Here is a 104,368-nt window from a genome sequence, read left to right as displayed (position 1 = left end):
TGGTTTATCTTAAATTTATTATAGCTTTGTCTGAGAACAATCTACACTTTGATGTGCTCTGCTTTTCCTTGCAATATTTCCATAGGATTCCAACACTGTCTAAATGTCTGACCATTTGTTTCTTGCCTTCCCAGCTGCTGTCCGCTACTATCAGTGTGTCTTTGTGAACGGATACAATGGTTATACATCAGGATATGCTGTGACTCCTGCTCAGGACTACAAAGGGAAAGCCGGACAGTCTAAAGCATCTGGGCACAAGATCAAGACACCTAAACAATAAGGGTTGCACAATCGACAATGCTTTGATATTTTTGCACTATATGCCTTCTTTCTGAGGGCCATGTGAAATCCACTGGCATCTGTGATCATAGAATTGTGATCCAGTAAGTCACAAGCACTTGAAGAGATTTTCTGCCGCTTGCCAGAGCAGGCAGTGGTAAAAAGAGGGGTAGCTGTAACAGTGTTGAGAGAATGTCTAAGTACCCCTTTCCTGTAGGTGCTGGTGCTTGAAATAGTACTTGACATACGGTAAAGCTTGTGTGCATGTGTGTGGGTGGATGTTTGCGTGAAGTTCTGTCTTTTCTTTTTCTTTATGTGCTATTTGTGGTTTGTTTGTTTGTTCAAGCCTTGTTGGAACAAAAAGAAATTGTTGTTTTTGTGTAATCAGCTGAAGGACACACGCCCCATTTGAAACTACTTAAGCATCTATTGCCACATGATTTACAACCCGTGCAAGTGTTCTGTTCAATCGTGGATAGATAACAATGTTGAAATTTCAAATATATCATCGGGCATATTGTTTGCAAGATAGCTTTGATAAACCTTGTATGTTTTAGTAATTTTTTTCCACCGTGATTTCTATGTAGGTCTGTCGATTGTTGGTGAAGGAAGATTTCTTTTTGTATGTGCGTATTTAGATACCAGCATTCTTCACTGAGTCATAATGATGCTCATGTACGAGCAACATTTTTTTTTGTCCTTACTAGAGAGGTGCCTCACTGGGAGATAAGCAGTAAAAAAACCCTCTCATACTTGCCTCCAAATATCTGTAAAGACTAAAGCTCCTGTTTTCCTGTATTGGGGGGAAAATGGGAAAGATTAGGGTGTGCAGCTATTGTTCAACCTGGCAAAGACAAACAAGCTAAGACTTCTCATGGTGTCTTAAAATGCTAAGACTCAGCATTTTTAAGTTCGTCCATATGTGTGTTTTGCCAAAGTTATTCAAGTCATATTCTGTACTTGCATACAATCTATAAATACCTAGGGGGAGTTAATCATCTAGTACTGGATATGTCCAAAGTGAAACTATTATAAAGAATTTTAAAAATCTTATTCCATTCAAAATATCTCTCTGGTGCAATACTGGCCCAATTAGGCAAAGTAATCTTTTGATCGATTTTGCTAGATGAAATTGAATGTTTTCCAAAGCCTTTTGCCTACATTTCCTTCCAAGCACTCTATTCTTAATTGCATTTCGTTTGGGTACTCACATAGCACTCCTAAACCACTTTTTATTATATCCGAAAGAACTAAAGTGCAAGCTGATTTCTCAGTACCAAAACAAAGCACATTAAATCGATCTAGGTGAGGACGTCCAAATGTTAGTGTTCCAGCCGTCCGTTGAGAATGTCTTGCTCTGTAAATGATGTGTCCCTGCAAACAAGTTGTTTGTTCCTAATTATATTGATGCATTTCATCTGTGATGTTTTATATTTGTACTTACTGTGTCAAACCTCATGATTTATCCTAGAATACTGTAATTCTGTAATACTGTAATTTATCCTAGAATACTTTTTCTTTTTTAAAAAAGAAATCAACGTACATATAGTAACTCTAATGTTATTTTATGGGACAAAAAAAATCTATATACATTACCACAGAAGTGGTATTATTTTTATGAGATGGTACAAGGTTTCAGATAATTGTACCCAAAGGAATTCTACTAGTTCACAACAGAGTACAGACCTCTGTTTTCACATCTAGCTTATGTTAGGAGTGACTAAACTGTATTACTATCTGATTACTGATACCTGTCGTGTGGAAAGGGTGCAGTCTGCTTTGTATGAGACTCATGCCTAAATCACAAAAAGGCAGTCCTGAAGGCAGACAGAAACTTAACTGTGAGATTGTCCTGAGGAGCAGGACCTGCCCAGAACTAGTTTCTGTCTTGATTTGTGTGGTGGCATGAGAAATGCTGCCCCTCCCTTGCCATGCCAAATGCTGCTGTCAGCTCAACAGGCACCTCCCACTCTCTGAATACAAAAAGGTAAAGAGGAACAGAGAGGAAGATGAAGTATGAAGACAAGGAAAGTGGTGTTGGAGTTGCTTTAACCCACTGCTCTCCTCTCCTCCACTCTTCCTCATAGGTTCAGTTCCTCTCTTCCTTTTAGAATCCAGAGAAGCAGCAGCAGAGGTGCGTGGGCAGATGGAAGAGGGCAATGAGTGTCTCCTATCCAGCCGATGCTTGAGGCAACCTCCTCAGTAGGTCCTATGGATGGGTCACCTGCTGCTGACAAGGATAGCTCTTTACTCTTTCCAGTAGAGACTTGCTTCCTTTACAATGAACTTTCTAATGGATAAACAAAATGACTAAGGATGAACTACTATGGCAACTTTCATTTAAAAAAATGCTTTAAGAAAACCAACTCCAGCGCCTTTGGAGTAATGTACATGTAGAATGTATTTCTGACAGGTCTGCGTTCAAGCTGTGTGTATACAGAGGTGACTGTCTTCTAGTATTATGCCATGCTTGATGAAAGAATTCAGACTTTTAATATGTGATACCTCATTAAAAACATGAAGACTTTTAACTGGGCCTGATCACGTGGTGAGACTGCAGTGCTAGCATCACACTGACTTGCCTCTGCCTCACCCACATCAGGAATGAACTATATGATAAACAGGGGTGCAAATCCTAATGATAGGATCTGACCTCTCGTAGATGGATGCATCTACCTCTGGCAACTTGCAAAAAGGCTTGCAAACCTTGAGGTTTGCTCCTTTATTCTACTTTGTCAACATGTCTAGTGCTTGTCATGCTTTACAAAATACTGTATAGTTGAATAAGATTTCCTGCCAATTTAAATTAAAGCTCTGCTTAAGTCTCTGTAGAGAAGGGCTGTAGCTCAGAAGCTCAGTGGGAGAGCACAGGCCTTGCATGCCGAAGGTTCTCAGTTCAATTCCTGACACTTGCAAGTGGGGCTGGAAAAGGCCTCTGTCTGGAGAGCTGCTGCCAATTACTGGAGACAATAATGCGCTAGATAGGCCAACAGTTTGACTCAGCAGAAGTCAGACTGATTCAGCAGAAGGTAGCATTGTGTGTCAAGCAGGTAGCAGAAGATTTCTTAGAATTTTATTTAAACATTTGGAGGCTTTATTTAAAAAATAATACTAATAAGCTTTTTGATGTAGGCTTATTGAAGCACTTACCTTCCCATTGCTATGTAACTGTAGCAAGTACAATAGCATTTCTGAGAGTCGATTCCTCACTTTTCCCTCTTGATAGTAGGATGGTCAGAGGAAATCAATAGTTGGACTTTAGTCACAGTGCCATAGTGGTATAAATCAGACATTGGCCATTGCTTAGCTCTGAGTGTTGCTTTCCTCATAAATCCAATTCATCTGAAATCTTGATAAGCCATTTCTTGAATTGCATGTCATTACCCAGATCAGCGGCTGCGGTACACTTTTCTTAAAACTGCTCTGTGGATTGGGAAGAAAATTGTAAAAGTAATTTTGTTTATGCATGATTCTAAACAAATCTCTTATCCATCTTGATATTTTAATTATCACCAAGAATGAATCATGAAGTAAGAATGAATCATTTATAATTGAGGGTTTTCCATGGATGGAAACATCATAAGTTATGGATGGTTACGTAATAGGAGAGGACACCTGGGTCATGCTTAATGTGTACATTGACCTAGCCTCACCCAACAAGCCAAACTGTCATGATTTACTGCTAGGACACTTGGTGTGAGGCAAAAATTTCTCTTATTATGTGTCTAAGATCTATACAAGTCCATATAAAGGCCAAATGTTAACACAAAATCTTCATCGCAAAAACAGGTCTTATCAGATTCTTATCAGATTGCATTCTTATCAGAAGATAACGTTTAAAAGAACTACACTTTGTTAGAGAAGAACAACATTTAGATGAGCTGCTAAACAATTCAGATTGCTTGGGTCACTTTCTTGAAATCACAGAAGAACCGCTGATTACAGAGATTGTAAAATTTAGCTTCTTTTTTTTTTTTAAGGATAAGACAGGGTATACATTTTTAAAAAATAAATAAATCTCCCCATTGCCTAAGTAATGGTAACTCAGTGAAGTTACAAGCAGTGGGAACAGGAGTAATTCAAAGTAAGCAATGAATTATTGGTTGAAAACATGTGCATGTAAATAAGGGTGGTAGACATGGTTAGGAAGGCAAGCAGGCGGTGGAAAGATCTCAGATGTGAAACTGTTACATAGCAAACAGGAAGAGGCGTATTTTTACTAAATGGAGAAAGACTTTGTTCTGTGTGATAATGGATGAAACTGTGAACATAAGAGTGGAAAACTAAGTGGGCAGACCAGCATTGGAGGGGAATGTGGAAGAGTGTTCAGTTAAAGTGGACGAGGGGACTGAATGGAACGCAGAAACAGAAGCAGAATAAGACAGAAAAATGTTTGGGGCTTGTGTTTTGATGGCCAAGGCAAGTTCCTAGAAACCGGGGGAACTCTGAAAGGACACTGAACCCTAAAATGGTGCTCCCACAATGAGTTTATACTTTGTATGAATCAGTTAACTGGGAAAAGAGGCAGTTTTTAAAGTGTTGCTCCTCTTACCGGGAGGGAGGGAAGAATCCCTATTCGCCCCAGCATAGCATCTTTTCTAATGGTTGTTTGTTGGCATTTCTGCTGCATCTTTTTATATTATAAGCCCTTTTGGGACAGGGAAATGTTTTTTTTTGTTATGTAAACAGCTTTCTGAACTATTTTTTTTGTTGAAAAGCAGTATATATTCTTACTAATAAAAATATATGCTAGTGTATGCTCTTAGATAACACATTATATCACAGGTGGTAAATAGCATTCTAGCAGAAGTAACAGCATGTCTCCATTGACCCATGAAGGCAGATCAGGCCCAGGTCAGGATTTGGTGGGCCCTGCTGCCGTGAACCCTTCCTGTTTCTGGGCCCAACCCCTTCGCTACCCTGTTTTGTCCACCATTCCACCCTCTCCTTGCCTCCTTCCTGGCCCCTGCATAGCCTGTGGAGGGGGGGGGATCCGCGCTTGGCGGTGGCCAGGCCAAGCTCCGGTGGTGTCACATTTGCAACAGCTACAAAGCATGTTATGCCGGTGGAACATGCGTTCACCCAGTGTAACACACCCTTAGGATTGGGCCACACCAAATGTTGCATGTCATTGAAAACTAAATAACTTGCCCACCAGATCTCAGGAGATCATATCTATTGGATAATTTAATTCTCCTGGAATAATTTCATTAACCAAGGAATTTCATTAACCAAGGAATGCTAATGTGATGCTAAGACTTGCTTTTTCTACCTTGGTGGACAATTAATAGCTGGTTTTTAAAAAAAAAATTACAAAAATAATTTAACAACTTCAACAACAGCAACTTACCATTTTCCATTTATTCACAACTGTATTTTTATGGCAGTTGGATTGCACATTAAAACAGAGAACCTTATTGAGACGAAGATGAGATCCAAACGTTCAAAAACAGAAAGTAAACAAAGGATTAGAAAATATTGATTGTGTGTAATAGTGTGTGTGTTTGCGTGTGCATGTCTCCTCCATTTGGTACATACTTTAAAATACAACTGCTGACATGTTTCCCTTTCAAGAGTGACCATGTCTACTTTTTCCTGTTGCTCTACCAGTACTATTTGATAGAATGGATATTTTGTCAAGAACTGATTGCATCATCTCAATGGGCATGTTATACTTCCTGATGCGATACTTTTAAGGCACGTACACATACTGTGCCTTAAAGCACATACTGTAATAGCATGTATTTCGATTGAAATGGACTCTCAACAGGCTTGAGGCTAGAATTTTCCGAAGAACCACTGAATACATAAACATGCTGTTGGTTTATGTCAAATGACCTGCTGCTATAAACTTTGCCTGTTTTATATTCTCAGAGATGCCTCCTACTCTCCTAAATAAAAGGGAAATCATTTCAACTAAGCACGCCTGGTTCATTTTAGCTAAAGAATACTGCTTTATGGTCATGAAGCATTTGAATCATGTACTGAAAACAAAGCTATAATCGACCTCTGATTGCATTGTTGTTTGTTTTTAAGTTTGGATATTCACAACTAAATATTTGAGGCAGGTTTTTTTTCCCTCACTCTAAGGTGCACATTTGACCTGCTGTCCTTCACAGCCTCTCCCCTCCTATGCAAAACCTGTAACAGTGCACCTTACCTGAAGGCAGAAAACAAGCAAAGCTAACTGAAAATAATAAACAGTAGGAAAAGAGAAGCCCCCATATGCTCAGCCACCAGGAATATGTATGTGCACATGCTTCCCAACAGGACTGTGGAAAACCCTTTCAGTTTAACCAGATGACATGACTGGACTGCTCATTGCCTTTGTACACAGAACTAGTTTGCACCAGTCATACTGGTGGGTGTATATCAGTGTCTTCTATGTGGTGTGGTGCAAGTCTTGGACTCACAAACCACCATTATGCACATATGCATGTCCAAACACATGTGTAATTCCCACCCACAAAAATGCAGTGGCTTCAAAGCATGCTCCATGTTTGTTGGGCAGGCATAAGCTAAGGCACATGGCTTAAGACTAAGCACATGGGTCCTGATTTGGGTCCTTCCCCCCACCCTTGCACTGGTTTGGCTCCAAATTGGAGCCATTCCAGAAACCTCATTACTAAAGGAGGACTCTTCCAATCGAGCAACCCATTCTGTAGGCCTTAGAATGGCCCTCAGAAGCCTCCACAAGCCACTTCTGGTTTGCAGAAGCCACTTATTGTTTGCTTCCAAAAACTGGAAGTGGCATACAGAGGCTTCAACTGCTCTTCTGTCCAGTCTTCATAAATGACACTAGTGCTCTTAGTTCCCTCTTTTTATATTGCTAGTGTCTGAGCTGTTTTGGCAAAAATGGAGGATTGGCCCTGCTTATTTTTCCTCCACTACCACAATTTTGGCTGCAGGTAGAGTCTCTCTTTAAGGTTGAGTGAGGCCCTGCCTCCATCCTGTGTTTCTTACCTTGGATGAATGAGTCCGTCAACCATTTTCCTCTGATCTGTGAGAGTGGAGAGTTTGTTTCTCGAATGTTCAGGGAATAACGCAAGAGAAGGCATGTCAGCCTGCCATTTAGTGGGCCTCTCCATCTCAATGTGTGTTAAAATTATGTAATGTCAAGCTACCGTTGTAATGCCTACACCTTTTCAGTTTCCAGTGACCCCAGTAGTAGTGGGGGGAAAATGAGCTTCTGTTAGTTCAGGTTTAATTTTTGCAGAACAAAAAGGAAGTTGTGTTTAAGAAGAAATAGCAAAGAAAAATTAAATTAGCCAGCTCATTCAATTTCAGCTATTCTGAACTTAGCAAAAAGCATGCAAACTCCCTTTGTTTGCTCCAGGTTTTCACATACTGTTAAAGAAATTATTTTCTGGGTTTGATGTGTTATTTGACTCAGTATACATGAATAATGCACTGGAACATGCCTTAGGTATCAAGCAATCAAAAAAAATCAATAGTGTCCCAGTATATCAATCCTTTTTGTCACCCACAGTTAATTGCATGATTAGAAAAACCTCACCTGTTGAAGAGAAATTCAGGGGAAAAGGCAAGGATCTGAGGTAAGGGAACAAACCAGATAGCAGACAGAGAGCTCAAGTCTATGCATGTATACTCAGAAATAAATTTCATTATAGTCAATGGGACTTACTCCTAGGTAAGTGTGGATAGGATTGCAGCCACAGTCTGTAAGAAAGCCAATGGAAGGAAAGGTAGAAGAAAAAGGCCTAAGAAAGGAGGTGTCATGAAAGGAAAGAGTAAATCAGCTGGAGAGCCTTGAAAAAAAATGAGGAAATGGGGTTAGGGGTAGAGTTAATAATGATATTAAGAGTGGGTCACATGTATAGAAGCACAAAGGGACAGTGGCAAACTCATCCAGCTCCGCGTCCGGGGCAGAGGTCAGTGATGCCACCCTCTCTTCGAGATACTGCCCCCTGCGTGTGAAGCCACACACCCCCACTCACCACAGTGGAGCCTCAAGTGACTCCAGGACCCACCAGGGAAGCATTCTGAGGCTTCCCTGGAGTCTTAAACTGCTCTTCGTGAAAACCAGAAGTGTAGTTTCCGATCGCGTCGGAAGCTTCAGGGAGGCTTCCCACACAGTCTTAGAGGCATGCAGACTCAGTGCCTGGGGCATTTGCCCGGTTCACAAAGCACTAGATTCGCTGCTGGTGCAGTATCTTTGTTGTTCCCATTAGTACAGTACTAAACATGTTTACTCAAAAGTAAGTCTCAAGCTGCAAACCTATGCACACTTTTCTGGGAGTAAGCCCCAATGAACTCAATGGAATTTATCTCTTAATAGACATGCCTAGGATTGGACTGTCACAGATAAATAGGACTTACTCCTGAATAAGCATCTTTAGGGTTGCAGTCTTAGAAAACATCCTTACCTTCAGAGACCTCATATTGCACTGCTGAAGCTAATTCTGTTCCTTAGGATCCATAAGAACATAAGAACAGCCCCACTGGATCAGGCCACAGGCCCTTCTAGTCCAGCTTCCTGTATCTCACAGCGGCCCACCAAATGCCCCAGGGAGCACACCAGATAACAAGAGACCTCATCCTGGTGCCCTCCCTTGCATTGGCATTCTGACATAACCCATTTCTAAAATCAGGAGGTTGCGCATACACATCATGGCTTGTAACCCATAATGGATTTTTCCTCCAGAAACTTGTCCAATCCCCTTTTAAAGGCGTCTAGGCTAGACGCCAGCACCACATCCTGTGGCAAGAATTTCCACAGACCGACCACACGCTGAGTAAAGAAATATTTTCTTTTGTCTGTCCTAACCGCCCAACACTCAATTTTAGTGGATGTCCCCTGGTTCTGGTATTATGTGAGAGTGTAAAGAGCATCTCCCTATCCACTCTGTCCATCCCCTGCATAATTTTGTATGTCTCAATCATGTCCCCCCTCAGGCGTCTCTTTTCTAGGCTGAAGAGGCCCAAACGCCGTAGCCTTTCCTCATAAGGAAGGTGCCCCAGCCCCGAAATCATCTTAGTCGCTCTCTTTTGCACATTTTCCATTTCCACTATGTCTTTTTTGAGATGCGGCGACCAGAACTGGACACAATACTCCAGGTGTGGCCTTACCATAGATTTGTACAACGGCATTATAATACTAGCCGTTTTGTTCTCAATACCCTTCCTAATGATCCCAAGCATAGAATTGGCCTTCTTCACTGCAGCCGCACATTGGGTCGACACTTTCATCGACCTGTCCACCACCACCCCAAGATCTCTCTCCTGATCTGTCACAGACAGCTCAGAACCCATCAGCCTATATCTAAAGTTTTGATTTTTTGCCCCAATGTGCATGACTTTACACTTACTGACATTGAAGCGCATCTGCCATTTTGCTGCCCATTCTGCCAGTCTGGAGAGATCCTTCTGGAGCTCCTCACAATCACTTCTGGTCTTCACCACTCGGAAATGTTTGGTGTCGTCTGCAAACGTAGCCACTTCACTGCTCAACCCTGTCTCCAGGTCATTTATGAAGAGGTTGAAAAGCACCGGTCCCAGGACAGATCCTTGGGGCACACCGCTTTTCACCTCTCTCCATTGTGAAAATTGCCCATTGACACCCACTCTCTGCTTCCTGGCCTCCAACCAGTTCTCAATCCATGAGAGGACCTGTCCTCTAATTCCCTGACTGTGGAGTTTTTTCAGTAGCCTTTGGTGAGGGACCGTGTCAAACGCCTTCTGAAAGTCCAGATATATAATGTCCACGGGTTCTCCCGCATCCACATGCCTGTTGACCTTTTCAAAGAATTCTATAAGGTTTGTGAGGCAAGACTTACCCTTACAGAAGCCATGCTGACTCTCCCTCAGCAAGGCTTGTTCGTCTATGTGTTTTGAGATCCTATCTTTGATGAGGGATTCCACCATCTTACCCGGTATGGATGTTAGGCTGACCGGCCTATAGTTTCCCGGGTCCCCCCTCTTTCCCTTTTTAAAAATAGGCGTGACATTTGCTATCCTCCACTCTTCTGGCACCATGGCCGTTTTGAGGGACAAGTTGCATACCTTAGTCAAGAGATCTGCAACTTCATTCTTCAATTCCTTAATAACTCTTGGGTGGATGCCATCAGGGCCCGGTGACTTATTGATCTTTAATTTATCAATGAGGTCTGAAACATCTTCTCTTTTAACCTCTATCTGACTTAACTCCTCGGTCAGGAGGGGCCGTTCGGGCAGCGGTATCTGCCTGAGGTCTTCTGCCGTGAAGACAGATGCAAAGAACTCATTTAATTTCTCTGCCACATCTAAGTCTCCTTTTATCTCCCCTTTCCCTCCCTCACCATCCAGAGGGGCAACCGCTTCTCTGGCGGGTTTCCTGCTTCTAACATATTTGAAGAAGCTTTTATTATTCCCCTTAATGTTGCTGGCCATGCGTTCCTCATAGTCTCGCTTGGCCTCCCGTATCACCTTCTTACATTTCTTTTGCCACAGTTGATGTTCCTTTTTATTCTCCTCATTAGGGCAAGACTTCCATTTACGGAAGGAAGCTTCCTTGCCCTTCACAGCCTCTCTAACTTGGCTGGTTAGCCATGCGGGCACTCTCCTGGATTTAGTGGAACCCTTCTTTCTTTGCGGTATACACCTCTGCTGGGCCTCTATTACTGTTGTTTTAAGCAGCCTCCATGCACTCTGGAGAGCAAATCACAAAGATGCAATAATTTTTTTAACTTACATTTTTGACTTAATCTCTGCTATGCACAGAGCAACCCACTCTCCAAATAAGAAATGGGTTCAGTAGAATATATAAAGAGGTGTCTGTGATGTGCATGGCAACACAGTCGGTTTAAGCATGGCTATGAGTATTGATGTGACGTGTGCAAGTCTCCTTGGCCTCTGGCAAGAAGTTCAAAGCTTACATTTTTCATCATCCTGTTGTTGCCAGTTGGGCTGGTTTCTTTTTCCTTTGGTGGGTGGTTTTTTTTTTTCTTTAAATAAATGCCGGATGAGTCCATGACTTTCCAAGGGTGGGTAATCAGATTTATAGGAAAGAAATAACAAACGGGATGTGAATAAACTGATAGAATAAGAAACAAATGCTAGTGTGGCCATTCCCATTGGGGGAAAAGCTGGAATTTGCTCTCAACCCTACACACGTTTGTTTGAAAGTGACAGTCCAAACTACACATTATGTACATCATATTCCTATTACTCTCCCCAGTCAATGTTACTCTCATTTTCTGCAATAGAATTTAAAAACTTTTATCATTCTTATTTCTCTCCTTCTACTCTTACTGGGTAATATGTGTTCCTAGGACCGAATATAGCTACTACTCTGTTGATAAGTTGGACCGGCATGACTGATCTTAATTAAAACTGAAGGGGGAAAACAGCCTTTAACGGTAATTTGAATGTAGTTATATGAATGAACAATGCCATTTTATTGTGCTTGTTATTAGGAAAGAAGTGATTAATATTTAGCATGCAATAGTACTTCTTAATGAAAATGGATGCATCAGTATGCACGTAAACATGAAAATATAGCTAATTAACATCTCTGTTACAGTACATAAACATTAAAATATCAGTTGCCTGCAGCTGATTTCTATTATTATTATTAACAGTACTTATATACCGCTTTTCAACTAAAGTTCACAAAGCGGTTTACAGAGAAAAATCAAATAACTAAATGGCCCCCTGTCCCAAAAGGGCTCACAATCTAAAAAGATGCAAAGGAATACCAGCAGACAGCCACTAGAACAGACACTGCTGGGGTGAGGTGGGCCAGTTACTCTCCCCCTGCTAAAAAAAGGAGCACCCACTTGAAAAAGTGCCTCTTACCCAATTAGCAGGGGTAAATTTCTATGGAGTAAAACTGTGTTTTGAAAATGCCCCTCCTGCTTAAGCGCCCCTGAAAATAAACCACTTGTCCATTACAAACTAGCACTCACTGCAGCTGGCAGAAGAGAATCTGCTAGAAGTGAAAAGTACATTGAAATTCAGACTATGTTCTCTGCATGTCCCTGAATGATGGGAAGTTCTAGGGATAGCATTTGCAAGGTCAGGTTGCTTGTAAAGGCAAATATTGGAAACTGTCAACGTCACAAATGCACAGGTTGAGTAGATGGAAAGCAGGCACACATAGTAGAGTTGATTGTTTCCTGTGAGTAAGACACAATTGCAGCCTAAGTATTACAGAACACAATGGACTTATTTCTGAGGAAAATAAATAACTGTTTTCAAACACTTGCACACATAAGGCATGCTAGGGTTAAGCAACACAAGTGTAGCACCCTAATATTCTAGGACCTGTCATCATTCCCACTAGAAACCAGTTAGCGGCCTTTTCCAAAGAGCTCCAAACCTTGAAAATGAACTATTTTTCTGGCTAGATTGAAGAGTGCAAAAATAAAATAATTTTTTTAATGCTCCTTTCATCCACACAGGCAGCTGGGATATAAGCTAGAGATGTTTGAAAACGGTGTTATTTATTTTACTCAGCCCATTGTGTTCCATAAGAGTTAGGCTGTAAACCTACCTTCCTCATCGGAAACAAACACCTCTAGATAGAACACAAATTCCAGTGTCCTTATCGACCACTACAGGTCATAATCTGGATTGAACCATTCTGTATTACCTAAAAACATATTTCCTACATGTTCCTTCCTCTACCATAAATCTTTCCCACAAAACTCCCATGAGCAGTAATCAGAATATGCAGAGTTTCGAATCAATGTGACCTAATGGTTAGAAAGTGAAACCTGATGCAACCATGCACCTCCTCTCGTCTGTTAAACATGTATTTGTATTTGTTCTCCCTAATCCACTGACCACAACAGTTTGAAGGTCTACTCAAACATTTCCTTCTTTTGTTCATTTTAAGCCATTGCTACCCAACATTGCATATATGTAACAGGGACCAAATGTGTACATCTGTGGGCTGGGCAAAAATGGATTAAAGAACACTGACATATGTTGAATGACAACTTCATAAAAGCTTCTTCCTTGCCTATGCTGAGGTGTTGATGGGTATTGGCATCAATGCTAAACAGATAATATCAGTGCTGAGATGAGACATGCAAAAGCATCTATCATAGTTACTCACAGTCTACTGACTTCTTAAACATAAGTTTAATCCCACTGCAACGTTCTCTTCTCAGATGGTGGTTGGTACTGTTACCTTTCAATGGGTGAGTATAGGTCATTTTAGCATGACTGATGAAATAAAAACCAAATAAGTTCTTTTACATTTTTGGACCCCTCTTGCTGAGAAAAAGAAAAATCCTCCAAAAATTGAGCAGCAATGCCACAATCCAATACAAAGTGGAATGGCTTACAACAGAAAGGAAGATTCTCTACACAGAAAAATCATAGCGCAAGAATAAATCATTGTTAAACAAGTAATAACCATGCAGAGTGTAATTTTACTGTTTTTTTGCTTCACGGCATTTCTCTGCAGTCCATGGTCTCTTTATGTCACTGGTTGTACATATCACAATCCTTACAAGATGTACAATTAATTTTACCTCCACTATACTTTGTGATACATTTCTTCACCTAGTCAACCTTTCTGGTGACCCACTATTATCCTCTGAGATCTATTGGCTGCCATAGCAGTAGGAAAGGCTACACCAGTGTTTCTCAACATTTGTAATCATGGCTGTAATCTTGGGGGACTTCAATTATCCTCATATTGACTGGGTCAATTTGTGTTCTGGTCACGATAAGGAAACCGGATTTCTTGACGTGCTAAATGACTGTGGCTTAGAGCAGCTAGTCACGGAGCCTACCAGAGGACAGGTGACTCTGGATTTAATATTGTGCGGTACGCAGGACCTGGTTAGAGATGTAAACGTTACTGAGCCTTTGGGGAACAGTGATCACGCTGCGATCCGTTTTGACGTGCACGTTGGGGGAAGAATACCAGGCAAATCTCTAACAAAAACCCTTGACTTCCGACGGGTGGACTTCCCTCAAATGAGGAGGCTGGTTAGAAGGAGGTTGAAAGGGAGGGTAAAAAAAGTCCAATCTCTCCAGAGTGCATGGAGTCTGCTTAAAACAACAGTAATAGAGGCCCAGCAGAGGTGTATACCGCAAAGAAAGAGGGTTCCACTAAATCCAGGAGGGTGCCCGCATGGCTAACCAGCCAAGTTAGAGAGGCTGTGAAGGGCAAGGAAGCTTCCTTCCGTAAATGGAAGTCTTGCTCTAATGAGGAGAATAAAAAGGAACATCAACTGTGGCAAAAGAAATGTAAGAAGGTGATACGGGAGGCCAAGCGAGACTATGAGGAACGCATGGCCAGCAACATTAAGGGGAATAATAAAAGCTTCTTCAAATATGTTAGAAGCAGGAAACCCGCCAGAGAAGCGGTTGGCCCTCTGGATGGTGAAGGAGGGAAAGGGGAGATAAAAGGAGACTTAGAGATGGCAGAGAAATTAAATGAGTTCTTTGCATCTGTCTTCATGGCAGAAGACCTCGGGCAGATACCGCTGCCCGAACGGCCCCTCCTGACCGAGGAGTTAAGTCAGATAGAGGTTAAAAGAGAAGATATTTCAGACCTCATTGATAAATTAAAGATCAATAAGTCACCGGGCCCTGATAGCATCCACCCAAGAGTTATTAAGGAATTGAAGAATGAAGTTGCAGACCTCTTGACTAAGGTATGCAACTTGTCCCTCAAAACGGCCATGGTGCCAGAAGATTGGAGGATAGCAAATGTCACGCCTATTTTTAAAAAGGGAAAGAGGGGGGACCCGGGAAACTATAGGCCGGTCAGCCTAACATCCATACCGGGTAAGATGGTGGAATCCCTCATCAAAGATAGGATCTCAAAACACATAGACGAACAAGCCTTGCTGAGGGAGAGTCAGCATGGCTTCTGTAAGGGTAAGTCTTGCCTCACAAACCTTATAGAATTCTTTGAAAAGGTCAACAGGCATGTGGATGCGGGAGAACCCGTGGACATTATATATCTGGACTTTCAGAAGGCGTTTGACACGGTCCCTCACCAAAGGCTACTGAAAAAACTCCACAGTCAGGGAATTAGAGGACAGGTCCTCTCGTGGATTGAGAACTGGTTGGAGGCCAGGAAGCAGAGAGTGGGTGTCAATGGGCAATTTTCACAATGGAGAGAGGTGAAAAGCGGTGTGCCCCAAGGATCTGTCCTGGGACCGGTGCTTTTCAACCTCTTCATAAATGACCTGGAGACAGGGTTGAGCAGTGAAGTGGCTAAGTTTGCAGAAGACACCAAACATTTCTGAGTGGTGAAGACCAGAAGTGATTGTGAGGAGCTCCAGAAGGATCTCTCCAGACTGGCAGAATGGGCAGCAAAATGGCAGATGCGCTTCAATGTCAGTAAGTGTAAAGTCATGCACATTGGGGCAAAAAATCAAAACTTTAGATATAGGCTGATGGGTTCTGAGCTGTCTGTGACAGATCAGGAGAGAGATCTTGGGGTGGTGGTGGACAGGTCGATGAAAGTGTTGACCCAATGTGCGGCGGCAGTGAAGAAGGCCAATTCTATGCTTGGGATCATTAGGAATGGTATTGAGAACAAAACGGCTAGTATTATAATGCTGTTATACAAATCTATGGTAAGGCCACACCTGGAGTATTGTGTCCAGTTCTGGTCGCCGCATCTCAAAAAAGACATAGTGGAAATAGAAAAGGTGCAAAAGAGAGCGACTAAGATGATTTCGGGGCTGGGGCACCTTCCTTATGAGGAAAGGCTACGGCGTTTGGGCATCTTCAGCCTAGAAAAGAGACGCCTGATGGGGGACATGATTGAGACATACAAAATTATGCAGGGGATGGACAGAGTGGATAGGGAGATGCTCTTTACACTCTCACATAATACCAGAACCAGGGGACATCCACTAAAATTGAGTGTTGGGCGGGTTAGGACAGACAAAAGAAAATATTTCTTTACTCAGCACGTGGTCGGTCTGTGGAACTCCTTGCCACAGGATGTGGTGCTGGCGTCTAGCCTAGACGCCTTTAAAAGGGGATTGGACAAGTTTCTGGAGGAAAAATCCATTATGGGTTACAAGCCATGATGTGTATGCGCAACCTCCTGATTTTAGAAATGGGTTATGTCAGAATGCCAGATGCAAGGGAGGGCACCTGGATGAGGTCTCTTGTTATCTGGTGTGCTCCCTGGGGCATTTGGTGGGCCGCTGTGAGATACAGGAAGCTGGACTAGATGGGCCTATGGCCTGATCCAGTGGGGCTGTTCTTATGTTCTTATGTTCTTATGTTTTCCTTCACCGTACCGCTTCACATGGTCCACCTATTTGAAGTACCACAATGACATGACATCATCACAACTTACTTCTGGTTGGGAGCCAGATACTATGCAACAAACACCAGTAAGAGGCTCGGGGTAGATGGGAGATCTTTTTCGACCACAGGAAAGCATGCTTTGGAACTCTGCCTGCCAAGCCGAGCCTCCTACCACAGTTTGTTGTGTCATGTTCCTGGTCTCAGTGCTGGGTGGCAGGTGTCCAGGGATCCCATGAGTACTACCAGACACCACCTCATGTACCATTGGTTGAGAAACACTGGGCTACATGAAGGATCTGAATGAATGATACAATTGAAGTGGTATGGAATGGAACCAGGACTATTGATTAACTCAGGGATGTCAAACCCGTTTCATACTGAGGGGCGAAGTTAGCATTCATGATGCCTGCTGAGGGTTGGAAGTGACATCATTAAGCAGAAAATGACATCATTAAGCAGATGATGGCCAGAAATCAGCACATTTTTCTCACATAGAAACTCATTAGCTGCAAATGACAGAAGAGAAAATATGCAAATCCTGTTCATATTTTCAAGAAATGAGACAGCCCAATTATAATGGGGGCCAGATAAATTGCTTCTGGGGGCTGCATTTGGCCCACGGGCCTTATGATTGACACCCCTGGGTTAACCTGCTACAATTCTACAGCCTGCTTTACAGATGCTAGAACTGCAGGCTTATTTCACCATACCTACAAACAGTGCTTTTTTTGTAAAAAAAATAGGTGCAGGAACTCACAACTTTTTATTTATTTATTTATTTATTTATTTATTTATTTATAAACCATTTTTATGCATGCGCGCGTGTGCACGCGCACACACACACACACGCACACACACGAACGCACACATCCATCCCGTGTGAGCTCCCTGATAGCAAAAGCACTCCTGCCACAGCTGGAGTGAAACACCCCATTTTTTTTAGGTGGGGAGGTGCTCCATTGGGCTATAGGAAAGCCTATACAGTAGTTAAAGTGTTCAGAACAAATATATAAGGTCTTGAGCCCAGCTGGTGGCCATCAGTGCCTCAAGTGTTAGTTCCAAACACTTTGAGCCTAAGAGCTCTGGTGGCTCAGTGGTTAAACTGTGGATCTGTGAAGCCAGAGGCTTGGGGTTCAAATCCCACTGAGGAATAATTTTTTTTTTTTTAAGATGGGAAGGTGCTCCATGGCTGCAAAATATAAAGGTTGGTTGCTAGTTGCCAAAAGGGGCGCCAGTTGAGGCTGCAAAACTCCTCAAAGTTCTGTCCCAGGCTGGCTCTTTTTTGAACTTTTTTTTTTAAAGTCCCAGGTAGGACTTAACCCACAGCCTCCAGCAGGGGGCTCACTCCAGGAGCTTAACTGTGGGTTAAGTCCTAACTGGAACTTTAAAAAAAAAAGGCTTAGAAAAAGCTTCTAAGCCAATGTTCATGTTCTTCTGTTCATGTTCTTCCTGAGATGAGCTTCTATCTTATAAGGTTAATTTGTGGTCATATGGGGGGAAGACATAATGATCAGAGACCTTAAAAATTGACTCTGAACTTTGACATATCCAGACTTTTGGAAGTCTTAGGAGGTGCATTCCTGTTAATTCATTCTGGTCCAGATTCCAAACCATCCAGAGCCTCCATTCAGTCTCAAAGAAATCTGGATTAGCAGCTAGTCCATGGAGGTCTTCCAGCTCAATATGGGGAGCGGCAGCAGAGAGGATTCAAGATTCACAATATCTTCTAGACCAGAGGTGTCATGCAGTGGATCAAACAGCACTCATGATACTTGCTGAGGGCCTGAAGTGATGTCATTGAGCAGGGAGTGATATCACTAAGCAGCTGATGAGTAGAAATAAGCACTTTGTTATCACGTAGTAACTCATCAGCTTCAAATGACAGAAGAAATATGCAAATCTTCCTCATATTTTCAGGATATGGGAAACTGCAATTATCATGCTGGGAGAGTCCAATTATCACGCAGGCCACACTTTCAGCAACATGGCTTCTGCCACAGCATCACTTTGCAGCTCAGCAGCTGAGAGGTGCTCTCGAAATTGCCTTGGTAGAAGTGATGCTGCTGAAAGGGTGGCTCTCATGATAATTGATGCTCTCTCTGTGCCTCAGCAGCATCTCCCTATTTTACCCCCGTGGTTTGCCCCTTCCCCAGTTGTGTCCCTTGCCTTCTGAGGCCTCTTTCCACCTCTCCCTCCCAGAGCCTCAGCAGAAGTGGCGCTACTGAAAGGGTAATGCTGGGAGAACCTAATTATCACATGGGCTGGATAAAGAGTTTCTGTGGGCTGCCACCCCTGTTGTAGACCTTGACGCATGCCAGGATAAAGGCTCTGAGAGGACTACAGCAAAGCTTCTGAAAAGGTGAGGCCTGGCCACATGGATTCCGCCTCTAGTGTAAGCTTTATGTCCTAATATGAAAAACACACTGGCTTTTTTACTCTTAACTTTCAAAATAAACCCTGCATATTTTCTGTAGTCAGTGACATGCAGTGTGTCAGAATGAGCACAGCGCAACTGAGACATCCAACTGCATGGACAGATAGCTATAATGTTAAAGAGGAAGGTATAGAAAAGAAGCTGAAGTTTTCTTGCTGTTAGCGGAAAGAATTCTAAAGAAATATGTCTGGAGTGGAAAGCAAAACATGCAAAAGCACAGCTGCCTGAAGGAAAGAGCAGAAGTAGACATCCATTAAATAATTGAATTAACCTTTGTTCAGCCTTTTCAACTGACTGCGATTTGCTTTGATGGCTTGCTGTTTGTTTTCTCCCAGGTCTGCACACAATATGCAGAGTCTCCTCAAGCAGCTAAAAGAGAAATGCATGAGAAAAATGTTTTGGGGAAAGGCAAATGTGTAAAGAAAACTAAGAGGGAACTAGGTAAAATATGAAATCTGGTTAGAATGTAGGACAGGATGCACAGGTGTTCCACAATAAAGGGTCACCTTTACAATTATTGATCATGTTCATAGTATTTTCACCATACAAACAATTGTGTTATTTTTTTTTTAACTTATTATTCTCAGTGCTTTTGAGAATAGCTATCTCCTTATCATGGGGCATGGAGGCAATTTCTGGTATTGGCCTAAAAAATATGTTTTATTGCTACCAAAATAGCTTGTAGCAATTTCTTAGTAGTTCCATTTGACACAATCATCCTCATAGTTCGAAATTCACGTTAACATATGACATTTCAACCCTGATCCAGTCATCTGATAATGATGGCGACCACTTGAGTCCAATATATTTGTACCAAAAACAGCATCCCTGTTCCTGACAATTGTGTCTTACAGCTTTGTAAACCTGACACCAGTCATTCTTATAAGCCTGTAGTCATCATTCTTCTTATTAAATACATGATAGTTAGAACTTCCAGAGGGACAGCCATCAGTTGCTTCGGCTTCTACCGACTGACATGGCTATAGTTGACAACCACTCATGTTGAACCCAGTATGTTGACCTTTAAGGTGTGGTAACCTGGTGCAGAGTGTCTCTGCTGCAGAAGAAATGCAATCTCATCTCTGCTGCAAAGCACTCTTGGAAGAGAGTTTTTCTTCCTTGGGTGAGGAAAGGGGACTGCTAAGGATATGACTAGCTTCAAAGTTCAAATCCACCTCAAAGATCTGACGCAAATGAATATTTTCTAACTCAGCTGTTCAGTTCTAAGAATGACCAATGCTGTTCTGTTAATTTCCACATAAAGTGCAGGTACTGTGGAGCCTAAAAGTCCCTCTGAAGCTACTTTCAAAATGCCTTTCAGTTTCCTTGGGTTCTGAGCTATTCACCTAGGCACACTGCAGGCATAACTAATAGTTACACTAATTGCAAGTGTGAGTTCCTCAGGGCCACTGCTGTGAGTGTTGTACCTCCTGTCTCTCCTGCTGGATAATTATGCACTGATCCAGACAATCATTTCAAAGCATGCCCCTATTGCATGCTTGCAGGTGAGGCTGAGAGAGAGTGCCTATATTCTGCCTCTCCATGCATCCAAGCACCTTAAGAGCGGCTCCACTTTAAAGGCTGTCTGCTCAGGCAACACAACAAAGAGCTACTGCAGAGCAATTAGGACCCCAGTTGGTTACAACTGAAAGTATCTTATGGCCACAACTCAGAAGCCACTTATTCCACAGCAGCTCTCGTGAATTGTAAAAGCTTATTCTGTGTGACTGTGTTGAGCTTCAGTGATCTGGTTGGGGGTCCATTTATTTAATTTTTATAGGTACACATGCAGGTTTCAAAAAAGAGAACAGCCAAGATGGCAGCAGAGGTCTTTGTGATCATTAATTTGCTATTAATGATCACGCCCTAACTCCTTGAGGGATCTTGCACATTTCCACTACACTAACAAACTACACTAACATTTGACTCTTCCATACTTTTACAACCCAATCTAATGGAGGACTCATGGCACTGTAAACAGTGTGCTGCTGTCACCTGCTGCGGGGCTGCCCGCACATAGGGCAAAATGTTCCTTATATGCTGCAGCAGCTCCTGAATGCCAGGCTGATTCAGGGAAGGTGGCCAGCACTGGCATAGCTAGAGGAGGGTGGCACACTAAGTTTTGCAGGGAGCCTTGCTGCAGCGTGCAAGTGGCTCCTCCCCCTGCCCTTGGGAGCCATTCACCTCCGTTTCCCCCCCCCACCCACCCACATGGCTCCAAAGGGAAGGAGCTGCTTGCACACTGCAGGGAGGCTCCCTGCAAAACTTAGCACGCCACCCCCCCCTCTAGCTATGCCAGTGGTGGCTAGAATTTTGGGGTGGGTTCCTGGGTTGGGCAGGCTTAGTTGGGGGGTGAGAAGGAGTGGACTTTGGTAGCAGTAGCCCATACTGGGATCCTATCCCCATTTTCCCAGCCTGACACGCCCCCTGCCTCTCCTCAGACTTATTTTATTTATTTATTTATTTATTTATTTATTTATTTATTTATTTATTTATTTATTTATATCCCGCCTTTATGCCCAAAGGGCACACAAGGCGGCTTACAACAATTAAAAATACAACATTAAAAACAATAATTAAAACAATTTACAAATAATTAAAAATCTAAAGAACAAACCCCGTGGATCCTCATATAAAAAAGCAAGAAAGCCAGCCAGCCTGTCAACAATTAAAAGCTTTTTGAAATAAAAAGGTCTTCAGTCCACGCTGAAATGTTAGCAAACAGGGAGCAGTTCTCAATTCTAAGGGGAGAGTATTCCAAAGTTCGGATTCCAAAGTTCGGGGGCCACCACTGAGAAGGCCCTCTTCCTGGCCGCTGCCCCTCTCACATCTCCTGGTGGCGGCACAGTCAGAAGGGCCCCCCAGATGATCTAAGAGCCCGGGCAGGATTGTAAGGAAGGAAGATTGTAAGGAAGGAGGACCTCAAATACCCCAGACCTGAGCCGCAAAGGGCTTTAAAAGTCAAAACTAGCACCTTGAATTGGGCCTGGAACAGAACCAGCAGCCAGTGTAGCCGCCAAAGCAACGGCTACAACAGAGTCAAACCGACGTGCCCCAGCAACCACACGAGCAGCCGCGTTCTGTACTAGTTGTAATTTCTGGACCGTCTTCAAAGGCAGCCCCACGTAGAGCGCATTGCAATAATCTAATCTAGATGTCACTAGGGCATGGGTTACTGTGGCCAGATACGCACAGCTCAGGTACGGTCACAGCTGGCGAATCAGCCGAAGCTGAGCAAAGGCTCCCCTGGCCACCGCCACCACCTGGGACTCCAGGTGCAGCTGTGGATTCAGGAGAACCCCCAAGCTGCTCCTTCAGAGGGAGTGCAACCCCATTCAGAGCAGGACGATAGTCCAGTACCTGAGCTGTGGATTTCCGAACCAAGAGTACCTCTGTCTTATCCGGATTTAATTTCAGCTTTAATTTATACCAGCAAAATAGCTGGCGTAGGTCCAAGATGACCCAATGGTGATGGCCAGGTGATCTGGTAAGTAAGTAAACAATACTTCTCCCATCTGGCAACCCCCATTCCACCACTGAATGCAGCGCAGCATGGCTGCATCATATAGGATGGTGGGGGATAAGATTAGAGCCTGTAGTAGTTTATTTTTCTGTCAGTTGTTCTGTTCCTTGGGGCATAACACACTAATTGTACTGGTTTTGCATTCTGGCAAGACAGACTATGTGCTTCTTTCCGGTGCTTTCTCCATCTCCAACTCTTTATCCCATCTTTCCAACTGTCTCACTGAACTGATGCCCTGTAGCTGCAATTAATATCCTTGAACGTATTTAATTGCAATTAGAGAGTCACCAGTGTTAACATTACTCATGCATCCTAGAACGAGCCCGCCTGAAAAGTGAAGCTTTTGCTTTCTGCCCTTGAATACATGGAACTTCTTTCCCTGAAGGTCACAGGAATAATGTTATAGGAATCAAACCCCCTTAAGGAGATCTGTGTTATTTTCTGATGTACAGCAAAACCAAAATAGCTTCGGCTGCACATAAGGCATCTGACCATAATGGAAGGATCTAGAGACAAAAATAGAGAGCAGCACTGCATTTCCTTCTCAAAAATAATAATAATAAAGCCATAGTCTGGCAGTGGGGCAGGTTCATGCTTCTGTCAAGCACATACATATAGTGGTCTCTATTTTTTCTCATCTAGCCACATTTGAAATGGCTTTTACTAAGAATTATATTTGCCATGGTTCAAGAACACTCATGCTCACAGGAATTTGTGAGGATCTCCACAACAAAGTGATGATTGGGCCAGCTTGACACGTTTTGTTAGTAAGAGACAGTTGAAGCCTCTTCTTTCCTCCTGTTTCCCAAAACATGTTAACTATTGCACTGATTCTCTGTCAGCTGGTGTACTCACAGAACATGAAGTGCCCCTATCCTCCACCACTCCACAGCACATACTCAAGGGCTCTCTCTCTCTCTCTCTCTCTCTCTCTCTCTCTCTCTCTTGGGGTGTGTGTGTGTGTGTGTGTGTGTGTGTGTGTTCAGAAAAGATATAATGTCAGTAAAAGATTCTTAAAATGAAGAACATTTTGGAGAGAGCAATAATATAAAAGCAATAATAACACACCAATAATAACACAATGATCTCAACAAGAAACAGGACAAAAATACAACAGGAGAAATTTGTTCACTGCCAAAAACCCAAGTTGAAAGACTTGCATTAAAAAGGAAAAGACGTCTTAGTGCCAAATTATATGTCACATTAAGCGCATAGGTTGGTCCTGTGTTTTTATTACTGTGAGTGTAGACAGTGGTTGCACAAGAATCAAGACCAGGTCCATGGCACAACCCACTTCCATTCAGGGCTGTAGCTAGGGGGGCTGGGGGGGTTGCCCCCACTGAGCCAGCAGTTCCCCCCCCCAGGCATTTTTTCCACACTTGTCATGTAAATATGGTTGAATGTCCTCCAGTTTAGCTCCTGCTCCTTGAGAGCTCAGCCCCGCCCTGCAGGCAGCCTCCTCCAATCAGCATAGGCTGCTGATGCTTACTAACTCACCTCAGGGGCCAATCATATCGACCTTCTGATAGTCACAGGACACCAGAGAGGAGGGCATGAAAAAGCCTGGAGGGAATGTGCTCAGTGCCTTCAATCACCTTCCTGGGAGCTGAGTGGCTGTGCAGGCACTTTGCAGGACCCTGGAGGCTGCTGCTGAGTAACTCTGGCATCATTTGGGGGTGAGCAGGCAGGAGATTTTGGATGGGCCATTTCTGCTGTTTGTGTCTGGTAGGGCCTTTCTCTTTGGGGGGAGAGAAAAGCATGGCTCTGGCATTGGAGATTTTGGATGGACCATTTCTGCTGTTTGGGTCTGGTAGGGCCTTTCTCTTTGGGAGGGGGGAGAGGAAAGCAAGGGTCTGGCCTCTAAGATTTTGAATCTTTCCTAGAGATCTCAGAGATCTAGGTAATCTCAAATCTTCTGTACCTTGCTTTTTAAAAGTAATGAATAATGTAAAAAACTAATGTTCCATGGCGTTGCTATATTTTACTTCAATATCTTTCCTCTTGCTTTTAGGTAAAGTAAATTTACTTTTGTCATCAGCAAATGAAAGGCTTTCAATACAAGTAAATACTACCTGTATCATAGTGATATGTTTTACTTTTGCAGTGTTGCAAGTCTGTGTATTGCACTGGTGTCTAAAATGAAAGGACAAGTTGCATGTTATTTCTACGTAGACAAATAGATTTTACATTGCATACAGAGATGCATTTATTCTATGCAATCACTGTTACATTGCTTTACAGATAATGAATGCATCTTTCATTCATATAAAACAGCAACCCAAAATATTTCCTCCTAATGAAATTTGGGTTAGTTATGGGTCTTTGATGTTTCTCCATACTTACCCTTCATTTTGCACACCAGTATAGATACCTGACATAATTGCCCCCCCTGAAAAAAAAATGATTGCCCCCCCCCTCTAGAATCGTGGCTATGGGCCTGCTCCCATTATGCTGAGGTCAGAAAGAAACTTATACCCCAAAGCTGATATGAGTGCCAGGAAGAAAGCTGTTACTGGTGCCAATGGAAGCTTCTGTCCTGGAGCTAGCAGCAGCACCAGGGGTGTGACTTTCATCATGACCACAGCACACTGGGATGGGTTAAATATCTTCCTCCCTGCATGCTATGGTCCCAATCTGAATCTTCCTCCAGCTGCTATTTTTACTTTTGAAAGGAAATGCAAAAGGCCATACTTTTCATTTCATGTATAATCTGTCCACTAGTTGGCGGTCTGATTGTGAGATCCATCGCACCTATAGGATTGGGCCATATTTTACTGTGCAAGCCTATGCACGCCTCATTGATTCTAATAGGACTTATTCCCAGGTAAATGAGTATAGAATTGCAGCATTAATTGTTTAATGCTACAATCCTATGCACATGTACCTGAGAGTAAGGGAGCGACACTAACAGCCCAATCCTATCCCCTGCCACTCCTAGCACACAGCCGTGCTGCAGGAATGCATGCTGAATGATTGGGAGATGATCAGATGGCCAGTGGAAGGTAAGTAAAAAACTCTTTTACTTACATCCCAGAAAACCACCTGATTGCTTGTGGGTCTTTTTGGACTTGCACCAGCTATTTTGTTGCTGTAAGTCAGAGGGGAGGAAGGTGACAGGTTGAAAAATCGAGGATAGGATCTGGCACCCCTACCCCTCCCTGCCTGTGACCCGCCTCCTCCATCACCTTACCTCCTCCAGCAAAACCTGGGTGGGTCATTGGTGCATGCAAGGACCTGCCAGCTGCTTCTGCTACCAGCTCCCTTATACTCAGTAGTGGTGCACCATTTTTGGTGGTGCTGATGCATTTACAATAGTGGAACACGAGTTCTGCTGTTGTAAACAGATGATGAGATTGGTCCGTAAATTCTGAGTAGACCGTAAATTCTGTAGTCCATAAATACTGAGTTTGTTACCTAATTCGAGCAAGGAAGAGAAAATAAAAGAAACAAAAAATAATAATATAATATTGCTCTCCCCATCTCAGCAATACAAATCTAAAATCAGACAGAACCACTTTGTAATACATTACATTTAGATTAAGAAAGTGGCTGGCTCCAGTTTTGGATTCATGACATCTGCTAAAATGAAATAGCAAGTTAAAATCAAAACAATTTTTTAAAATCTTGTATTCTATTTCAATTGAAAGAAAATGTTTTCATTTGCTATATTATGTTAGCAATGTAATAACCCACAGAAAAAATTGTTCTGCAATGTAATAGAATTGCCTATGCTGTTGGGACATCACACTTGCTTAGTGAATTCAAGACATGCTATATATTTGCCATGGTATAAAAAATAAAATAATGTTGCATACTTTTCTGGATGACAGAAAAGAACATATTTTTTAAAACAAAAGGGCTCCACTTAGTTAACTGATGAACAGGGCTGGCACTCAGTGCTATAACAGCCAAGCATTCTTCTGTCCACCACACTTTCTGTTCTCTTCCTTTTAAATCCAGAAACTTGTTAGAGGTGGGCAGATAGACCTCTGTTTCCAAACAACAGCAGTTTCCAAAAAATATTGAGCAACAATAATTTTGCACTAACAATAGGTGCCTAGGAAGCTGCTTTCTGCTTTCTATGGGGAGCAGATGGAAACCCTATGGGGCAGGGTTGGTGCTACCAGCACATTCAGTTGCCAACCATCTTCTCCTAGCAGGGTATTTGTGCCATTGCAAGATATCCGACAAACAGCCAAGTAACCAGTGCCAATGAGATCTGTGTGCACCAGTTGGTTCAAGAAACACAGAGGGAATAACAAGGCATAGACAACATCATCAGCCACACCTGCTCTCTGGATTGAGATGCATGCGTGGTGTTTGTGAGGGAGAGTGGTGCTTCCAGAGTGGTGCCTTGTGCAGGATGGGATCAGGGGGGCTTGGAACATTACTTTTCCCTTTCTGGGGGGACAGGCAGGCTGCAGTAGAACTCTGTTCTACTGTTCAACCCCCTGTGGCAATGGTGCTGTCCTGAAAAACAAAAAAAGGTTCTGATGAGTGTTTGGGCAACAATAGCAATGGTTGGAGTCAGCAGCAATATTGGCATAGAGTTTCTCCATAATTGCCTTGGAGAACCTGGTGAATCAGCGCCCCATCCTAGGGATGTCTGCTCGGAAGTAAGTCCCACTGGTGTCAATGGGGCTTACTTCCAGGAAAGTGTGGATAGGATTGGGCTGTCAATCAGCAGGTGAACATTTATGCTAGCAGACCTGGTGCACTAGTGTACATGGAGATACATTGGCATAATATGAGGATAGAATTTAATTGGGTGCTTTAATTGTGTGCTTCAGTTTAAGTTGCCTTCTTTTAATTAGCATGTGTTTTTTCCTCATATATTTCATTGGAGTGGAAATGTTCCCATTCTGACACCATTGTTTGAGATCTAACGTGTCAGAGTTTATCTATGTCAGCAGCAGCCTTGTGAAAGAAAAAGCCATCGTTATCATTTAATTGCCTTAATCCAAGACAGATATGAATCAGGAAAAGGGGATCCTGGTTATTATAGTATAATTTAATCAAAACAAGTATTTGGCCATACGATTTAAAAAAAATTGATGTTCATTGTGGAAATTAATGCTTCAATCATCTGAATTAAGTGTGATGGATTTGGCAACAACTTTGAGGAGCACTGGTTAAAAAAATGTATTTGCTGTTAAAATGTGTGTGTATGACAAGCTGCAGAGATCTGAAGATCAGCAAAGAGAAATTCTAATACTGTGGCACTTTTGGTATATTTCCTGCATGCAAAGCTTTGCAACAGTGGAATCATATTCTGCAGAGTTTCTATTAATCTTCTAGGTCCTGGTAAGAAGAACTGCAGGTGCAGCCTATTTATCCACGGATTTTTTTATCTGCAGATTTGTCTCAACTCTAATAGGGTGGGGGAAGTGAAAGTCACACACACCTTTGCCTTCTTTGCCCTATGCTGGCATCTCGCTCCATTTCCAGGCAGTCCAAAACACTGCAAAAAGGCTCTGCCTCACCCAGGCAGGGAAATAGCCCTGGAGCCCTAGAAAAGGTTCCCCTTGCGAAGGAACAGTAACAATCCTGGAGCTCCTGAGCCAGGAAAGAGGCTGAAGAGGGGAAGGGGGGACCCAAAATCTCTGTAGCCAGAACATGTGCAGTGAAGTGGAGCTCGCTCACTTGCTCACGCTCATGCTCTCTCTCTCACACACAGGGTTAGGTGTGGTAGCAACAGAGGGAATTGCTTTAAAAAACCCAGGGAGTGTTTGCCAAATTCCCTCCCCCATTGAGATGGTGCAGGCAATCACCGACAGAAGCAAGCCTTCCCACCAAGCAAAGCATGAGATATAGCCTACAATCCTCTCCACACTTTCCTGGGAGTAAGCCTCATTGACTACAATGGGGCTTACTTCTGTGTAGAAACGCATAGGGCTGGACTCTTAAAAGATCAGCATCCCATGTGAAAGAAGCCGGGCAGCTGGCAATGGGGAAGGCTGAGTATGGAGCGGAGGGGATTGATAATAGCTGCCTTAGTTTCCTTGCATCCGGAAGTGTCAGGCTGCAGTGTATTTGCGTAACTCTATGGAATTTAGCACAACACATTTTTTGTTAATCGTGCTGAGTCATGGAACGGAACTAACACAGATAAATAGGCTCCACCTGTATAATGATATCCTTATTCCTGCAGTTGGATGCTGTAATGGAAATACGCAAGATCCCTTGAGGAGACAGGGTGCAGTGTCAGCAGTGGCCCCTTGCTCTTACAGATCTGGGAAGCATGGGGTTAAGCAGTGAGTGTGCTGCACAGCTACAGGCACCTAGAGGCAGCAAGGCTCTCAGGGTTAAAAGCAGCACCTGGAAGAAGGAAAGAGGGTGGTGTAGAAGGAAAGAGATTGGAGAGACAGAGAGGAAGGACCGACCGACCTACCTTGGAGGAAAGATGACTAAATGGACTGAATGAATGGAGACTGCTGATGACTGGTGTGTGGCTTCCATGCCCAGGTGCTGCTGGGAACCAAGGTGTTGCTGAAGCAGCTGGAGAAGCTGCTGGTGGGAGAGTGGAAGAAGGAGAAGCTTTGCAGATTGAACAGGAAAACTACTCTGGTGGTGGGGTCCAGCAGTGCTTTCTGTAGGATTAGGGCTATTTTGAGTGAAGAGGGGAACTAATTAGCTTAAGTGTGCTGTGATGCAAATGTGTCTGTGGGATGGGGAAGAGTCTCCATGAATCTCTATACTGATGTTTCCCAAACTATGGGTCGAGACCCACCAGTGGGTTGTGAGCTGATTTTTGGTGGGTCACAAAAAGATTTAGAAACATAAAGAAAAATTTCCAAGATTTTGCCTAGTTTGTAGAAGAAAATTGTTAGCTGGAATGCTAACTTGTGGTATGAGGTAATCTTCAGACCCCCAAATTAAAATGCCATATTTACTGATTTTCTCTAATAATTGGTGTGCTGTAGATCATGTGTGAACCCAGTTTCAGCCTTTCATCCAGCTTGAAAGTCCCTAACTGCACATTTTGCTCTCTAGTTGAGCCTTCTGGTTGAGCCTTCCAGCAATCCTGGAATGACTGTAAAAGTTTTGGGGAACAGTCCTTGAACTCCATTTCTGGAGTTCCAAAGCTTTGGAGTTCAATTCCAAAGCTGGTTAGGATTGCGCCCTGAGTCAGCAAAAAACACATGTATTTGCGACTTGAACTCAAGTCACCTGACTGGGTTCCCATCCATGGCAAATGTCTACACGCACAAACTATACATAAGGTCTCTAGCGGCCTCGGGAGCATGTGACCCTGATTATTATTTATTAATATTTTGTTGTTTTCAGGGCTTTTTTTGTAATGGAATCAGAACAGCGTTCTGGCACCTTTTCCCCCCTCCTCCTGGCCCCCACCTTTTCCCCCCTCCTGGCCCCCACCTTTTTTTCCCTCCCTGCGCTGCCCAGCACTGCTGGCTAGGGAGGGATTCAAACCTCCAACTCTCCTCCTGGCCCCCACCTTTTCCCCCCTCCTGGCCCCCACTGGCCCCCACCTTTTTTCCCCTCCCTGCGCCACCCAGCACTGCTGGCTAAGGAGGGATTCGAACCTCCAACCTTGTGCTCCACAGCCCAGCACTCTCTCCATTGGGCTATAGGAAAGCCTAGAGTTACAGTGTTCAGAACTAATATATAAGGTCCTGAGCCCAGCTGGTGGCCATCAGCGCCTCAAGTATTAGTTCCAAATGCTTTGAGCCTAAGACTTCCTGGTCTAAAAGTGCTGGTCTGTGGAGCCAGAGGTTGGGGGTTCAAATCCCCGTAAGGAATAATTTTTTTTTTAGGTGGGGAGGTAAATAAATAAAAGATTACACTTGTTAATCTTAAACTTGTTCTTGTAAGTGGGTTCCTGCACCTTTATTTTTTTTTTTACAAAAAAAGCACTGCCCCTGCCTCACCGCACTCAGCTCTCGCCTGAGCCCAGCCCGCCTTTCCTCTCCCTGCGCTCTGCTTCCCCACGCTCAGCTACCAAGCCGGTGAGGGCGTGGGGACATGTGCTGAGGAGGAGGAGGACGACGACGAGGGACAGCAAGCCAGGGAGACGGGTTGCAGCACCCAGGTACTGGCTTGGCAAGAGGAGGGGGGAAAGGAAGCTGGCTGGTGCAGCCCCTGCACCTGAGACAGCCTAGGCATGTCTACTGAGAAGTAAGTCCCCTTGTGTTCAGTGGGGCTTACTCCCGGGAAAATGTGGATGGGATTGCAGCCCAAGCCTATGCAGGTCTACTCAGAAGCAAGTAATTCATTCATTTTTATAGTTATTAATATAAGGCTTGGCTGATCTAAATTAATTAAGCAAAAATTATTACTAATAATTTAGTAACTTTGTAATGTCATCAACAGGAGATTTAGGTTTTTAACTATAAATGGGGAAGCTTAAGCTGCATTATAACAACACTTAGGAAATATGTATTCCTCTGTGCAGTAGGTCAGATCATTGTTGTCTATTAATTTTTGGTTTTTTTAGACTATATTTAATAATCACTATTATTATAATGGGGAATGGGGACATAGTACACAGGGGAAAGGGGGGAACCACAAAAGATGGGTTAATGAATTGATTAAATTATGAAGTTATGAATCAAAAATCATGTGGTCACACACCCTCTATTGGTTCAAGATGAGTTGTAAAATAGATTATATTCCTATATTATATAATTTATCTATTTTACAATTCATCTTTTGTGTTTATTCTTCTGCTCCCCCCCTTGTGTGCTTATATTGCGCATTCATTGTTATCTGATCACATATTTCTCTTTTTTTTGCACCAATCATGTTTCAATGTCTTGAGCCAATAGAGGGTATGTGACCACATGATTTTTGATCCATAACTTGTTTATTAATCAATTAATTAACCCATCTTTTGTGCCCCCTCTCCCCTGTGTGCCAATTGAGATATATATATATAATTTAAATAAATTTAAAAATAAATAAATAAATAAATAAAAGATTAACAAGTTGTGAGTTCCTGCACCTTTTTTTTTTTTTTTTTTTTACAAAAAAAGCACTGGTTGTTTTCCTCTTTTTTTGTTTACTGGGTCACCATAGATTGTTGTTTTAAAAAGTGGGTGCCGGTGCTAAAAAGTTTGGGATGCACTGCCCTGTACCAATAACCATGTGCACAATGCTGTATTTATCTATCCTCATTGTGGTTTTTAAATAGTTTGTCAAATCCCTGATACACAGATACATACACAAATAAACAGGTTGCATTTTTATAGTTTCTAAACTATATCAATAGATCTATTCAGTATAGACTAAATAAATAATAATGTATTATTAATTTTTGTTGCAACAGATTACATTTCCCATTGCTGCTTACTCTGTCCTTGCTACTTTGTCTAATCATACCAGACATGAAGAGTTTTGCTTTTGTCTTTAGTCAGCTTAATAAACTCTGTTGCACAATAATCTTAACAGCATATTAGATTTTTACTATAAATGTCATATAAACTGTGGCAGTCCAAGATTTTTATGATTGCCTTTTCCTTTATTCATGAGATATATGCAATTTACTGAGTAAGCACACATATTTCCACTTAGATATCTACACAGCATGAATCCAATTTTTGGTAGAGCTCCATGTAATTCACAGTGGGTACAGATTTTCATGTCATTCAGAAGAAGATCTGTGCAAATGCTTGAATCATGTTCAGGGAGGTGCTTATCAAGTAGCAATTTGCACACACGCATATATATAGCAAAAAATATTTAACTGGCAGCCACAGGCATGTCAATACTTGAAGAGCCATGGCTGTTTTGAATTAAGTATGTACAAATATTTACTCATTAGAGACCAGCAGCCAAGGACATAATCAGTATATGAAATTTGATTTAATCCTTCCTCCTTGCTTCTTGGTTTCCCAGCTCTCAGCATTTCTGCTACTAGACTGTTTTTCCCCTTCATGACGAGAATACAAAGTGCTCTGTGCCAACAGTGTATAACACAAGAATACATTTCAGCAGGTTACTCATGCAGAGAGCAAAATCACGTTCAAATGGTTGCACCCTTGACCAAATAATTAGAGTGACCAGTAGGTGGACTGCACTCTTCTATACTCCTGAATGCAGCAATTTTCAACCAGTGTGCCACACGTTGGTGCGCCGCAAAAGGTCCACAGGTCTGCCATGGAAGTTTGAAGCACAGCAGTTGAAAATAGGTGAAAAACTCTTTCAGGTTCTGTGGCCCCGTTAGGGCAACTATTAGAACAACTTGCTCTTTTAGGGCAACTGCTATTAGGGCAACTGTTTATAGAGGCAATGTAGTAACGAATTGTCTAAGGAGCTGGTGGAGAAAGAGAGACAGTTGCCCTAAAATCAGAGCCACAGAACCTGGAAGAATCTCCAGGAAGCTGGAAGTGGCATCAGAACAGGTGAGTGCTATAGAGGTCAGTGTGCTGTGAGAAGGAAAGCACTGAAAATCGCTGCCTTAGTGTGTGTAGAAGATACAATTTTGAAAATTCTTATCATGCAGGAGTGAGGAAAACTGAACCTACTGAATTCCTGGTGTGCAATTCTTAAAAGCAGAGAGATGCTTGTCACCAAATGTGAGCGTTACACCAATTGTATAACATAAGAACAAGCTCTGGTTATTGTACAGATTGTCAAAATAGTTCCCCCTCAGTGGTTAGCTGTTCTGCTTAATGGGTGGATCATCAAAGAATTTTGACAGGATTATTCATGAACATCTTGTGATATTATCAGATGTTTAGCGGGGGGGGGGGAGGAAGAGGAGCTGGCATGTGACAGGCAGCCAATCAGTAATTTTTTAAAAAAGAAATATGGCGCACTATGAAACGCTTACCCTCTCAGTTTCGAAATTAACATACAGTATTTACAGATTCTATAGCAAGATTTTACATTCCAGATAGCACTAATAATGTAGGCTGAAGAAGAGCAGTCACCTTGGCCTGCTGACAGGCCATTCCTCAGACTGCCCTCGAGGGAGTTGTGCTGCAGCCAATCACATGGTACACCCACACTATCCCAGTCACCGCACATGCTGGGGTTTTCACTGCAAAGAGAGGAGAGGAGGCGTGTGTGCAAAAAGTGTGTGCCAGCACTAACCTGCTCTGTCTCCTGTCAATTGGAGCCTCCCTTCCTTCACCAGTCAGTTGGCACTCATGTTACAGGGCAGGCTGAAAAAGCAGCTCCAGCGCTCAGCGTGTCTGGTTGAATCCCCAGTAGTCTCAGCTCAGCAGCACTGTGAAGCAGGCAAATGCATGCAAGCAGCACCTTGCTTGGCTGTTTGATCCTCTGCTGCTCCCCCACTCCCTGCCTACTTTTCTCTATCTTAGTTTCTTCAAAAAAGAGAAACGTTTGCATCTCTCTTGTAATGGGAACAGACTTTTGGCAACCGCTGACATCAGCAATAGTGGGTGCAGAAGCAAAGTTTTGCTTGAAGGCTCCTGCCTTTGCAAACAAAAAAAAACCTGATGCCCCTGGCCAGAAGAAGAAGTACTTTGCTCTTGCCTCCAGGAGGAGGGGTCGGGGGAAGCCATTCAGAGTGACACTCTTATCTCCCTCTCCACCCATTGTGAGGACATCTTTATTGCTAACCATTGCACCTAAAAGGTTAAGTTAAAATAACAGGCTCAGGCTGTGCCAGTGAGTCAAGAAGGAGAGAGAATACACAAGTATCTGCCTTTCTCCAGTTCTTACTCTGAGAATGCTGTCTTTGAGGGAGAGGGGGCTTCAAGGCACAATGCCACAACTCCCCTGGCTGCTTTTGGCAGCTCCCAGGAAGCCACAGCTCACAATTTGGGAACCACTGGACTAGATTGAACCCCTATTAACAAAAGCCTCACGGATTAACTTTTCACAAGTCTGCCTCTACAATACTGATGGGTCCATATCTCTAGGGGTGAGCACATTCTGAATGCTAATTCTAAAAAGGTCAATATTCTAGTGCTCCTGGAGATGCAGTTATCTCTTCATCTCTTTTTTGCTTCTCGCTGACAAGGGAATACATATGGCTAGAGTCACTCTAGATCAAGAGCAGACCAAAGAACAAGAGCTTAATTTCGTCTTGGAATGGCACAAAGACCGGATGACAGAGAAGGAAAGAGGAAGTGAAGAAGTGGGAGTCCAGGGAAGAGATGAAGGCAGAGGGAGCAGACAAGGTGACGAAGGCAGGTGATCTGAGGAGGCTGGCCATTCACCTGGGTTGGGTGGAACCCCTAGGGCAAAAGCTGTGAGGCCAGAAGAGCATTTGAGCTGTGCCTCTGCATCTCACTTCTGGGTCACCCCTGTCTGGGGATCCAGAACTTGTAAGGTGTTGATCCTGCCAGGGAGGGCCAACAGTTGGGTTCAATATAGATCTGGGGTGAACCTCCCCTCCCTCTTTTTGCCAGGGGTGTAAACCAAAGGATTGTAACAGGGCTGGTGAACTAGATGAACTCTTCAAATAAAGTGCCTTATAGCAATGAACCCACTGAATCCATCTCCTTTTCCACTTGCCACACACCCAATTATGTCAGGATACATTGACATGGAACTCCCACCCTAGGAAGGCATGCGGGTGGAGGAACGGAGCACCCACAACTACCTTGGTGTCTCCTTAACATAGAAGCAAATTTGAGTTCTGTTAAGATTAATGAAACCGGCACTGTGATCAGTACACCACATGCTGGGTACTCTTTTCTGTCCACAAAGTGTCTTAAACCTTTTTTGGGTCCTGTTGGCGCCTTGGGACACAACCCAGTAATGCACTTGTTTCAGTGAATGAATGGTGGACTCTGCAACACCCAAGTCATCTTTGATGTACTTTCTCTTACTTTGAAACACGTTTCCCTTCCAAGTTATTTAGAGACTGTAATTCCCCAATGAGACAGCTTCTGACAGCCATTTTCAATCCTTCAGCACCTGGAGAGTCAAATTACAATAAATCTCATAAAAATCCCAGCTCCGAAATTGAATGGTATGATGGTATTTAGAAAACGTAATTTAGATGTCTGGATAGATCTGCTGGTACATTCTAATAGCCTCCCACGAGCCTGCGTGACTTTGCTTGCATGCTGTTCTTTTGCATAATTCAGCAATTAATGTGGGACTCTCCTAAAAGTTATTTCTGGCATATTAATATTCATGAGGCTCTAGCACTTGCTTTAGAGACCTGTGTTGCAGCAGGTGAACTGAAAGATGTGACGTAATGCCTTCCTATAGGATACACAGGCTTTTAATAGCCTGATATGTAATTGGTCACATTTCTTCCTAATTTTCACATGCTAATGACTGAACGCAGGAACTTTTGCAACATTAACATGAAGGGGGAAATCATGTGGTTTTTAGGACTTGTTTATGGTCATCCATAAAGTCGAAACACAAGGTGATATACCGCCTTCATTTTCTTTCCCTTCTTCCTTCGGGCTCTTCTGTGTAGTTGGCACTGGGCAAATCTTTTTTCAACCATAATGTGTTATACCGCGGTTCAGGAGTAACCTCCCAATATCCTTCCAGTTTGACATATAGCCTGGGAGGCAGCACCAACAACTGTGGTTGAACCTGGACCGGTGGCTTCAGATGCCAGGCTTTGATCAAAGAATGTGTATTCATTTGCAGAATAATTGGAAAACAAACTGCTGTCATTAATTTAGTTGATTCCTTACTCCCAGCACAATCCAATGCATGTCAACTCAGAAGTCAGCCTCATTGTGTTCAGTGGGGTTTACTCCCAGGAAAGTGTGCAGAGGATTGCAGCCTCCTTCTAATAGTAATAAGAACACTCACAAAGGAATATAAATGCAAATAAAGGAAGGCCAGGAGATAACAGCTCAACACATTTATTTCATCTTCAGAACAGAACCTGGCAATGAATACACAAGACAAACAGCCCTGGCTTTATACCCTTAGCTCTGCCCAGATTCCCCACAATTGGTGCTGTTGAAATACTAAACTAGAGAGCCAATCGGACAGTAGGATTTCGATCCACCACCCGATTGGCCAACCATAAGACTGGGCCAATCGGTAATGCAGGATTTCAATCCTGCATAATTTGCATACATAACATGTATCACACTTCTGCTTCACCTGTGTGGCTACTACCATGTTTTCATAGCAATGGCCTTTTTTTTTTCCACTCTGGGATGTATGAACCAAAACAAACAAACAACAACAACAAAAAACCTCCGGGATTTTTTTTTCTGCCTCTGTGACTATACTGTTATTTATGAGCTGTAGCTAACATTTAGCAATAAGTTCATTTAAACATCACCCCTAGTGCAAGGGAGTCATTTTTCCATGATTGGCTGCTGCACAGCTGGTACTGTGTCAACAAGACTGACCTGTCCAATTAATGAACAGGGCTCAACTGTGTGGATCTCAACCACAGGACCATGTGATCAGCTCCCACGTATATGGCTGGGCAATTTAAACATTATCCCAGCCATGCAACAGTCAATCACTGAAAAGTAGCAGCTACAAGATAACAGGGTGACATTTAAAGGTTCTCAGGTCTTCCCTTTGTCTAGAGGCTCCTTACTTCATTGAGAAATATTTAGAAGCCTTGAGCCATAGCAGGAGGTGATGATGGACCTTACATGCATTTTTATTGCCAAGCTTTGCAGGTGGCCTATTAAAAAGAGAAGAATTGTGGGGCTGGAAAAAGTCTCCTGCTTTTATCCAGGTGATTATATAGCTGGAGATTTATTATACTAGTTAACACATTCACCGGTAGGTCAGGGCTGAATCCATATTATTCAGCTATTATCTCTTGGGACTCCTCCATCCTTCCTATTTTATAACTCATTTCTGACCGCCGTTGTTGGAGAAAAGTCTGGCTTCTCGCCAAATCTCTGCAAAGCTATAACTCTATTCCCAGTGGGAAGGCATGATTAGTACATGCAGTTCCATGGACTTACCATTTTGCACTCAGCTTCTCAAGCTTATTAAATGTGCTCTATAGATGCGCCAGCCACCCTCAATTATGCACATGTGTCAGGAAAATATATATGTATCATACCCCCCCTCCCCCCCAAAAAAGTGGCAAGAAATGAATCTGGGATTTCATAATTAACTTTTTTCTGCTGCTCCTTCTCATTAAAAGGGGAGGGACAGTGTAGCATCTTCCCATGTTCAAAAGCAATGCTTCCATTCTACAAGCTAGTCTCTTCTCATTGTTTCCAGTGTGCTTCTGGTGTGTTTCATAAATCCCTCTTAGCTTCTAGTGGCACCATCTATTTGTTCTTCATTAACTTTAGATAGTCCCATCACAGAAACCTTGTCACATATTATGAAAAAAACATAATGGCTGTAATTACAGCTATAACGTGTCCTTCACATTGAGTACAGCAGCAGGCTCTTATGCTCCAGTGCAATAGAGCCACAAGGACAAAATATATCATTGGTATTAACAAGGGTTTCCAAGCTTCCAACTCAGAGGGGACCTTTTCCACACTGACTCGTCTGCTGAGGAACCTCTGCACAACTACCGTGTATTCTGAAGCGTGGGTGGTAACTGGATGTCTAGGCATACCTGCCTCTACAGGTTGCCCAATCTTTTCTAGGAAGTCATTATGTTCGCCATCTTTTTTTGCAATTTTCCTGTACCTTTAACAGCTGCATGATAGGAAGAAGTTCAATAAGTGAAACTTTTCTTGGCAGGGCCAGAGAGACTTTACTAGTTGAATGTCTCCCATCATGCAGCTGGCCACAAAGTACAAGCACTTCATTAGAAAACCAGATAGCAGTTCTAACAATCATACTGATATCTGGCTCGGAACACTCTTATCCTATCTTAACTAGGAGTTTTGCTTCTCCTCAGAATATTATAACTTAAGTGTATCAGATCCTTTTATAAGGCTGATGCATTTGGGGGCAATTATTCAGAGAGCACTGACCTTCCTAATTCAAATTATCATATTGACCACAGTGGAACAATTGCACTGGTTGAGCCTCCATTTGCCTGAAGATAACATCTGAAGGTCGCCAGTTCGAGGCCACCAGCACCATGAATGGCGAGACCTTGAAGCAGCTGACAAGCTGAGCAGAGTTATTCCACCTGCTCTTTGGAAGGAGCTGCTTGTCAGCCTGTGTGGGAGGAGGCCAGAAAGTGATAACAGACCACAAAAGTTCCATCTGAAATGTTGTGTGGTTCTTGAAAGACAACCTTTCTTTAATTGTAAAAATCCCTACGGGGATTTAAACAGCCTGCCTATGTAAACCGCCTTGAATTAAAGTCTGAGGAGAAATCTGATGACCAAGAAAGGTGGTATATAAATACCTGTATTATTATTATTGTTTAATATGATTTCCTTCAGGTTACTGAATAAAGGGGGAGAAAAGCCAATTTTTAAAACCAGCACTGGCTCCCAGGGACCTGAAATCTCATGCCAATCAAGATTCCAAAGTAAAACATTTTTCCCAGACAATCACCAATGTGTGGATGTACTGCATGTGTGGATGTCCTTAATGCACTAGTTCAGCACCACTGCACTGAACTAGTGCACTAAGGACACTTTCTTTTTGCTCTCTTTTCTACCCAGCTGGAACACAAAAATAATAACTGGGCAAAGACATTCAAAGTTTACAGAAAGAGTATTCAGTATAAAAGTCTTTCCCTTGACCTGGCAGAATACACCATGCAAACAGAATTCTGCTTTTTCTGAGCACAACCACATCCAGTGGCCATGACTTGCCAGTCGACCTGGTAATGAGTTTGTAGGATTTTATGGAAGGCTAGGAAGCCTAAAGATGCTTTCTAGATTGTAACAATGAGCATTAGCATATGAACATGGTATATTCAGGTGGGGGGCTGGGCTATCAAGCGTTGTCAGATCAGGCACTGACCACGCCTGTCGGAGGTCCCAGCCAGCCAGCCTAATACCTGAACCTTCAGTATTGGTAGCAGCAATAGTAACCAATGCACCATCAGGGGACAGGCATAGAATACCATGAGAGGTGCCATGTAATGATTTTCCCAGTGGCTTAGCTAATGATCGTGTAGCCCGGTGCCAAGCTCAAAATGTTGCCTGGGAAGTGATGTCACAACCGGAAGGGACATCACACCCAGGCTTTTTAAAAAGTGAAAATTGGGAGGAACCCACCTCCTCCCCCTAGCAGCTCACCACCCGCTTGCTCTGCTGCCTTCCCCTAGTCAGTGGCATAGTGAAGGCATCTATCTACAACCTGGGGTCAAAGAACATTTTGTAGCCCCCCACCTGCATGACAAAATCAAATTTAATTAAGTAAATAAATAATAAGTTATTGGTTTCCTGCTGTATCATAGTAACATCTCATTGGCACTCAGAAAAAAACAGTTTCAAAGCTCAGTTTGGAGTTAAGCTAATCCACTTTTTGTTCCACAAGGCAGTTGTTTTCATTTTTTGGTTAATTGGCCATAACTTTTGATAGAAAACAGATATTCCAGCGCAGTTTGTTTCATTGCATTCTGCATTAAATTAACTTTCCAATGATATACAGCATGATGGTATTATTCATACATACCAAGTTTTTCACAATTTTGGTCACTAGTGTCAAGCTCAGCTTGTTGCCGCCCTAAAGCTTGACGCCCAGTGCAACTGCTACCCCCTGTACCCCCTTAGCTACACCATTGGATTTTCCCCACATCCCCAACCAACACAGTGCTCTGGTTCTGTTAAGAATCTGATACTCTAGGAATTCAGGACCAGTATCATTGGGGAAATAATGACAGCCCTTAGAATGGCCCACGCCTGATTCCTTGGCTACCTGTGCGCCTTTGTGTGGTAGTGGCAGAGGGACTTTTTCAGGGTCCATTGGAGGGTAATGGGAAGGCAACTTACTGAGGGTCCCCTGAAACCTGAGGGAATTCACATCACCTCAAGAGCAATTCAGACTGCCTTTTGTAAGGTGAGATGTTGTATGTTGGGTGCGAGTCTGATCCTTCTTCTGGAAGCCTCTTCATTCACGGACCTTCCCTTTTTATGACTTTTTTCTAATTGAGTGAGAGTTGATCTCAGGTTGATCTAATCAGAGGACTGATTGCTTTCAAGGAGCTTAGTTTTCATGTTTCCTTTCTGCACTGATTCTTTTTCTTGTGGTAGATGATTCTGGAAACTAAAACTTTCACTTGAGGAGCTCAGTTAGTACAGTTCCCATGTGAACATGGTGCTGTATCAGCAGGCCACGTGAAAACTGGACTTAGTTTAGGATGCTACTGGATTATTCCATAGGTGTTGACTCCTGTGCTAATGCTTCAGTTGTGACTATATTGTGACTAAGGACACAATCTAGTCTGTGCCAAATACATATTTTTGTATGCATGTAGCCTTCTCTGTGTGTGGAAAAAGAAAGTTATAGTGAGAGGGGTTTGCAGGAGGTGGTTCCACACCTGAGGACAGTGTGTGGAGTAGGAGAGGGGAAGATTTGAAGGGCATGCAATTATGCCTCTAAAAGAATTTAGAGCCCAATCCTATCCAGTTTTTCAGTGCTGGTGCAGTTGTGCCAGCAGGGTGTGCTCTACATCCTATGGTGGAGGGGCAGTCACTGGGGCCTTCTCAAGGTATGGGAACATACGTTCCCTTTCCATGGGGCTGCATTGTGGCTACACCGGAGCTGGAAAGTTGGATAGGATTGGGCCCTTTGTTATCATTTCCTCTTCTCAGGGAACCCTGGGAACCATAGTTCAGGATCAGGGGCCTGTGAATCTCTTAACAAACTAACAAAGCATTTAGGATTCTTTGCAGGAACACCATGACAGTAAAAGAGGTACAAAACCTGTAAAAATGTGTCATACAAAAATGGTTTGTCTCTCAGAACTGAATTATAACATTTGTGTAAGAGGAAGATATGAGTTTCTAAATAGTTAAGAAATGAACACAGGCCGTTGATAACTTGAAAGAGAGAGCTATCAAACGCCTACGCCTTGGAAGCTTTTTGAAACTAATGAATTTAGGATATTGCTGTATATGGCCATGATGTAAAATTGCGCAGGCAGTTGTAATCTTTTTGATCCGATATGCTAAAGATGTAAACATGAAAATTGCAACGTGCGTGTGATTAAATTTTTGCTTGGCCACAGGGAAAAGGATTTCAGATATGGAATCAGTAAGCAGTGAAGCACTTGAAGCAATGGAAAAAAATGCATGGAGAAGCATCCAAAGCTGCATGAATATGAGACGATACCCTGACATTAGATGTGTCTCTACATCTTCATGGAGATACGGTCCCTATCTCCAGTTGCCACCCATCTCGTCTCTGAAGGCAGAGACACTTCAAGGATGAACTGGGCCTCTAATTAAATCTGTCTTATGGTGACTGGTGATGTGTGGCAACAGCAAGGAGTGGCGATCACAGTTTGGCCAAACAGGAGAAGCTGCATCTCTTTCCCACTAAAATTACAAGGGCACTCTCTAAAGTCAGTTACCAGTATTGCAATCATTTTCATGAGAACAAATAACTAATCGTGAACTACTTAATAAAAGAAAAACTACTATTAATGGAAAAAATAAAAAATCAAACCGTTATATATGGAGCATGATCCCAGAGGCAGAGCACAATCTTATGTATGTGTACTCAGAGGTAAGTGCCATTGTGTTCCGTAGGACTTGCTCTCAGGAAAGTGCAGACAACCTCAATGCCTGTAGCCTGCTGGGATGTTGAGTTTTGATGCTGGAAGGAAATGCAGCAGGTTTATCAGATAAGTCAGTGAACCAGCCTCAGTGAAGACTTGTGTGGGTGGCATAGCAGGCAGGAGGGCTGAATAGAGTCCGACGCTGCATGGAATCCTCTGCTTGTTCCAGCTGCTACAGTATCAGTCAGCCTGTAATTTTGTTCTGTGCTTGGAAACGTTCTGGGGATTCGGCTCTCAAAATCATACCCAAGAGCCTAACCTGAAAGTAAGAACCTTACATTCCAATCCTAACCCCATTGACTGCTTCTACATTTCAAAACAATTTGCAGCTTTTTTTCTTCTTGTTGTACCTGTGCCTCTAAAAATGTTGTGTGTATATGTATCTCATATATACCCACCTGAATTTACACTCAGTGGCAGATCCATACTGCTTTGTGCCTTTGGATAGAAAGATCCCAGCACAGAAATAGTAAAATCAATGAACTAACATAGAATAAGTGTTCTATCACCATAGAGCAAACAGCCCATCATTTGTGCAGTGGATCCTCCTTATCTGCAGTTTTCAACATCTGTAGATTTGGCTAACTGTGGATGCCGAGCCCGCAGTTGAAGGGCCTCAGAAGACCTCCCAAACATGAGGAGGCCAAGAAGCTGCATGGTGCCACACAACCTCCCCCCCCCCAATGATTTTGTTATTAGCAGAATTGTGTGTCCATGGGGGATCTGGGAACTGATCCCCCGCAGATATGGAGGGCCCACTGTATTTCACTCCAATGAGTTTAGTGTGGAATTTCAGCTAGAAAATCATGTATAAAACACATTCCAAAAATGGTAGGACTCTCTCTGAATTGGATCATATATGGCCCAATTCTATGCAGAACTGGTTATTATGATTTTATCATGATTTTAATAACCAAGATGTCCCAAACTCAAGGTTGTTCATTTTCACAGGCTTGGATACATAGGCACACACCACTTCTACATGCCCCTACTCAATTCATTTCAATGTACAGAGCAGATCTGCACTTGGCAAGGGATTGCGGACATCGATTTGCTGCCTCACTGTAATGAATGAGACAGACTTGTCAGCCGAGGAGTTCCATGTGCATATTACAGCTGCTATGCTTGTTAAAAAAAAGTCACTGATTTTGTGTAGACTTTGCCAGTGACTTTGCCACTTTCAAAGTGAAACCGCCAGTTCTGGTCAAAAACAAAGTTTTAAAAATTAGCTCCTTTTATTTTTTGTTTACATTCATGCAAGCAAAAGATGAGAAGATGGTAAACACAGACACAAACACAGACACAGAGGGGAGGGGTTTCCAGAATGGTGAGTACTCAGAAAGATTTCTGAAATATTGAGATGTTAAGCAAGACCAGAAACAACTTTTTTTCATCAAAGCTTTATTTTCACAAAATTGAAGCCATCCTTACTAATTAGCTTCAGTTGTTTTATTTTTGTTCAAATATATATTGTTTATATAAACAGTGAAAAGATTTGTTACAACTTTCCAAAGAGTCGTGAGTGAATAAATGAATATGAAACATTCTATTCCATGTACTTATACTGATTGGTTTTGGCACAAATGTAGTACAATAAATATAATTCTTCCCAGTCAGTACATTGGACAAGGAAAAAAAATCTCCCTCCACAGAAGGTGGTTTTGGCCCACTTCTCTCATTCATTCATTCATATTTACCTTGTCAGTTTCATGTGGTGAGTTGTTCTTATCCATGTGCCCCCGTTTGGTGACTAGTGGGACTGTTTATTAGCTCATGGTACCTGTTCGGCCTCAAGCATTTCCTCCCATGTATGAAATGCCACCTGGCACCATGTGGGGGTGTATTTCATGCAAACATTCACCACATGAAACTAAAAAGGCAACACAATTTGATGAATGTGGGAATCCAGCCACTGCCTTATGTGATAACAGATTGACTTTTCACTAAGACTGTGTAATGAAGCATTTCATCTTCCCCCTTGAAAGTCTCTTCTTTTAAAGGGATTGTTGCCTGTTCACAGCCAGCATTTAAAGCATTGGTAACATGGGCATTAAATGGTCTACACAAAGCCCCCATAACAAGCCCACTTGCAGCATCATTTGTTTTCCATTTTTACTTTATCCTAGCAACAAATTAAATTGATTTATCCACATGAGACAAGTAGCAAAGGAAACAATATGATTCTGAAAGATGCTTAAGGCTGCAATCCTATACACACTTTCCTGAGAGTAAGTCCCACTGAACACAGTAGGACTTGCTTCTGAGCAGACATGGATGGGATTGTGCCCTAAATCACACAGAAATTTTTAAAAAAACAATAAAAATAACATCCAAATCTTATCTAGAATTGGGCCGGTGCACTCAGGTCTTTATGACAGTGAAAAACACAGAGCACTCCGTCAACAGCCATGTTGGAAGCGCTGCTGCAGGAGGTGGTACGCTCCCTGACCATCACCAGACCACCCAACACCCACCAAAACAGGTAAGGCAGTGGTAAGTCAAGGAGTGGGCAAAATGGGGCTGGAAGGGGGGCAGAATTGCGGTGGGAAGGCTGCCGGGAGGGGTGGATCTAGTGGTGATGGCACAAACTGAATCCTATCCCCACTTTTTCAAGCCTCTACCCCCTTTTGTCCCTTCATACTGGTGCCGGCGAAACCGCTGGCGCAGCGACGAGAAGACCCATTGTAGAGTGGGAGGCTTATGGAGGGATAAGGTATTTAAATTCCCTTTCCCCTTTGAAGACTCCCATCCCCCCTTCTAGATACAGCACATCTGTTTCTGGCATGGCTGCACCAGCAAGAGTAAGGTAAGGATAGGATGGGGCTCATAAGTGATGCAACAGAAACTAAAAAGCACTAGGCCTTTTTTTAACTACTCCAATTAATACAAGTTTATGAAGATAATGATCTAAGGCACAAGCCTAACCAGATCTACTCAGAAGTAAATCCTATTTTGTTCAATGGAGCTTACTCCCAGGAAAGTGTGGTTAGGATTGCAGCCATAGGAATCTCCTCAGACAATATATCTCTGGAAGATATGTTTATATGTTCATTTTTATATAGTTTATATGTTCATTTTTTGAATGAACAGCACAAGTTATCTTTCTTTGTCTTTTCCTGCCATTTGCAGACGTGGGCCAGTGATTAATGTTTTCAAAGACTGCGCTGCTCTCAGAAAGACATTATCTCACCACTTGGGGGTGGTTTCTTGAGGATTCGATATGCACACAAATGACAGGGGAAAGTCACCCTCTTGAGTTCTACACTTCAAAAATGATTGTGCAGTTTGGGGTGTTGTTGGCAAAGAATTCAGTTCCCAAGATGATGCACATTTAGGTCTCTGTGCTTGTTTTTCCATCTGAAAAATGGCAGTAAAACAAACCCCATAAACTCCTGATAAAATTGTCAGCATATCATATACAATGCACTGCACACTTTGATATCTCAAACAGGCACTGCTATATATGTTATTATGGCACCTTTATAATCTGTTTCAAAGCCTTGAAATGGAATGACTTATCATTATTTATAATTTCATGTCAACGTACTTGAGTGAATAGTGTCCTTTAAGGTACAGCCATGTCTACTGCTACAAAGACTTTCAGCAGCTAATCCGAAAGGAGGCAGCAAAACTATTTACAAAACACCTTCCCTTTCAAAACAATGATTGTGTTTCTCATGGAGTTCACAGCTATTGGTGCCAACAAAGCAAAAAAGCATCTTTTTGATGAATAATTTATAACCTTTGTATTAATAGTTCAAAATTCTTTTGTTTGAACTTAGACATGATTTAGACTAAGCAAAAAAAAACTTAAGACCCACTGATTTCAGTCAGAAAATTTAGTACAGTAGGTGCTTAAACTGTGGCTGAAGAGTGGGGAGATAGAAAACTGCACACATGGGGTACTGAAGACATTATTAGCAACAAAGCCATGTACACAATCAAGACAGACTTAGGTGCACTTAGACCCATTTTACAAACCCCTTAGAAGTATATCATAAGAGGAGATTCACAGGAGAGTGAGGGCCCAATCCTATGGGCTGCCGCACTGGTGCCCTGCTGGCGCCACCAACCTGGGCTGTTGCAAAAGTGCCATAAGGCACTTTTGTGCCAGTGCTAACAACACACCACCAGCACTGAGGCCCAGCACCAGTCATGTTTCTGGAGGAAAAATCCATTACGGGGTACAAGCCATGATGTGTATGCGCAACCTCCTGATTTTAGAAATGGGTTATGTCAGAATGCCAGATGCAAGGGAGGGCACCAGGATGAGGTCTCTTGTTATCTGGTGTGCTCCCTGGGGCATTTGGTGGGCCGCTGTGAGATACAGGAAGCTGGACTAGATGGGCCTATGGCCTGATCCAGTGGGGCTGTTCTTATGTGCTGAGAGCTCCTGGCAGCGAGGACAGCCACTGGCAGTGGCAGGGCTTTTCCGGGGGAAAGGGCAGGAAGGGGGCAGATCTGAGCAGGGGAGGGGGGAAGGGATAAGTGGGCCTGGGAGGGGGCAGAGACAGCGGCAGTCCCTGCCACCATATCCTAACCCCCTCCTGTGCCAGGAAATCCAACATGGGTCTAAGAACATAAGAAGAGCCCCACTGGATCAGGCCAAGGGCCCATCTAGTCCAGCTTCCTGTATCTCACGGTGGCCCACCAAATGCCCCAGAGAGCACACAAGACAACACACAACCTGCCTCCTGGTGCCCTCCCCTGCATCTGGCAATCAGAGGCAGTTTTCCTCTAAAATCAAGAGCTTACACATACCTACTATGACTTGTAACCCATAATGAACTTTTCCTCCAGAAATTTGTCCAATCCCCTCTTAAAGGCATCCAGGCAAGATGCCATCACTACATCCTGTGGCAAGGAGTTCCACAAACTAATTATACGCTGGGTAAAGAAATATTTTCTTCTGTCTGTCCTAACTGTCCCAACACTCAACTTTTGTGGATGTCCCGTTCCCCCTTTTGTGTCTGTTTGTGGATGTCCGCTGGTTCTGGTGGTATGTGAGAGGGAAAAGAGGGTCACAAGTGGGCTATGTGCCTGCTCAACAGCGGGCGCAGATCCAAGGAGACCCATTGGGGCTGCCTTGGTGTCACACAGGGTAAGGGAATGGTATAAGTAAGGTAAGGGTGTTACACAGGATAAGGGAACTCCTTACCCCGAGGAGACCTGGTGCCTCTTCCCTGGCCCCACAGGGTACAGCAGTCGCCATTTTGGTGCCACTGTAGCCCTGGGCGCTAGAAAAGGATAGGGCTGTGAATCAACTATGAGTTTCCAGGGCTATAAATGTCAACCACTAGTGGAAGGGCCATTACAATATGCAGCACAATTTATGCACAAAATGAGAAAGGACCAATACAAAATGCACAGGTTTCGCTTACACCTGGAGAAAGACAAAGAAACACAGGAAAGAGTGCTTGATGAAGAGGAAGCCTGGTTCATTTTACCTCGCAAGAGAAGGGTCCTGATGCTGGGAGAAAATTCACAAGGGACAACATCCTATGTTCTGCTGCACACATTATCCTTAGCACCAATACATGACATGACATGTCCCACCCACCCCCATAGTCCATGCAAGGAACCAGTCCAGTCCCTTGCGTGGAACTAGCAGTGGCCACTGGTGTTGCTGCACCAGCATCAAGCCCTCATGTAGTGCAGGAGCGGAAAAGTTTTGAAGACAGTGAAAGGGGAGGGGCCCCCAGTGGCTCCTGTCACTGTCTCTCAGCCTAGCCAACCCACACAGGTTTGTTGTGAGGATGAAAGGAGTGCGAGAAGCCATGTACACCTTGGAGTTCCTAATGTGAAAAAATAAAAACCTGACACTTGTAGGTCACTTTCTGAGTGGGCCATTAGGCATCAGGATACTGGACTATATGGACCTAAGGTCCAATTCAGCCAGACTGCTCTTATGACCAATGATTCACTCAGTAGAAGGCAGCTGTCTATGTTCACATGGCATCTAAAACCACCTGAACAGCTCAACAAGAAATGTCCACACTTGAAGGAAATACTGAGATTCAATGCAATGATGTATAAGGTGCCATTGGTTCTGACAGATATAAAAAGCAGTCTAAAGCATCTGAGAGCCTTCGTCATCAACAGAAAGGCCACCTCTGACTACCTGACGGTGCAACTTTCAGCCCATGGACGCCCCATGACATTCGATTCAAAACAATCACTCTGCCAAAACTCTAATTCTCAGTACCTTTCCATTTACAATTCATATCTACATGCAAAATAAAATGTGGGACTGTGCTCTGCTGGCTTTTCACACAATGATTGCTCAATTGAACAGTGCAAGTTCTATATCATATTCTATATTCTTTTACGTTGCAGCCATCAAAGAGATTGGCCTTCCTTTTGCTAATGCACATTTTTTAAAATTGGTTTTGAAAATTGTGAATTCTGGAAGGTAAGAAGCTTGTTCAAGAAATCACCCCAACATCATTCTTATCCAGCATCTGAAAATCTGCTGCTGTGTTGTCAGCTATTGGACGTACACTATAATGAGAACTTGCTGATACTCTCAGTAGACGAGATTTGACAGTTCTTCCTTTGCAACGTATCAGTACATTCTTGCTAAAATATGGAGGCTGAGCTATATAAAATAATAGTGTTTACCAGAGAAGATTATCTGAATCTGCATTACAGCAGTGGTCAAACTAGGCATTGAGATGCATTCCATAAACTGCAGTTAAACACATGCACTGTCAACCATTCAAATGCAAAAATTAAACTAAAATGAACCACTTAGTATATGGAGGTTTCACAAAGTGACACATTGATTTTTCTTCCACGAAGTTTCAGAAAGCTTCCAGAAATAATGATCTTTATATGTGAATATAATGAAATTCAGGCAAGCAGGTCTTCTGCTTCTGTAAAGTGAAATTAATAAAGCTATACAGAGTCACATCAGCTGCAGTGCTGTCACCATATATTCAAAAGCTGTCAGTCATGTTTTATGCACCACTGACTTGACTGAAGCTAAAATATGGAACATGTTAACTCTAGAAAAATTGGTTCAGAGACTCTACTTTAAAAAAGAAATATCCCCAGCACTTTATTGTTGCAAATGAGAGCCATTCAACTTGTGGAACAGGCTACTCTTGATTTGTTTCCCAAGCACAGCAGATATTTGAAAGGAATCACCAGATAGAGCCCAATCTTAAGCTTATCAGCGCCAGCGGTATGAGTGTACTGCTGGTGCTGGGTGCTGCATAAGGTACACCCGCCACACCTTGCGTCAAAGTCCTGGCGCTGGCCCCAGCACTGGGCCCAGACCAGCCACATGCTGCCCAAAGCAAGGGAAGAGTTCTGGGTGGTAGTAAGGTTTGTTAGGGTGGGGAGAAGGCGTTCTGGGGCAGGGAGAGGGTGGGGTGGGTGGGAGCAAGTGAGGCAGGACCAGTGGGATTCAGAACTCTGTGTTGGGCATTCCAGTCCAACAGGGAGTCTCTCAACTCTGCACTGGCAAAATAGCAGGCACAGACCTGAGAAGCCCCATTGCGGGACTTATGGCTTTCCCAGGGGAAGGGGATGAATGCCCCCTTCCCCCAAGGAGACATCTGGTGGCTGCCGCGGTGCTGCAGGATGCACCAATGCCATCTTTAGGACTGGGCCTTAGCGATACAAAATGGCAATTTGAGACTTGAATTAATTCATACAAAAATCTGAGATCTGGATGGAAAATTTCACTACGTAGGAGTACTGGCTGGACAGGAAAGCGGATGTGCTTGGACATGCACAGTCCTGCTGGAAAGGCAGCTTCTCCAATCCATAAATTAGCATGCAGACTGTCACTAAGGCATTTGTTGAATTCCTCTACTCAGTCAGGCTAGTGCTATCAGCCAAGGATATTCTAACTGTAGTGTAGAGGTGATAAAAGACATGAACTACAGCTCCCTACCAATGTACATATGTATATATGTGGTGGACCCCAAGCTACAGCAATGCAAGGGATTCAACGGTCCTCCAATCTTCACAGCCAAAGGCAGAACCCTTCACCCACTAGCCTTCCAAATTCACTCATGTTATCCAGTTCAAATGTGCCAAAAGTAACATGATTTGTCATTCATTTCACAACTATGAGTCCCTAGCCCAGTATTACAGGCAGTTGTGCCATTCTAGTCTAAGGACTAGAATTGACCAGTTTACAAAATGCATAAACTGATTACTGGAGTTGTTTTAGGCCTATGCAGTTTTTGAGTTACACCAAACCCTTCCATCAGACAGACTGGAAATTTGGCTTTTAATGACTATGAATAGCTTGAGACTTTCTGTTTTACACTTTGGAAAACATCTGCAATCTAGAGCTAATTTTATCCTCTGCACAGCTTGAGAAGGAGCTACAATTCCATTTTGCTTAATGACCATGTAGATCAATTTCCAATACAAATAGAAGGCATTCCAATTTTTTTAACTCTATCATTTCAAAGCATGGCTAAAAGGTCTCAGTATTGCAATAGTGCCGTCTTTCCAATCAAGCCATGCAAAAAATATTAGTGATGTATAGCAAACTTCTAAGGGTAGGGGGCATCAATGTAGAAAGGACACCTTCTAGCCACTGACAGAGTCCCATGTACTAAGTAGAGATAAAGGGCATTCTTAGCCCAAGTACTGCTAAAGGTGCTAATATATCTAGCAAAACAGAAGGCTGCAATATTATGCATAGTTAGGCTCTTCTCTCCCAATTGAAGTCCAATTGTGATTGATTGGATTTAAACTGCCCTACTGTATACAAGAGTTCTGCCTAGGCTTCTTCAGACTTTAAAATGCCCGCACACATGTTAACGTGTAACAAAGAGGTGTGTGAAAATGTGCATCGTACACGTACACAAATTATGGAGCCAACATTGGCTGTGACTCTCTGTTCAGTGTAGACAGTGAAAAAAATGGGGTGGTGGTTGTGTGAAATGGAAGATGATTTGCATCATAGTACATGATGCACCCATCACTTTGGAGTCACTGCCCTTAAGTGAAGCCCTCCAAATATGCTCAGAAGAGCTCTTGTCCATTACAAGCCATTTCTATCAACAACTGCTCAGTCTGTATTGATGCATCAATTGCAATGGACTGTTTATGTGGGCTTCATGTAGGCTTCCCTGCTTAACACTCAGGGTGGTTGTTTACAATGCCAAGAGAATGATCAATCCTTTAATAATGTAACCAAGCATAGCTCTCTAGACCAGTGGTTTTCAAACTTTTCAGCACTGGGGCCCACTTTTTAGAATGACAATCTTTCAGGACCCACTGGAAGTGATGCCATTAGCCTGGAAGTGATGTCATGGCAGGAAGTGACATCATCAAGCAGGCAAATTTTTAACACCCCATATGACAAAATCAAATCAAATAAATTAAGTAAATAAGGGCGCAATCCTAACCAACTTTCCAGCACCAAGGTAAGGGCAATGCAACTCTGAGTTAAGGGGACAAATGTTACCTTACCTTGAGGAGGCCTCCGTGACTGCCCACATACCATGGTAGCATCAAGTCTAATATGTCAAAAATAAAATACATGTTGAAATGAATGGGGGCTCACCTGAAATTGGCATGCGACCCACTTAGTGGGTCCCGACTCACTATCAGAAACACTGCTCTAGCCTATAAGAGCAACTGCCAAAATGTAAACAGAGATATAGGTAGATAATATTCTATTAACAGAATATTCAGCTGCACCTGTATGGTGTCTAGAATGCACTACTACAGCCTTACATCATTTTAAGAACAGTCTACAGTGGGAATAAGTGGCACTAAACATGCTTCTGGTGACTGGAGGATAGAGTAGGTGCCTGAATTATACTGACAGGACAGGCAGAATGCAGTGCAATTCCTTCTTTCAAGAACTGTCAGTAGGTCATCTCTGAATAGTATTGAGGTGATTAAAACATAGGAACAACTACTTACTTGGAACCAAAGATTGTGTTTTTATTTTATGGGATCACAATTCTTCCCAGCATGATCCTAGGTGCTCCTAGTACACTTTTTCAGAGCCCTTAAGAGTTTAATAGAAATGTTCTGGTTCTTGTGAGCCGAAGATCTTATAATTCCTGTTCCAATGAAACATTAAATTCTAATGATGGTTGGTGGGCACATTCTTGTCTTGATGTACAATGGAAATACACATGCATATGAGCACACATCAAAGACTGAAATATATCCCCTACTACAGCAGATGGTGTTCTGTCCATGCTGGGAACTGCTTGGTCTCTCAATGTATTTCCTTTCTAATATGGCACAGTTTCAGCTACACTATTACGTCACAAAACAAAAGGTGGCCTCAGCAGGATCTTGTACAGCCCCTAACTTGCAACAGTTTAAGCTTTGCTCAAAGCAAGATGCTGTACTTAACCCTTCACTATGGTAACAATGACATAGACTTAATATACAATCTATAATAAACTCTAAACACACCAAATAGGTATGATTTTTTTAAATAAATCCTTGATTAAATATACTTATCTACCAATGACACTTTATATGTAGAGACTGGTAAAAATATAGATAAGTCCTCAAGCTTCAGTTTTGTACGGCTTAGAAATCACACGAGAAACTTTGCTGTCAAGTGGTGGGAACAGCATGCTGACGACCACCCTGCTCAAGGAGGGACGTTCTGGAACATTCTGACAAGTGGACCCTGTATGAGACAGATGTTTTGGGGGCCCATATTATGTTAAGGACCCAAACAGCTGTCAAAACCCAGACACTGTGTGAACCATTTAAAAATCAGATGACTTGTAAGTTCATATGGCAATGAATGGAACTTTGATCTTTGTTTCTATAATGTCTTCTTTTTCCCTTCATGATGGAAATAATATTTCAGTAGTTATGAATCACTGTGAAATAGAATCTCATAGACAGGAAATAGCATACCAGTTACAACCATGTCTAAAGGATCCCCCTTGCTAAATGAGAACTGCAGAAAGAAAATAAAGCAGTCAAGATGAAAGCTGTCATATGGCTTTGTGTAAAAAAGTTGACGCTTACTGCTTTTCTGTTTGTTGGAGTGCTTTTCGTTCTTTTACAGTGCATAACTGAATAGTCACTCTATCTTTTTTTTTTTCCTATATGATATCCCTACCATTACTTACAAATGCAGAGAGGAGTAAACAGTATTTACAAACAGATTGGCACTTACAGAATATATTACTGATATTTCTCCTTTCCGATTTTTTCCCCACCCTGTTTTCCAGCCCAGGGCACTCCTGTTCCAGGCAGAATGGCAAAACCTGCCATCTCATTACATGATGCTACATTAACATGAAAAATAGGATTCCAGCTGGTACATTCTCTTCCAATGCTTTGCTTGTTGCTGAAAGGCAATACCTTCCACCCCAATTCATGTTCGATGCTCAGACATTGTTAGTCGAGTGAAAGCAAAGGCTGCATGTTTTCTTCCTCGTTTTTATCCAAGCGCTTTAACACTCCAGGGTCCACAACCGACTGAGATCTGAAAAAATCATGAAAAACAAATGCCTGATTTGGATCGTTTTCATATAAAGGAACACTGGGGTTTTAGTCTTTTCTTTTTTTAAATAAAGCGGGCCTGTAGCCAGAAAGTGAGCTTGGGTTCCTTAGAACTGGTCACAGTGGACCACATATTACTTTGTTGCCCGGCCCACCAATCTCTTCGAGATATTCACTTGAAACCCTTGCTGTCTTCTTTTCCTGGTACTTCCACTGATCCCTTATTTGTCCTCCTGAGTGACAACTCTGTGGTCATTACCAATGCAGTAGCAGAATTTCTTTCTGCAGTTTCTAAGCTAAAACCCCCACCCTGATTCTATACCCCCCTTGTTTTCCCCCTTCCTTCCCTTACCAGTCCCTTGTTGCGACTTTTTTTCTCGGCAACATAGCCACTGTGCTGGTCATTGTTATTGCTATTTATTTATTGTTTAATGCCAATAAAGGTTTATGGTAAAAAAAAAAAAAAAGTCAGCTTGGGGAGCACTTAGGGCAGCATAGATCACTGTGGGAAAAACAACCATATTCACAAATAGACTGTTTATAAAGACAGGATTCAATTTTTTTTTTCTCTTTAACTTCTATAGGGTAGCTGAAAAACAGACTAAACAACAATGCCCCTGAATGATTAGCTTTATCGTAACATCAGCTTCTAGACTCAGCTAGCACTCAGCATCACCTATACTCCTTGCTACCACACCTTCCACCTCTATAGGCAGCGGCATCCGTAAAAGGGCCCACTCCAATGATTGAAGAGGACGAGCTGGACCTCTCATCAGCTTTCGATATCGACCAACAGGGCCAACAGGGACACACTCCCCCTGTCCAGTCCCTGGCACAGGTCATCTAGGAAGGCAACCAAGGCTGTTTCCATCCCAAAACCTGGCCTGAAACCAGTTTGAAAGGGATTCAGATAATCCGCTTTATCCAAGACTCTCTGGAGCTGAGATGCCACCAACCTCTCGACCGCCTTACCCAGAAACAGGATGTTCGACTTTGGTTGGTAGTTGTCCAGCACTGTTGAGTCCAGAGAGGGTTTCTTCAGGAGAGGTCATACTAAGCCAGCAGTTGTACCCTGTCCATCAAAGAGGAATTAACCACCCTCCCCATTCACTCGGTTAGCCCCTCCTGGGCAGATCTAATGAGCCAAGCTGGGCAAGAGTCAAGAGTCAAGTGGATGGCCTCACATTCCCAAGGAGTCTGTCCACATCCTCAGGCTGTACAAGTTGAAAAGAATCCCACAAAACAGGACAAGCAGACACCAACGGGACATCATCAGATGCTGTTACCGTGGCATTCAAGTTGTGATGAATGTGAGTGATTTTATCTGCAAAGTGCTTTGCAAACATGTCACAGTGGCTGACCGTGTGTTCCTTCTGGTTTATTGGAGGGACCTGACAGATCAGGAGTCAGAGGTCTACTCCAGGTAAGAGAACTGTTGTTCCCTTGCCCAGGAGTAAGCTGTTCTGCCTTGATGGGCCTATTTGGCTCTGCCCTAGTGTGCTACTGACACACATCTCTTGCACCAATCTGAATAACAACCGATTTCTGACAAAATGAAAAGGAAACGTGATCATCTATTCTCAGGTTCGGTATGGAGATTTTCCTCCAGCAAAGCTCAAGTTGACAAACACAGAACAAACCTCCAAAGCTAAGGCAGTCACATTTCATTAACATTGCAGTCACTGTTGGAAACATAAGGCTGCCTTTATCACAGACGGGCTGCTTGCCGTCAGATGCAGTGTTTCATACTTGCTGTGGCTATTGTAGAATCTGACAAGTTCAGAGTTCAGTATTGGAGCTGTGATAAGGCTAGATAGGTCAGTGGGAGAGCTCATGTTTTGCATGCAGAAGGTCCTAGGTTCAGTCCCCCGCACCTCCCGTTAAAGGATCTTGTTATGGCTGATAAATATGTCTTCTTGAGTTACTCTACAGAACCATCGCCAGTCAGACCAGACAATACTAGACTCACAGCCCAATCCTATCCATTCCCTCTCCAACTGATGCCGCTGTGCCAAAATGGTGACAATTTCTATGTTAACAGTTGATGTACCTGTAATCCATTTTCAGAAATATTGCCACATCTCAAAAAGGACACAGTGGAAATGGAAAAGGTGCAAAAGAGAGCAATTAAGATGATTGCTGGGCTGGGGCACCTTCCTTATGAGGAAAGGCTATGTTTGGGCCTCTTCAGCCTAGAAAAGAGGCGCCTGAGGGGGGGACATGATTGAGACATACAAAATTATGCAGGGGATGGACAGAGTGGATAGAGAGATGCTCTTTACACTCTCACATAACACCAGAACCAGGGGAAATCCACTCAAATTGAGTGTTGGGAGGGTTAGGACAGACAAAAGAAAATATTCCTTTACTCAGCATGTGGTCGGTCTGTGGAACTCCTTGCCACAGGATTGGTGATGGCGTCTAGCCTGGATGCCTTTAAAAGGGGATTGGACAGGTTTCTGGAGGAAAAATCCATTACGGGGTACAAGCCATGATGTGTATGCGCAACCTCCTGATTTTAGAAATGGGTTATGTCAGAATGCCAGATGCAAGGGAGGGCACCAGGATGCGGTCTCTTGTTATCTGGTGTGCTCCCTGGGGCATTTGGTGGGCCGCTGTGAGATACAGGAAGCTGGACTAGATGGGCCTATGGCCTGATCCAGTGGGGCTGTTCTTATGTTCTTATGAGATGCTTATCAGGTTGCTTCTTAAAAGATCTGAAAATGGAACTCTTCAGTCTCTGATTCCAATGAACGCACATAATATGGCTGAGACCCAAATCCTAACCAACTTTCCCGCACTGACATAGTGATGCCAGTGGGGCGCGTGCCGCAGCCTGCAGTTAGATGGCAGTCATGGAGGCCTCCTCAAGGTAAGGGAATGTTTGTTCCCTTACCCTGGAACTGCATTGCCCTTACCTTGGTGCTGGACAGTTGGTTAGAACTGCACCCTGAATTACATAGGAGGTGTACCACTGCCTTAGCCCTCAATAGCAGGTGTTCAATTTCGAAGATCATCTAAGTCTTCCCAGAAGCTTTAGGGGCATAACTAGCCTACCTCTTCATGGATTTGGGAGACAGATCCTTTTCAACTTCTTTTGCAGAAGTGTTGTAGGAGTCCACACTGTATTCACTGTCATCATCATATTCATGATCCAGCAGCGTTCGTGCCCATGTGCCCATATCATAAGGTGGCAGCATTCCTCCAAATTCAGATGGCAGAATCTCAGGATGAATCAACTGGTGCAGGCTGTTGAGGTTATTTCCATGGAGAAATATCTGTGAAAAGATGAAGCAAAAATGTTAACAAACCATTATCTACAATTTTTTAAAAAAATAGCATTGTAGCAAAAAAAAAAAGTTTTTAAACCACAAAAAAATGACACAATGTAGTGGCAAAATTCTTGCCATGGAAGGTTTTCTATTTGAGCTAAAGTTTCCAGCAAATATGGAGTTTTCAGGTACAATCCTAACTAACTTTCCAGCACTGACATAGCTGTGCCAATGTGGCATGTGCTGCATCTTGCAGTGGGGAGGCAGTCAAGGGGGCCTCCTCAAGGTAAGGGCATGTTTGTTACCATGGAGCTGCATTCTGGCTAGGTCAGTGCTGGAAAATTGTTTAGGATTGCACCCTTAAGCTCACAGGAAATCTCTCTCAGTCACTATGTCAGTAGACAAGTAAAAAAGCAGCTGGTGATGAAAGGGTAATCTGCATCACCGTATCTGTTGCTAACAATACATTTATTGTATTGGAGGAACAACACCTTAGGATGCATCGCTCACAGATGATGCAATAAGTTCCATACATTTAAGGAATACCATTTTGTCAAATGACATCTCTGTCACATTACAAATCTGATTTGAAACCTACAAGGGGTATCAAGACCAGTGTTTGGTATGGCAGATGGAGACATTTGCTGTTCGGAGAATAGCCAAAAATTCCACTGGGCACACACAAGTCCATCACAGGTACAGGATAACAGCTCAATCCTACTTACCCACTCCACCGGAGCAGTGGTACCTCCATCAGCCCTAGGTATCACAAATGTGCCATAAGGCACCTGCACTACCCCACTGACACTGCATCCACTGGTGGATGTAGGTGAAGTGCTGGGTGACAGAGAGGCAGCAGCAGGGTGGAACAAAGGCAGGGGTGTTCCTGGATTGGGGGAGGGTGAAATGGAGGGTGGCTCATGCCCTGAAGGGGGGCAGGATTTGTGGAACAGGCCTCTGCTGTAGCCTATCCTTCCTCCCAAGCCTGAATGCCCTGAGACCTCCAGCCTACTCCTAATGAGCGCTGGAAAGAACAGAGGCCCCACTGCACCACCACTAGTTAGGACTGGGCTGCCCTTCTATGAATCCCAGCCAATGTTATGCTCAACCTCTGGACATGTAATTTAAGGATCATTTAAAGTTTCTAGCTCAAGAAAAATGACACACATTGGATGGACTTTTAATATTTTGAGTCCAAAATAGCACATATTGAGAAACGTTTCAAGTGCTTGTGGTAAAAACTGATGGCAAAACTGTAAATAAATCCAGTGAGACCATTTTTGAGTGTGTCTTTATATAAAAAAGAATCAACACTCATCATTTTATAAGTGTCCTGAAATCTCCCCAAGCATATTTTCCAAACTAAACAAAAATAAATAAATAAAAATCAAACATGTGCCTGAAGAACACCGCATTGTCTTTGAAGAGAAAAGAAAAATAAGGAAGAAAAGGCCTCCGGGAACACAACATCCTTAGATTTCAGAAATCTCAAACAAGCCATACGATCCCAGCAGTGCTGTTTTAAATAGTCTCCTGAGTGGGATTCAGTGTTGCATGTTATGGAAATTATACCTTCTTCCTGCAACCAATTCCAACTGTTATGACTACAGCAGTGCATGGTAATTCAGACAGATCACACAGTTTGCTTCTAGATACAGTCAATGGCTGCAAAGTAGCATGTCCCTTTATCTACCGTCAAGGGGTTTATTCTTGTAGTCGAACTTTATTCTTTTCACCTTAGCTTAGCTCTACATCACAACCTATTACAAAACTCTCCCAAGTTTCAAAGATGATATATTGCGTGGGGCCCTTGTTTGGTAAGAAGACAGAAACAACCCTCTTCTCATAATATCCATGTCTCCTCCTTTTTAACAGTACACTGTTTCTTTTGTTTCACTTGATCCAAAGAGCATACTGCCATTTTGCCTAGATTCATATTTCCTTTTAATTAATAACTGATTAAAAGAAAGTGGAAATAAGTCTCAGCGCATGTGTCAAGCAGCTTGATGCTGTACCTTCTTGGGCCATGGGCTATTCACACAACACCAACCATTTCTGCCCACCGGATTGACAAACATGGGCAATTAAACAGAGAGAGAAGCATGATGATCACTAAAGCAACTCAAACTACATAGATTTCTCTAAGTCAAAATAGAAAGCTAATGGCTTTCTCTAAGCTTTTTGCCTCTGTAGTGGATGGTAAGATATAGTAGTTCTATTTTTTTGTCTAGTGCCATTTATGTCTTCCTAACTTGAACTGGATCACTGCGATATGCACTACATGGGTCTCCATTTGCCAGTATTTGGAAAGGTCAGCTGGAACAGAATTTGATGGTCTAAACCAGGGGTGCTCACACTTTTTTGGCTCGAGAGCTACTTTGAAACCCAGCAAGGCCCGGAGATCTACCAGAGTTTTTTTTACAATGTTCGCACCATCATAACATATAACATTTATGTGTACAATGTATGTTGGTGCACCTTGAGCCCCACTGAGTATAACAGGACTTACTCCTGAGTAGACATGCCTAGGATTAGGCTGTGAGGCTGCAATCCTAGCCACACTTACCTGGGAGTAAGCCCCATTGAGTACAATGGGCCTTACTCCCGGCGTTTCCTCCCAGAGGCACCTGAAGGGGGGGGTCGGCACTCCACGATCTACTCATTTTGCCTCGCAATCTACCGGTAGATCACGATCCATCTATTGAGCACCCCTGGTCTAAACTACTGATGGGGTGGATATTAGAAGCCTATTACTTCAAGCCTGTATTGGCTACCTAAACATTTAGAAGACTCAATTCAAGGAACAGGTTAACACAACATAAACACTTCCTCTCTCATTTCCAGTTGGAAACTTTAAGACTGGTGAACAATTAAGCATATTTTCACTATGACTCTTGTAAGAAGTTCAGTGGGTTTTAAAAACAATTACAATTTCTATTATTTGAGCTGGCTTTAGCTGATTAGGAAACAGTGGTAAATGAGGGCCCAATCCCATCCAACATTATCTCCCTGATGGGCATACAGAGTGGCTATTGGTATAACCCAATATGTTATTCCTTACTTTTTAAGGTAATCAATGCACCCACAAACTTTAACTGTTTCAAAAAAAGAAAAAAAGAAAATACCCTTTTCCTTGTTTTTTCCTTTAAAAAGGGTCGTATCACTGTGTACAGGGCATGGATGTACCACGGCTGATTGACAAAATGAATTCCTCCAAAGCGAGCCGGAAAACTGTCCTAGGGAAAGGATACAGAAACAAATACCATTAGTGGATTTAATACTGATCAGATTTGTAACCTGTTGCTTTCTCCCCAAAATTATCCCATTTTATCCGCACACAAATTCTGTTTAGAAGGCCAGCTGAATGACTGGAATCTGTACAATTGGAGTCAAGCCGATGTTTGAATCCAGCTCTCCCAAGTCCATGTTCAACATTCTATTTGCTATTTCATATTAGAATACATTTCTTTGTGCATGTCAGTAATTTCTTCTATGTTTAAATGCATCAATTTGCTATTTTACCCTTAAAAAGGAAGGAAAAAAGACTTTTAAAAAACCCAATACTCCATTTTTGGGTAAGGACCTAAGGAAGGACATTCCAGTCTTCCATTCTAGAACAGCAACACCTGAGAAACCCTATTTCCTGACAATGGCCTATCTAAACAATTCTAATACAGACGGCATTTTCCCCTACAGACACTCTTCAATTATTTCCAATCTAGTCCAAAATTTGCTTTCACAAGACTCTTTCCCCTTCCCCATGCTCCAATTCACTTTCATTCATTTTAGCTGTCACAGTAGTTTGCCTTCTTCCTCTCCCTTGTGGTGATCCATTTGCTTCTTTCCTCTGTTTGAGATCACCAAAAAGTAAAAAAATGAAAAAAAGAAATAAATGTGCCTCCATTTTGCACATTAATATATACCCAGTGTTCACTACAGGCCGTAAAGTTGAAACAGCATTATGCACTCTTTAAACATGATTCTACAATATTTATGAATCCTGCTTAAACTGCACGCTCAGAGATTTTCTAGAAGAAATGTTACGAGGAAGCTACTCTACTGAGATGCTTTCTAAATTGGTTTTGGCTGTTACTCCATAGGAAGGTATTAAAGAAACGTGAAAGAATGGAAAATTCAGCTGTACAAATACCTTATGCAAATAATAATTGTTCTTCTGTATTGGTGGGAAGTCTACTCTGTATCTAATATTTCAGTTAGAATCCTCAAATGTCAGTTCCACAGTAAAACACAAATTTCTAGTCATCATAGTTACAAAGAAAATCCTGATAACATAACCTCTGTGCGAGGTTTTCTACCTACCTTCATTATGTTGTCTCTGTTTGAGATCAGTCAATGTTTCTCACTTTCACTCTTGGGCAGCCCAATCCTGAGCTGCCAAGTACCCAGGGCTACAGCGGTGCCAAAATGACTGCCATAGCATCCTATGGACACCAGGGAGCCACCAGCGGCTCCCAACGTCTCCTTAAGGTTAGAAGGGTAAGGTTAGAAGCCTTGCAATGGGGCTATTCCAGTCTGCGCTGGCTATTTAGCTGGCACAGAATAAAGCAATCCCATGGGGCTATGGATCCAGTGGAGCTGAGCTCCACTGGTCCTGCCTCTCTCCCGCCCAGCTACACATTCCCCTTGTTCTCCCCCATCCCAGAATGCCTCCACCCACACCCCCACCCACCTCTCTTGCCTAGAGTGCCAGGCGATGTCTGGCCAGCCTCCAACCAGCGTGGGCTCATGCTGGGTCATCTCCAGTACTGGGCTGGTGCTAACTGTCACAGGCGTGCCCTATGGCACGTTTGCAACAGTACGTGCCGGGAGTGGGCCGGCATGCATTGGATAAGATTGGGCACTCACAGCCCAATTCTATCCATTACCACCACCACTCTATTTACCTCGGGGCTGAGCAACGATGAATTATAATTGGAATGTACAGGCTTTTTTTCCACCCAGTTATCAGCCATCAAAGGAGCGAACCTGATTTACCATATACGCACACAGCACTCTCTTCTTTACACTTCTCTTCCTCTCTTCGCAACTATATAAGTAATTATTCCAAAGCACAACTGATTTACAAGTGACAATTCAAAGCACTTGCTGAATATCCATTACAACATATATAGTAGGAACATATACATGTTGTAAGTACTAAAGCTGTTGTACACCGAAATTCAAATATTGCACTGAATTTTAGACAGCCCTTCCTGTTGATTCTGTTATTTATCATTATAGTTGCTTAGATTTCTTTTCATCTCTGCCACGCTCTCCCTATGGGAAGATGGTGATACTGTGGAGTGCAGAAATAATGAAGGGACTGAATTTCACATTCCTTTCAACTGAACACCAAATCACGTCTGCTACAGGCCCTTAGTCATCTTTTCTAAATGAGCCTACACTTTGATTCTTCAAAGATGAAGGTTCCATTCAAGGATCTTTCACCAGCTGTAGCAACTCTCTCAGAAATGATTCTACTGTCTTTTTCATGTGCTTTCTGGCTTAGGATAAACATGGCCTTAAAGTTAAACAGTTGACTTCCCCAAGTCTTAATGAATGCAGCACCGATTCCCTTTTAGGAGCTGCGTGGCCTCATGTGAGACTTTTATGTATATATTGTCCAAATGTGGGGCACTACTAATTTAAATGGGAAATCTTCCAAGTTTCTTGGGGCTTTCTCGGCATTTCATGTTTAGCAAAACCAAAGAACCATTCATTTGCAACTTCTATGATTTTCTTGAGACAACTAACGTTAAAAAAAAAAAAGTGATTGAATTAGAACACCTGAATATAGGCTGCAGGCTCAGCACAACAGACAAGACTGCCTGATGGGAGTAAAGAACAGCAGCATCAGCAATAGTTCAGCAGTAAAACCAAGCTGGTTAATTGGACAGAACCTGAAATCTATGTGCCTTTTGTTCTTGTAGTCATTTAATGACAAACTTTACTGGGTTTTCTTCTTTCTCTGAGTGCTAAACATTGTAACAACAAAAAGCCCTTTTTCCACCATGCCTGTGCCTCTCTTATTTTCATAATGAGAAGGGTTCAGGGAGTCCATGCTCGAAGAACCATGAGACAGACATGTTTTCCATTTTCTTCCTTGGGAGTTAGGCACCTGTGCATGGGCATCCCAAGAAATAAACAGAGAATGAGAAACATTCTTTGAATTACATGCACTTTTAATGTGTACTTACTAATCCACAAGCTATAAAGTTTTGTATCAGGCTCTGTTGGGGGGCAGTTCACCCAGGGACCTTTGCTGCCTTTGAGAACATTGTTCTTTCTTAACTGCTGGTTGCTCAATCAGGGAGTGAGCCAATGCAGCTCAAAAGTGGTGCTATACTACTTTGGAAAAGTATTTTAAATTGCAGTTGCACATGCAATTGAACCATACATTTAGCTCTCTCACATTCAAGCAAACATTCAAGCACACTGACAATCAGCAACACTCGGCATATGATGAAGTCATGCAGGGGTGGCATGACCCGGAATGCCACCCAATGCCATCTCGGGTCTGCTGCCTCTGTGCTACAAAATAAAGCCCCTGAGCCCTCACCATGCTCCTTGCAAGCAGTTGTCAAACCTGGAAGTGCGGGACTTCCAGTTTTATTGCTGTCTCTGTATAGGAAGCCAGAGGTCCTGCATGTCTAGGTTTGACAAAGGTGTGCAAGAAGGGGAATGATCTGTTTCTCACTCAGGCAAGCAAGAAACAGATAATTGTGGCTTGCTTCGGCAGTAGGTTGGAGGGAGATGATGGCAGCAGCAGCAGACTTAGGTTGACAAGTGCCCCAAATCCACGATGGCCTTGTTTCCTTCACAATCTGCTGATGATGCAGCAAACATCAGCTGGCCACCAGGTGGCATGGTTTGTTTCACCGCATCCTTGCAACTCAACTCATCTTTGTCTTACCATTGCCCACACTGGGGTGCAGAGTGGTACAATTATTGGTCGATCAGTCAAAGGTCTCTGCCAATTCAATTTTGAATTATGCTGCAAATTCCTATATCAGTATCATCCAAACTGAAACCACCCAAAAATAAATTATATATATTTTTAGAAATGTATCAAATGTTACTATACTTTCACATGTATACTGAAAAATTACATGGTTGACAAACATTAACATTTTTGCACTCTCAGACATTCTAAAACTCATAATATAAAGTTGGTCATATTGTATAAAGATCTGTGTTTATTATCCTATCAGCATAAAGCTGACTAGCTGCTGACACTGCAGAATAGCATAGCCTACAATTGACTTCAGGTCTGTAAAAACCAACAGCTTAATGGTAATCTAGGAATCCAGAATGTAAGAATTTGGTTGGAAAGACCGGATCAATTACCATTCCAAGGTTGCCTCAGGTGAACAGATGTTGTTACATTTGTTATTAGCTATGGAGCATAAAACTGGTGTTACACATTTCATTCCCTATGAAGCATAAGGCTGAGTAACTTAGAAAGTTGACTTGCGTGATTTTGTAATATGCTCCATAAGAAAAAAGGCTAATTTTTTCTTCACCTTTATACTCCAAGATGAAGTTAGATCAGAAATGAAGAAAAAAGTCTCTGTTTCATGTCGTCAGTACTTGTTATCCGTTAGGGTTAGGTTCCTGGAAAATCTAGTGCAGGGGTGCTCAATAGGTGGATCGCGATCTACCGGTAGATCGTGAGGCAAAATGAGTAGATCGCGGAGTGCCGACCCCCCCTTCAGGTGCCTCTGGAAGGAAACGCCGGGAGTAAGGCCCATTGTACTCAATGGGGCTTACTCCCAGGTAAGTGTGGCTAGGATTGCAGCCTCACAGCCTAATCCTAGGCATGTCTACTCAGAAGTAAGTCCTGTTATACTCAGTGGGGCTCAAGGTACACCAACATACATTGTACACATAAATGTTATATGTTATGATGGCGCGAACATTGTAAAAAAAACTCTGGTAGATCTCCGGGCCTTGCTGGGTTTCAAAGTAGCTCTCGAGCCAAAAAAGTGTGAGCACCCCTGATCTATTGGATACCGAATTAGCCAATACTGAATCATTTGAGCCTATGAGGAAAATGGGATTAGGTTCTAGGGGACTCTCTTCACAATACACTCTATGAACTTTATGAATCTGAATCTTAACTTGGTTTATGGAACTGGGTGATAGCGAGGACTCATCATCTTCTCCAACATGTGGTGCTTCCTTCTCCATGCTGGATATTCCTTGATGCCTTTAAGGGTGTGGCGATGGCAATTTCTCTATGCTGGCTATCTCTCAACTTGTTGAAGGTTGCCGGTCCAACAACAAGGCCTCAGAGTTCAGTAGTGGGGAGGGGGTTGCTTCACCTGTCCTCCTCCTTCACCTGTCTCTTGGCTCCTTCCCTTGGCTTGCCCCAGCCCCAGAGCAGCCTTTCAGAGACCTCTGCCTTCTCTACCTTGCCTCATTGGTAGGGTTGTGAAAATTCAGCTGGAGTCCCCAGGATGGTGCCCAAGATGGTAGGGCAGTCTGGAAGCGGAAAAAAATGTTTCCAACAATTCTCCATGGACCAATACTGATGTCCATTTGATGCAGAAAGTTGACCTACTCCAGACTTACTACTTTCAAAAAAATGAGTATAATTAGCTGGATGTGATTACTGCAACTCTCTCCCTTGTTGCTGTATATATACTGTACTATATACTGTATAGACATCTCTTCCTCTCCCCCTGCATGGTACTGCCTTCTGCTCACGAGGAGGCCACTGTCTCTCAACCTTTCTTACCCCACCTGTCTGCTTGTAGCTGCACTGAGCCCCACCATCACCCAAGGGGACCAGCGCAGTATTCATGGGTAATGAGAACAGAGTAGCAAATAACGGGAGATAGGTGGCAATCCTCAAAGATAAGCAAATTCACACATAGTGAATTCGCATATAAATCTGGTCATAATGTATCCTGTCAGAATGAGAGAACCCTCTCTCTGCCTTTAAATCAGACAGCATTGAGGACCTCTAGACCTTGAGCATATCCTTCAAGCTTTTCAATTATAAGGAGACTCATAGAAATCGTTTGGGAGTGAAGACAACAGATGGTGAACAAGTTTCACCAGATGCAAGATGCGTTAGATGCAAGAAGCACAGAAAGGTAGGGGCAGGATACCTCTCTAAGCTGGCCACCCTAGGAATCTCTTCAGAGCAAGTTATGAGCAAGCCTTCTCAGGAGTCCACCAAATCCATTTTTGCTGGGTTGCAAACAGGCAATTGATGGCACAAAGCCAGACTGACACTTGGCAGAAAGTGAATGAGGTAATGGAGAAAGTTCACATGCTTCAGGAAAGAAGAGTAAAGAAGGGAAGAAGCCCAATCCTAACCTCCGCCCCCCCCCATTCAGCCACACTAAAAGGGCTTGTGCTGCATCTCATCTGGGTAAGGGAACATTTGCTACCTTACCCAGGGGTATACTTCTGAGGCATGCATAGGCCTACTCAGATTTCTGCTAGCAAAATTGCTGGTGCAAATCTGCATGGGTCAGGTGTTTGGGTCTGGGGTGAAAGCTTGGATGTGGCTTAGATTTTGCCACTGCCACAGAATCCACCAAACTACTTAGACCTGGACCAGAGATTTAGTTGGTGCAAGTCAGTGGACCTAGGAAGGCAGATTGAGGCCAAGAAGATAGGAAACTGACAGCACTGTTGCTGTTGCCAGCACAGCTCCCTTCTGGGCCATGATCTGCCCCTCCCAGTCTCTGCCCTGTTTCTCTCCCTCCCACCCATTCCATCTACCCCCTCCCTCCCACGCCCCATGCTTGACTTGCCAGCACTGGGGATTGTTTTCAGCCCAACTGCGCAAGGCCACAGCTGCTCACCACTTGTAGCAGCAATTCAGCTGTGCAACATAGCATGTCACCTTTTGCCACAGCTGTAAAGGACCTTATGCTGCCAGAACACTAGTTTCAGCAGCTCAAGGCCCCCATAAGACTGGGTGTTGGATATGATAGCTGTCATGCTGGTGTGCAACTTTGGCTGCAATCTGATTACATTGGAGTAAGTCCTATTAACCTCAACGAGCCTTGCTTTTGTGTAGACATGCACAGGATTGCACTTAAACATTTTTCTTTACAGCCCAGTCCTATTCTCTAGCCCTCTGCCAATGCAATGACATCCAGTGAGATCCACCAGAGTGTACAGGAAGGATCCAGCTTTCCTACCAATGGAAGTGCACACTTGCGCATGCTGTCAGAGTGCCTTTTACAATGTCATCAAGGCAGCAGGTGCTAGCAGAACACTTATTCCACCAGTGGGTTAGCCTGATAGAATTGGGATGCCCCTTACTGAAGGAATGATGGAAGCTCAAAATATTGACAAAATGGAAAGGAAGAGAGGCAGGAAGGTAGGAATTGTATCCAGTTGGTGAGATAAGTAAGGAGTGTTTTTTTTTATTTCTGGAGTACGATTTAGTTCCCTGCACATGCCTGATCTTGGAAGCTAAGCAGGGTCAGGCCTGGTTACTACTTGGATGGGAGACTGCCTGGGAATACTGGGTGCTTTCGAGACTGAAGGTTGCCAACCACCATTTTTCAGATATTGCTTTTTCTCACAGTGAAAGAAAATCAGATCATGATGGAATATGACACCTAACAATCTTCAAAACATGAGTTTTGCATTTGACAACAATTTCTGGAAATGTCAAATACATGAAGGAATCTTTTACCCCATATGCTGGAATATTCATATTCACATGTATGTATATCTATTCAGTGTGTATGTGTGTATATCTATTCTATATGTGTGTATATCTATTCAGTATCATCTCTCTACATTGTAACAGAGATGCAAAATAAGGTTTAATTACAGATGTCTACATTACTACGTCAATACTTACATACAGTACAATACTATGTCCAACTTTTCAGCACCGAAATGCAGCTCCATGGTAATGGAACAAACATTACCTCATCTTGAGGAGACCTCTGTGACTGCCCACCACTGTCACAGGATGCAGTGCACACCCTGTTGGCCCAGCTGCATCAGGGCTGGAACGTTGGATAGAATTGGGCCCCCAAGAAGGCAAGGATAAAGGCAGTGAAGGTATTGGGCAACCCAATCCTGAGCTGCCCAGCATGCGGGGCTGCAGTGGCGCCAAAATGGCTGTTGCAGCAGCCAGTGTGCCCCCAGCAGCCACTGCTGCCTCCTCAGGAGAAGGAGACACCCCCTTCCCCCAGGTAAGACAAGTAGCCCTGCAATGGGGCTACTCAATTCTACAGCGATCCAAGGGTCGGCGTAGAAGTAAGAGCCTCCATGTTGGGCAGGCAGCCCGATATGGAGACTCAGGATCCTTCACTCCACCGGTCCTGTCTTCCTCCCACCCCGCTACCTTCCCCTGGCACACCTCTTCCCTGCCCCCTCTCCACGTCCCCCCGCCCCCCCATGCCACCACCTACCTGTCCACTGCCTGGCGGTCCACGCAACTGTCGAGTGGCAGAGCTCCGGTGCGCCACTGGCGCTAGCCCAGTGCTGAACGAGCGCTCCACCAGGCGGAGGCTTCTTACAGCATGTTTGCGACAGTGCGTGCCAGCGGTGAGCCAGTGCACACTTCGTAGGATTGGGCCCTAAGTAATCAATGAATGTGAACGGTTTCATTCTACCACAAGCAGGAATGAGAAGCAGGAAGATAAAATATCATACCTTGTAGACTGACATTTAACAGATTATTCAATATTTGTCAACCTATAAATGCCACATTATCCCCTTGACTACAGTATCGATCATCACTTTTCAGACTTGGAGAGAAATTTGCCCATTTTTATACTGTTTCCTTATAACCCTTCAGTTATAGTCTCCACACATCATGCAACAAGGCTTACTGAGAATCTGTCAAATTACCATGAACATGACACAGTATATGACGAGACTGCTGAAACAGTAAGTTGACATGCTTATTTAAAACATTTATATCTACCATTTTTTAACAAGAATATTCTTGTAGAGGTTTACCTAGCAAAAGGAATGAGAAGCTGCTTTCTTAATCCAAAGGGGATAAAAACCACAAAAGAAACTCGATGAAAACCGGAGTAAACAGTCACTGGAAGGGATACTATACTGAGATAAATAGGGACAATTGCTCTCCCACAACTCAGTATAGGAGCTGACACCATATCTTTGCCCAGTTGGCAGAGTAACAGCTTAAGGGCCCAATCCTATCCAACTTTCCAGCACTGATGCAGCCATCAGGGTATGTGCTGCAACCTATGGTGGAGGGACAGTCACGGGGTCCTTCTCAAGGTAAGGGAATGTTTGTTCCTTTAACTTGGGGCTTCATTGTAGCTGCATCAGCATTGGAAAGTTGGATAGGACTGGGCCCTTAGTCTGAAAACTTTGATCTCCCCACCAGGGTACCTGCAATTGTGCTTTAATTGTTCTTCTCTACTATCTGTTTTTACTGTTTTTGTAAGAACAATTCTATGTTTACGAAATTATAAACTGTCTTGAATGCCAAGTCTCTCAGAAAGGCAACATGGTCATTTTTTAAAAAATTAAGCAATAAAATTAAAGCTGGATCAGGGCCCAAGTATGTGACAGGAACCAAGAATGCCACTCAAGTGCCCCCTGAAGGATTCTGCTAGCACAGCCTCCTTTTAAAGAAATGGCGCACCATCAGCAGTTCTTGAAGATGAGGCAGTAATCCCCAAATGAGTTTTGTCATCTTTTCACCGAGCAGTCAAGAGCCATCCTTTTAGAAAAGAAGCATGTTCGCACCAGCTGCAGGCAGTCTCCATCAGCGAGGCAGAGGCTGTATGACAAGCTGAAACACAATCAAAACTGCTCTGCCTCAATGCAAATAAATGCTGCTTATGCCAATCTGTCATTGACAGAGGATGCAGGTGCTGAGACAGCCTGGAGATTATGTCACAAAAAGTCATTCTTGCACCTCCAGATAGACACCCAGACAAAAGGAGTGAGCCATCAGACACTTCAAGTGAGTCAATAAAAGGCACAAAGTCACAGCAGGGGAAAAATGCAGAGCAACGGCCAAGCTGGAAGTCTCAACCTAAGGCAAATCCTAGCCCCCTTCCCATATCCAATCGTGCAACACAGGTCCATGCAGACCTGTGCCTCTAGCGCAGGTCCAAATAGATCCCCCCACACCATGGAGGCTTACCCCCAGGTAAGGGAATAAATGTTCTCTTACCCAGCTCTACAACAGTCGCCTCTGCAAGATGCAGTGATAGCCATTCAGCCATTGATACACTGGAGGGGTGGGGGGTGGACAAAGGACTGGACTGTTTGTCCATTCAATACTTACGTTTAGTATGTCATTAACTGACAGATTTAACATCAGAAGTAAGACTTCTGACATAAATGTTGTCAACTGTGGAGGTGGGAGGGAGAACTGGTGTGTGAGGGCAGGGTTAAACACTTCCCCCCTGCACTAATGGGTGCTTGAAGCAGCTATTTGCAGCAAAAAAAAATCCCCAAAAAAACCCCACTGGGGGAAATTTTCAGTGGGACACAGCCTGGGGGAAAGTGATAACCGTCTCTTCCACTGATCACAGCCTCAAGCTGGATCGTTTCCCAGTGGCTGCCTTTTTACATCAAAGGGATACTTCTAGCCGACTTCAGACATAAGCCTATCAATTAATGATAGCCTTAACATAACAAACATTAAGGTTTGATCCTTAACGTTAGCTATTTGATACAAGGCAATTGCTGGATTTAATATGATTGCAAAATAATACCCAAATCTAATCTTACAGAATCAGTGCTGTTAAAGTTTCTTATAGCCCAATCCTATCCATGGCTTGTGCCAGTGGAACGTACCTTTGACTGGCATAGGCTGCCGCAGAAGCACCATAAAGCACTTTGCAGCAGTGCAGGTAGCAAAAAGGCTGGAGGCACAGACAAAAAGGCAGGAGAGGCCCATGCACGCTGGTGGAGCAACAAAGGGCCATTGGAGCAGGTAAGCCTAGTGCAGGGGGTTGAACAGGGCAGAGAGAGGGTGAGGAGGGAGGGTGGAATGGGGATGAGATGGGGACTGGTGGGTGTATTGGCCCAGGACAGGAGGTGAGTTGCAAGTGGCACACACCAAATCTTAACCCCCTTCCTTGGCCCGATCCACCTGCATGGTGCAACTCCAGCGATATTGACCCATAGTAACTGCAAGGGCTTTCTCTGTGCAAAGGGACAAATGTCACCCCGAGGAGGAGGATGCCAGTGAAAGGTTACTTCCCCAGCAGGTGCAGCAAGGCAACCAGGGAATGTAAATCTGAATCACTGGCAGCCGTGCAAGCTGACTGGCAGGGAAAATTCTACCCACTGGTGTGAGGTGAATGGCTGTGAGGGAGGCTCATGGGAGGAAGGGAGGCTGTGAAGGAGGCTCATTTTCTAAAGAGCACAAAGTCACTTTTTTCTAATTTGAATAAAGGCACTACAGCAATACCTTGCACTTTCATCTGGTTAGGGACTAGAGCATGGATGAAAGTCAAAAATGGCTGAATGCCAAAGCACAGCCTGATTGAGCTTGCAAATTTATTTGGGCTGGTGAAAAACATAAATAACTAACTACACAACACATGTGAATGTATTTGAATCCCAAATAAACAGCAAATGAAATGAAAATAAAACAGAATAACATTTGCTGTTATGGACGGTTGGATGAAATTGGATGAAATTTTGTCCAATTTGTGGAAGGTTGTATGAAATCAGACAAAAGAGGAAAGGACATGGACAAAATTTGAAATGTGGTTATAATTGAAAATGGTTGAAAGACCAAAGTGATGAAAGTCAAGTGGATGAAAGTCAAGGTATTGCTGTATATAGGCTACAGGAGGCACAGGAGAAAAGGCCATAAAATTGTGTTTTATATTGGTTCATGAAATTACTCCATGACCTTTATTGGTGCATTAAGGGTTTTAACTGAACTGTCCTTGTCAAAGCATGGGGATCTTTCCACTGTAGCAGTCTGGCACAAAAGAAAAAAAACAGAGTTTTAAAATGCCTTGACACTGGTATCCAGGCTAATAAATGTTGTTGTCTGTCAAATGGATTGCCTACGTTTAACAGGCCTCACATTCTGATCTTGCTCCTTCAGGCTCCCTAGCACATACAGGCACATTTCAAAAGGTGTAAATTACCGTAGATACTCACGTATAATATTCGCTGATGTCCGGGTCTATCAGAGGGTAGAGCCTTTCAACTCTGAACAGTTTCATTTCTCTGCTAAGCTCAGGTAGGCACCAGAGTATCTGAAGGATGCTGAAAAGTTTCTGTTCTTGCTCAAGCAGGCTCATTTGTTTCTATAGTAACTTTCCTGAGAAATTCCAGACAACCTTAACCTTTCATTCTCCTCCATTCCCTTTTGCTGCTGCAACCTGGTTCCCTTTTGCAAAGGCTTTCCATTTGAAGCAACGTCACAGGCTACAATTCAGTGCACCATTACTTAAGCATAACTCCCATGGAAAGCAGTGGGTCTACTTCTGAGTAAAAAGGGTTGCAAATATATGCGGCTGCATCTCTCTGCTGTGAATTGAATTGCACACTCTCAGTTATGTGTTATGGGTTGTATGTTGTATGTAGAGCTTCTGGCTTAACACACCAGACACCTTAAAGGTGGATTTGATTCCTGGTTCTCCTGCAGTGGTTCCCAACCTTTTTCACTTTCATATCCCTTGGCAGCCCATTTCCATAAATTGTACCTTTCATATTAGCAAAATGCTTGTAATTAATAATACAAGCCCTCATCTCCTCTCTATGAAAGCCCAGATTTCATGTATTTATCAGTTTCTCTTTTTATCTGTTTGAAGAACAGAAGACTCTGCCTTTGCACGATTTTGCACCAGAAGTGTGCTGCGAAATTCTGGGTGATTTATCACTTTCCATATTGTTTCAGTTTTTTTACTGTGCTGGTCTTCAATGACTGGTTCGTACATGAATTGATGACCAAAAACTAGCTTTTGGTAGGGCTTTCACAGCCAACTGGCTACCTCCCTTCCTGCCTTGCTGGTACTTGCAAGGCATTCCTGCCTTGCAAGGCATTCTGGAGCACGACCTGCCTTTTTCTGCCATTATTTCATTATTTTTCAAATACCCCTAAAGGTCCTGTTGAGTGTCCCTGGGAGTGCATGAATACCAGGTTGGGAACCACTGTTTTACTAGTATGTAGTTTACAATGCACTTACTCTGATAGTGTTTACAAAAAGGTGGTGAAGACCAAAATTTAAAAAAGAATAAAAATGTGTCTTATTATCTTTTACTATGTTTTTAATAAATTAGAGACTTTACAGTTCTTGGGTAACAATTACTGGTAGGTTATTTTTCAGGATCTGGCCTCAGGTAAAATCAGACAAAACTATAGTCAGACACACCCCTAAGTTTAACCCCCGACTTATCTGAGGGTCATAGAAAATTCCATGATTGTTGGCTCAAAATCTTCCCTTGGCTTATCTGTGGGGTTGACTCATGGGCGAGTGCCTGCGGTGGCTTTATTTGATGCAAAATCAGAACCATGCAATGTGTTTCCCTTTGAAAAGCTTCTGCAAATGCAATGCAGCCATCACTATTAAGAGATGTAGTAAATCCATAGCTGTTAGAAAATGCCTTTTAGAGAAAGCAGTTATAAAAAAAAAATCACCATTGGCAGAGCAAAAAATGAAATCGTACTAACATCATTTATCATTAGTCATATTCAGTAGTTTGCACAAGCCATTCCACAAGAGAATGTCAGGTGAGTTGGTTGTCCCTGGGGAAAAAAAAAACTGAATATATTTTAACCGAAGAGTCTTTGTCAGGTTTTCATAACATTAAGACAGACAGACAGACACATAGAGAGACAGAGATTGCCATTATAATACAACTTTCTTGGCTTGGGTTTGTGATCACCCACAGGAAAAAAGAATGTAGCTATATTGTCACACAAAACCAATAGAGCCTTGGCAAAAGGGCAGTTATTATACCAGTGATCCAGACAGGTTACTGTCAGTATATAAATTAGGTAGCATATATGTCAACAACAAAGCTTATAATATGCATTTGTATATTGAAACAGTAGATTGTGATTGCAAGACATAATGTTGTATATCTGATGGGGAACACATCACATAATTCTTCTGTTATACTTGCATAAAGGTTTTCCTCTGTGCTTCACTCCCACACAAAGCAATAAACATTACTGAGCACCTTATCATCAAAATGTGAGTGGAAGCAAATAAAAATATATCACTGAAGCAAGAAGGGGGATTTGTGTCTTTTATAACCATTTCTAAGTGGATGAATAAGTATTTGGATCTTTGAGAGGGAATTTGGATCTTTGGAGGGAAAATACTTAGAAATGTCACCATTTTCAAGCAGGAAATTTTCCATTCTATGTCTATTTCCTAACTTCTCTGAACTGGATCCTACGATGTCTTTCATTGAGAAAAATCAACTTCCTCCGAAGGAAGAAGCTTTAGGATTCAACCCACAGTTGTTATTACGTGTATCTTTTACAACCTTTTCGTAAGACAATTCTCAGACCAACACAACATAACCCGTTCAGCCTATGAGCCATCTTTGTTGCTCATAGACATCTGGCAACTTCCCACTTTCACAGGATGGTTGCCAACAGACTGGGAACAAATGGCCTGCCAGTTGATCACGCAATGTTGGTCCTTAAAAATCTTTGGGAAGGAGCTCGTCCCGACTCAGCCAAGCCCCTGTCCTAGATTCGTTTCTAGATGAGAGCCTGAATATTCCAGTCAAATCCTGAGGCCCAGGCCAAACAGAAATCCTTAAAAAAAGAAAAAAGAAAAAAAAAGAAGGCCTAGAATAACAAGCAGAATATTGCTGCCCTTTATGTTTTCAACGAAAATCAAACCTTTAATATTTATCACTCATTTCCTTCAGATTCTACTTTCTTGTTCTATAAATCAGTGTTCCTGAAAGGTGAATACGACCTTTCAGGCACAAAATAAGTAGATGACTGAAAAAAACATACAGATATGCTTTCTTTCTGCAACTATAAAACTTCTGAGCTGCAGAAGTTAGAAAGTTATATCAATTATTCCCCTACAGTTTTTCCTCCTACCTAAAACCCTTGCATTTAGGTCATATCTTTTGCTAATGGCTAGATTAGAAGGCGGTAAATTATTGTTGGGAAGATACGACAGAGCCAAATTATAACCCACAGAAGGCACTGCTATGCCAGTGCTGGAAAGCACTGACATAAGGGGTTAGGATTGCGCCCTATGGCACTATGTTCCCAATTGGACTAGCAGTGCAACTTTGTGACAAGAGGAAGAATCCTGCCATTGCCTTGCAGTGCTCTGCTATAATAGCAGGCAAGTAACTCCTGCTAACTGGGTAAGAGGCACATTTTAAGTGGGTGTTCTTTTATTTAGCAGGGGGAGAGTAACTGGCCCTCCTCACCCCAGCACTGCCTTTTCTAGTGGCTGTCTGCTAGTGTTCTTTTGCATCTTTTTAGACTGTGAGCCCTTTTGGGACAGGAAGCCATTAGTTTGATTTTCTCTGTAAACCGCTTTGTGAACTTTCCGTTTAAAAGCGGTATATAAATACTGTTAACAACAACAACAACAACAACAACAACAACAACAACAATAATAATAATAATAATAAGAAGAAGAAGAAGAAGAAGTACTCCTGGTTGCTTTGCTAGTTGCTGCATTCTCCTCTGGCATTATTAGGAGAGCTTCATTATCTGCTCTAACTATACAGTAATGAAAGCTAGGATCACCCCTGTTGCCTAGCAACAGGATGCACATCTTTCCCTGTTGCTGGAGTGAAATCTGAACCTGTTCACAGCTTGTCCTCTGAAGTAAGTTCTTTTGCAGCTCATGAAAAGCGTCACAAAGCAGGGGACGGTTTGGCCTATCAACTGAGTGATCTCTAAGACAGCAACATTTTGAGAACTATTACTGTGCCCTGAAGAAGTAACAGTACAACCTATGCATGTCTACTCAAAAGTAAGTATATTCATTGGGGTTTGCTCCCAGGAAAGACTGTATAGGATTGCAGGCTAAAAAAAAAAAAAAAGTCTTGAATTGACCCTAACTACCTACCTAGCAAAGAAGACCTTATGTGCCTCACAATGATCCACCACAGCACAACTGAACCAAGAGACTGCCAAGGCAACAGGGACAAATACGCTTTGCCCCCTCATGGAAACTCTATCACTTTTTCTTCTTCCATGAACATTGCTCCCCTGCCTCAAATAATTACCAAACATTCAGATAATTCTGGTTTTCTAGGAACATCAAACCCAGGCCTCCTGTTTGGTTCAGCTCTAAGATATTCTGTATGTGTGAATAGGTATATGTTGTACAGACAGACTGTTGAACTTCTGAAGAGATCAGGTTAAAGGGTTAGATACTTTTAAGGACAAAATGAACTGGCAAGGGAAGAAGAGAAGTCCCCAGTGGTTTCCTGTGGTGCTGAAGATACAATATAAGATGATAGAAACTGTTCTTGCCACTACTCCATTCCCACTTTTATTCTTTTTTTCTTTAGCAAAAGAAGAACTCATCAGCTACAGCTGTACAGGATGAGAGACACTAGGAAGGGAAGTTCTGTGGAATAGGTTCACCCCAGCGCCATGAGGCTGATGGGCAGCACAATCCTATCCTTGTCGGCGTCCAGAGGAGCAGCGATGCCAAAATTCCATGGGCTCCAGGAAGCCAACAGAGATCTCCTCAGGGGAAGGGGACTTTCGTCCTCTTTCCCTGAGGACAGCCCATGGCCCTGCAATGGGGGATCTCACATCTGTGCCAGCTATTTTGCTGGTGCAGACTCGAGAACCTCCATGTCAGGCTTTTCAGCTCAACACAGAGGATAGGATATGGCAGAGGAAGCCTCCACCAGTCCCACCCCTTTCCTGGTTCAGTTCCTCCTCCTGACCTGCACTCCCCCACCTCCAAATGCCTCCCCTCTGCTCTGGAAGACTGCACTGCTGCCCAGCACTGCACTGTTCCTTCAGGCAGCTGTGCAGCGTCCTCCACCAGACCAGCACTGACTGGCATTGGTTGGCACAAGCACTCCCTATTCTGAGGGTGCCATAAATGTGCTTTATAGCACTTTTACAATACCCAGTGCCAGCGCTAGTGCTCAGTCAGCGCTGGACTCTTTTAGGATTGGGCCTGAGTCAGCTGCCTCAGATAGCAGATGACATGGCACATCCACCTCTATTCACTCTCCTCCTCTTTCTTCTCCCACAGCTTAATCCTATAGCACACAGGGCTGCAGTTGTGCTGAAATGGTTACTGCTGCATCCTGCTGGGCTGGGAAGCAGTTATGGGGCTACTCAGGGTAAGGGAGCTTATACTCCCTTGCCACGTTTAAGCCCCAGGTGGCCCCGATAGGTCTCCTTGGACCTGTGCCTCCTACTGAGCAGGTGCAGATTTGACAAGACTCCCAGGCTGGTCAGGTCTCCCAGGCTGGGAGGGGGGTTACGCTATGGCAGCAGGGCCTGCCTCCATCTCCACCCCCTTCCCACCCTGCTGGTCATCACACCGTAAAATTCCTACTATAATTTAGAATATTTATATAACACTTTGAGAAGAACGTTCTCAAAGAAGTTTTGCTATATCAATTTGGGGGTGGGGCACTGGATGATTAATCTTCATTATCATTGTCAATCATCATCTCCTAATAGATTGAGTCTGCACTCCTATGAACACTTACCTGGGGTAAGCCCCATTGACTATAATGGGACATGCATAGGATTGGGCTCTGAGACTTACACACCTAAAGACCGCACCTGTCTCTCACATATTATTGCAATCTCTGCTAGTGGCAAGAAAAATTTCTGTGTAGTGCCCTCTATGCAACAGATCTGAAGTGTGAAGGTGGTGGATAGGCTTATAAGGATGCAAGTGTTCATCTGTGGAACTCTATTTCTCCACATGTTGAACAAAATCTAAGCCTCTGTATGTGCTGGGAGAAATTTAACCCATTTTTGCCTGGCCCACAGGTGCACATATTTGGTCTCTGTTACATATATACAACATTGGCAGAAATGGCTTGATCTAATCAATCTTTTAATCGCATCAATCATTCAGTGGACAGAAAAGAGCAGGCTGCAGGTTGCAAACTGATAAACAATAAGCAAGAAGGAAGTGATGGCCAACACAGCATCCATAACCATTTGCCTCTCACTTCAAGTACCTAGGATCTGAGATCATTCTCTTGGAGAACAATTCAATGCAAGTGGGCATGTGAGGTGATCAAGTCTCATCATGGTAACTGTCAACAAACAGGGAATCTGCTTGGAATCCAAGCAAATACAAAAGCAAAATTGGTTACAAACCATATTTTCCCATTCATTTGTCATCATTTTCACTGAAACTTAATGTTACTAAGACCAGAACTGTTTATTAGCCTGAGATGGATTACAGATTTTAAGGTCATGAATGTGACTCTTCGTGCAATTAGAGAAGAACATCCAATCATAATTAATTGTTCGTGGACAAGAGAGATGATTGCCTTCCTTTCCATTTAATAGGCTTGAAAGGAAGGAAAAGAGAGTTCATAGATAATATGCACTTGGTGATAGGTTGTCAGTTGTAAAAAGACAAAGATCCAGCAATCCTTCCCCAAAGTATAGCACTTAATATGTCAAAATCCAGCCAGTACGAGCAAACAAAGGCAATCTTAGACTGACATGAACGTAAAGAATAAAATATTCCCTCCCAAGGTCTAGGAGGCATTAGATGTAAAACGTTTTGCACAAAAAGCTGCTGCTTTTACATCTGTGTACAATAAAAATTGATTGTTTGTGGGGTAGTTTAGTATATTTACACTTACAGACTAACAAGAAGGAAGGGGATCCCTGCCTTGGCTTACATCAGCATTAGCGCTGCAAGCATTAGCCCTTGCAGCCCTGCTTACATCTGGAGCCCAATCTGCTTCTTACTTGGTGTGAACAATAGGTATCTGCATCTGTTCTCACACAAGTGAAGGACTACTGAAAAACAAATAGCAACTTCCATCTTTGTTTATCTCCTGTTGTACCAGCTTGAGATTTCAGAAACAAGGGTTCACAGAGGAGGTGGCTAGTAAGCTTAGCTTCTTAAAGACAATTCTAAGCACACCTCCCTGGGAATAGGTCCACTGAATTCAATGGGACTCCTATGCAAGCATGCATAGAATTACACTGAAACGTGCCTTATTTTCTAACATTAAACAAGAACAAGAAATGTCCCAGGCAGTGGAGGGGCAGGGGAAGGATGCTTCAGAGGTGGGAAGGGGGAGTTTCGGGATAGGGAACAGGTGTTAGATCATGTGTTGGAAAATGGCGGAATTGACGGAGCAGCCCTCCGCCATATCCGAACCCCCGTCCTGTCTGGCTTCATATGGGGCTGCTTGGACTTGTACCTGCTATTTAGCAGATGCAGATCCAAGTAGTCCCATATGATAGGCTGGAGTAAGGGTAACTTGGTTATAATCCAGCTCTTAAGAATGAGTTGTAAAAAGATTACCGCTCTCTAGTGCCACCATTCTCACCTACAGCCCAATCCTACCTGCTCCTGCTCTGGCCAACATTCTAACACATCTTCCACTGGTATGTCTGAAGTAAAGCAGTCAGCAGTGTCATAAAAGGTGCTCTGGCAGCGCACTCAGTCCCTGCCCAGGTCATCAGCTCTCCCTCTGCATGCCGGCGAGGGTAAGACAGCAGGAGAGTTGGGAGGAATGAGGGGATGGTGGAACAGAGGTGGGGAGGGGTAAACCTGGATGAGGAGGGGTGGAGAATGAGATCATGTTCAGGAAGGGGGATGGTTTGGTGGTAGTGGTGGTGCCGAATCCTAACCCCATTCCCAGATCTGATCTCACTGCACAGGACCACGTAGACTTACACCAGCTATTTAACTAGCACAAGTCCGGGTAGCCCCAGAAGTGTGCCACAGATTCTTATTTTCCTGGGTAAGGCAACAATTGTTCCCTTAGCCAGAGGAGGCCTCTGCAACTACCCCCCCACAAGATTCAGTGGTAGCCATTGTGGTGCTGCTACATCTGTGGGAAGGGGGAAGAGTATAATTGAGCACCTAGTCACTTATAAGTGTCAAATCGCCACCACGATCTCCCCTTACTATTCCTATAGCCATTCAGAATATTTGCTTCTCAGCTATAAACTACAGGATTGAAAACAGAAAAAAGAAAAGCTCTACTAATGCTTATTTGTTGCCACATGGTGGATAAATAAGGCCAAATAGGTTGATAACACAAAGAAAGACTGAATGTGGTCTAATATATGAAGTTTTTCAAGACGGTGGCCAGACAGAGGCCTCAGCTTAAACGAAACCACATCTAAATTGTTTGACTCATTCATGTCTGCAGTGATCTCCAAACCTCTGGGTCAATATGTGGCAGCCATTTTACCTACAGAAAACTTACAGCGAGGGACACACATCTGTCCTAGTGGTGAAAATGTTACCATTTCTATCCTTTACAACATTTCTGTTAAGGTGCAGCAGTTATATGGTAAATGTCCCTGATCATTTAGCAGACACTACAAATGGCTTATCAAACATTTTTACCCCTTAGATTCCTTAGAATGATGCAAGACCTTCTTTATTAATATTTTTCACTGGCTTTTAACAGCTGGGTTAAAGCTGCCTGCTTCCTGTTAACATTTGACGAGTCGTCCCCTCTAGCTGCAGGCAGCATTCCTGCTTGTCTTGCTATAAGCTTTCTGCTTAGAGGGTCTGGTTAAAGCAAAATACACAATCCCTCATGTGACTGTAAACAACATAAACAAAAGTGCAGCAGTGCAAGGAACCGCAGATACCAGATTCATGGATATTGGGAGACGCCTGTACTTAGCCATGCTAGTTAGCAAGTACACCAAAACCAGTCAACGTGTGGGAGAAGAGAACAGGTCTTGGTTGTACTGAAGAGGAGGTCAGGAGGTCTGGTCTAGAGGGCAGAGCCTCCGTCTGCCTGAGGATAACATCCACAAGGTCGCCAGTTCGAGGCCACCAGCACCGTGCGACCTTGAAGCAGCTGACAAGCTGAAGCCGAGCTATTCCATCTGCTCTGAGCGTGGGAGGATGGAGGCCAGAATGTGAAGCCAGATCGGAATGAAACACCTGAATGTAGTGGTTCTTGAAAGAAAGAACCTTCTTTCAATTGTAAAAATCCCTATTTAATAAGGGATTTAGATAAGCCTGCCTATGTAAACCGCCTTGAATAAAGTCTTGAATAAAGACCAAGAAAGGCGGTATATAAATACCTGTTGTTACTATTATTATTATTATTATTATTATTATTATTATTGTTATTGTTATTGTTGTTGTTGTTGTTGTTGTTGTTATTGTTGTTGTTGTTATTATTATTATTATTATTATTATTATTATTATTATTATTATTATTATTATTATTATTATTATTATTATTATTATTATTGAAGATTTATATTAACTTACAGACTGCAATTCTCTAAGGGGGCTTTCAAGTATCAAACCTCCTAATTGGACAATAGTAGTGGCAAGGAAAAAAGCCCTATAAAGAAGTATTTCCAAGACAACATGTAGAGATATCTGGGAATCAATATTGTGCTGGGTTTTTTTTCTCACAGTAAGGCACACCTGAACATGCTTAATAGCAACTGAGCATACTATGTTAAAAACTACTGGCTTTCAATATAACCACAGACAAGATTAAGCATGCTTGATTAGCTTGTAATTGACAAAAACAAAGAAGCACAGTTGGTATTAGATAAAACCATTTCCAAGGGGTGGGGGGGATGACACTGTGCATTCTACCTGGCTCAGGAATTTCTAAGGGTCAAATCAAATGTTACTCAGAATGTGTAACATGGAATGATGGTTTATGTTTTAAAAAACAGTAGTGGTGGGTGTATGCAGGTGGAAGGAACTATGGTAGGAAGGTAAGGGGGCTTTAGACCTTTGCCCTCTCCATGGTTCCACCCCATTTCACAGCCCCCCTGGCTGCTATAAAAAAAACCCCAAAAAACAAAAATAAACTACACATTATGCATGTTACATGTCCATGATACATATCCTTCTTCATGTTCAAGTTGAAGTTTCCAGTCTTTTTCATTCATAACAGGAAAGTTCCAAAAGTTTTGTTTTAGGATTTTTAAAAACAATCAACGCTTCTACTACTAACACCAAAAAGACAAGTATGCCAACATATAGCACTTTAAAATGAATATAGTAGCCACGAAAGGAGAAATTAGGTAAAAATGATTGAAGGCTAGATGGAGATGGAATAAGCAGTCTGGAAGCCTAATTAATGACCGATTTCATTAGTTTCACCTGGAACATCAAGAATAGAACCTCGTTCATTTTAGATCTGGATCTTACATATGTGGATGGAAAAAGACCTGGAATTTAGTAAATCCAGAAATGTTCAGGGGTTGATAGTGATGGACCCGCTGGGAAATACGGATATAAGGAGGGCTGGTCTCTACAACATACGATCCACCAAACTGAACACTGTCACACATGTCAAACTCCTAAAGGTAAACCCTTTGCTTCTGTCTGTGTCTGCAGAAAGAGGCCAGGTGGGGAGAGGCGTCGTCACAGTACAATATGCATTGGTACATATGTGACTGGTGCATGACATGCAGCATTCTAGGTCAGTGGTTCTCAAATGGTCATGTAGAGTTTTCCAACCACTAAGTCTTTGCGGGGGTGGGAGGAAAGCAGTGACACTATCCCCATTTTTTTTAACATTCTACAAGCTGCGGGGAGCCCTGTAGTGAACTCCTTGAGGCTCCCTGCACCCTCCGGACCCTGGCAGCAAGTAAGTAAAGTAAAGAACAGCCCCCATTCCCCTGCAGTGGCACAATCCTGGGGATCCGTGTCCCTGCTTTCCCCCTGCCCCTACCCCTCTAAGGGAAAAGGGCAGGGGTTCTCAGGCTGGTGAGTCACGACCAACCAGTTTGAGAACCACTGGTCTAGGTCACAGGTTAGGCAAGCCTGATGAAGGAAATTGCCTGGTGGAATGGTCAGTGTGAAACCATTCACAATTGCTTGGCTGTGTTCCCTTGGGTAAAAAACCAAGAGTACATGATTCTTTTTGATGGCCTCTTTCTCTTTGTTACATCTGTATTTTGTAGGGTCAGGGAGAAACGTCTGGACTGTACTCAAGTGAGCTATCTCTATGTGAGGCCAAGATGCTTGAAAAGCAGGCCTGCAGGAAATATCCACCAGTTAGCTACTGAAAGTTAGGAAGGGGGTAATATCATGGATTTTTTGAAGCTAAGAGAAAGTGAGGCAGGAAGTAGATGAGGACAGTATAAATTCCAGCAGCTAGAAGCACACTGTAGCTCTTCCAGTAGATAGTGCTTGAGATATCTGATGTTTTTTGAATGACTGGAAAGAGAGAAGGGCAGAAGCCAGGCTATTAGTCCCTGTTCTAAACTCAGTTATACCAAGAAAAGAAAGTTCCAAAGCATGCAGGGCTTCTTGTATGTGTGAGAAATTATGGAAGTGTTAATTAACATCACAATGTTTTCAAGCAAGTCATAGCGCTATGCTCTTAAAAAGTTTCCTATTAAGTAATTTTTAGTATAATTAATTAAGAGACTCACTTGAAAATGCTCAGTGATGTGTGATGGCCAATTAGGCATAATAACATGAAAATGAAAATGAAACAGGGTTAGATTTTAAACAGTGGATTTTTTTGCCTTTAGATTATTAATAATATAGATAAGAACATCTCCTTCACCATCCCACTGAAAGTAATGGGAATTATACAACAGGTCATGTCTCCCATAATTCAGTTGGATGCTCCTGGGTAGTGTAAACACTATTGAAAGGATCTGGAAGTGTGTAAGAGCTTTGCTCTGAATTGAATTTTTTTTAAAAAGATTAATTCTATCCACACAAGCCATTTGATCAATCAATGAGCAAGTAGCTGACTGATGCAAGGACTGGTGGGGGGGAGAGCTGTATCTTATACTCCTTCTCTAGCAAAAGTTCAAATACTTGGCCACTCAACTTGCTACAGACATCTCTGCCATGTGATTCATACACTGGCCAGTAAATGAAGCATTGCATGTACAACCTCACAATGTCTTTAGTAGCAAATGATTCTGACAGCCAGGTTCCTGCAAGTAGAGAATCTGCCCAGTCCTGTTCTGGACAGTTCTCTAGCAAAGAGAGAATCCCCACCTATCAGCAGTGCCTTGATTTTTCTTGATAAGAGAAACAAGAAACAAGGAAGTTGGTTTCCAACTATTTTCCCTCCTTGTTCTCTCTAATTACCTGCAATTAGAAAAAAGAATTACAGGGTTTTCCTTTCTGCAAATGCCTCTCAATTAGTGTAAGTCAGAGACATCTGACATAGTCATGTATCTATACAAAGCATTTGGACTGCAGTCTGACTAGATGAAAACATGCCAAGCAGAAATGTATTACAAAACTTCAATTTACAGTCCAATATGGAAAGAAGCATTTTATGAAAAACCGAAATGCATCTCAGAAGCGTCTGGGATGCATTTTTAGGTACGCATAGGCCATGTGCCAGCTCCCCCACCTTAGAACACCTCCATATGCAACTGGAGGGCACTTCTAGTTGTATCTGGAGGTCCTGTAAAGGACCACCACCACCACCACCACCACCACCCCCGCAAATCTCATAATCTGTGGATTCAGTATACTCAGGGGGTCTGGAAATGGAACCTCCATGGATACGAAGGCCCCACCTGTATATCTTTATTAATTTGCACTATGGTGTTTGGGCCTCTTCAGCCTAGAAAAGAGACACCTGAGGGGGGACATGATTGAGACATACAAAATTATGCATGGGAAGAATAAAGTGGATAGAGAGATGCTCTTTACACTCTCACATAACACCAGAATCAGGGGACATCCACTAAAATTGAGTGCTGGGAGAGTTAGGACAGACAAAAGAAAATATTTCTTTACTCGGTGTGTGGTTGGTCTGTGGAACTCCTTGCCATAGGATGTGGTGATGGCATCTGGCCTGGATGCCTTTAAAAGGGGATTGGACAAGTTTCTGGAGGAAAAATCCATTACTGGTTACAAGCCATGATGTGCATGTGCAACCTCATTTTTGAAATGGGCTATGTCAGATGCAAGGAGGGTACCACTTGTAATCAGGTGTGCTCCCTGGGGCATTTGGTGGGGCCGCTGTGAGATACAGGAAGCTGGACTAGATGGGCCTATGGCCTGATCCAGTGAGGCTGTTCTTATGTTGTTATGACATTGCTTTCAGTTCCTTAATGAAAGTTTCTTTTTACACCCCAACAGGCTAAATAAAGGTGAACCAGTAGAATAGACCATAAATCCAAAATTGTAACATATTCAGAGTTTACTGACTTACTAAAGAGAGAACGCCAAAACTGTGACCATGAGGTAAACAATGAAAACCAGACAGAAGTGAGATTGACCAAGCAACCAATACAAAGCCATAAAATGCAACAAATGAGAATAATGATTGAACGTGTGATTACTACCAAAGTAATGTATTGCTACATTTATTATGAATATTAGATACGTATATATAATATACATATACATATATATGTATATTATCCAATATAGCAAAAGTCAACAACACAACTTTGCAAAAGTCAACCTAAACTCCTCCTGCCCTTTTCAAGCCTGCTAGATAAGTTTCGGGTTGCAGTCTCAAATACCTTTTCCTCCTCCAAACAAAAACAATGCCCAATGAACATAGTGAATTTTCCATGAGCAATCATGTTCTGGGGCTGTTCTAAAAATTCTCTAATTTAACCCCAAATTCTTTACTAGCGAAAATGGAAATAATCAAGCTCATAACTTATAGTTCATAGCAATACTTGATTGGATATCTCAGGGCTGATTGGTAGAGATGGAGAAAGATCCTTCTGAAGAGAGAGTTTTAATATGCAAAAAGCATAACAATGGACAATAGTCCACAAAACTGATGAAAAAACAGATTCTTAAAAGAAAAGAAAACCAACTAAGGGCCCAATCCTATCCAATTTTCCAGTGCCAGTGCAGCTGTGCCAATGGAGCATGTACTGCATCCTGGGGTTGGGAGGCAATCACAGAGGCCTCCTCAAGATATGGGAACATTAGTTCCCTTACCTTGGGCCTGCATTGCAGCTGCACCGGTGCTGGAAAGTTGGATGGGATTGGGCCCTAAGGCAAAAGTGGGAAAAGGAAAAATTCTAACTATACATCTATAAGGGATTTGTTAAAAGAGGACATAAAGGTGTCTGGGGCATTCATGGCTTCAGAGAGAGAAACCAGAGAAGTGTCAGGCTTTTAAAAAAAAAAGTCAAAAATTTAGAAAAAAGAATAAAGAAACAGACCTTTTCCTTTTTTAGATAAACAATTCTTATACCAGTCCACACAAATTTCGCACCTCATTCAAATTCAGTGCATCACTTCTTCCCATAGCCACACTCTATAGATTCCATAGGGGTTCTTCTTGACCACTTGGAGTACATGGCCCATTTTGGACATCACTTGCCCTTAATGACATCCCCTTTTTTGAAAGTCCAGCAAGCCCTCGCTTAAACTTATCTATAGGTTCTTGGAAACTACAACTTTAAGCAAAATGACTTATAATGTAACTAATTTTACTGTAATTTTACCCCCCGCCCCACTCACCAGAAGCTCACGGAGCCTAGCATGATCTCCACCCATGTCAGGGAAGCCGCTGTGAGGTTCCCTGGTGCTATAAACTGTGCTTCTGGTTTTCCAGAAGCACAGTTTCCGCCCCCGTCAGGAGCCTCAGAGAGGCTTCCGTGGGGTTCTGGTGGCCAGCGCTTGGGGATTTTGCCCTGTCCTGGTCTATGGCAGATATGCAACTATCTGGACCTCAGTCCCCCAACACAGGTCAACGCAGACATGTACAGCTTTGAGTATACTTGGCAGGCCAGCATAGGCTTACCCCAGGGCAAGGGAACAAATGTTCCTTTACCCCAGGTAGGCCTCTGGAGGCTGAAACTCCCCTGTGCAATGCAGTGGGTACTTTTGCACTGCTGCATCACTGCACAGGGAGTGACTTCTGAGTAGATATGTCTAGAATTGCACTGTGACACATCTAGGGCCAAAATAATACTAATCAAAAGTACTTTTCTGTGATGTACTAATAAGGATCAGAAAGCCAGGAAACAGGAAACTGAACCTGATGCTCTGATTAAAAAAGAACATCCTGCAATTTTCTAACATTCATTAAATAGTTTTGGAATTCAAGTGACATCTAATATGATAATAGGCAGAGAGTGGTAATAGGTAGTGATAATTTTTCCTGTGATATTCAGATGGAAATATTTCACAAGAATCCAGAAGGGGAAGCAAGGCAAAAGAGCGTCCTAGAGGACTCACATCCACATGTTCATTCCATATCTTATGCATGGTGCATATCTTATGCATGGTGCATATGGCTGGACTCCCTTGTCAATTCTGGAAAAGCAAAGAAAGACAGAGAGGTTGCCTAACAACCACCACTGGTTTCTTTTTTTTCGATTAGGCTATTTACCCAGCAGCCAACTGATCACTGGACAAGCCAAATTTCCTGCTTCTTCCTGTGGTCTTTCTCCCCAATGAGATGAGGAGAAACTAGGCTTACTGCAGCCTCAGCTCTTTCACTATAGTCTTCGCTCTGAAAAAAAAATTAAGCAACCAGCGATCTCCATTTCTTTCTCCTGTAAAAGCAATTAATTTTCCAGAATGGTAACATTTTGTGAGCTGCCATCTTGAGCTCTGCAACTTCTTGTAAGCCAAAACAAATTCAATTTCACTGATTAAACAGAGTGTGTCAATCAGACAGCAAATGCATAGCACATTTCATTGCTTATGTTCTTTTTTTTAATGTTTCTGCAGTAGTTTTCTAACCTGCTCAGTGCAAGAGACAGACAAGCTTCTGATGTACATGCTGTATGGCATGACAAGAAAGCAATTGTTGGGAAACAGAGGAGAAACAAATAAAAAAATGTACACTTTATTTTCTGCCTGTCAGTAGGATTATAGTCAGCTTGAGCAACAGCTCCAGCGGCAAAGCGAAAGCTCAGCAGAACACTGGAGAACGGACAGTCATCCTAAGCGATGTGTGGCACCTTAAGATGATTCTGGGGCTTTTGCTGAATTAATATCTTATTGCACTGGTTCCCAAACTTCTACAAGGGAGTTGGGAACCACCTAAGTAGGTGCGGGAGTGGGGCTAAGGTAGAAACGTGATTCCCAGGATCTCACTGCTGCTGGGAACAGAAGGGGGTTTCCTTATTTCCTATAAACAGCACCAGCATTCGGGGGGGGGGGCATGGGGAGCCCCGCAAACATCTCGGCAGGGGCTTCCCAATCTTCAGAAACTGAAAAAAGTGATTGGAACCCACTTCTGGGTTCGTGATCGAAAACTGGAAGTAGGTTCCAATCACTTTTTTCAGTTTCTGAGAATTGGGGAGCCCTGCGGAGGCATCCATGGAGCACCTCACCCCCCCAGGCGCTGGCGCTGCTTATAGGAACCCCCTTTTGTTCCTGGCACTGGTGCAATCCTGGGAATTGCGTCGCTGCCTTCCCACCCTCCCCGCCCCTTAAAGGGGCATAGGTCAGTGCTTCCCAAACTGGTGCATTGCAAAGGGGAGAGAAATGCCAATTGCCTGCTTGTGTATTTGAGAAAAAAGAGTGCAACCAAAAGCCCAATCCTATGCATGCCTGCTCAAAAGTAAGCCCCATTATAGGCAATGGGGCTTACTCCCAGGAAAATGTGGATGGGATAGCATCCCCAGAGCCCAATCCTATGCATGCCTACTCAGAAGAAAGCCCCATTATAATCAATAGGGCTTACTCCCAGGAAAGTGTGGATGGGATAGCACCCCCAGAGCCCAATCCTATGCATGCCTGCTCAGAAGTAAGGCCCATTATAATCAATGGGCTTACTCCCAGGTAAGTATGGATAGGATTGTGGCCCAGCGCCCTTCCTCTAAAGTAGGGGTGCCCAAATCCCGGCCCAGGGGCCACTTGTAGCCCTTGAGGACTCCCAATACAGCCCGCAAAGAGCCCCCAATCTCCAATGAGCCTCTGGCTCTCGGGAGACTTGCTGGAGCCATGCTGCTCTCAGTGTGAGGGCGACTGTTTGACCTCTCACAGGAGCTGCAGGACAAGTGCTCCCTCCACTGCTTGCTGTTTCATGTCTGTTTCATGCCATTTCTTTCATGCAGCAGCAAAGGAAAGGCTGGTCTTGCTTTGTGCAAGGTCTTTCATAGGCCTTGAGCTATTGCAAGACCTTCATTCATTTATATATTCATCTCTAATATATTCATTTATGTAAATTTATTCAAATTTGAAATGTAAATTCTTTTCTATTTCCGGCCCCCGACACAGTTCCAGAGAGATGATGTGGCCCTCCTGCCAAAAAGTTTGGACACCCCTGCTCTAAAGTGCAAGGAGGTCACTTTGGGGAATTGCAGGCAAACTGGCAAGGAAAAGGGACTTTCAGGAACCCTTTTCAGTCAGCCAGTCCTTAGGTCGTTGGCCTCAGCAGACTCGCTCGCTGTGTACCTGCTTGCCTTCTCACTCACTCCGCAGCTCCCACCTCCTGGCTCCTCCGGGCTTCTCTGGTTGGGCAATCAGCAGGCAGGCAGGCAACAACCGCCTTTGCGCCCAACCCTATGCATGTCTACTCAGAAGTAAACCCCATAGTAGCCAATGGGGCTTACTCCCAGGAAAGTGATGATCAGGTTACAGCCTGAGTCATGCTCAGTAGCAGGAGCAAGCTCCAAGCGGACTCTGCAGCTGCTGCATGGGATGCAAAGCAGCTGCGACCAGCCCTTTCCCAGGCTGCTCCCTTGCTTGTTCTCCCTGCTAAAGCAGCCGCTTCTCCCGCACACGGGCGCACAGCTGCTGCCTGCCTCCTCTGATCCCGCGGCACACCTGAGGCAGCCTCGCCAGTGGTTGGAAACTGCTGTTCTAGAGAGTTTGACAGAACTCAGTAGCAATTCGTCACAGCAGTGACAAAGTTCCTGGAGACTGCTGGTGCCAGTACAGAGAATTTCTACATGATCAGGCTGACGAGTACGTCAATCATTACAGCCACATGGATGTTTGAAAGCAATTGTTGGCAGACTCCATGTGGAAATTACATTGTCTGAATTGTCCCTCACTTTTATGCTGGATCAGATACCATTCTAAAAGCAATTTCAGTTAGAGAAAATTAAAAATAGAAACGTGTTAAAATACAAACAAGGGTTCAGTCAAAGCAACCACAAAGAACAGCAAAAATTAACTAGTATAGCATAAGCTGAATTTGAACTACAGTCTGTTTTCTGATGCCTCTTCCTTTTTTAAGCCACTGTCCTTGAGATACTTCTTATCACAGTTGTAGCCAAATTCCAGGAGCCACATAGTTCTGGAAATTAGTTCTCCACAAACTCAGCATTTAAGGTATTTCACTATATTACGTTCCAATTCCAAGTCAAGACTATCACTTATTTTCACAGATCACTCCATCTGTAGGTAATAAGCTCCCTTTAAAATAACCTACGATTGAATGTGTTTATCTCAATACACATTTTCAGTCACCAATTTTCTACACAGATAGAATTCGTTATGGCTCAAATATTTCACAGGGCAATTTGGTTTCTATCTAAGCTGGATCAAACTTAGTACCGATTCACACGAGTCACATCATGATGACTCACCAACCAACAGCCAATTTCTTGAAAGCGTGAACTGACTCCATAGGGGAGCACTGTGTTTAATGCACTGTCAAGAGATACAGAAATTCTGTCTATGATATTTAATTGTGTAGACAATAACTTGATGTTGTTACTGAGTGATGAACCTGTTGAATATTTGCATTTGCCATTAACCTTGAGTTTGTGTGTAACACATTCAGTGGGAGACTGAACAATATAAGCCCAGCTAGATTTCTCTGGTGGGCAATTACTACTGGAAAGAGTACAATAAGACTATTTCTCAGTTGAAATGGATAAAATAAATTAGTGCTGGGCCAGATAGTCTCTTATTTCAATATCCACCTAGAAGTTAGCACATCAGACGTAACTGAACAAACCATCATTCCAAGCTTGTGAGAATTGTGCAAGAAGAACACACAAACTTCCTCTTCCTCTTCTCCTTCACTGTGCTTGGCATCATTTGCCCACATGGCCCTTTAATTTCATTGATTGAGGTGACTCACATGCTTTTGTTTACATTCGTTTGTGACATCACACTAGGTGAACCATCATGACATCAACAAAATCATATGCGTTGCCACAACAAATCGAAATAAATGGCAGGCAAGTTGAGTGAAAGCAAGAGTAAAGAAGAAGGAAAATGGTACTTTGCAGAACAGACATGCTTACAGTGGGTCTCTTAAAAAGAAGAAGAGGGGCTTTTCTACACTCAGAGCAACAAACATGAAAGGAGGCAAGGAATTCTCTCAGTCCCCAAATAAATGTATATTTTCTCAAACATACTGCCATGAAATACCATAATGCAGTGGTTCTCAAACTTTTCAGGAGTTTCACTCCCAAGGTAAGTCTTTGCGGGGGAAGGGTGAGGGCAGCAACTTGATCCCCAGGACTGCGTCGCTAAGGGAGGCGAGGAGAGTACTTTTTCTCACTGTAGGCTGCTAGAGGCTCCAGGAGTTGTGGGGAGCCCCACGCAGTCCTCCGCAGGGCTCCCTGAGACTTGGAATATTGAGAATGTGATCACAAAGCACTCCCTGGTTGCGATGGCAAAGAGGAAGTGCTTTGTGATCATTTTGTTCTCAATGTTCCAAGCCTTGGGGAGCCCTGCAGAGGGTTGCGCAGGGCTCCCCACAACTCCTGGAGTCTCCAGCAGCCACAGTGAGTAAAAAGCACACACTTAGCAATGCGATTCTGAGGACTGTGTCACTGCCTCTCCCCTTCCCCTGCCCCTTAAAGGGGAAGCCGTTATATGAACTGGTGGGTCACAACTCACCAGTTTGAGTAACCGCCATAATGCTACCATAAGGTAGTGGTCTGTTTTGACAAAATTAATGGGTATGTGAAGCCACTGAATTGATGAGTCCTGGAGTACAAGCATAGAATTCATATGAGAAGATGCACAGTTTTGTACGATGAAAATTCTGGCAAACACTGCAGTAATTGACTGCTATATCAGAATGCATAACAAGTCATAGAGACGGTTGTTCATTTGCTTTATAGAAGCCATGAAAGCATTTCAGTACGTAAAATGAAGCAAGAAGAATGCATTTCCTTGTGTAAAAGCAGAAAAGACTGCAGTAAAAGTGAACCAAAAGCTTCAATATTTAGATATGTAAGTTCCAACTTCCCCTCTGGTCAAACTTTGACTTTAACGAGGACAGTTATTTATTTATTACAGACAACATAAGGCACACATGCACCATAATTTGGAGGTTTAACAATAGAAGAGGAGCACTTTATGCTACAGATAGCTTTAATCAAGTGAGCAGCTAATGGCTAAGAAAAAAGCCACAGTAACCACCGATAAGCAGGGTAGAATCACACAACCATTTATTGCAGGAATGGATGCACCCTGATGTGGTTATGGCTTCTCCATGAGATGCTTAGTTGTATCTCTGGACACAAAGACAGCCTTCAAGAGTAGAGAAATTACTTTTGCAACAGTGATCAATATTCTTGTGGGTTCAATCCTATACAACATTTCAGTGCTGATGCATCAATGTCAATGGTGTGTATACTGCATCGTGCGGTGGGGGGCGCAAACAAGGAGGCCTCCTGAAGGTAAGGGAACATCTGTTCCCTTACCTCGGGGCTGCATCAGCTGGATTGGGCCCTGTGGCAAGTTTCCATCTCCAGAACAAACAGCATACCAATATCATGAAGCAGAACTCACCATGCAACATGAGGCCATTATGTATGATGTAAGTCAATGGTTGCTGCTGTAGGGTTGAAGAAACTGACTATGGGGTGACTGAATCCCAATTCATGTGCTGAGTGCTGCTTCACAATTTGTGAAGCAGGAAGAATCACACAAGAATGCCATTTCTCATGGCAAACATACCATCAAGATTAGCTCAACCATATCATCATGTCCTCAGGCTATACAAATGGTGCCTCATTATCCACTGATTTGGCATCCACTGATTTGACTCACCACTGATATCAGGGTCCACCTTTAAATGTCTTGTAACAAGGAAAAAAGGCACCAAAATCCCATTTCCTACCTTTGTGCTATTAAACTGCACTGGTTGCATGTTTCTCTGGGTAGCTTTAAAGAACCACCACTGGGTTTCCTGTTCCTCCATTGTCATGCCAGAATGTATTGATATAGAACAAGAAACCCAGAAGTTGTTCTTTAAAGCTATTTTTCAACTGATTTAGTATCTACTGAATTTGCTTATCCAATGGGGGTTTCAGAACGGAACCCCAGTGGATAACAAGGCATGACGTTCTGAGATGACCTAAGAGAAGGGGGTCTCACTGTCAAATCCATTCTGCCATCATTTATATGGGTAAAATATACAGAAACAGGGTTCTTCTCTCACCACATCACTTCACTCCTGAAATCTGCAGCAATACACACAGCATGATCACCTACCTCTTCAGGCTTTAAAAAAAACAAAACATTTTCTTTCAAATGAAACATGGCAACTGGCAGTCTCCTTTTCTCACTTATGAGGAATTTGAAAGGATAACCATGAAGCACACGTACAAAAAAAAAGTCGGAAGATAGCAAAATGCTATCTGTTCCCTCTCTCAGCTACAAGAGAGGCCCAGCCAGATCCTTTCCCTCACTCCATCCACATAGATACCAACTGATGCAATCCAGTTCACTGTGTTCCACAAGCAGAATAACAACCCCACAGAAGGGAGCCTGCACATTAGATAGGTCCAAATAAGGCCTGGAGAATGAATAGAGCCTTCATGTTAGAGAATTCTCATGTTTAATTCCACCACAGCTGGGAACTTCATTTTGGCTATATCATACACAACAACGCACAAAGAAAAATAGGTAACTCCCTTATTTGACAGGTTTTTTAAATCCCCAGTCCTCAATAACAATTTAGCACTCATGCATCTGAGGTAACCATTATGCATGAGAATGAAGACTCCAAGTATGTAACAGAAGCAGCTCAACTACTTGGTTATCAGAGAGATACTTCTTCAGTTCAGTTACAAATTGTAAGAAATTCACAAAAAAGTCTAAACATTATTGTATTATTTCAGTGAACATCCTCCTTTGCTTGTTCTGCTTGTTCCAATTTAAGCAAGGAACCACCGAAAAACAGAGGGATTCGTCTGGAAATAAATACGGTCATAGGAGATACATGAATGATACTTAAAAAGAATTTTACCTGAAGGCCTTCTATGGCTAATCGAAGCATACTGGGTGTCAGTTTAGAAGCCTGCTTGAAAGTGAAGTTGCTCCAGTCTATAATCAAAACAAATCCATTTACTTGAAGTTCGGGATCCTCAATCATGGCTTCTAATGAAAGAAGTATGGCACGCAAAATATCCACCAGTGTGTATCTGTCAATAGGCAAAAGAGAGTAAAGATAACTGGCAATGTTCAGATGCTAGAAGAAACCATACTATTTTGTTATCATTTTCCCACTTCTCAAATGTGCACATGGGAAAATATGCAGCATGGATTTTAGGGTATGTAGAAACTAGGGCTGCAATCCTATACCCACTTACCTGGGAGTAAGTCCCATTTAACACAGTGTGACTTACTTCTATGTAGATATGCATAAGATTGCACTGTAGGTCAGATACAAAGATTGAAAGGACATACACAACTGTTTGAAACTGGTGTGACACTGCAACATAGTGGCTGCCACTAGAAAGAAGGGAGACAGACATAGCAGATGAGTTAATGTACAGGTTGAGACTAATGGGTTCCGTTCCAAGCACTCAAAAAACGCACTATAGCGAATCAATTTAAATAACCAAGTTTCTTTGCCCTGGTGATTTAAAAACAGCCTTGCTGACCTTTAGATTCTAAGATAAGAGTCATTAAGAAGACAATCCATCAACCAGTCCTCCTCCAAGAGCTTTGAAAGCTTCACTCAGCCCCTCCCTTCACCAAAGAGATCACTTTTCTTTCACATGCTCAGGGGGAAGGGAGGGGTCTACTGGAGAGAGAAGGATTGATGGATTGTCAGCCAGCTGCCCTCTCTCTCTCTCTCTCTCTCTCTCTCTCATTAAGGAGGCTATTGTTAAAGGACTGTTCAGTTTTTTAAACAGATTTTAAAGGGGTGCATTTTCCCCTTCTCCAGGGATCAGCACATTCCTCTCATTTGCAGGGGGCCATTCGTGTTGAGTCAAATCCGTGTATAAAAAGTCTGTATAAATTAGCTGGACCTGTATAATACTAATCAAAGTGATGATAATAACAGGTATACAGGTGTGTGTCACTTAATGTTCGCTGATCCCCCATTGTTATGTGATTGGGTTGTTAAACAAACATTCAGCCCAATCCAGTGCCTTTGTTGTGTAAATAGACACTCCCTGCCAGACACTAGCTGGCTGCACAGGCTACTGGAGACCTGGTTGCCTCTTTACATTAAGAGCCTCTTCTTTGTTGTGTAAAAAAAGATTGCAGGTTATGGGAGACTTGACTGTTTCATTAAGAGCTTCTTCATTGCACTTTGACCACCAAAGTATATGCCTATCATTAAACCACAAATGCTTGTAGTTTGAATGTATGAGAATGACTTCAGCAGTTGCCACATTATCATTGCTTTGCGACACTTGCCTTGTTCCAAATTTTATCAGTTCCTGACCTAGTGTTTCTTTCAAGTCAAAACATGGGCAATTTGAAAATAATGATAAAATAGTGCTTTGTGTCCTGTCTATTTCTGAATTTTTCATATGCACCTATTTCATGATTGCAACCCTTAATCTTTTTAATCAGCTGTCCACTAGACCCATTCTTCACAAATATCACATGACAGAATCAGCTTTAGCCCTTTCCCCAATTCTGAAAGACAACTACTAAGACAACAATGAATAAGGACCCAATCATATCCAACTTTCCAGCAATGCAGCCCCTAGGCGAGGGAACAAATGTTCCCTTACCATGTGGATGTCTCCATAACTACCCTCCCACCACAGGATGCAGCACAAATCCCATTGGCATGGCTACCCCAAGGCTGGAAAGTTGAATAGAATTTGGCCCTAAGGCATCACTTCCTTAATTTGAGACTGGGCAACCCCTAGACTGAAGGCAGTGTTCCAGCAACCTCAAGAAAACCAGTGGGCACAATCCTAACCAACTTTCCAGCATTGACATAGCTGTGCCAATGTGGTGTGCACTGCGTCCTGCAAAGGGGAGGCAGCCAAGGGGGCCTCCTTAAGGTAAGGGCATGTTTGTTACCTTACCTTGGGGCTGCACAAAGGGTAAGATGGCAAATGGGCAGCCCAATCCTAACCTGGGCTGGCACAGCCAAACACTATGGCCTGCACTGGATCCAGTACAGGTAAGGAGGTCGCTGGAGGTCTCCTCTGAGTAAGGAGATATTTTTCCCTTTACCAATGCCAAGCCCCAGCCTGTCCCATGGGTAGAGGTGGATGAAAACAGGTGTTTTTTTTGCAGATTTCAGTGTTTTCCAAAGTTCGAAGAGCAGAAAGTGGTGTTGTGTGTTTTTATTCCAAGAAGACATTTTTATAGATTATAATTGCTTTAAAAGTGTGCGTACAATGTAGGTGATATAAATGTAACAGATGCAGTCAAAATGCATGTCAAAAGACACAGCCACATGCATGCACTTGCACTTTTGTAAGATGTCTTGGGGAGAAGGGTAGGGTAAAAATGCTGCAAATGAATGAATGAATGAATGAATGAATGAATGAATGAATGAATGAACGTGCAGGCATTAGAAAATTTGGGGGGCATATTTCAGGTTTGTTTGTTTTTTACAGAAATGAGAAGTGCAGAAAACAGTGTTATGTTTTTATTTTGTTTTCACCAAAAAAAACCCCACGTCTACCTATGGGGCTTCTCGGATCCGTGCAAGCTGTTTTGCTGGTGCAAATCCAAGAAGCCCTGTGTAATGTCAGGAGGGCCACAAGGGGGGTGGGATATGGAGGAGGATGCCTCCGCTGATCCCATTCGCCTCCAGCGCCCAATCCATCCCCGTTCTGAGGATAGATTCAAGGAAGGATCCACCATGACTTGTGGTTGGGCACACCATTACAACCTCCCAGAAGTGGTTTGAATCATGTCCCCAGGAAGTGACCAACCACATATTCAGCAGTTGTGTGACTCCATCTTTATTGCACTGTTCAATATAAGTAAGAATTCTAATAATCTGAGTTATTCTATGAGTCACAGAGGCACCCACCATGGGCGAAAAAAAACATTTCTGTCTTGAAAATTGGCCAAGATTTCTCTGCAGTGCAAGAAGTCTACTCCTCCACACCTCTCCAGGACTGAGTTACCATGAAATTGTTTTCATTAGTCAGCTTTCAAGAAAGAATAGCAACATTGGCTGCAGTCCTGCTCACAGTTAAGCAGCTTAAATCCCGCTGAAGTCAACAGGGTTCAGGATGCAAACTGTTTTCAGGATTGCAGTCATTATCTGTAAAAAGGATAGGCGATTAGAAGATTCTTTCACCCAGAAAGACCTATTAAAAGTATTTAATTATAGCAAGTAATGGGCAATATCGGTGGGGTTCCTTGATTTTCTTAAGTGGCCTTCTTCCTGGATTATATAACATTAGAAAAGCAAAGTGACAAAAAAGGGAAGCTAATGCACTAGAGGCCACATTTAAAACTGCACTTTTTAAAAAAAAATTTTTAGTTCAATGCTGACGTATCGGAAGCTTTCGCTCCATGTGAGAGCTGAACAAATGGTAAGCTTTTGTTTTCAAAGTGTCAGCATCAAAGTTCTGTTAAATGAATTATGAAGAAAGAATCTGCCTTAAAGTCTTCACACAGAAAGGAACTATTTGCATAAAAGCTCATCTCAGATTCCCTCTAGACCTGCACTATCCAATGTTTCACCTCGGTGTTATTCATGTTGGCAGCACAGTAGGGGGGACAAATGTAAACCTGAAGTTCCTTCATAGGCTTGTAACAGACTTCATTAACTTGCCCTACTGAGTGAGAAAGCACAGTGCATGTTCTGTTATGAATTAGAGTTTAAGGATTGCATGCTGAAAATGTGCACAAATTTGAAATCTGCCAAAATTGCACAACATGAATTCAGAAAAGTTCCATACTTTACTTTCAAAGTTTGACTCTCAAGGACACTTAAAACTGGTAATTTCTTAGAAGGACATGTGAATTATCAATATCCCAAAAGCAGGATTTTTATACTTTCCCCTTCCTTACATCCAACAATAGCCCTAAAGGAGATATAAGGTATTTTTATATTTTATATGTATTTTTATATACATTTATATAAAAATGTATATAAGGATTATATACATTCAACTTTTTGCAAGTAAATCTGACTTTGGACTATTGTACAAAGTTAGTTGATTATCTAAACGCAACTTGCTGGACCTGTATGCTGGTTTTCTGAATACATCACTAAAAGCCCAATCCTGAGCTCCTGGGGTGCACTGCTGTGGCGGCACCAAAAATGGCTGCCACCGCATCTTGTGTGCACAAGGCAGCTGTGGGCAGCACCTCGACGTGAAGGCTCAGGATCCGGTGGAGCGAAGGTTCAACAGTCCCACCTCCCTCCCTCCCTCCTCCTGGAATGCCTCCCTCTGCCCTCTCCCCACCACCCACCTCCCCATCATTCCTCCTCCCCGCCCTCCGCCCACCGCCCCCTCCCTGGAGTACCTCCTCCCACGTCCCCGCTTTCCTCTCCACTGCTTGGCGGTTCATGTAACTGCTGAGCGGAGGCAGCCAGGTGCCTGCCCGGTGCTAGCCCAGCACCGTCCAGGGCTGGGCTAGCATGGGTGCTCGCCCAGCATTTGGGCTCACGGCACTTTTGCAACAGTGCACCCTGGCGGTAAGCCAGCATGCAGAGCTCAGGATTGGGCTCTTAGATAGCATTTCCCAAACTGCGTCGGGATCCACCAGTGGGTCACAAGCTGATTTTTGGTGGATCACTAAAAGTTTTTGACTTTAAAAAAAAAAAATTTGCAAGCATCCTTGCCCGGTTTGCAGAAGAAAAGTGTTAGCTGGAATGCTAACCTGTGTTAATCTTCATACATCCAAATTAAAATGTCACATTTTCCAATTTTCTGCAGTAGTCAGTATGCTGTAAATCACAGTTTCAGACTTTTGTCTGGCCTGGAAGTCCCTAACTTCACGTCTTGTTCCTAGGTCAGCCTTCTGGGTACCCTGGAATGACTGTAAAGATTTCTTCAGCAATTTCTCAATAACTTTTCAAATGGTTCAAAGTAAGCATTATATTAACTTGTGCAGCTTACAGAAAGGCTTCTCAATATGAGTTCCACAGAGACATCTGAGAGGGCTACATGCATAAGATACAACACTGAAAGAAACAGGATCCTCTTCCTTCACCACTAATGCCACAGCCTCTCTCCCCTTATCCCCCACCACCCGTTTTCTTGCAGAAAAGGCAGAAGATATTCAGGGCTGAAAAGGTGTTAGTCTGATTGCCTTTTATTAACATGTAGCTGACTCAGATTAACACACCAAGAAATTAAACTTTGTTTCATATCCAGCCAATTTCAGTCAAAGTTTTTGTACAATTTCTCATGCGTCACATTTATGTACCCAGTGGTGTATAGCTGATTTCTAAAGATGATTAATTTAGCTGTGCTTAATTCCTTCTTTTAATGCATGCTGTTAGAAAACCTCTGTTTATCCCATTTCTGAAATGTTCCAAGTCTTAGAAAACGGAAACAATCACCCAACTGGGAAGTGGTTATAGCATACCGAGTCAATAAGCAAAATTCACCCATCTTGGTTCCAAGTCTCAAGGCAGATTTAAACAGAAATTCATATGCCGAATTACTATACACTGGTGTGGTGTGGGGTAACACCAATTGTAAATGATGACCTGAGTAGAATTTCCTGTTAAGGAGACTGAATGGATGGATTTTGCTTCCCCACACCTACCTATGTTCTTTACCTCATACCTGCTCTTTTTTCTCCTCCCACCTTTTAAAGGGCAGTGCTGGATATTTACATTTTGCCATTGCCATTCTTGTGTGCTCTTCTTTCTCCTCCCCCAACTCTCTGCACTCTTAAAAAGACGTCATCATTTACAGCAGTACAATACTGTAATGTAAATTTTGGCATTTATTGTGTTTTGGCACAGTGTGTCATCATTAACTGACATAACAGGGAGAGTGTTTTTTCAGTGCAATTCTATGCATGTCTACTTTACAAGTAAGCCTAGATGCACCTCTTCAAGGACTCAAATTTGGGTCTTTCTGAGCCCTGTTATCAACAGCCCAAACCTAAACTGCACAGGGCAGTAGAATTACGCAGTTATCCCACGCACTTTAGATGCAGACTGGAGGTCACCTTGGGGTAAGGGAATATTTTTCCCCAAACTCGAGTAATGTTCTAGCCTGCCCTACTCATATCTCTGCCAGCTATTTAACTGGCAGAAGTACGAGCAGCTCCATGTAACATGGACACGCCCAGGAAGGGAGTTAGGATATGGTAGACCAGTCTCATCCCCTGTTCTGCCCTCCCCCACCAAAAAATACCCCTCCTCACCTTGGGAACAGTTTCCCCCGCCTCTCCAAGTCCCTGCATCGTTCAGCATGAGACTCACCTCTGCCAGCGCCTTGGGACTAAATACAACACTAGCAGGCTGGCACAGGCCTTTCTGATGGTGCTGCCGACTCTTGAGTAGTTGCAAATGTGTTTCATGGCATGTTTGCAACACTCCAGGCCAGTGGAGCAGCTGTTGCACTGGCGGAACAGTAAGTTAGGATTGTGCTGATAGTTGTTTTAAAATGGAGAGTTTAGGAATTGGATTTGAGACTTCCTGCATGCAAAGCATGTGCTCTGTCCCAATATTATGGTCTCTCCCCATTTAGATCTTGCCTTCCTAAATACAGAGCTATTCAAACTGGGGCATCACGATGCCCCAGACTGAGAGTCCTGGCCTCTGCCCCCCTAAGGGCGGGGGCAGGGGAAGGCAGCGACGCAATCCCCAGGACATTCCAAAAGTGAAAGCAGAGCAATCGCACTTCACTTCCACAAAACCGGAAATTGGGTGTGATCACTTTTGCTTTTAGAAGCTTGGGAAGCCCTGTAGACGCTCGTGCAGGGCTCCCCACACCCCGAGAAGGTTGCTGCAGGGACTGGTGAGTACATGCAATCCCTGCCCCCGCTGCCTCCCTCCACTTCCCTGCAAGGAAGACGCTAGAAAAGAGACGCTTGAGGGGGGACATGATTGAGACATACAAAATTATGCAAGGGATGGACAGAGTGGATAGGGAGATGCTCTTTACACTCTCACATAATACCAGAACCAGGGGACATCCACTAAAATTGAGTGTTGGGCGGGTTAGGACAGACAAAAGAAAATATTTCTTTACTCAGCGCGTGGTCGGTCTGTGGAACTCCTTGCCACAGGATGTGGTGCTGGCGTCTAGCCTAGACGCCTTTAAAAGGGGATTGGACGAGTTTCTGGAGGAAAAATCCATCATGGGGTACAAGCGATGATGTGTATGCGCAACCTCCTGATTTTAGGAATGGGTTAAGTCAGAATGCCAGATGTAGGGGAGAGCACCAGGATGAGGTCTCTTGTTATCTGGTGTGCTCCCTGGGGCATTTGGTGGGCCGCTGTGAGATACAGGAAGCTGGACTAGATGGGCCTATGGCCTGATCCAGTGGGGCTGTTCTTATGTTCTTATGTTCTTATGTAAGGACTTACTGTGGTCCTCAAACTCCCTGAGATTTGAAAACCACAGCCTTAATATATCTCTCTCTATCTCTATTTTGGTCTGTAGGGTTGCCACTCCTTTTGTTGGCTAAGTTTCTATGGCTCTGTGTGTCCGCAAGAAGAGAAGCAGCACCTGTTGAAATTATGCACATGTTAGCCATGGAAACTTGTGGAAGTTATTCCATCTTATTAACAATCAGATCCGTTTTCCCCCAATCAAGTTAGGAGATAAATGTTTAGCACATTTGATATGTTTTGCAATAAGTTTTTATTTTGCTCCACACACCCATTTCTAACTTCCTTAATTGGTTTGATACTAATGGGAGTTATGTAAATGACAAGCTGATGGTGCTAGCAGCAAATCCTATATACTATGGCTCTTACTCATTTGAGAATCAACAGTCACATTCTTACTATAATGATGAACCTGCTGACAATTACACATATATCATGAATGAATGGACAAGGAAATCATGATTGCCTTCAACAGGAAAGGATGGGAAACATTTATGGATGGAGCACCAACATTTAAGGCTTTCCCAATTTCTGCAGGAAAAAAAATAAGAGAATGCTGTTAGTGAACTTTGACCTAACTTTGGGAACAGCTCAGAATGCACATCTGACTTGAGGAAGAGAAAAAAATCTTCAGCTTCTTTCAGGGTGCACCTACCTGGTAATTTTGGAGAGTAGATTGGTCTCCATAATGTATATTGTATATTCCAATGATATCCACTAGGCTGGTAACTTGCCTGTCTCCACATACCCACCAGACAAAGGACCATCATGGGCCATACATCTGCTTGCTTAGCTTTTCCAAGCAGGAGTTTTGGAGACTAAAGACACTTGGAGGGGAATGAATAGTCTGTTTCTTACAATAAAATAATCTTATGACTGCTCTGCCTTTGCTACTGTTTTTGATACTGCAGGCTCAAGCCTATCCAACTTTTCAGCACTGATGCAGCCACAGTGCAGTCTTGAGGTAAGGGAACAAGCATTCCCTTACCTTGAGGAGGCCTCTATGACTGCCCCCCACCACACACCTTATTGGCATGTCTTCCTAACATATGTCTTCCTAACATAAAAACATAAGAAGAGCCCCGCTGATTCAGTCCAAAAGCCCATCTAGTACAGCTTCCTGGATCTCACAGTGGCCCACCAAATGCTACAGGAAGCACACAAAACAGGAAGACACTAACCTGCATCCTGGTGCCCTCACCTGTATCTGGCATTCTGAGGTAGCCAACTTCTAGACAAAACAAGTAGCCCCTATTTCAGCCTACTACAGGCATCTTTATGTTAAAACTAGGACTAGTAAAAGCTTGGATAGCAACACTTCATTGGTGTAAGCAATGTCATCACTGAAAACTGAATAGCTTTCCTAATATGACGTTTCTGGCATATGATAAGAAAACTCTTCCCAAATCTTCTATGTGAAGAAAGCGTGTAATATGACTTGAAGTTTTAGGTTGCTGAAGAAAGCTAGGAAACAGCAATCAACCAGAAAGGGTGGCAATCAATGATATGCAATCTGGTGACGTGCAAATCAGCATTACCTGACATCACCTATTTGTGGCCCAATGATTGCTTAAGAAAAGGTACGCAAAACTGCACAAGATGAACATCTGTCAAGTGAACAACACTCTAGATCCTCTACAGCTATCATTGTCCTGATCCCAAGAAAACAATGAAATCCAATAACTAAGCTAGGAATCCTTCACCCACCAATCATTGAGAAGAATCTCTAAAATAGTCTTTCCCAAGAAGTGACCCTACAAGTGAAGGGCCCACATTAAAGTCACTTATCCATTCTGTATTCCGTTATTTTATGATCCAATCAGGCCAGGTGCAAATGTGAATCTCTGTATGTTAATTCTCCCCATTTCCGAGTTTTCATTTTTGAAAGAACTTAAAGGGCATCTGTCTAATCCCTTCAGTGAGTCCTGTCATTGATCAGACTGGACGGGGTCATTAAAAATAGAATTAGCCACACGCCACATGCAGATGAGGTGATTTATGTCATGCATCCTGCTGGTAGGGAACGGAATACTAACGACACATTTTATCATAAAGGCCAAACAGGATTACTGTCCATGGCTATTATGCAAAATATCTGGTCTTCAGTGCTGTGGTAAATTCAGGTCAGTGTTTCAACCCACCCCAGCCCCCCCACAATGTGTTAGTTGCTGAATTCCAGCTTTACCTGCTTTGGTCCCAGTTGGCAGCAAACAGGACCAGGATCTTTCGGCCATAATGGTCAAGGTTGGCCAGGCCTCCCGGGAAGCCATCCTTGAGCGCTTGCTTGATGCCAGGGTCTGTGGCTTTGAAGCTCTTGAACATATCCAGGTTTTGCTGCCGATACTCAAAGTACTGGGCCAACAAGCGAAAGGCCTCAAAGTGCTGGAACTTCCTGGCCCTGAGAAAGCGAAGGATGAAAGCGTCATCTGTGCGGAGGAAGCCAATGTCTGGCCTGGTGATCACCATGTCCCGCACCTCCTGGATGTCCTGGTGCAGCGTGTCTGGGTTCTCATTCAGTTCCAGCCGGGCTTTCTCCAGGGTCTCTGGGGACAGGCCTGCCTGCAAATGAGTCATTGTGACGGGTTGTCCAATGCTGCTTCCTCCACTCCTCTCTGAAGCAAGAAGGGATGCAACCCCCAAACTCTGGTGCGTTTTCCTTATTCCAAAAAAGAGATCCTTCCCTTTCCAGAATCCAATGGCTGTGGTGCTCCTTTGCCTTACAGCATTAATTTATCCAGTGGAAACACCAGGTGCTGCTCAGTCCATGGAGCCACCACAATTCCCATCCCCGTGTGCCCCTTCCGCCTCACTGTGGCCTAGCCACCGTGACCCACTACTGTTCCTGCTTTCCTTCCCCTCACCAAATTCCTCCCCCCCCTCACTTCCTTGAAGCTGCAGCAAAACTATACCCAGCAAAAAACTGCACCCAGTTGCTATCCTTC

The 104,368-nt window shown here is 43.1% G+C and overlaps 1 protein-coding gene across 1 annotated transcript; it reads right to left on the bottom strand.

Moving 5' to 3' along the window:
- Positions 1-53,364: 53,364 nt before the first annotated feature.
- Positions 53,365-104,000, bottom strand: CLVS2 (clavesin 2). The gene is made up of 5 exons (XM_066611157.1): positions 103,612-104,000; positions 93,933-94,107; positions 59,867-59,977; positions 56,527-56,747; positions 53,365-53,452 (listed from the first exon to the last, which is right to left on the bottom strand). Exons 1-5 carry the CDS (start codon positions 103,998-104,000, stop codon positions 53,365-53,367), a joined length of 984 nt encoding a protein of 327 aa, XP_066467254.1.
- Positions 104,001-104,368: the final 368 nt, after the last annotated feature.

This window comes from Tiliqua scincoides, chromosome 1 (genome assembly GCF_035046505.1).
Source record: "Tiliqua scincoides isolate rTilSci1 chromosome 1, rTilSci1.hap2, whole genome shotgun sequence".
Taxonomy (NCBI): Eukaryota; Metazoa; Chordata; class Lepidosauria; order Squamata; family Scincidae; genus Tiliqua; species Tiliqua scincoides.
Note: the sequence above shows the minus strand (reverse complement) of the source record. Positions and strands in the feature narration are given on the sequence as shown.

Coding starts and splice junctions, on each gene's coding strand:
- CLVS2 (XM_066611157.1), bottom strand. CDS start 104,000: ATGACTCATTTGCAGGCAGGCCTGTCCCCAGAGACCCTGGAGAAAGCC. Junction 56,748..59,866: donor AGGAAAAAACAAGGAAAAGG/GTATTTTCTTTT, acceptor ATCTTTTCACAG/ATATTTCTCCATGGAAATAA. Junction 53,453..56,526: donor TCTCCCAAATCCATGAAGAG/GTAGGCTAGTTA, acceptor TGATTTTTTCAG/ATCTCAGTCGGTTGTGGACC.